We start from the raw sequence: 144,179 nt of genomic DNA, 5'->3' as shown, positions 1-144,179 counted from the left end.
TTTGATGTGTGGATGTTAGTCAAGAATGGGTATGTTGTTCCTAGTGTTCCTCCCACTGATCCAAATGCCAAAAAGGATTATGAGAACAATGCAAAGGCCAAACATGCTATCTTGAGTGGGTTGTCTGATAATGAGTTTGTCAAAGTCATGCACTGTGTTTCAGCAAAGGAGACTTGGGATAAATTGCAGAGGTTGTTTGAAGGAGATGCAAAAGTCAAAGAGGCTAAGATGCAAGCACTAAGGGTCCAAATTGAAAGCATTAGGATGAAAGATGATGAAAAGACTGCAGACTATCTTCATATATTTGATGAAATTGTGAAAACCATTAGGGGACTTGGAGAAGACATTGTAGATGAGATGCTTGTCAAGAAGGTACTCAGATCTCTCACACCCAAGTATGATACTAAGGTATCTGCCATAGAAGATGCCAAGGATTTGAAAACTTTTACAATGGATGAGTTATTTGGCTCACTGAAAACCTATGAGATAAGAACAACCAGTGATACTTCCTTAAGGAAAGAAGTAGCATTCAACATCACCAAAAAGGGCAAAGAAGCAACTACTCATAAAGAATCCAGTGAAGATTCTGATATAGAAGTAGCAAACTTTGTCAGGAATCTCAAAAGATGATCTGACTGGTATAAAGGAAAGCTACTACTTAAATGTTTCAATTGTAGGAAAGTAGGACACTTTTTTGCAAATTGTCCTCACAATGAAACTAGTGGAGATGAGTCAAGAGAGTTTAGAAAATTTGTTGGCAAAGATAGAGAAAGAAATGACTACCAACAAGGAAGGAGAGGCTACTGGAATTAGAATAGCCTATATACTATTGAGGATGATACAATAGATGAAGAAAATGCATTAGAAGATGATTACCATGAGAATGACAGAAATGTCAATCTCTTCATGTCGCTTGGTGAACCAGTTGATGAAGATGAGGAAGAGCAAGATATTGAAGCTGAATTGGACTTGGAAGGTGAACTTATTAGTGCTCTTGAGGAATTGAGAAAAACAAGAAGAGAACTCAAAAAGGTCAAGCTTGCTGTAGTATATGAACAAGATCTCTTGAAGCAATCCCTGGGTGAGTCTAGTCAAGTTATATCTGACTTGAAATTGTAGTTAGAAGAAACTAAGAGGATATGTGAAGCTACATCCTCTAATCTGACAAAGAAGGAAAAGGAGCATCAAGAGTTGAAAGCAAAAGTAATGAAGCTCATAAAGGAGCTTGAAGAAAGTAAGGAAGAAATAAAAATAAGGAGCAAATATGAAGGCATCACCGAGGCCTTAGACAAGATGTTGAGCAAACAAAAGCAATCCAAAGACACTAGTGGTTTAGGCTTTGAAGTAGGTCAAAGTTCAACCCACAAAGATAAATTCAGCAAAGAAATAAAGTTCACCTCTTCTTTTGAAGGTGAAGAAAAGAAGACATTCATTGTAGGAAAGGAAATCACCACTCAAATCGGTATACAGAAATGAACCAAAGGCCACACTTCTTGTACCAACATGAAGATCCAAGGAGAAATCCAAGAGTTGACCGTGAATGATTCACCAGATTCAACAATGTGAAGGGAAGACCCCCAATGAGGCAGTCCCATTCAAGACCAAGGCAACCTAGCTAGTATGTTTCAAACTTTCATGGTTACTATTACTAGTCTATAAAATTTGGACATAGAATAGCTGAGTGTAGATTAATCAATAATCCCTCCATGAGTTATGAAAGTAGAAATCCATTTAATGCACTCTGGGGTATGAATGTTGTCTATTATTAGTCCAATGGATATGGTCATAAGAGTTTTGAATGTAGGATGAATAAATCGGTACCCTACAATAATTTTAAGGATGTTCCTTTAAATGAAGATGTAAAATGCTATAACTGTCAAGAGTTTGGAAACATAGGAAAGTTGTGTAAAAATCAGAAGAACAAGTAGAAGAAAACAAATCCTGATCAAGAACTGGCAACTGAACCTAAGCACAATATAGCAGCTGACAAGAAGAAGGAAAGAAAACCGGTATGGGTTGAGAAAGAAAAGGAAAAGGCAGAAGCAAGTCTCATAGTGAAAACTGCCTTACATGCTAAAAGAAAAAATCTATGGGTTGTAGAGAGTGGTTTCTCCAACCACATTAGTGGTGACAAAAGGCAATTCATCAAACTTGAAGATTGGAATGGTGGTTTAGTAAGGTTTCGAGACAACTCATCCATCAAAATAAAGGGAAAAGGAACTCTATGTATTGATGGAAAATTGAAGGCACATGATGTATATTATGTGGAAGGCCTAAAGAAAAATTTGCTGAGTGTGAGTCAGATGTGTGACAAAGGTTACAAATTCACCTTTGACTCAACTAGTTTCCAGATAAAGAAAGATAGTATCGATCAAGTTGTGGCAGAAGGAAAGAGAATAGATGGCAATGTTTATAATCTAAAGGAATGCTATGAGTCCCAATGCATGTTAAGATAGGTTGATGAAAGTTGGCTATGGCACCAAATATTAGGCCACATAAACTTTGATAACCTAGTTGCAGTAAGTAGAAAGTGATGTGTGAGGAATATTCCACCCATCATCAAACTGGTAAGCACATTTTGTGATGAATGTGTCAAAAGTAAGCAAACTAAGGTGAGTGTCAAGACAAAAGAGCACAATACCTCAATACCACTTGAAATTGGGCATACAGATCTATGTGGTCTAACTAGAACAAGAGAACTTGCAGGTGAAAGATACTTTATGCTCTTTATTGATGACTACTCAAGAATGACATGGGTTACCTTCTTGCAAGATAAGTCACAAGAATTGGAAAGATTCAAGATCTTCAGGAAGATGGTGGAGAAAGAAAGTGGGTGCAGGTTAAAATGCCTAAGGTCAGACTGGGGTGGAGAGTTTACATCAAATGAATTTGAAGATTATTGTGAAAAACATGGAATTAGAAGGCAATTCTCAGCCCCTGGGACACCACAAGAAAATGGTGTTGTAGAAAGGAAGAACAGGACAGTCAAGGAGATGGCTAGAACCATGCTAAATGAGGCTAGTCTGTCAGACACATATTGGAAGGAAGTTGTTCATACTGTTGCATATACTTTGAACTGGGTTAAATTAAGAACAAACAACAAAATGACACCTTATGAGTTGTGGTATGACTGGAAGACATCAGTCAAATACTTCAAAGTATTTGGAAGAAAGTGCTTTATCAAGAAAGATATGGATGGTCTAGGAAGTTTTGACTCTAGGAGTGATGAAGAAATCTTCCTTGGTTACTCATCTAACAACAAGGCCTACAAATGTTACAACAAAAGACTAATAAGAGTCATTGAGAGTGTGCATGTAGAAGTTGATGAGGATATGCACAAAGGATGTCAACCACAGGTTAACCCATATGATGATTCTGATGATGAAGGTGATGAAGCTCAGTCAGACAATGAACCAGAAGAAGCATCCAAGAAGGCTCCCAATTGGTCTATGCAGTTGCATCACCCGGAAGAGAAAATTCTAGGAAATAAGAGTGATGGTGTGTAGACTAGAAGAAGACTTGCCCGAAATGGTGAACAACTCAGCCTCTACCTCATGACTGAAGTTGAACCCAAAACACTCAATGAGGCCAGCAAAAGACAAGAATGGATGGATGTTATGGAAGAAGAACTACAATAGATTGAGAAGAACAAGACTTGGGAATTAGTCCCTAGACCAAAAGACAAGAACATCATTGGCACAAAATGCATCTACTAGAATAAGATGAATGAATAAAGTAAGATTGTTAGGCATAAATCTAGACTAGTTTGCAAAGAATATTCTAAGGTAGAGGGGATTGACTTTGAAGAAACATTTGCATTGGTAGCTAGATTAGGAGCAATTAGAATGTTTCTAGCCTTCTCTGCCTACAAGGGTTATAAAGTATATCAAATGGATGTAAAATATGCCTTCCTAAATACAAACTTGGAAAAAGAAGTGTACATGGAAGAACCAGAAAGGTTTCTGCTACTTGATAATGAAACATTTGTGTGCCAGTTGAAGAAGGCCTTGTATGGTCTAAAGAAAGCTCCTAGAGCATGGTATTCAAGATTAGATTAGTACCTGAAGGAGAAGGGTTTTAAAAAGGGAAGGGTTGATAGCAACCTGTACATAAAGAAAGATGGGATTCACTTGATCATTGTGGTTGTGTATGTTGATGACATTATCTTTGGAGGCAACAAGGACACCCTCTCCAAAGAATTTGCTAATCAGATGCAGTCCGAATTTCAGATGTCAACGCTTGGTGAATTGACATACTTCCTTGGTTTGCAGATATTACAACAAGATAAGGGAATCTTTATCTAACAAATCAAGTAGGCAAAGGAGATGTTGAAGAAATTCCAACTAGAATATTGTAAACCGGTTAGTACTCCCATGGTGTCTAACAATGAAATGAGAAAGAATGATGAATCACCTATGGTGGATTAGACTTTGTATAGATCCATGATAGGCAGTCTATTGTATCTAACTGCTTCAAGACCGGATATAGTTCAAGCAGTGTGCATGGTGGCTAGATTCCAAGATGCACCTAAGCAGTCACATATGAATGTTGTAAGAAGAATCTTTAGGTATCTACAAGGGACACTCAGTTATGGATTGTGGTATCCTAAACAAGGAGATTTTATCTTGGAGGCATACACTGATTTGAATTGGGCAAGTTGCATTGATGATCAGAAGAGAACAAGTGGTGGTGCAATCTTTCTAGGTGACCGGTTGGTCTCATGGCATAGGAAGAAGCATGACTTAGTGTCTCTATCTATTGATGAAGCTGGGTACATTGCTGCTGCTACATACTGCTCTCAGGTGCTTTTGATGAAGTAGACCCTCAAGGACATACAGGTGAACATCACTGATGCTATTCTCATCTGGTGTGATAATTCGAGTGTAATCAACATAGAAAAGAATCCGGTGATGCATTCCAAAACAAAACACATTTCTATCAAGTATTATTTTCTCAGAGAGAAGGTTGAAGGACATGAGGTGAGGATGGATTATGTCCCTACTGGAGAACAAGTAGCAGACATTTTCACCAAACCATTACCGGTAAGCACTTTTGAGTATCTCTGACACAAGTAGGGAGTTGTGTCATCTACCTAGAAAGGATTTATGTGGCTTAGGGGAATTTGATAGCGGTCAAAAGGAGAGTTCGATATGGATCAAAGGGGAAATGTACAGTACCCTTTGTCATTGTGTCAAAGGGGGAGAAATGTACCGGTATGAAGTATCTTTGGATAAGTTGAGATCAATGCCAAAGGGGGAGATTGTTGGCATTTTGGCATTAAGTTGTCAATGATGTCAACCGGTTTGGCAAGCTCACGGGTAAGAAAGAAGGTGTGACCAGTATGATGGCAATTCACATGACAGGAAGCAGATAGTACAAAGGCTTACCAGTAAAGCATAAACTGGGATGAAGATTGTGTGTATACTAACTTGGTGAGTAACAACCAGTTAGCAGAAGAAGAAGGTCTCATCAATAAAGGGATGTACCGGTATGAGTTTTTTGAATGATCAAGTATAAACCAACTATGTATCGGTTATCTAAGTGATTGACCATTGTGATGTCATGTGGAGCTAAGGTGGCCAGCATGCAGAGGTCGGTGAAGCCTCCATCGACATGGTTGTTGAAACAGTTAGTCGATATTAATGAAACATCCACAAATCATGGGATTGAAACTGATTGATATGACTCAAGGAAGAAAGAATAATAGAGGAAGATCAGTGAGTAGTTGGTGCTTGGATCAATGCAAAAGAAATCCGATTTGAGAAGACCTCAAATAGAAAACAACTGAGCATTTTATGAGTTGACAGAGTTCAAGGTAGGAAATCTTATGTTAGGAACCAGGAAGGACAACTAAGAGGGGGGGGGTTGAATCAGTTGTGAACCAATTGTTAAAAAATTACAACCCAAAACTAATTAATCCAACTTGAAACTTAGTGCTGGTAAAACAAACATTAATGTCGGTAAAGTAGCATAAAATAGAAAGAGAAACAACACCCACAACGGATGACACAAAGATTTTAGCATGGAAACCCTGTAAGGGGAAAAACCACGATGGGAAACCTTACCCACAATCAGATGATACTACTGTAGATAGTAAGTGTATACAAAATGGGTTCTGCACATGCAGAAAGGCCAACTGCCTAGAGTTCACTACTCAGTCACAAAATAGGAGTCACACTGACTACAATTGGATGGTTAAATACAATAACAATGTACTACTTCAGAATAACATTTGCAATGCTAGATTTAGTACCAGTTTAAGCTCTGAACATGAGTGCCAAACACCTTCATAACCTTCCTTCAACCTTCAGATAATGTCTACGTGATTCGCATAAGGATCTGCTTATTTTCACTCTTCAATATTCGTACACACTCATACCATATCCGATCTTCAATAAGATCTTACAATTATATATACAAAAACTAAGACCAAGTGTTAAGGTCAGCTCACTAAAGATATTACATTTAAATCAATTACAAATAAGTCTTGATGCAATACCACATGTCGGCCCAATACATTTACACATTATCCAATCAATAAACCATTTCCAAGACATGTCATGCTGGTCTGGAATAGATATCATGTATCGGTCCATAACCTAGACCTATCTGCCAGTAAAGGCAAATCTATCAACCCGATTAGACCAATAAGCAAAACACCAAATCCAAACATCCAATCCATGTCATCAACATAACCAAATGATCTTCAGATGATAACAAGTCATCATCACTGTCGGTGAATAATATAACCTGCTGGTGATCATGTACCACCGATTGTGCATAAGCCACTAACCATACAATGTGTTGGTTCAATAATAAACCAATATAACCAGAGTGCCAAATAAAAAATGTAGACCTCCAAGAAGATAAGTCTTGACATCAATGACAAAACCAATGCAACACATGACGAAGTCATCCATAATAGCAATATCTTGTGCATGATTGCTATCTTTAGAAAGTATGGTTTGAGTAATGGAAAAAATGCACAAATACATCCTTGGAGTACAGGTGATCAACCTAAGACAGACTAGATCAGATCTCATGTAGATTGTGTCAGGAAAAGGAAATCCTAACTGCTCCAAATTTGAATTGCTTCTTGGCGGGAAACCATGGTGATAAATATATGAGCTCAAGATAGAGCAAGTTGATGTTGCAGAGAAGAAAAATAGAGATGAGAGATTAAGTCGAGAGAAGAATTTTGACCTTAAAATTTATTGTAAGAAAGTTACAGAGTAAGTGAGTAAGAAAACTGGTGAGAGGGTTTAACCTGAACTGGTTGAGTACCGGTATAACTGTAGTTCAACAGTTGAGCAAAACTGATAAGGTGTAGTAGAGAAAGGCAACATCCAAGTGTGATATAGTGTATGGTGGAACTGTGAGAGAGATGGAGTGATAATACAGGCCAATAATTAGAGAAAGTAATCTCACAACTGGTAGTGTGAGATTCACTGGAGGAGAAAATACTGTCAACTAGTAGTAAGACATTTGATCATGAGTTGAAAAATTCATATGCAACAAGAAGCCTTAACTGTATCTAAATTGTATTTCAAAATACATAGCCAAGTTGGTGCTTGGTGCCCTAAATCTTTGTAATCCAATGTTCTACCTGTGAGGCTAGATTGGAGCAGTAGTCTCCAACAAATTTTCTCAACGAGGTTTTTCCCATATTAGGTTTTCCTCGTACATCTGGTGTTGTGAGTTGCATTTGTGTGATTGATCTCTTTGGCCTTCCTTCCTGCTTTACTAGTTTGATTGTTTAGTGCTTAAGTTAATAACATACATTCTGAAGTTGCCTTGAAAGGTCTAAAAGTTTAGGAACCAGTGATTCACCCCCTCTCTTAGTGGTACTCTATGTTCAACACTCTGTTCTGCTCATTCACCTTGACATTAGCACTCTCCACAATTCTCTACAATCTTTTATTATTGTTATATGCATTTATGTTTACTAGTTGCTATGGTGTTGTGTTAATAAGGTTAAATTTCTCCATTTTGGTAGAACACTGATTCACCCACCCCCCCGCTCTCAGTGTTCTTGGATCCCAACAATTGGTATCAGAGCAACCAAAAAGATGAATACCATAACACAATAGATTTATTTGTGGAAAACCTCAATGAGGAAAAAGCATGGTGGGATTGGAGACCCAAAATATCTATCCACTGATCAAATGAAGACATATTACAATAAGGGGCCTCTGCATGTAACAACCTAGAGCACATTGCTCATCACAAAAGGAGTCTCACTGACTACAGAAAGCATCAGACTACAATCGAGAATAAATATTGAAATGATAGAATAGCATCTCCTGTGCTTGAGTACAATTTTGGTTAAGCTCAATACCAGAGGTCTCAAACCTGTTACACAAACCTAATTCGATCACCTATGATCGACCAAACCTTTTGCATATGATTAAAACTTGATTCACACATAGATAATCCTATAACCTCTTCTTGACCATCTACACAAAGATATTACATCATATTTATATCAACTCGAGACCTAAACAATTAGGTCAACCACCTAAAAGATAATACAATAAATTTGTTACATAATCCTGCAAACCAATGATAAACCAAGTTGTATTAAGCCCAAAACAAACTAAACCAGTTAATAAATCCAACCGGTGGCGCATCGGGAGCATCAACCAATACGTTACATAAATCGGTCCATAACCTAATAGAATAACATTAAGACTGGACCTAAAAAAAGTCTCCATAAACCAAATGGAACACCACCAATCAACTAGAACACGAATAAGATAATCTTCAGCATCATGATAACCTTCTAGAAGCCGCACCAACACCACTTATCAGATTCATCAAAAGATCTTCAACAAATCCCTGTCAGTAAAACCCTTACCAGTAACCAAAAGGCTTACTAAAAGAAAAGATAGCTTTTGAATCGTTAAATCTTGAACCAACTGAATGTGATACGCATCAGGAACACCTGAAATACCAATCCAAACCAATTCCAATAGTCGGAACATACCGAAGAAGATCTCTAGATCAACATCATAATCTAACCACTCTACTAGCTACTATTGACATCAATGACAAACATCAATGCAACATAATGAATTCCTCCAAATTGCAAACACAAACAACCTCACTAATCAACCACTTCACATTACCAAAGATAGATCTTCCTTTTACAATCAACTTCCTTCTATGAAACCTTCTTGATTATTTTTCCATAGCAAGTGTTCTTTGTATATATTGATCCCTAGAATAGAATTTTTCAAGTCATCTACGTTGGCAACAGTGCAACAAACTAAGAGAGGGGGGTGAATCAGTTTGCACAAAAACTTTCTACTACTTAAACCACAAATTAGATTTGATAACTAATAGTTAAAGCATGAGACAAAACCACATCAATAACAAACATAACACCAAGATTTTTTGACTTGGAAAACCCAGTTAAGGGAAAAACCATGGTGGGAACCTACCCACAATGAGATAATAACTTGTTAGGAGTAAATGAAATATTACAATGGGGAATGCACATGCAATCAAGCACACTGTCTATAGCTCACTGCTCAAACAAGAAACCCAGAATGGATACAAACTTTAGGGAAGGCTCACTGCCTTTTAGGAACTCTCACTAACTTACAAAAATATTTGGACAACAATCCAGATTACATGAATTGTGAAAATAGCATTTCCATATGGCTAGAAACAGTTCTGGTTAGGCACAAAATCTGCTCTACAACACTTCTCTTATCTCCTTCACACTTCTGAAAGATCAAATCAATCGTTCACACATACAACTTGATCATACACATCCTCAAAGATCTCATACCTTACAACTTATATGATTATTAAATCTACTTATACAAGACATCAACCTATATTTCAAGGACAACTAAACCCTCAATACAAATTACAAAACAATAGCATCACACACTACAACAATGTCCACTAAGACATATTCTAGACCCAAACAACCATCGCAAATATGCAACACCTCCAACAATCATGCCTCAATCATCCACAACACGCTACAACAACCAAGGATGGTACATAACATGAAGAACATCATCAAACAAATAAAATCTTCAATAACATGCACAATAATCAATGTGAACCACCAATATACATAGAACGCAATCTAGAGATATTCACAAGCAATGGGAATTGCACAACAAAAAACACAATAACTCGAATTACTAGAATCGTCATCATCTCACTATTGGAGCTAAAGAGAACCATCATAATCAACTGTCAACATGAAATATTTGCTTGTAGATTTCCAAATCATGAACCAATCAAATTGAGGAAACACATCAATGTCTAGAACACATCCTATACATCCACAACTAAAGATATAGCAATTCCAAAGCAATACAGAGCACAAACGAACAACTGAATATCAACCTCAATAACAGATCTCATAACTTGATCAAAACATCATACGGACCTCTACAAATGGGAATGAATCATCTACAAACAACATACAAGAAACCCTTTAATCTGCATCAGCTCATCTGCAATATACAGGCTAAAGCAACTAATTCAATCAAACTGCAACACTGGGATACACAGAAGAATATGTTGACATCAATGACAACACATCATTTCAACAAACTCTTAGCCACATCCAACAATCGAAGAAGATAATAAATCATAATTAATTCAATAATGGGTCTTCACTAAGCATTCTTGGGGTGGAGAGGAATGAAAAGTGGACCACACCATAATGCAACAACACGTTATCCAAACATCGCAATTAGTAGACCAAAAGATAGAACATCCGAGGTTAATTGGACCAAGTAAGAACACTTCTGGAGCACAACAACATGTGCCAAAATAGACTAACAAAGATGCATGCATTAGAAGAATAAATCTATAAATGTAACAAAAGAACTGAAGATGTAGAGCTCTACAAAATCTATTAGGCAAGCATCATCAACACAACATAGACTTCTGGGAAACACCTTCCACATCACCAAACCACAAAAGATGAATGCCAAAGCAATATCCAACAATGTCAACATAACATGAATATATCTGCAATAAGTCAAAACATCCAGAGTAAAGATAAACCTAAAAATAGAATTAGTATGTTGACATCAATGACAACCATATTGGAACATCAACTAGGTTCACATTTACAACAAATAGCACAATATCCTCAAACAATTTAAATTAATTTTAAGAGTAAAATCTTATAATTTTTGAATTTTAAAATTAGACCTTGACTAGATTTAAAATCTTTTCTAACTAACAAGACCATAAATGTAATGTATATCTTTGTAAAACGAATGCATGTTATCAACAAAAATAAATAACATATCATAAATATTTAAATTAAGAATTAGTAAATTCACAGAAATAACAAAAAAAACATACAAAATAATAGTTTTAAAAATATAATAAAATATAAGTTAAAACAAATAAAATATGCACATTTTGTCAAAATTATTCTACTTTATATCCATTAAAAGATACTACACTTTGAAATGCTAAAATTAGGTTATTTCAAGAGCTATATAGTGATCCATAGTCTCACATTCTCGAGTATACTAAAATAAATTTGAAGGAATTATATGCTTGCACAATTCTCTCTCTACTTTAATCTATTAATAAATAATATTATCTAGTACTCTATTATCTTAAAACACTTTCACCATCAACTTAGTGACAAATAAATAGTTAAAGTTAAAATGCATAGTCATAAGATTGGAATGTTAATATCATTAATCCTGATAATATGAATATGTTGGCATTGAGCTAATTAAACATTCCCACTCAAATCCACCTTAGAAAAAATATTATAAAATGTCTAGATCGTAAAAAAATTTCTCCTAGGGTGGAACATTGAAGTACTAATCCTACCAATCAGAATGTCTGTTTGGAAAAAAATGCGATTATAGAGAACTGATATGAAAATACTGCTGAAATGAATTATTTTAATATGAGTAAAGAAAATTAAATTAAACAAAAGCGTAAAGCATACTTTTAATGACAGGAATCAACAGATCTGGTTTGCCATCTTTCCCAATACTCGAGTTTATGTCAGAGAGCAAATACAAAGTACAGTTGTAAGTAAGTTTATAATGAAACAGAATAACTAAACCCAAATATGTGGTCGACATAAAACAGAAAGTTATCTTAGTACACACTGAAAACATAAAACCTTCCCTAGAATGCTCAGATGCTCATTACTTTATGAAAATTTGTTATTTAATCTGCTTTCAGCAAATAAAATAATCGTCATAGATGTCTTTTGCACAACTCTTTCTTAAAAGACGGAGAAAAATAGTTAAGAATTTGGCACTTCGGTTTTTTGCAGGAAGTAGGGTTATCAAAATGCGTGACTAATGGTTTGCATGATTTATCGAACGGAACCCAGTACATAAAAAGTTTCAGACCATATATTATCAATCTTCTTTCATTTTTATTTTGTGGTAGAATTAAAGTACAGTCACAATCTTATTCTGGTTTCTAAGAACAATTTTCTATGTTTGCAAGTTCAAAGCGGTTGCATTTAGTTGTTTTAGATTTTTTTTGGGTAAGCAAATGGCAGAGCCAAAGTAGTATATTACTTCTAATCACATTAGAAATCTTATATGATCTGTCAAAAAATATTATGAAAACATCTTTAAACTGTCCATACAAAAATTAACAGGAGTTTTTGTAAAAAAATAAATAAAATAAAAGTAGAGTCTAAGAGCTGGATAACATATATGCTCCAGAGTTCGAAATTTCGTTGTTTTAGATTAATACAATAAAAAAAACTACATTTTTTTAATCTAGCATTTAATGAAAAGCAGGATTATCTCTGCTGACATAAAATAAAGCAAACTTTGGTATGTTACTTTGGAATGAGAGGATGTTTGTTTCTGGTACCAAGATAGCGAGTTATAGGAACTTGCAATGTATTGTGTATCTTCTAGACTTGGAGGTCTTGGTTCTACATATTATTATTGATATTATAAGTAAATTATTTTATTGTGTTAGAGTCATGAATGATCTTCATTTAGGATATGGTTATCATGAGTTCATAAAGAGTTCAATATCACTATGTAGTGGGATCTTGGGTAGTGATTGTGGATTCGTCACTTGGTAATGGATAATCTTTTGTAGTGTTTTTATATGTGATGGAAGATCTCTTGAGTTCTATTGATGTAGTGAGTGTTCTTTGAAATATTCAACCTCATTATCAAATGATAGCAAGGTATTGGTTAGTCATAAAAAAATGTACATATATATACATACATGTATATACACATACACATACACATACACATACACATACACATATACATACACATACATATAAATATGACAGATGACTCTTTAATATGATATGTTTTTTTTTTTTTAAATGAAAAAAATTAAATATTTGAAATAAAATTTTGTTATCGACAAGAGACCTGAAGCCTTGCTTAATAATGGTAATAGATAATGGTAATAGAAGAGGGGAAGGAGTTACTTCTCTCCCCATCACCTCGAGAGTCTTTCTTGCTTGAACAACGTTTCAATGGTTGTAGCCATTCTCTTGGGTAGCGGTTTTCTTTGCACCACCGTATCCTTTTAGTGACTTTCTTTTAAAGGAGGTTTACTTTTTGCCAAACTCTCACTCGCTCAGAGAAGACAATACTCTCTGTCATAGCAGAAAAAGAAAGCATCGTCTCACTCTGCAAGTATATCTTGGCATTTGTCTTGGTTCACGGGAGAGAAAACGATGACAATCAGTCTCTGGTGCTCTAATGATATATTTGGGGGTCTCGAGTATTCTTTTCCATGGGAATCAACGGCTTCTCTACAATATATGTATTCTTGTTTTTGGCTCTTGATGATCGACATTCAATGCATATTATTGTCCTAGTCTATCTGTCCTATAGCACGAAATTATTAAGCATAACCTTGGAGATCTCTGCATTGTTGACCGTGGAACTCATAGAGTATAGAGGCGGGCGCTCCAATAAGTAGGCAATCCAGTATTAGCATCTCAGTAACTTCAGGCATGTTTCCCTTTTGGCTTTTATGGAACTTATTCTGCTATATAATTGAAATAAATTGCTCTGAATTTTCTAGCAAGCTCGTGCATTTTTAAAATTTGTTTATATCTTATAAAGATCTGGGAATCAAAACAAAGGTTGCTTGGATACGCTATTCATGGTATTTCAGTGTGGTAGATTGGGTCCGTTTTAAATCTCATACATTAATCATAATATTAAGTCTAGAAAAAGTTAGTCAACTTTGAGTGTTTAACATTTACAAGTCTAAAAGTGTATTCTTAGTATGACAACGCACATTAAACAACATATTAAGCCTAGAAAATGTAAGTCAATTATGAGTGTTCAACACTTTTAAACCTAGAAGTGTAAGCTTAGTGTGTGTGGTTTAAGCCATTCCAAGTTATTGAGTTCTCATTCTTACTTTAAAACTTAGTTGAGAGAAGGAGTGATATTTGAGCCGCTTGGTGGTTCAAATGATTTGTATTAATGAATTAACGAATAGGTACTATTATGTAATGGTAAATATTCGAACTTAGTAAAGCTCATTGGTGCATGAGCACCCAAAGACACAAATGAAGCCTAAAGAGCCTAATATCGCCCATGAGGTGAAAATGATCATATGTAGTAGGTTGATGGGTTTGCGAGTCAATAAGACCCAATTGATGTAAGGCATTGTCATGGTTGCATTTTATAAGCCACCACGGACAAATGACCATGTGGGTCAGTACGAGTCTAGGCATGAGTTAGGCAATAAATATTGATCTTACAAACATCAGACCAATCCTTGGAATAGGCTGAATACACCTTGGAGTCGCCAAATTTGAAAAGTGCAAGTTGACAACTTTTGTTGTCATTGCAAAATATTGTAAAAAGGTGTAACTAATCCTCCAACGGTTCCAAAGTTTGAAAAGTGGTGGGAAACTGTTAGGGAGGCTATGTTAGGCCCACTTGGATCAATTCCAGGTTTGCTATTGTTGAAGTTGTTGAAATTGGTGATGTTTTGTAGTTTTGGAGCAATACAATATACTTGGAGTTTACTGAAATTCTACGTGCTTGATGTTCATTTCTTACCTGTACGGATTGGTGGAATCCTGAAACCAATTGGATGAGCTAGGGAAGTCTCTTACCTTTCATTTGAATCAAGTTGAGGTCTTGAAATAATCAGGTTGTAGAGATCCATCAAAACCTATCCAGACTAGTCACAAACCCTGCGAGCACCTAGGGTTTCACTAAAAATATGTCCTTAATCTAACATTTTCACCAGAGAACCAAACAACATGTGAGAAAATATTAGAGGGACCATTGTATGATAAGATTTCTTTTTTGATTTGCAAGGAAGATCCAAGCCTGAAAAGTGTGAATTGACCCTAGGCGGGCATCTCTATATGACCGCCTGAACTATAGAAGTAAAAATCAATTGCAGAAGGAAAAAGAGATGGGATCAAGTCGTGAAACCTTGGATCTGGTGATTTGACAACTTACCCCAGCTTGAAGAAGTGTTGGTTTAGTCAAAGGACTAATAAAAGGGGTACTTTCTTTGTAAATTAGGCCCAATTGGTTTAATTAGGTCTGTAAGGACAGTAAGGGTACATACCTTCAAAACTGGGGTTAGAGTCTAAGACTTTGGTTTATTGTGTAACCTGATAAAGGGTATCTAAATGTGCCCTTAATTTGTACTGTCCTTTGAAAGTTTATTAATTTCTGTGTGGAGAACTCAACTGGTAGGACTACTAGACAAATAGGAGAGTTGTGAGACAAGTACCCCCTAACACATTTGACAATTAGATCGTATGGATCTTTTATGTTGGTTGGACCACCAATAGACAAAATCCAATAGGTTCCCATCCCACTGTTATCGAAAGATACTAATCCTTTATGGATCCGGTCACACAAATTGTTGTCTGAGTTGAGAACTTGGTGGGTGTGTTGTTTGACACCTTGAACAAACAAAAAAACATGATTTGGACACAGTAGTTGTGGATGAGAGAAGGTTATAACCTAGTATGTTTCCTTGCTGTGCATCATATTGGTATCGAAATGAGTTGGATCCCTTGGGGAAAGTGATTTCTGGTGTGTTTCCGTGGAAGGAAGTGAGGGAGAGGCTAGTAACATGCCTCCAAAGAGTATGTCTCAAGATTCCATCAAGAAGTTGTTTGAGGAGATGTTTGAAAATAGAGTTACAGAGTTAGAGAAGGCCAAGGTAAAAGGAAAGGAGGGTGAGAGTGGCTCCAATGGAGAAGAAGAATAGGGGAGAGAAGAAGAAATCCCAAGGCAAGAAGAAGAGTTGCCTGCAGATCAAAGAGAATTTGTTGAGGTCCTAAAGTCGATTGGCAGAGAATCCTCATTAAGTAAAGATGGCATCCCTATGTTTAGTGGGAAAATGAATGCAAAAGAAGTGATGGATTGGATTGAGCAATTGAACAACCATTTTGAATGCAAGGAGACACTTGATAATAAGAAGGTTATCTTTATTAAGTCCAAGATGAAAGGAGCAACACTCACTTGGTGGAATTACATCCAAGAAGAGAGGGTGAAGGAAGGTAGAGGTATGATAACCTCAAGGGATAGAATATTGGAAAAAGTGAAGGTGCAATTCATCCCAGTAGACTATGAAGTCCAAGCCTACAAGAAGTTCCAAGGTTTGAGACAAAAAGACCTTGATGTGAGTGCATACATCGAGGAGTTCCATAGGTTGAGTCTAAGGACCAAACAACATGAGGAGGAACCAAAGAAAGTGGAAAGATATCTTAGTGGATTGAAATATAGTATCCAAGATGAGATCAACATACGAGCACTGGAGACAGTAAACAAGTGCTTTCAACTAGCACCAAGGGTAGAGGAGAAGTTTTTGAGAAAGAATGATCAAAATAATAGAGGTAGAGGAGGAAGAAACATTAGAGCCAGAGGCCATATAAATGGTAGAGGATAGAGTCGTAGGCCACAAGGAGTGGCTAATCAAGAAAGTCAACATGGAGATGGTAACACAAGAGGGTGTTTCAGAGGAAGAAGACCCAATCATAGAGGTAGATTTGGTGGAAGAAGCTTGGAGCCTTTTAGATGCTACAACTGCAATCAAGTAGGTCATACTGCAGCCAAGTGCCCTTAGAAGACCGGATCAAGCTCCCAAGGAGAGAGGAGAACACATTTGGTTCAAGACACTGATTTTCACAGTGTCAATTCACCTGATTACTATGGACTTCCAGAGAAAGGAGAAGCCTTGATGATGAGGAGAACCTTGTTGAAAGTACCAAGCAATACTGAACCTCCACAAAGGAAAACACTCTTCCAAACCACATGCAAAGCAGGAGGCAAGGTATGTAAGATTATAATAGATTCAGGTTCAACTGAAAATTTAGTATCCTTAGAAATGGTAGAGAAACTAAAATTGAGAAGAATTCCTCATCCATTTCCATATAAAGTTTCTTGGCTTAGTAAAGGAACACAAACCTTGGTAGAAGAGAAATCATGGGTTGCATTTCAGAAAGTATCATACAAAGACAAGATTTTGTTTGATATTGTTGAGATTGATGCATGTCATCTTCTTTTTGGGAGGCCATGGCAATATAAAATCAAGGCCCATCATGATGGACACAAGAACACCTAATCCATCACCAAAGATGTAAAGGTTATTAAATTGATACCCCTACCTAATAATAGTGAGGATCAGAAGGAGAAGGAGGCCAAGATTATGATCATGGAAGGAAAAGAGTTCCTCAAGTTAATCAAGGAATAAGGAACACCTTGCTTTGCAATGATATCAGTACCAAGGCAAGAAGAAGAGCCCACTGCAGGTGGCAAGGTAGAAAATAAAAGGGTCACAGTCCCTGAGGAGGTGAACAAAATGTCGAGCAAATACAAGGACATAGTTGCAGAAGAGTTACCAAGGACCCTACCACCAATAAGGGAGATAAGTCATTGCATTGAATTCATTCCCGGTGCCACCTTACCAAACAAGCAAGCCTACAAAATGACTCCCCAACAAAATGAGGAAGTTGCAAGGCAGATCCAAGAGTTGCTTGATAAATGTTTGATAGGGAAGAGCTTGAGCCCTTGTGTAGTCCTGGTTGTCTTAGCACTAAAGAAGGTGGGAACATGTAGATTATAAACTGATTCCCAGGCCATTAACAAGATAACCATCATGTATATATTCGCTATGCCTAGAATAGAAGATTTTCTTGATTGTTTAGGAGGTGCAGGATATTATTCCAAGATTGATTTAAAAAGTGGTTATCACCAAATAGGGATTAGAGTAGGTGATGAATGGAAAACTTCTTTTAAAATAAATGAAGGATTTTATGAATGGAGGGTGATGCCATTTGGGTTGTCAAATGCCCCTAGAACTTTCATGAGACTCATGAATGAGGTGTTGAAGGAGTTCGTTGGTAAGTTTGTCATAGTATATCTAGATGGCATCTTAGTGTTTAGAAAGACAAAAGAGGAGTACCTAAAAAATTTGGATATGTTCTTGACAAGGTTGAATGAAGAGAGACTTATAACAAACATGGAAAAGCGTGTGTTTTTGCAGGAAGAGCTGACTTACCTTAGGTTTGTGATTTATAGAGGAAATCTGAAAAATGGATGTTGATAAAGTGAATGCTATTCTCACATTGGTAACTCGTAGAACAATTGTTGATGTAAAGATTTTTCATGTCCTTGCTACCTTTTATAGGAGGTTTATCCAGAATTTTAGCTAGATTTGTGCTCCCATGTTAGAGACCCTTAGGGGTGGACAAAAGTGCAAATTTTCATGGACCAAGGAGGCAGATGAAGCATTCGAAATGTTGAAGAAAAAGGTACCACAACAACTGGTTCTTACCTTACTTGATTTTGATAAAATCTTTCACATTCAAGTCATTTGGCAATAACTGTAGTACCCAGCCAGGAAGGTAGACCAATTGCATTTTTTAGTGAAAAGTTAAATGATGCTAAGAAGAAATATTCTTCCTATGATTTGGAGATATATGCATTAGTTCAAGAACTAAAAACGTGGAGGAACTATTTTCTTCCCAAACTCTTTGTTGTGTATATAAATAATCAGGCACTAAGCTTCCTAAATAGTCAAGAGAAACTGAGTTATAAACATATGTGGGTTGAGTCCATTCAGGTCTACACCTTTACAATCAAACATAAGAAAGGTGTCTCAAACAAAGTTGCAGATGCTCTTAGTAGGAGGGCACTAATAGTTTCATAAATCTAGTTGGAGAGTGTGGGAGTTGATTCCCTCAAGGCTATGTATGCTGCAAATAAAGATTTCAAAGACATCTACAAGGTATGCATTGAGTATGGTAGTAGGTATCATTTAGAGTATTCTAATTATTTGATTCAAGATGGTCTTCTTTTCTAACGATGCCAGTTATGCATCCCTAAATGTTCAATGAGGCATAACATAATTAAGGAGAAGCATAGTGGTTGCATGGGAGGACACTTTGGACTAAACAAAACTCTTGAGTTGGTGAGAATATTTTATCACTAGCCTAAATTTTAAACAAATGTTAGAAAATATGTGGATTCATGTGTGGTGTGTCAAAAGGACAAGGCAACAACAACAAACGCAGGACTATACCAGCCATTGCCCATTCCTTCAAGACCTTGGGAAAGTGTGAGCATGGAATTTGTGATGGGTTTGCCAAGAACTCAGAAAGGTTTTGATAGTGTTTTTGTGGTTGTTGACAGGTTTAGCAAGATGGCACATTTTTCGCCATGCAAGAGCACAAGTGATGCTACATTTATTACAAACCTTTTCTTCAATGAAGTTGTGAGAAAACATGGTCTACCCTTTGAACATTGTGTCAGACAGAGATGTGAAATTTGTAGGGAATGTTTGGAGGAGTTTATGGAGGAAGTTAGGCAAAAACTTGTCGCTTAGTTCAGCTTATTATCCCCAAACAGATGGCCAAACAAAAGTTGTCAATAGGTCACTTGGAAACATGTTAAGGTCCCTCTGCAAGCAGCATGATGAAAAGTGGGATTCCATCATCTCCCAAGTAGAATATGCCTATAATGACTTCGTTAATAGGAGTATAGGAAGAATCAATTTCAAAATTGTCTATGGGTTGAATCCAAGAGGTGTGCTAGAATTGAGAAACCTACCCTCAACTAAACATATCAATGCTTGTGGAGAAGAATTTGCTGAAGGGATAAAGGAGGTTCATGACCATGTCAAGATGCAATTATAGAAAGTATAGAGAAGTACAAGTAGCAAGCTAACAGGAGAAAGAGAGATGTGTAGTTCCAATTTGGACACATGGTATGGGAAAATCTGAAAAAGGAGAGATTGTCAAAAGGGAAACACACAAAGGTCATGACGAGGAAGGTTGGACCTTGTCAAATACTCAAGAATTTTGGGAACAATGCATATGAAATCCAATTACCTTCAGATATAGAAATATCCCCAATCTTTAATGTTGCAGATCTGACACCATTCAAAGGTACAGGGCAGGAAGATGGTACATTCCCGGTGGAAGACGCTGCAGATATCCTCAAATAATTTCTAAGTCAAGGGCCACCCGAACTTGAGAGGATTTTGGATACCAAGGTTGTGAATAAAACTAGGAACAAGGTCTACAAACAATACCTTTTCAACTGGAAAGGACTCCCAAAGGCAAATGCAGTATGGATGGATGAAGACCAGATGAAGAAACATGGAACTACATTGTATTAGCTCATCTCAAGTGGACTTGAGATTCAACCACCTGGGGAGTATGGTGCAGGAGCACCCAAAGACACAAATGAAGCCTGAAGAGTCTAATATCATCCATGAGGTGAAAATGATCATATGTAGTAGGTTGATCGGTTTGTGAGTCAATAAGACCAGATTGATGTAAGACATTGTCATGGTTGCATTTTATAAGCCACCATGGAAAAATGACCATGTGGGTTAGTAGGAGTCTATACATGAGTTAGACAATAAATATTGTTCTTAGAAACATCAAAGAAATCATTGGAATAGGCCGAATACACCTTGGAGTTGGCAAATTTAAAAAGTGCAAGTTGACAACTTTTGTTGTGATTCCAAAATGTTGTAAAAAGGGGTAACTAATCCTCCAATGGTTCCAAATTTTTAAAAGTGATTGGAAACCATCAGGGAGTCTATATTAGGCCCACTTGGATTGATTCCAGGGTTGTTGTTGAAGTTGTTGAAATTGGTGATGTTTTGGAGTTTTAGAGCAATACAATATACTTGGAGTTTCCTGAAATTATGCATGTTTGATGTTCATTTCTTACCTGTACGGATTGGAGGATGCATAAAACCAATTGGATGAGTTAGGGAAGTCTCTTACCTTTCATTTGAATCAATTTGAGGTCTTTAAATATTTAGGTTGTAGAGATCCATCAAAACCTATCCAGACTGGTCACAAACCCTACCAGGACCTAGGGTTTCACTAAAAGGATGCCCCTAATATGATATTTTCACTTGAGGACCAAATAACCTATGGGAAAATGTTAGAGGGGCCATTGTATGATATCATTTTGGTGTCTTTTTTCATGGAGGCTCCAAGAACAAAGAGATTGAATTGAACCTAGGCGGGCATCTCTATGTGACCGCCTGAACTGTAGAAGTGAAAATTAGCTACAGAAGAAAAAGGAGATTGGATCATGTCTTGAAACCTTATATTTGGTGGTTTGACACCTTACCCCACCCTACAGAATCTTTGGTTTTGTCAAGGGACTAATACAAGGGGTACTTACTTTGTAAATTAGGCCTATTAGTTTAATTAGGTCTTTAAGGACAGTAAGGGTACGTACCTTCAAAACTGGGGTTAGAGTCTAAGGCTTTTGGGAATTTTGTAACTTGATAAAGTGTATCTGAATCTACCATTAATTTGTATTGTCCTTTGAAATTTTATTAAGTTGTGTGTGGAGAACTCAATCGATAGGGCTACTAGACAAATAGGACAGTTGTGAGACAAGTACCCCCTAACACATTTGATAGTCAAATCTTATGGATGTTTTGTGCTGGTTGGACCACCAATAGATAAAATCCAATAGCTTTCCATCCCAATGGTACCAAAAGATTGTCTACCATTCACACAAGGGTTGAATGTTTCCATACCACCAGTACCGAAAGATACTAATCCTTTATGGATTTGGCCACACAAATTATTGTGTGAGTTGAGAACTTGGTAGGTGTGTTGTTTGAAACCTTGAACCAAAAAAACAACTTGATTTGGACATAGTAGTTGTGGGTGAGAGAAGGTTATCACCTAGTTTGTTGCTTGGCTCTGTATCAGTCATAAGTCCAAAAAAGAATCTCTTCCATATGTTGATTCAAACCGTGATGAATAATGATGTTTAATCTGAAAGATGCCAGTACTTTACTTCTATCAGATATATGTAGGAACCCAAATTTATTGTTCAAGAAGATGTGGTATATGTTAATGAACCTAGACGAAAGTTGGGTCAGTTAAGTTGGTATGAGAGCACTTGGCTAGACTGTATGAATCGTCTAATGTGAAGGTTGTCGAAGATCTTTAATGTTAGTTGACAAGTGACTATTATGTATTGATTTGTTTAAAGTTTTCTAGTGGGTCAATTGAACCTTGATATTTTATGTATTTATGAGTTAGCTGGGCTCAAATGTATGTTATTATTCTATGATGGTTGTTCATGACCGTTATTGTCAATAGACATTGAGCAGTTTGCTAGATAATTGGTTGGTAAACCAGTGAGTTAGCTGGGATTGAGTGTATGTTACTATCCTAAGAAGGTTGCTAATGATCATTATTTTCAATAGACATTAAGCATATAGCTTGTTTGCAAGGTTGACAACCAACGAGCTAGTTGGATTCAAGAATTGAATGTACAAGTCGAGCAAGGGTGGTGAATATTGATAACACATTGAACATGCTTGCACTTTTAAAACATTTCCCAACCTGGTGCTTTTTTATACAAGTGACTGTCATATCAATTGAATTAGATACACCTACTAGTTAGATGGTCATACTAGTTAGCGGGTACCTATAGTGTGTGATTGACTAGATGCATGCAAATTTTAATCAACATGCTCAGATGGCAAGATGGAAAATAGACCTAGTCAGTAGTCTACACCCTGATGTAGATTTGGGTCACGCTTTGTAGGAGGAGACACGAAATGCCAATTTTGTGGCTCGGTGGAAACTCCCTTGATGATGCTCTCCTCGTTGAGGCTTGATAAAAAAGATCTCCATTGGAAATCTTATTAAATGTAATATTTGAACCTTTACCTCTTTCTTGAAATGGAAGTTACATAATAAACATTCTCTTTTATGTTGAAAAGAAAATTATTCTTATAATTCATTATCATTTCTAAAAGGAGTAATTACATTTTTGATTAACTAATCAGACTTCATATCATGCGAAATTTTAGTTAGATAATTAGTTGGTTAACTTTCATTTTCGGTTGAAATATTTGTTATGTTTGTTGAAGCTCAAGATTTATGCTTATATGAAAATAAACTAAATTTTTAAATTAGAGGTTGTTACATTCTCATTAAGGGATGCCAACTTCTATTCTATAACACGTTTCTCCATGAATATGTTTTTAAAATGAAGTTTATTCCACTTTGTAATCTTCCCTTTAAGAAATTTCAGTTTACTATAAAGCTGCAACATATGTGAACCACTAACAAAAAGTGCATTTATTTTCAGTGCAATTATCTAATCCTTGTAATTATAACCGTGTACTTTTCTAAATATGTAATTCCATTCTATTAATGTCATAAGAAAAAAGTTAGTTTTTTTTTATATAAGTAAAAATTTCATGCCAAAAATACAAGAATATGAAATTTTAGTAATACCTTCAATTTTGGTCGAGGTCCATTTGCCGCCACTGAGCTACTACAGTATATAGGACCAACCCTTCTTTGGTTGGATGTAGCTTATTACAAATATTTTCTTATAAGGTATTGTAGAAATAAGTCATACTATTCCCTTCACTTTATAGGTTGTCTCCTATCAATTAGATGTCTACATCATTTTTTTTCAAGTTTTGGAAGCAATTTGGTTGAAAAAATTGATATGGAATACAAATAAAAATTCTCTTTTAATGCTTTATACTAAGAACCAAGAAAGTTTAATTATTTACAAATGGTTCATAAAAAATACTGTTGCAATTCATTTTTTCTTTTTTCTTATAACTTTTTAGTTCTTTTTCAAAAGCATGGCATTTATTTGCAAATATCAAGTACATTAGTGATATATTGTTAGTTTAATCTACCAGACAAAACATATAAAGAATACAAAATAGCTTAAAGAAAATTAAGACAACACACAAAATAACACATGACACAGCTATTTACGTGGTTCACCATTATTTGGCTACATCCACTAAAAAGTAGGGAAATCTTATCTATTAACCAATGATTAATTACATGGCTTGTACTAATCTATTTGTATAATGATAGTCAGCTATCAAGTGAAGAATCTGGGAAGATGAATGGTCATGTGACCGTTGGACTTTATATTCCTAACAATCTCCCCCTTGAAGGATAACCGGTCAAGCCATGCACAATGACATCCCTGCATTTCCATTTCAAAACTCCAATTTCAACCAGGCCCGTCAAAGATTTTAATTTCGCCACTGCGAATTGATCTTCTCCAAATTTTGTCTGACTCAATAAAATCTAATAGTTGAACATCTTCAAAATTGACTATGTTGTCTTCAAACGCACTTATCTGCACCTCTGTTCTACATTGAAGCTTCTCATATGCGGTTTGCATCTGCACCTTTGTTCCACATGGAAGCTTCTCATATGCAGTTTGCAGCCGCTGACTGACATGAGCATTAATAGGCACATCACTTTGATACTGCACATTTGTAGAAACCCCAGGCAACTTGACGCTGCTAAACGATCCACGTATGACAAAGGAAATACATCCTCCTTGAGGCTCCCCTTCTCTTGCCTTTTCATGGTAGAGAAACTTGAATTCTTCCTCACCAGAAGTGTCATTTTCTGCGTCTTCTTCTCCTTTCATAGTTTGCTCTATTTGTTTGCTGAGAAGACAGTACAAATTCTCTAGTTTCTCTATGTCAGGAGGCACGATGGTATGATCTTCATAATTTGCAGAGACTGTTAAAGGCCAGGTTGCATCACCAATCGAGCTATGCAGTAAGATCTTGATCTTCTTAAAAACCATAGTAGAAGTAATGGTGAATTGGCAATTGCGTCGACACCTTTCACCTTGTCTTGGTTTTTGGTAATTTTGATCTTCTTCCTCTATCATTCCTAACTCTGTTCTGGAGCCCCTACCACTTGATGCCATGACTTCTCTCTCACCTCCTTTGACAAGGAAGCTCTTCTGGACTCTTCCACCATAATAAGATGCTCTGAAACTTCTAGGATAACTACTTTTACGGCCTCCATGTCCCATATGAGATGTTAGAAAGAAACCGCCAAAAGTCTGTGTGCCAATTTTATACAGCATTTGTACAGTGACGGGATTAACACTCTTGCAAAGCTCCTTCCCCTTAAAGAAATCCTGCACACAAGCTGACCATTCTCTATCATCACACCACCTCCGTCTGGACATTAAAACATGAGGCTTCTCCTACCTAAACTGGCATCGAATTCTATATAGGGGATGTGAATCATCGAGCCACTTTTAATATTTTGGCATGTCTCCCATACTAAATTTGCCTCCACAAAGGGTTTTGTACGTTGCTCCTCTACTCGGATTTGAGGGAATGGAAGTTTGCTTGCCGCCCATCTCATAATTTGAGGGCATTCTTGCAAGACATTCTTTGTATGCTTCGACTCTACCACTAGCATAGACTACTCCTCCTGGTTATTGGGGACAATCATTTGAGTAATGACAACAACATTGGCATCCTTCTTATCTGCCATATCTTCCGCAAACTTGGCATGGGCCCTAACATCATCTTTGGCCACAACATCGCAAGTCTAGATATGCTTCACATGGCCCAACATGGTGCCCATGCTATAAGCAGCCTCTACAACATCGTCATTTGTAGTTCCATCTGCCTTTTCCAACTCCACACTATCATTAACACCTTCTGAAGCTTCAATAACTCTTAGGAATTGTTTCCCTATGGTGCAGGAGCACCCTTCCAAGCTCTTCCTCCTTCTTTGTTTTGTTGGTATTATGCTTCTTTTGAAGCCATTGTATATGTAATAAGAGCCATGAGCTCATTTGTTCTTGACTAGGTCCTAGTTTTAGGTCCTTAGTGTTTTTGTTGTGATTTCTTTTGTAGGAGAGGTTGAGTGTGCCTTGGATGTGTGTTAGGCCTTATTGTCATGTTGATATCCTTAGGATAGCTCAAAATAGGCCTAGGAGTCATGAAAAGCAACAATGGCAAAGTTGCTCAAAAGATGCAAAAGTTGCATGACAACTTTTAAAAGTTGTCAAGCAACTTTTTCACCCAAAAGGTCAAAGACCTTTATTGAGCATGGAGAGCCCTAATTTTTGGCACACTAACCGAGTTTTGGGCAGTATATGATATTTCAAACCCTAAAATAGCAGAGGGTTGATCATTGTTGTACGACCCAAGTAAGGAAAGCTGGATTGTGACTGTTTTGTTGGTTACCAGTCAGTTTGAATGAAGCAACCAAGCAAGTTAATGGATTGATTTGCATGCAAAACTGTATGAAGTGTCTTCCATGGTGTAAATAATTTCATTGTGAGCAATTAGATTAGGTTTTTTATTTGCATGTTGTGTGTGTTTGTAAATAGTTTGTAAATTGCCTTCTCACTGTCCAATTTTGGACTGGTTTGAGTAAATGGATGCATAACTCCATTCCCCATTGTGGAATCACCATGAAACCATGGGGAATGAGAGTGCAGACCTTGTACCATAGATCAATGCAAGAAGGGCCCTTGAAAATGCAGGGAGGCCATATAAAGACCCACTCCTAGGTGAGACTGAACAATGCCCATCTAGGAAAGGTCAAGTTGTAGAGGTCTTGGAGAGCAAGGTTGGTCAGAGGAGAGTGCACCCTTTGAAGGAGGTGTAGAGGAGTGTGTGAAGCACCATTAGTGTGAAGGACGAGCCTCCACCAATCTAGATAAGGTGGCTAAAACACAAAACATACACTATGACCCAGGCAGACCATAAAAAACCTCACAAAACCCTTAAAAACCCCAAGATTCACCCAAGGCACTGTACGGCCACTTGGAGGCCCAAAACTAGAGAAATCCTTGAACCCTTTCCAAATGAATGGTAGTCTATTTTGGGAGTTTGGGTAGTTTGTGCATCATTTGAGAGAGGGAGCCCTAAAGGACCAGGTAGGAGGCCTAATTGGTCCTAATCCTTGTAGCCCTATTTTGTAGGCAAAACACAAAATAGTGAAATCGGTAGGAGGGATGAAGGTTGCAACTTCTTGGGGGCACATGGATGGATGTAAAACATGGTTTAAGACCTGTCCTAACCTTGCTAAGACCTAGGAAGCAGTAGGACAAGCCAAGCCCTTATTAGCCATAGTTAGGGGTTTTGAGTCTCATGAGTAGGTGAGACCTAAGGAGCAGCATTGCAACTCATTGGTAGGTGGATTGGGTAAGGTTAGGGGATTTTTCAAGCAAGGGGAGTCCTAGGGACCCTAGGGTGTGAAGAGAACACTAGGTGATCCAAGGGGAGGATCCAAGAGCATAGACTAGGCTAGTCTATCCCAAACCCCATCCCATCAGATTGGTATCAGAGCAAGTTAAAGGTTTGGAGGACCGTGTATGTCTCTGTATTCTAGTGAATCAGTAGGGGAAAGAAAAATGGTCACCAATGTAGAGCTGGCTAGGGAGGTAGAAGAGTAGAAGGAGAAGAATAAACTCCTTGAAGAAGCTATGAGCGAGATAAGGGATAAGCTGCAGGAAGTGGTGGATCAGAGGGCACATGGACCTTGGGGTGGAGACACCAAAGATTAAGGCAAGAAAACTATAGACATAGATGACATTATACTTGAACCAGATCCCTTGTTTATTGAAGAACCTTTTGTAAAGGCTATTAAGGCTTTGAACACCAAAGCTTTTGAAGGATTGCCACATTTCAGTGGAAGGATGGACATTGACACTATCATGGAATGGATTGAGGGCATGAAAAACCACTTTGAGTGTGAGGGAGTGACAGAGGCTCAAAAGGTTAAAGTTGCCAAATCAAGATTAAGGGGAGCAACTTTGACATGGTGGAAGTACTTGCAAGAAGAGAGAGTTAGCATGGGGAGGCGACCTATTGCAAATTGGAAGGCCATGGTGAGTAAGATCAAGGAGAACTACTTACTAGAGGATTATGAAGTTCAACTTCATAAGAAGAGATAGGGATTGAAGCAAAAAGACCTTGATGTGACCTCCTACACCGAAGAATTTCAAAAACTTTGTCTTAGATCCAAAGTCCAAGAAGATGAATCTATTAAGGTGTCTAGGTATCTAAGAGGCCTAAAGTGGAACATTCAAGAGGAGATAAGCCTATGGACTCCTACTACTGTTCAAAAATGTCATCAGCTTGCTGTCAAGGTAGAATAGAGGAACAAAACGAAAGGAGACTCCAATAACAGGGGTAGAGGCAGAGGTAGAGAACAAGTGAACCACTGGGGTGGTTACCAAAGCAAGGTAAATGAGCAAAGGAACCAAGGAGAAGCCAAGTTGACTGAACATGATAGTGAAACCAATCTTAGAGGGGGCCATTCTAGAGGAAGAGGTGCACAAGGTGGTCCAAGTAGGGGTAGAGGTACCGGCAAGGGTAACTCCTACTTTGCAACTATGAAATGTTACAATTGTGGAAAATTGGGACACCCGACATATAGATCCCCTGACAAGCCTACCTCATCAAACAGTGGAAAGAGGGTTGCCTATGCACATGAAGACTCTTCAAGCAGCAAGACACCTGAGGTGGACCATATTGAATCAAAGATTGGAGAAAATCTGATGTTCAATAGGGTCTTGATAAGATAGCCAGTCAAGATAGAACCTAAGCATAGGAGAGCATTGTTTAGGGTGAGATGCAAGATTCTTGGTAAATTTTGCAAGGTGATAGTTGATTCAGGGTCAACTGATAACATAATATCAAAGGAAGCAACCAAGAAGTTGAAACTCACAAGAATACCCCACACTAACCCATACAAGGTGACATGGTTGAACCATGAGCAAAGTGTGCTAGTCAATGAACAGACCTGGGTAGAGTTTTCTATTGGAGGATATAAGGATAAGATCCTTTGTGATGTCTTACCCATGGATGCTTGTCATCTATTGCTAGGTAGACCCTAACAATTTGATAGGAAGGTGATCTATGATGGAGAGGAGAACTCCATTTCCTTTAAGAAGGATAGAAAGACCTTCAAGATTCAGTCTTTGATAGAGAATGAAGAAGGAACTTCAAAGACACCTAGTGTCTTATTGGCTACTGGTAAAGACTTTCTAAACTTGCTACATGAGGAGGATATAGTGAAGTGTGCCATCTTTGTGAAGCCAAAGGATGAAGAAGACAAGTTGCAGACATAAGTACCCAAGGAGGTGAAGCAAATGTTGCAAGAGTATAAGGATATAGTGACTGATGGAGCACCTGCAACACTCCCACCAAGAAGGTCTATAAGCCATCAAATAGACTTTGTTCCCGGTGCATCCCTACCTAACAAAGCTGCATACAAGTTCACACATGATAAAAACAAGGAGGTAGCAAGGCAAGTGCAAGAGTTATTGGAACAAGGACTGATTAAAAAGAGCATCAGCCCATGTGCAGTCCCAGTAGTGCTAGCATCAAAGAAGGGAGGAAAGTGGAGACTTTGCACTGACACAAGGGCAATTGATAGGATCACCATAAGGTATAGGTTTCCTATTCCTAGAATACAGGATTTGATGGACTATTTAGGAGGTGCTATGTATTCTACCAAGCTAGACCTTAAAAGTTGTTATCACCAGATTAGAATCAAGGAGGGTGATGAGTGGAAGACTGCTTTCAAGACCACAAAGGGATTGTATGAATGCCTTGTGATGCCATTTGGACTCACAAATGCTCCAAGCACATTCATGAGGTTGATGAATGAGGTGTTGAAAGACTTCACAGGCAGATTTGTGGTGGTGTACCTAGATTGCATTCTCATCTATAGCAGAACCAAAGAGGAGCACCTTGAGCATTCGAGGTTAGTCTTAGAGAGGTTGCATGAGGAGAAGTTATCCATCAACCTAGAGAAGTGTGACTTCTTGAAGCAAGAGCTAGTCTAATTAGGATTTGTGGTGTCTAAGGGAACATTGAAGATGGATCCAAGCAAAGTGGAGGCAATCTTGAATTGGCCTGCACCTAGAATAGGGACTGAAGTTAGGAGTTTCCATGGATTAGCCCAATTCTATAGAAAGTTTGTGAGGAACTTTAGTGGCATATGTGCACTAGTCCTTGACACCATTAAAGGAGGCCTTAAAACTAAGTTTAAATGGACTGAGCAAGCTGACAAAGCCTTTCAATTTTTTAAGCAAGAAGTAGCCACAAAACCTATCCTTCTCCTATCTACTTTTGATAAGCTATTCACGTTGGAGTGTGATGCAAGTGGAATTGTAGTAGGGGGTGTATTGAGTCAAGAGGGAAGACCTGTGGCATTTTTCAGTGAGAAGCTTAATGAAGCAAAGAAGAAGTACTCAGCCTATGACCTAGAGTTGTATGCATTAGTATAGTCTCTAAAAAAATGGAGGCATTACCTACTTCCAAAGGAATTTGTGGTGTTCACAGACAACCAGGCATTGAGTAATATTAACACTCAAGAGAAGCTCAGCAATAGGCATTTGAAATGGATGGAATACCTCCAATCCTTCACCTTCACCATCAAGCATAAGAAGGGGCAACTCAACAAGGTGGCAGATGCATTAAGCAGGAAGTTGTTGATAGTTCAAGAACTACACTTGCAGAGCATAGGAATAGAAGGTTTCAAGGACCTCTATGAAGGAGATGAAGACATCTCATTAGCTTACAAAGTTTGCAAGGAGTTTGAGAACCATTTCCATGGTGAGTATGCAGACTACACTCTCCAAAATGGTCTCTTGTTCAAAGGTAATCAGTTGTGTGTACCAAGAGGATCCATGAGGGAAAACCTCATCCAAGAGAAACACAATGGCAGTTTAAGTGGACACTTTGGAGTCAATAAAACCTTGGATTTAGTATAGAGGTACTACTATTGGCCCAAGTCGCCAAGAGATGTGAAGAGGTATGTAGAGCAATGTGGTGTGTGTCAAAGAGCAAAAGGACGATCAAGCAATGCTGGTCTCTATCAACCATTGTCGGTCCCTAATAGGCCTTGGGAATGTGTAAGCATGGACTTTGTACTGGGACTTCCCAAGACAAAGATAGGTATGGACAACATCTATGTGGTAGTAGATAGATTTTCCAAGATGAGCCATTTTATTCCATGTAAAACCACACATGATGCTAGCTATGTTGCACATCTTTTCTTTAAGGAGATTGTTAGGATTCATGGACTCCCTTTAAGCATTGTTTTAGACAGGGACAACAAGTTCATGGGTCATTTTTGACAAACATTATGGAGGAGACTAGGAACTAATCTCTCATTTAGCTTAGCTTACCATCCACAAATAGATGGTCAAACTGAAGTCATCAATAGGGTGTTAGGCAATTTGTTGAGGTGTTTAAGTAAGGAATATGGATAGACATGGGACCTAATCATTCCTCAAGCAGAGTATGCATATAATGACAGTGTGAATAGGACCACTGGTAGAAGTCCTTTTGAGGTTGTGTATGGAAGACATCTAAGGGGAGTATGTGAATTGAGAGACCTTGGTACTTTGGAAATGAAGAGTGGGCAAGAAGAGGACTTCACTCAAACCATCAAAGAAGTCCAAGAGTAGGTTAAGAAAGCCATCCTTGAATCCACTCAAAAACTGAAATCCAAAATGGATGAGAAAAGGAGAGAAGTTTAGTTCAAGGTGGCTGACTATGTGATGGTCCATTTGAGCAAAGATAGGATGCAAAGTGGTAAGCCTACCAAACTGTAGATGAAGAGGGTAGGACCTTGTAAAATTCTGCCAAAGTATGGGGAGAATGCTTACAAGGTTGACTTGCCTTCAGATTTGGCTATATCACTAGCCTTTAATGTAGCTGACCTGATCATGTACAAGGGTGAAATAGCAGGGCAAAAGGACAACCAAACCAAGGTGCTGCAGGACCTAGATGTTAATGTCTTACCACAAGTGAAGAAGACTATAGCAGAGGAGATATTAGAATCCAAAGTGAAGAAGTCCACTAGACACTAGGTCTACATGGAGCACTTGGTGAAGTGGGCAGGTCAGCCTGAGTCTGAAGCTACCTGGGTTGAAGAGAGCAGGTTCAAGACACTTGGCATAGACCCGACTCTCATCTCTTCTTCTATTTCTTAGTTGTGTGCAAAGGGGAAGTATGGTGTAGGAGAACCCTTCCAAGCTCTTCCTCCTTCTTTGTTTTGTTGGTTTATGCTTCTTTTGAAGCCATTGTATATGTAATAAGAGCCATGAGCTCATTTGTTCTTGACTAGGTCCTAGTTTTAGGTCCTTAGTGTTTTTGTTGTGATTTCTTCTGTAGGAGAGGTTGAGCGTGCCTTGGATGTGTGTTTGGCCTTATTGGCATGTTGATGTCCTTAGGATAGCCCAAAATAGGCCTAGGAGTCCTGAAAAGCAACAATGGCAAAGTTTCTCAAAAGATGCAAAAGTTGCATGACAACTTTTAAAAGTTGTCAAGCAACTTTTCCACCCAAAAGGTCAAAGACCCTTATTGAGCATGGAGAGCCCTAATTTTTGGCACACCGACTGAGGTCTGGGTAGTATATGATGTTTCAAACCCTAAAATAGCAGGGGGTTAATCATTGTTGTATGGCCCAAGTAAGGAAAGTTGGACTGTGACTATTTTGTTGGTTACCAGTCAGTTTGAATGAAGCAACCGAGCAAGTTAATGGATTGATTTGCATGCAAAACTGAGTGGAGTGTCTTCCATGGTGTAAATACTTTCATTGTGAGCAATTAGATTAGGTTTTTATTTGTAGGTTGTGTGTGTTTGTAAATAGTTTGTAAATTGCCTTCTCCTTGTCCAGTTTTGGACTGGTTTGAGTAAATGGATGCATAACTCCATTCCCCATTGTGGAATCACCATGAAACCATGGGGAATGAGAGTGTAGACCTTGTACCATAGTTCAATGCAAGTAGGGCCCTTGAAAATGCAAGGAGGCCATATAAAGACCCACTCCTAGGCGAGACTGAACAGTGCCCGGCTAGGAAAGGTCAAGTTGCAGAGGTCTTGGAGAGAAAGGTTGGTCAGAGGAGAGTGCACCTTTTGGAGGAGGTGTAGAGGAGTGTGTGAAGCACCATTGGTGTGAAGGAGGAGCCTCCACCAATCCAGATAAGGTGGCTAAAACACAAAACATACACTGTGACCCAGGCAGACCATAAAAAACCTCACAAAACCCTTAAAAACCCCAAAATTTGCCCAAGGCACTGTACGGTCACTTGGAGGCCCAAAACCAGAGAGATCCTTGAGCCCTTGCCAAATGAATGGTAGTCCATTTTGGGAGTTTGGGTAGTTTGTGCATCGTTTTTGAGAGGGAGCCCTAAAGGACTGGGTAGGAGGCCTAATTGGTCCTAATCCTTGTAGCCCTATTTTGTAGGCAAAACACAAAATAGTGAAATCGGTAGGAGGCATGAAGGTTGCAACTTCCTGCGGGCACATGGATGGATGTTAAACATGGTTAAAGATCTATCCTAACCTTGCTAAGACCTAGGAAGCAGTAGGACAAGCCAAGCCCTTATTAGCCATAGTAAGGGGTTTTGAGTCTCATGAGTAGGTGAGACCTTAGGAGCAGCATTGCAACTCATTGGTGGGTGGATTGGGCAAGGTCAGGGGATTCCTCAAGCAAGGGGAGTCCTAGGGACCCTAGGGTGTGAAGAGAACACCAGGTGATCCAAGGGAAGGATCCAAGAGCATAGACTAGGCGAGTCTTTCCCAAACCCCATCCCATCATCCTACTACCTGACCCCAATTTGTATCCCCCTCATCTTGGGAGACAAATTCCTCAGTAAATTCAATCTGGGTCTCGATAGGCCATCTATCTTGAATAGTTTGTGGACAATCACCATTCTCTTGAAATTCTTTGATTTCACTATTTATCTTACCATCTTTCAAGTCCAAATTCTCCTCATCTTTCCAGCCATCCCACAAATGTACACAACGCTTCATTTTAGCCTTCACTTGCACAATTTTATTCTACACTGAGTCTAAATTTGCAAGAAATTCCTCAACGACTGAATCGGTGTCTTCATCATTTGGTTGTCTTGCAGCCTTCTTGAAAGGCCAACAATTTCTTTTGATGTGGCCTCGCTTGTCACAATACCAGCAACCAGTTTCTCTAACTTCTAACTTCTGCATCTTCTCAAGAATTTTCAATCCTCTATCTATCTACCTTTCCATCTTTGCTCAACTTGACTTCACCTAAGCTATGATACCAATTGTTAGTTTAATCCAGTAGAGAAAACATATAAAGAATACAAAACAACTGAACACAAATTAGGACAACACACAAAATAACACATGACACAACAATTTATGTGGTTCACCATTATTTGGCTACATCCACTAGAAAGTAGGGAAATCTTAACTATTAGCCAATGATCAATTACATGACCTGTACTCATCTATTTATATAATGATAGCCAGCTATCAAGTGAAGAATCTGGGAAGATGAATGGTCATGTGACCGTTGGACTTCATATTCCTAACATATATTGCTATGCTAGATGGGAGATAGAGCTATTTTCTATCATGTAAGCATTTTTTTTTATTACTTTTGGTTTACATTTCATTATATATTTTAAACGTATTTCATTCATATATAAATAAACAAAAAATTATGAAATCGTATTTTTTAAAGATAATATTTGTTGTATCACTTTGATTTTTCTAAAAATGACTGTCAATGATAACTTTTTTTCGTTGAACGGAGAGAAAAATATCTTAAATTAATTTTGTTTAGCACTAATTAAACTTGCTATTACATATGCCATGACCACAAATATTTATAATCCTATCTTCTTCTCAAATAATTAAGAAATTAACAAATTCCTTACAGTGGCTGGCATAGTAAGAATTCTAGTACAATTTAAGCACTTAGATAAATGATCCAATTATTTCTGCAACTGTTGTGCAGAAAATGGTTTTATTAAAAATTTATTTCTGCAATTGATATGTACAAAACGACTTTATGAAATAGTTCCATGTTTGAAGAATCTGACTCGCCAGCAAAATCTTCATCTGCAGGTTGTACAAATGAACTTCAACACCGGCCTTAAAATACTATGCATATGTATATCATGGAGATAGATACAAATGATCTATGAATCCTTACCCAAGTTGAAGAGCAGTTTCAATAACTACATTATTGCCATTGGAGTATTGCTGAGATTCTCCTGAATTAATAGCGAGCAGATTCTGTGCAATCCCTTGAGCTAAACTATCCAGCTCTACTCTACATTTGGTGCCTTTGCTTCGTTCTATCTGACAAATAATATCAATGACTACTCTTTTCAGTAAAGTGGAAAGAATAGTGTCCATACCGAATATAAATTGGAATATCTAAAGAGAGGCAGCTGTATGGTACCGTGTTCAATAGAAACTGATTATGTGATTGTAAATGCCGTTCCTGCAGCCATGATATAGATTACAAATATTGATAAACTATTTAAAGATAAGTGAAAGGAATGCCATTACAATAATTCCTAAAGCTAAATCTCAATGAATGAATGCAAGATAGTGTGATTTCAGAGGTTTCATACCCTTTTTTGCAGCTCGACAATCTCCTCACTTAACCTTTCATCCTGTTGAAGGAAAATAAACAAGGTATGTCTGTTACTGGTGAAGTAGGGAAAGTAAAAGGAGAAATTGAAGCTGAGAGTCATACAACTTGAACAAGTCATTACTACTCAGAAAACTATAAACATCTAAATAACTTTTAAGTGCCCGTAGTAGGCATATGTATTATTTTGATTTATTAATTTTTATTTATTTAAAAAAAAAAATTAAATTTTAAAAATTAATTTCTATAGAACTTAAAAAAATAAATAAAAAATTAATTTTAAAAATTAATTTCTATAAAACTTAAAAATAATATAACAATGTACTTTTAGTGAATAAAATTTATTTAATCAATAATATTTATGAATTTAGAAACTAATTTTTTTAGTTTGAAATGTTTTCGAATAATTTCTTTCTATTTATTTTTACAACTTCATTTCTAGTCGAGATTTTGTTCATTAAGCCTATGCAGGTCTAATTTCCGTTTGTTCCATCCCTTTGTGGTTGGAGTAAAGTGCCATAGTCCTAGTGGACTACGGTGCTAAGTGCCATAGCCCCCCAAATTGGACCAAAATGTGAACTTGTTGATGCGCTAATTCCCACTAGTTGATTTATGATTTCAAGAATTAAATATGACTATGGTTTGCCTGATTTATGAAATACCGTGGAACCCTATATGAGAGCATCTTTTTTAATTCACTTATAGATCCTATCATATCCATACATTCTAATCACCTCCTACAACAAACATTATGAGCAAATTTCTTCAGATCTGAGCTTTATGCAGCAATAAGTTATAACATTTTCATGCAAGTGGGCTTTTATGATTGATCATCTTGTTGTGTTATTTTATTACATCAACCTTTGAGGGTCCTATCCAAAGAGAATTACATCATCATCAACATCATCAAGCTTGAAGTATAATCTTGTTAATTCAACATTTCAGTTTAAATTAGGCCTCTTCCCTACAAGGCTAAACTCTCTTTTCCTAATCAACATTGTTGTAGGGTTAATTCTAATCTAGAATTTGATTGGGGAAAACCCCTATATCGCCTAACAACTTCTTCACTCTTTTATGTGTGTAGGATTCAGTTTTGTCAAAAATGGATTGCAAATCTAGGAATCACAAACTAAGACAAAGAGATCAAAACTTTAAAGAAGTAGAAAGCCCTATAAGTGGCAACTATTGTTAGTGTTAGACACATTTATGAAAAAATGTTAGGGAGATAATTTTTGTGACATCTTGATCTAGAACTTATTAACTATATTTGCATTTGACACCTTCAGATCAATTACACCTATTGGCATTGATCGACACGTTCGAGCTCAAATTGCAAAGATGAGTTCCTTTTTTATTCCTACTTCTAGATCTTTTTTCTTAATTTACATATTTAACTCGAAGATGTTGATTACTGTCAAATTTATATCATTTCACCTAGTTCTTGCATTTTATTATTCTATTTTATCCAACCATATATAAACTAAAAGCATAAATTGGAATAATTTATCATTATGCCTAGCACTCCCATGGGTTTGTAAATGGGCCTATTGATTATTCTTGAGTGTATTGTTGATGTGAATGTGTTTGATTCCTACTTTACATGTTTGGACTAGTGAACCTTGTTCCACAATCTTACATTTCCAATTGTGAACCCAATGCTTCTTGCATTTTGCATAATTTTGATTGGGTGTTTTTAGGTCCGATTCTTCACTATGGATTTCACAAAATATGATTTCTTTAAGATTTCACATTTGATTACAAGGTTTACTAGCTACATTTATCAAAACAATGTGTTGAACAATAAATTATTTTAGTTTCATTAATCCATTACATTTTAGTGTATTATATAATAAGGGTTTCAAAGATGTTGCCTACATTGACTTCATTTCTCAAATCCTTCATACATATTTCATGTTTCTATAAAATGCTATTTTTAAAGATGTTTATTGAATGCTTGGATTTCATTAAAGATTTGGTAGATGTTTCAAGTGGTATCTTTGATAATCCTCTTATGGGTTATGTTGAGATGAATAATGCTTGTATTTCTCCTATCGTATCCCTTCATCATGAGAAATGAATTAATGCTCCTATCAATTATCTCTCTAACCAAGTTGTAACATTGAAGAGTAATGACGAATCATCTTCTCATAAGGTTACTTTGGTGTAATAGGGGCATTCTTAACGCATTGACCATCAAACTCTCAATACTTCTATCACCTTAGATTCTCCTTGATCCCCTACAATTTATCTTAGCAATCAACATATTTTGAGACAACTTGATGTTTTGCATTTCCTTAATGGTATGTCACCTAATGTAACATTGAGTAGAGATGAAGCTTTAGATGATGAGAACACTTCTTCCCAACTAGAAAAACTAATGAAAAAAGAATCTCTTACCTCTCAAGTGTACATGAATAATAATGATAAAGTTGTGCATCCTCGTACAAGGATTCATCACCTTTCATCTATTCATCTCTTTGGTCCTTCAAAGTATACTTACACAACAAAGTTCAATGCGAAGTCTATGATGAGAGTCCATCTCCTTTAGATTTGTAACCAAATTATATTCTTGGATTTTGACATGATTTTTAAACAAGGATATAGTGGAAAAGGTCTTGTATATATGGAACAAGGAATCAAAGTGCGTATAGAACCTCCAACCCAATTGATGCAAGAACATCACTGATCTATGAGCAATCTTGCATCAACCAATAATATTCATCTTTGTTTAGTTCTTATTTAGTTCATTATGGAGTTTTTTGTGTTCTTGTCGGTATGTTCTGGTAGTTGCTTGCTTTTCATTGTAGATCATATTTTTGATTTATAGGCTTGATCATGTGCTTAATTCTATAATTTCATTCCATTTATATTCTTTTCCAGCAAGATATTTGATAGGGAGGTTGCTAGGTAAGCGCTCAAAAGGCCAATTTGAGTCAAAATGCCATAAAAGGAAACAAGAGGTATTATTTGTGTCTGCTCCTGATGTTTGCAATAACAGGTTTAGTTACACTTGATAGGTCTCTCTACAAGTCCTCACCATCAACCTCCCTTCTTGGTGAAAACTCACACCCTTACTCAAACTTTCTTCAATTGCTCACTCCACCCATCTACACATTCTCAATCCCTATTATTTTGGCATTCAACTCACTATTTTAGAGTGCATTAGGAGACTCCAAAAAGTACATATAGAGCAACAAGATTTACTCAAGGTTTGACAATCAAACTTGGTTTTAGGCCCATAGCCTTTGGCTTACTCAACTCACCAACCAAGGGTCAAAACCTCAAAAAGGGATTGTACACTGTCCAAGGTCCTATACATCATTTGTTTCAATGTTCTAGGATGATCTCACAAAATTCCATGAGTCCCAAAGTCCTCCTTGCAATCGGGTTCTTGTAAAGTGTGTTTTATGCAGTCAAAAGGCTACTAGCCCGTGGAGGGGTAATTGACACTTTTTTGCTTGTCCTGCTCTATGATGGGTCTCTCCTCCAACAAACTTGATTTGGATGGTAGTTTTAAGGTATATGCTAGTTTATTTTCATGGTTTAGGCCACTGTTAGTGTAAAATGAGGACTGTCCACTATTTGTGGCATAATTGTAGGGTTTGGTAGGGTTTAGACCAAAGAACATAGAGAAACCTTCCCAACTCCACTAATCAAGCCTCAAAATTGGCTTAGGACTTATGCCACACAAAATAAAGCCTTCCCCTATTACTCCCCTACAAACATAATACCAAACACTTGGCACACATCTGAGAAAGGAAGTGGAATACCACTGTCACTGTCAAAATGCTGCCTTTTACCAGTCAGCTGCTGCCACCTCTTTAGACCTGCATAACAAGGGAATTGAACTATAAGTACACCTCAATGAGGTCTAAAAAACACTAATGAACTTACCTATTACATATCCTTCATGGTTATAAGGCTTGGATTATGCTTTGAAGCATTCCTTGAGCATTTTGACAAACACAATTTACAAAAATAGTGAACTCACTATTTTGTTTACAAAGTGAGAACATTTAATAGGAACAAGATACTCTAAAAAAACAAGGTGATCTTCAATAACCTTGGCCATATATCCAGACCTCTGCCTCATATATTTGTTCACTCCAAATTTCTTTTGGGTGCAAATCTTGAGTTTTTGATCATGCTACTAGCCGAGTATTCAATACTTGCCTAGTATTCACTCAAGTCCTCCTTCCAAACACAATTTTGGCATAAAGGAAAATATATGTACACTATATAAATGAGTACCAACTTGACTAAATCCATTTTGTGGGATCCTAGACTAGGATTAGTCAAGTGGTGGCATTTTGGAACCTCAAACCCTTGATAGGGCAGTGAGCACACATAAGTAAAATAATTTTGTACAAACAAATTGCCAAAAGAAAATAGTACAACAATCACTTAGATAGAATTGTACAAATATTGTGCACAATTCCCAAAGGTACAATACGGACTATGAAAGCTACAGTACGGACTGTTACTCCAAGGAAGGAAAAACCAGTCATAAAAGCCAGAATTTCATAATTTTTATTAGGAAACTCTTGCTCATACAATCACCAACATTTCTCTAGGAAAATGGAGGCCTTTTTATAGCATTTATAATTAGTTACCAAGCCCTATATGGACATGAGGCTTCCATAACTACATTTTGCTAGAAAAACCCAAAAAATGACAACTTTTACAAGCCCAAATGACAACATTTCTTGCTCCAGGAGACATTGTTGACAATATAACCTTATCAACTTGTCTAGACACCTTAGACATGCTTAAAAACACTTATCAAACATGTTTCAATGCTTTGGAAAGCATTAGAAGACGTTTTTGGCAATTTTGCACATTTTTGCAAAAAAATTGTCAACTCAAAGCTTGAAAGGCAAAACTTGACCTCTTGAGCCCAAAATGAGATTAAAACCATGAAAAAAGACACACAACAACCTAAAACAAAATTATAAACTTGACACAAGATATTACAAATATGAAAGCATTAAATACTCAAAAAGGGGAGTTTTTCTCAATTAGGTGCTCCTGCACCAATATTGCTACCGGTTTGGCTGTTTCTAGATTCCGGGATAGTTTTACTAGTTGGTCTTCCTTCTTTTTGGGAGAATTCTCTTGGTTTATGCATCTGTTTTGGGTCTTTCTCGATGTCCTTTCGTGTGTGTTCGACCTCCCTATTGATCCACACTTCTTGGTTTTTCTTTTCTAGAGAGATTTCCTTTCATCTTAGGGTCGACCTATTTACACATTTAATTTTCCTACTTTGGTAAATGTAATATTTTGTGGCCAACCCAGATAAGTTCCCAAGGGTATTTATATGATTTTATGTGATCATTTGTAGGGGGAAAGGAAGACAGTTGATGAGGATGTAATTTTGGATTCATGATTAGCGATTTGGATGACTCTGAGAGTCCCGGTAGGGTTTTAATCTGGCATGTTAGTCGACATATAACCAATTGTTTACTAGATGTTTAGTTATAAATGTATGACGATAACCGGTTGGTTACCAGATGTTCTAGGATGATAATATGATCTGAATTTATGTTCTTTCTATGTTTTCCTATTGCTTCCATTGTGTTATTCTTGCTACATGAGCAATTAAATTCTCATTGAGGATCCACTGGTCATGGCTGCACCACCAATACACTACAAAAGGTGGAAGATTTCCTCCTCCTTCCTTACCCATTCTTTTACCAAAGCCTAACCTTCCCATCCCACAAAAAATAAGACCTATCTATTTGTCACTTGTTTAAATCTAGAAAAGATAATGTTTTGGAGACTTAAATATGATATAAATATTACATTTCCTTTCATGATAAATTTATGTATCCCTAAAGAAAAAAATTATACTACTTCTTATCTCTTTCAACATATATATACTACTCACTCTTCCTATGTTTGACACCCTTCCTGCTTGAGAGATTATTGACCTTATGGATTTTGGGCCTATGACTCATATCATCGATGCAGGGAAATGCCAAAATAAAGTACATGGATAATGGGTGCTACAACAATATAAGTTGAAACAAAATTTTATTTGTATTCACTTAGAAGAAAGTCACAATTTTGATATAATAAGGAATAATGAAATGGCTTCATTAGTAGGAAAATAGTTTGTTGTTATCTACACCAAGTAGGTGATAGAAAGGAGATAGATAATATTTATTACTCTTTATAGATAAAGAATAATCTCTTGAGTATTGGATAGTAGGTCCTAAAGGCAAAAAATTACTAATAGAAAAATGAGATTATATCATATTTGTAAAGAATAAGATAAAGAACATGGTAACAATAGTCCAAGTAGTAAAGTATTAGATCTTTCCTCTATATATACAAATTAAATTATCAACTTAGTTTCTAGATACTCCTCCCATGAATGAGAAGTATGTAATATCCACCCCTTGGACACTACAATTTTTTAATTTTTTTCAATATTCACGAGTGCCAAGTCAATCGACTGATCTTATTGTTCCAACTTAGATATGTTGAATTTGTAATTTTTTCAATCACCATGATGGTGACAACTCAACACCACCACTTATTCTTGCACTCAATGGTGGTAAGCTCTTGAGGTTAGGATCCCCATTAGACCTATACTTAAGCCTCGAGGGTCCATTCCAAATGACCCTGCCTACTTATCCCTTTGAGGGAAGTCAAAGGGTTCATAGTTTGACCAAAGTGTTAATGGTAGTTCATTCTCTCCTCTTTTATAATATTTTTGATCTCTTTAAACCAAGAATATTTATCAAATATTCCAATCATAATATAGAAATAACCAATTGCCATCAAGTAACATACAAAGATACTCAATTAGTTATGGGTCATATCCTTTAACAATATCCAATTCCATTAAGAGTGATTTGAGCACACTTCACATTAACACATGGGACTATCTCATACACATCACACACATGATGACTATCTCTGGCCTATGTCACATATACAAAGTGACTAGCTCTAGCATATGTCTTGCATCCATAGGGACTAGCTTCCATATACATCACTCATAGGTAGTGACTAGTTTCAATAGGTATCACATACCTAGTGACTAGAATTTACACAATGATGAACTGACATATCTATATTGGCTAGCTACCACTTTCCCATAGTGCATCCTAGATTAAAGAAATGTCGTTGCACTGCACACTACATTGTGGACAAATTATTTTGTCTAGTCTTTCTCACAAACAAGAAAGTGGGAACAAGGTTCGATGTATCCCATACTACACCAGCTGTATATCCTTATCCTAAGAAAGCCAATTATACCTTTTCCACCTCAAGATATGCCCAAAGTTAGACAATTAGATCGGTCCAATTATTACCTACCTATTCTTCATTAGAAGTTCTCTTCCTTAAAGTCCATTGGACAACTAAGCAACAAGGACGTCCATTGCCAGCATGCAACTGGACCCTAGGCCCACATGCTCATGGCACAATCCATCCAAAAATCCTAGGTCAATGTAAGTACCCATTGCTTGCATGAAATTAGTAGCATCCATCTGCTAACTAGGTGGTACGATTGGTAGTCTACTGACATAGTACGCTCCTTGACTACTATCCAACTCGAATGGATAAGATTATCTTAAGGGGCCATAGGATTTATCCGTCAGTGAATACTTTGAATAGAGTGGACTAATCTATGTGTAAAAGGAATACTATCCTCTACCTATTCCCTCATTGGATCCCACCTCCATCCATTGTCATAAAAGTCAGTACCTATACTTATCTTAGCACCATAACTAGAAGAGAGGTTCCTAATTCAAAATAAATAGATCGTAGTTGACTGATCTAGGAGTATAAACAAAGTCTTATAGTTCTAAGATTAAATCATACAACTGCATGAGATCACTTGGATCCAACATAGGACAACCTCTACTCAATAGACAAACAAATAGACCATAAGGCAATGTACCATTTCACTTTATCAACTAATCATTCAAAAACATGATATATATTAATAACAAGATTAAAACGCTATCTTAACTCTTTCATAATCTTCTAATGCCTATTCGACCTCCTTTGAAGCCTATGAAAAAGGTCAGGTTGACAGGTTAGGAACAATCCCATACCTTGGAGTTATTCTCCCCATGATCCTACCCCTAAAGACTTAAATTCACATGGGAATCCTTCACCTATGGACTGCCTACATTCCCACTTCCAAATGGGTCAAAGTCACACGCAGTTCTCCTTACCAAGTCTTTCAAGGGACACCTAACACATAGATTCTTGTAACCTATGATTTGTTGATAATTCTCTTTAATTAATAATACTACCCTTTAATGATATTTGGGTCTCAATTAATCTCTATATATTAATATTCATGATTCAATATAAATATACCAAAACCATTTTAGGTTCACCTTATTAATATAGAGACTAGGTTGAGTCTCCTATCCACAATAAATTCCCCTTGTTTGCACACAAATTGCGACCATTATCATATGACCCATGATGCACTAATTAAAATAACCAACACCACATGACTTCCAAGCAACCATTCAAACAACATTGATGTAAGGTTTTTAAACTCGACGGAATAGTACGATAGGATAATGTGGTACCTTATTTTGAACCCATTTCCTACACTACCTTTGCATACAATGGTGCAACCCAATATTCTTACGTTTATTAATTTTACAACTTGAAAATTTTACTGATCAAACATCATACAATCATAGGAGTATGCTACAATTTGGAGTTTCCTCACAAAGCATTAAATGCTACATTATTAATGGAAGCTCATATACATGATCATTATTGTATCACCTTATGAAAAGGCCAATAAAGCAGAGTCTTACATATATATTAATTCCACTTCCTATATAATCTTATCAAATAAGAGTCAAGTGTCATTGTTACACCATTGGATTTTTAATTTTTGATTCTCAAGCATTATTAGCACTTGACTATATGCACAGAGAGTATCGTAGGTGTATTATGGTGGTGGCAATCCCCATGGGTAGCCAGACTAACCACCTTGTCGAAGCCATGGGTGCCTTTCAAACTTTGCAAATTGTTGGAAGGTTTGGATTGAGGGTGATTTGAATAATATAATCCAGTGCCTAAAAGGGAGAAATAGAGCCTTGTGGACTATTGAGAATTTAATTAAAGATTCTATTAGTATTATTAGAACCTTTGATAAATTATTTATTTTCCTTCCTTATATAGAAGTGAATTTTTTGGTATATTATTTTGCTAATGTGGGGTTTAAGGTTGAGGTGAAAAAGATATGGTATAATGAGGACACGTTGGATGCTGAGGTCAAATCCCTTCTGATGTATGATTAGACACATGGTAGATTCGAAGGGATTTCCACTAATTTTGATGATGAGGGTAATTAAAGTTTCTATTATTACTTGGATGGCTCTCTATTAGAGTACCTTCTATTATCATTATTGTTAGGTTCCCTCACACGTTTTATGGGTGTTTCTTTCTTGGGAAGCTAGCAATAGGTTTTTAGTTAGCTACTATGTTTCTATTGGGCTCTCTATGATTTTGTTTAAGCTTGATACTATGGGGTGTCATAGACACAGAGTGGAGATACCTAGCTATGATAATTAGAGGAAGAATGTTACTATCTGGCCTCGTTTGCAACAAGAGGGAGTTATGCCCTTCCTAGAGAAATTGCATGGGCACGATCAGAATATCACCAAGTAGTTTGTTAAGGGATAGAAGAATGGAAAAGTGAACTTGTTTGGTAGGGTTATAGTTATTAATCAAGGGCTTATTGCAGAAGTGTCGAGCATGTACTTGAAGGGGATTCAATTCTATAGAGATAGAAAGGTGTCAATCGCTATCATCAAGAAATTAATTATGAAGGACAAGGAGAAAGCTAGGTTGGTCAAGTTAAATAAAACCCACATCGAGCCTCATTAGATTAAGTTGATATGGAGGGAGCTTTTGAGGGAGATTGTGGAGTTCTTTCACCTATATGAGAGGTTCACTAAAATTTACGGGTATCATTTTGTGTTGTTGAATCATTTTCACCACAATGATAAAATTTCTTTCTCGTTCTATCTGTTTAGCCAAAAATATGAAAGCTACCCAAAAAATTAAGGAAATGTATGACAAGAAGCTCTCTAACACTAAGGAGAGGCTTAGTACATGTGGGAGCACTCTCTGTAACATTATGAAGAGTGGCCATAGAATTTTAAAGTGATTGCAAAGAATATGTCTAGTATGGTAGCTAAATTAGAAAAGATTCATATGGAGAAGAATGTTGTAGATTTGGATAAGGATAACATTGCTGGGATTGATGATTTGGGCCCCCCTGGAAAACGCACAAAAGTAAGTATGAAGAAAAAAGTTTCAAGTGTGCCTTAGGACATCATGGACCTAAAGGATGCTACTAGAAAGATGCATCAACTCAAGGTTAAAATTGTTGAAACACTGAAGAATTTGGGTTAAGGATTTTTGTTTGTATCTCTATTTCTTTGCTGGTGTCTACTGGATTTTTGTTGTCTAGTTAGGTTGTTTCTACTGTCTCTCAGTCCTATGGCATTTTTTGATTGGCCAGTCTTATGATGGGTGTTCTATGATACATCTTTTGTAATATTTTTGTAAAGGGTTTTGGGTCCTTTCAAAACCTTCTTTTACCATAATAAAAAACTATATGCACAAAAATTCAATCCCCAATCCCAAGTTAAGATAACAGATTTGAGGTCAAAATGGTAAAACACATTATAATTAACTAAGTAGTCAACCATCAAGAATATTCAATGACACACCCTAGGCAACATGCACTTATAAGGACAACTTATCCAAATAAAATCCCTACACATAAACTAGACATAATAGTATAGTTAATATAAAAAAATTGTAATTTAATTATATTACCCATCCTTACTTCACATGATAATTCTTATATCTAGGATATCTTCTTTAAGAGTTTGATAGACCTTCCAATTATAAAAAGAATTTACCATGGTATTAAAAGATTATCAAAGTACAAGGTTTTATCACTAGAGTTATATTTGGTGAGGTGTGGTTATAGTACCACTATACAAGTTACCTTCATAATATTATATAACCAAGAGCCAAGGCTCATATTATTTATATCATATGCTTGATTCATACTTTAAGGTTATCTTATACCTAAAGAATTCATCTATAACTTTTGGCCATCTTATTTCTTTTAGAATTCAAACATAAAGTTATTCAAATTATTATCCTTTTATTTTTAATTATGGTAAAAGAAGGTTTTGAAGGTACCCTGAAACCCTTTACAAAAGATCCTTAAGAAATTAGAGAATTAAAAACAAGAAGGAACAAACAACTAAAATACCAGCATAGATACTAGCAAAATCCAACAAAAAAGCCCCATAGAACCAGCAACGTCCAGCCAAAATAGACAAAAAATAGAAAAGGAACTACTTAATGTTTTTAAGCGCATTAGCCAGATTTCTGCTAATCCCATGCAATTCTTTAATATTATCCCTAAGTTTAGGGATTTCCTTAGAAGAGGCCACAACAACTTTCTTCATTCTCACCCTTGTTCTCTTTGCCGCTCCACTAGGAGCACTTTCCGCAGTCCCAGTCTCGATGGAATCTTCATCAATATCAAGGTCCATGTCGGGTTTGGGAGTGTTGGAGCTCTCAAGGACCTAAGAGATTTCATCTAGGATCTTAGTAACAGGTGTCAGGATATCCAGAATCATAACCAACACATTTTTCATAGAAGGTTTTCCTTCCTCCAGATTATCAATCTGAGCTTCCATCTTCTTAGCTTTTTCCTCCATATCCTTCTTCCATTGCTTCTAGTCCCTTTCATCTTTCTTCCTTTTCTCTTCCCACTGCTTCCCATTTTTTTCTAGAATCTTGATTCCTTCATAAGTCCACCTGTCAAAACCCATTCTAGCCTCAGATAGGTTTTTTGAGAGTATCCAGAAATAACACTTCTCCAGCATACTCCTTATCCTTGCTCGGATTCTCCTTGTCCATCGCCTGCTCAAATTCCTTATTCTTCTCCTGCTCAATATCCATTTCTTTTTCCTCATTAATCTTATCATCCTCCTCCTCCATTGGTTGGCTATTGACATTGCCTAACCTAACACTATGGGTAGGACTATCTTGGTCAGAAACATCCTCAACTTCTCCTTCCTCTTCCCCCACATCCTCTTCTTTCCAGCTTTCCTCCCCTCCAAACTCATCCATTTCCATCTCACTACCATCTTTTCTAGTATCCTCTAAATCATTCTTGTCCTCTTGAATTTTCATCCTAGTAGCACTTTTTCTCTTTTTGCTCTAAGTCAACTCCTCCTTGTTGGGCTTACCTTCCTTCACCTTTCTCTTACCTTTCCCTAGAGACGCAGACAATCTCTTATTTCCCTGGATATCAAGGATTTTTCAGTGCTCATAGATGAGCAAAATGAGGCCACAATGAAGCATTGGAGTTGAAGGATTCATACTATGCTTATTAAGAGACCTTGACAGAGACCTGAAGAAGTAGTAGGGCAGGGAAATCCTTTTCTCATGCCTGAAATGGTTTAACAACACAAAAGGGTATGTGTGGACCCTAGTAAAATGACCCTCCATTGTAATGTATTCCATGATAGCATTCAACACACAACCCCAAATTTTCTTAATGTTGGAAGCATCATAATATTCCTTTGTAGCTTTACCAATTTTTGCCCTCTCCTTCTCTTTGCATGGAAAAAGCTTAACCACATTATTAGACACTTTCAAATCTCTAAAAACATTAAGACCTGAGTGGGGCATACCTATTACTGTCGCTATGAGGTCCACATCCAACTTAAACCTCACACCATGAATTTTGAATGACCCATTAATCTAATTTTCAGTGACTTTGTTGATTGCAAGATTAACCACTAGTAATTTTTTCTCATTATATCCTAAAGATTCATCTCATGAAACTGAGGTTAGGTTGATTACTTAACAATAATTTTCATAGTTTGCATGAACCATACATAATCTTTAGTTCATGACTCCATATCATATAATGTATACATTAACACATAATTTTCTTATTGTATTCATAATTACCAAATCCAAAAGTTATAATTCTAGGCAAAGCCATGTAAGGTTTTATTGGATAGTACACAAGAATAAACAACATCTCATAGGCATAATATTATATGATTGAGCTCCTTCACTAATCTAATTAAGCATGACACCAATATGCTGGAAGGTATCATTTACAACATGATGCACTTACATAACAATTCATTCCTAAGGATTTATGATGAGGTTGAGGTCGTCGAGTTTGTACCAATGTTATGATCATGATATGGTGTACAGTTCTATAATTTCCACATGATAGATTATCAATGTCCATGATCATTAAATTCAAACTTGATTAAAGTTATATAATGGTGCATAACCATTTATCACTTCCATATTTATACATTAGTAATAGGGGACCCATATTAGACATGAGGGATTTTCTTGAATTACAACAATATTGTGGTACATTATAATATTATATTCATCTCTCCAATAAATCTTAAAATTCACCTTGACATTAAAGTTTCACCATTTTATAATGTCTATAACCTTACTTAGGATTCATCATAACTAATGTCCATTGTTTATCCAAATAAAAGTACAAGTATTGTTCACCTATTCATTTCAATATTTACTAGCTTAATAATGTCATTCATTCATTATTGTAAGCATATGCCTTCAATAAATTTGTCACAATATAATCTTAAGAAAAATGATAAATATCTATTAAAAAATCTTCCATAATGTAATTGACTAATTAGTTTTAAAATGTACATATGTGAATGAAAAATCCATTATTGTTTATAACAATATTGTAGTTTATCAGCTAACTTAGTGGTACCTAGCTCTCATTTGGGAGTATGATGGCTGCTACAACAATGTTTAGATTTTCACCTGCGAACTACGTTTTCTTGAAAGTTTCGAAAGCCTTTTTAGAAATTCAAATTGTGCATATCCTACAATCATTGAGTTTCATGAAACACCCCTTCTTTTAGGCATTTTGTCAAATAATTTGCATGCTTTGTCTATACTTCTAAACTTTACATATAGGTCTACCAGAGCAATTACCACTGGAAGAATTGGCAAGATTTTACTCGTGTTGTCTTCTTCCATCTTTGACTTCTATATTTGTGATTTCATCCTCTATGGTTTGACATGGTTGTATTCCTCAAGACCAGAATGTCCATAAGATCTTTAGTCTCTTCTAAATAATCACAAGCAATAAGTCGTGACTGAACTTGTTGCCATTGCAAATTTTCAACAACCTGAGTTGCATCATTGTGTGCCTCCAATTCAGTTTTAGTAGGTAGATAATAAATTATTTAAGTATTACCTTTGAAAAACTCTTCAGTCAGTTGATCATAGTCTTCTAGCATGGCTCTGCATCACCATTCCCATACAAAACTGATTTCATTTCTCAAATATTTTTAGCCAATTCTGCCATCTTTTCTTCTTGCTTGGCATCTCAAATAGGTGAGTTTGAGGCCTGACTTAAGTAATTCCTTCATCTTTTATGCTTTAATGACAATCATAATCTCCTTGAAATCTCTCTTTACGACATAAGATAATGGAATTCTAACAAAAGTTGTGGGGTGTCATACCTCATGTAGTTCCCATACTGGTGACATTCCTTTTTCCTAAGAATTGAAAGAAATAGAATTATTTGAAATTTAATATTGGCCACTTGTATTGTGCTGCAACAACCAATATAATCTTTACTTTATCAAGTCAAGCCATAGGAGAACAATTTTTAGCATAATCCACTATAGGAGTTTGTGCAAACCCCTTGGCAACTAGTCTTTCCTTATGTCTTTCTACTGAACCATTTGCATGATATTTCAATTTGTATATCCATTTCACACCAATCACCTGCTTACCTTTGGGAAGTGGAACTAATTCCCAAGTATTATTTTTTATGAATGGAATTCATCTCATCATTCATAGCATTAACCCATACAAGTTCTTTCACTTTTTCTTCATACATAGAGAGTTTTTCTTTAATTGTACTAAATAAAGAAAAATTAACAATTGGACTAATATTAGCACTCCTATGATAAATATCAACCAAAATTTGTACCTTTCTTGGAATAGATACTAGATGTGACCATGGACACAAATCTTCACCTGAGTTTGTGCTACTTGAAGAAATAGGTGAGCTTGGAGGACTAGATCTTGAGCTTGAACTATCACTTGAGCTTGTGAGGAGAGGAGGAGGAACACTTTTTTCTTTCATGTTTATGATTATTGATGGATTTTTCTGCACATCATCTTTCTACTACCATATTCCCCCTTCATAAAATATTACATCGTGGCTAACTATCCATTGCTTTTTCTAGAATTTGTTGCATTTAGTTGTAGTAGAGTAACCCACAAAGATACAAAGTTGATATTTTCTATCCAACTTATTCCGCTTTTGATCTGGAACATGCACATATGCCAAGCATCCAGAGATCCAAAGATGAGCCAATAAAGTCTTGTGACCACTCCAGGCTTCCTTTGGAGTGAGATTTTGAACTGCTTTCATAGGACTATGATTGAGAATATATAATGTAGTGGCAACTACTTCTCCCAAAAAAATATTTGTAAGATTCTTTGTCTACAACATGCTTCATGCCATTTTCTTAATGGTATGATTATTTATTTCAGCAATAACATTCTATTGAGATATATATGTGGTAGTAATTTGTCTCTATATGCCATTCTTAAGACAAAAATCAGCAAACTCATTAGAAGTAAAATCTCCCCCCTCTATCTATTCTAAGTATCTTGACAGGATACCCACTTTGTTTTTCGAGAATTTCTTTAAAATTCTTGAAGCATGCAAAGGCTTCATATTTTTTCTTCAAAAAATAAACCCATGTGTGGCGAGAGTAATCATCAATAAAGGTCAAAAAATAAAGGTTCTTACCCAATGATTTCTCTTGCACATCCCCATAGATGTCAGCACACATAAGCTCTAGAGGAGATTTGGCTCTTGAAGCTTTTGAAAACCAAAAAACTATCTTGATGATGCTTTCCAAGTGCACACCCTGAGAAAACTTCTTCTTTTTCCTTCAGTAGAGGAAGCCCTCTCATCATATTCTTCTTATCCAACAAAGTTAACCCTTGAAAATTCAAATGACCATATCGTTTATGCCATAACCATGAATCAATTATGGTTGATTTTGGTGCATGCAACTTACTAGAAACATATTTGAGAGGAAACAATCTATTCTCTATCATATAAGTCTTTTCTACAAGATGATGATTGTTAGATTTATCAAAGATTTTGCATCAACTATCCTCAAATACAACTTTATAGTTATTTTCTAGAAGTTGTCCTATACTCAAAAGACTATATTGTAATTCTGGCAAAAAGAAACTATTATGTATATGTGTAGTGTCTCCTTTCTTAGTCTTGACAGCAAGGGTACCTTTTCCACTATATCAACCTCCTTATCATCTCCAAATTTAACTTTACTTCTCATGGAATAATCTAATTTGGAAAGAAATCAGATTTACCTATCATGTGATTTGAGAAGCTCCTATCCAAGAACCACACATCCTCATGGTATTCTTTGGCCAAATTGCATGTAAAGAATGTAGAATTATTTGTGTCAGAAGACTCTTCTTCATAAATTTCTCTTGTCTTATTCAAGTCATATTTATTCTTCCTACACTTAGATTCATAGTGCCCATATCTTTCACAATATCTACACTTAATACTCCCTCAATCAACACAACTTCATCCTCTTCCTCTATTATTTCCTCTTCGTCTTTCTCTACCTATTCCTTTGTTATTATAGACGATTCACCTTGAAATTTAGCAGTGTGAGAGGGAGGAGATTCGGAATTTTCCTCAAAATTCATAGAAGACTTGAAAACTTGAACAAAAAATTTCATAGAACATTGCATATGCTTCTCATGAGATTGCAAAGAACCAATTAACTCTGCAACTTGGAGTGTAGTTAGATCTTTACTTTCTTCAATAGCAATTACTACTAGATCAAATTTATGAAGAAGAAACCTCACAAAAATTTCTACAATTTTCTAGTCTGATACAATTTCTCGTTGAGTACTAAGTTGATTCACAATACCTTGAGTCCTAGAAATAAATTCATGAATGGACTCAAATTCCTTCATCCTCAAATTTTCAAATTCTCTTTGAACAGTTTGAAGTCTTACCAATTTGATTTTATATGTACCTTGGTATGCAGTTTGTAGAGCCACCCATGCATCCTTTGATTTTATCATACTAGCAGTTCGAGGAAATATTGACACATACAAGGTATATTGAATGGTGAAAAGATATTTGTTATCCTTATTTCTACCTTCTTTAAGCTGATTTTTCTATTGGGGTGTCCATGCATTTAATGTATTCTAATGAGTAGGTTCTTGATATCCATCTTCCACTAGTTCCTAAAGACTAAGAGATATTGGGAAAATAGTAGGGTCTTCATCTTGATACTCCAATAATCAGAGTTTTTTCTAGTAAATAATGGAAGATGAAATGCTAAACCTTTTACATTAGCCATATGGAGATACTGCTGCTCTAACCTACAACCTGCACAATCAAAGCTCTTGCAACCTGCTTTGATACCAAATGAAAGAAATATAAAATTAGAACACAAATAAAATATTCCATTGATTCAAAAGATTACAAGACCTTCTTGATAAACTTATCAAGGATTAGACTAACTGATTGAGAATGAATAACAACTACTTCATTTTATATAGGTCTTAGATACATCTAGATATTGGAAAACTTGTATTATTGGAAATAAAGGAAAAAATTAAAACTAAAAAAATAATAGAGTTTTTATTGTAGTCATCCCAAATAAAGGTAAAAAAATAAAAGCATAAAACTATGCAAGTTGGAGGAATTACTAAATAATATTCCGACAACAATTTTATCATTCTATATGCTTTGATGGATGACCATGCCTATCATCAATTGAAACCCATCTCTATATAAATGGAGGTTATCCCCCATAGGTCAAATTGTTGCAAGGGGTGTGGCCTTGGTCTCCTTGTTCTATTTAGTGTAGCGCTTGGGTTTGTGACATGGCTTAACCACCTCTTGTGGATTCTATAAGTCTAGTGGTTGTATCAGACATTAATAGGTTGATATTTTGGTGTAATGGAAACCACGCTTATAACAAGTGGTATTAGAGCTTGGTCACAGGTTAAAACCCCTCGGTTGTGCTCTGGGGGATGGTTGCAAGTTGTGTACCCTTGGTCTCCTTATGTTATGAAATGTAGTGCTTGGGTTTTTGACATGGCTTAACCACCTCCTATGGACTCTATAAATCTAATGGTTGTATTGGGCATTAATAGGTTGATCTTTTGGTGCATCAAAAACCGCACTTGTAACACAAATTGTATCTTTTCCATTCTTTCGATACTTTAATCTATTCTTTCAATAGGAATGCCTTATTTTATTTTGTCTATTCAAGGACCCATCATGTTTGGCTGATGTGTGGATATGAAAAAGTTTACTATAGTATGATAGCAAGTAGGTTTCAAGATGTTTATTAGAGACCCCTTTAAGGTATAACATCTAAGATATGCACTTCCAAATTCTACATCGTACTTTATATAAGAAGTATATTATTGGGTGACTGGAAACCATAGTTGAGCCAAATAAAAAATATGAATCTTAAATTTTCAAAAAAAGCATAGATAAATATTTTAATTAGAGAACTCTATAGGAGAAAGAAAATCATTTAAGGAATTGCATATAGATTTTAGTGCCCATATGCAAGATTTCACAATAGGGAAAAGTATATTGTTGTTGAACACAAGATGTCACTAAGAGCAGGGGGGTGAATCGGTGATTTTTAAACTTAACCCTTTTCTAACCTATGTGTGTATACCAGTTAGTAGATCTAACATAAAGCAGACATATCGGTTAGATGGGAGAATGACACAAATGCAACCACACATAAAAGGGACACCACATAACACTATATATATGAGGAAAACCCAAGATGGGAATAACCTCAGTGAGAAATGCTGGTGGAGACTACTGCTCCAACCCAGCCTCACAATAAAATATTCGGTTACAACATTTAGGGCACCAACCCAAGGAGAACCACTCCTGCTTTAGGGAACCAACCCAAGGAGCACCAACCCTTGATTTAGGGCATCAACCCAAGGAGCACCAACCCCTGATATTAGGGCACCAACCAAGGGAGCACCAACCCCTGCACCAAGCTCCAACTCAGTAATTATAAAATCATATCTTGAATACAAAAGTTATCTTCTTGTTACAAAAGAAATTTGTAACTCTCATGTATGTCTCTTCACCAGTTCACCTCTACATAGATCTTTGTCAGTTCTCTCTTCACCTTTTATTTGCAACAACCTTATCTTCTATTGCAACCCACTCTATGTTGCACCTTACTCTTTGCTACACCTTTTCTAGTTTAGCCTCTCCTTCTCTGTCGGTTCTACTCTCTGTCGGTTCTCCAGCCTCTCTATCACAGTAATGCTAGTCACCACTGGTCTTCTTCACATAGTTAGATATCTATTATCTGATACCTGCCAGTTCTCAGCTTGCCTTGTCTAGAATATTCTATAACTCTTAGTTCCCGATTCAGTCACCACCGGTATAAACCTTTCTCAGACTCATTTTCATACTATCGGTTGCCTCACTATTGCTGGCTAAACTCTTCAACCTTATTCACTCTCACACTCAATCTCTCCTCTAATTATCATTGAGCACTTGACTGATTTCCTCTTTCCTACAACAGCAACACTCTATCATTCAACACTATCCAACAATATATTTGGCTCCCATACTTATAGCCAGATTTTCCCGACAAGATGTGAGTTTGAACATTGGCATGCTAGGGTTTCTCCCATGCACTCAATCTGCATCCGATCTGATCTCTAATCATCATGACATATCAAATCCAATTTTATATGATGCTCTTGATCGATGTTCAACACTGAATCAATGAGAATTGCCCATTTGTTTACCTTGTGAAACACGTCTTCTCTCTTTAGCCATCTGTAGCATGCTTTTTGGCCTTTTGTCTAATCAAACACATGAGTGATGGGTTTTCCTTTATCCTCTTAGATATGCAAGATCATTCTTTACTAGATCTCTATTGTTTCCTTCATCTCAAGCCACAATCCTCTGCTTTTCTTTCTTGAGCTTCGCAATCACCATTAAATGTTGGAGTAGTCGCCAACAATCTCACCGCCACATCACATTGACCTATGCATGCATGTAACTTCACCTCCATGTGGCCCCTTTTTTCAGCATCCACCTTTGCAAGGTCGATTGTGTCAATCGAGACAAGATCACTGACCAACCACTCAATAGAGTTCATCTACAGGTTCATTAACCCTACTGCCTTCAACCTTGTACTTTGCTTCTCTTTCGATGGATCACCTAAACCAGTTAGCACACATGCCAACCTATGTCATGATCACCTTCATTATATGGGAGCCTTCTACATCTACACTTTGTCAATATTACCATTGGACATACTTTCTAGTAAACATATTTATGACACCATGTCATCAACCTTCAACATCCTCCATCTCTCTACATCTATGGTAGCACCTTTCTTCACCATTGGACCGGTTCTCCTACTAACATGTTTGTCAAAATGACAATAATATCCTTAAATATCTATACCAGTAACTCAACATGTCTATATGGCTGATCCAGTGCATATCTCTGATCTCATGCACCTAAGGCAGCTTAGAGTTTCACCACTTGATCTGGTGTGAGCCTTCAAATACTTGCCTTTAACACTTTTAGCCTATCTTCGAGAACTATGATGCATTCCATGCATAATAGGAGATAAGCTCCACTTAACAATGGGAGTGGATCCTTGTCATCTTTATCCTACATTGCACCAATGTGGCTTCCCTGTTTGTGCAACATATCTTCAATCAGGCACATATGAATTGGTTGGGCATATTTACTCTTAGTCATCTCTGCAGGTAGTGACTGCATCTTTATCCAGTGGGAGTCATGTTGTTTCACATCCACACAGCATACCAGTGTCCTGCACATACTTCACCTCTGGTGTTGATGTGATTTAGGTAAAATTCTACCTCTTCGTCACAATCAACATCCCAAGATCTTGCTTTCTTAATGGGCACATGCTTACCAGTTGGCACCCAGTGAATGCCACCACATTAATTACCGGTCATCATACCATACTGGTTTCTAATGCATGTCTTCAACACAAGTCAACACTAACTTGTGTATTGGTGACTCCAATGACTATTAATTTAGATGACATCAAAGACATCATATCTGGTATTCATCAATGCATTGCTCATCAATCTCCCATATCAGTTGCCATCCTATACCGATTGACATCAATGACAACACAATGTCAACAATATCCCCCTTTGGCATTGTTGTCAACACATGTAGTATTCGTCATACTTTAGAATCTTTATCCCCCTTTGACAACAATAGAAAAGGGAACTGATAGAGTTTTTCTCCTCCTTGTGTCCTCTCGGATGCATCTTTTCTTCTTACCTTCAAACTTTGCATCCTCTCAAATCATAGCACTTGAGATGAAGGGCTCAACCACCAACTGACACCAATTTCTCAACAACCCAATGTCTTAGCAGACCAGAAACACATGCAAATAAAAGACTGAAACTAATTGAAGGCACACGTGTCATTGAATACAACATACCTATTGGTTAGACTGCATTATCTCCCTTTGATATGCAGAAGCTATTTTGGCCCCAAAAAGCTGATATCAACTGTTGAGGCTAACACTGATACCAATTGTATCTTCTTCGATACCAAATGCATGTTCTCATTGTGTAGGTAACTCTCCCTCTTTTCAAGCAAGTCTCTCAGTGGTCCAATTGTGATTTCAATTGAATAGGCCTTGAAATATCTCACAATCTCAAATACCTTCAAAGACACAAACATACCGGTGCAGCCGTAGAAACTTGCACACCCTTTGTGTCCAGCAAGTCTGATACTAGTCAGAAAACATGGTTGTCAACTCCCCCTGAGTCGTGCATCTCAGGTCCTTATTGTCAGTTAGGTCCAAAACTAGAGCCAAACTACCCCTTATACCGGTTGAGCTATGCATATGTGATCAATGTAATGATCTATCAGCTTCATTATATCTACCACAACATATGACATGATCCTGGATGTACACAATGCCATACAATATCATCATCATACCATAAATCAAATCGGTTAGCTCACAAAGCATACATGCATACATAATCAATAACTAGGCCAACATATGTCATTGAAGTCATCATCAACACCACTTGACACATAAAATCATGATTCTGTGCTACCAAGGTTAACTTAATGATCCTGAACCTCATTGTCTTACATAACCTGCAAGTGCCTACCAGCATACATACCAGTAACATACTACACATACAGGTTTCCTGCACCGGTCCATCATCACTACTGGAGCACCTTCCTATAAGTAATGTCTTCTTATGTCAATTTGCATATGATTCCAATGGCAAATTTTCCAAACAGTGACACATGCAGTAGTGATCTATCTTTCATCTATAGGTGTGTATACAAGGCAGCCACTACATACACTTATCTTCTCATTTCCTTCCTTTATACCGACAACAACTTGTTCCTCCATATGTCATCTTCTACTAAGGGGGAGAATGATAAGGTCAGTGTACTACTCCCCCTATGGTCCTACACATGCTTTAAGTCTAAGTAGGAGATATCACCTATGCATTGAATGCACAGTGTCGGTCCATAGTTGCATCTTCCTGCTTCTTCCTACATACCTGCTTAGTATCATTCTTTTTCCCATTTTCAGTCTTGGGATTAGGTGTTACCTTCTTTTTCTGATTGGACCTTGCTCTACCAAATTATGCATCATGACCAGAAATATTATTGTAGAAGCAAACAACATTCATGCTACATGCATGATTGTGGGACCCTTTGTCAAACCGATTAGACCATCCTCTTCTGGTCATGCCATTGTAACCTTCTATCAAAATTGATGGGCCACTTGATCTTGTAGGAACAAAACCTCTTTTACTGTTGTTCCATGCAACATTTTGTCTCTCATATTCTTTATATCCATTTCCATGTTGAGCATAGCTGCTACATCAGTTGTCTTGTGACTGCAAGTTCATCCTTCTGTAGTTATAACTTTTATGGCCAAAGCCATTACACCTCCAATAGATGACATTATTCTTTCTAGGAAGAACATATTGTCTATTCCTAGACTTCATTCCGCATTCATCCGCCCTATGGCGATATTATTTGCATGCACAATAGTAACTGAAGAAAGGGGGCACATAACTTAAAAATTTGTTTTGCCATGCATGTGGAGATCTTACCGGTTTGGCATCTCCATTTCTGCTTCTCCAGGAATGGATCTTGGATTGTCCACACTCTACAACTCTTCCATCTAATCTCTTCTTTTCCTACACTTGTTTTGTCTTATGGGTGGTAGAATTTCCTTGTCTTCTCATGTTCTTGCTTCTGGTGAAGCTACCTTTTCCTTTGGGATCTTCATTATTCTTCCTTGCAGCACCGGTTTTATCCTTGAATCCATGTCTTCATTAGTTGTGGTTAGATCTACCTTCTTCCGGGGAGTATTCTGGATAGTGAAGGTCTGCCCCTTTTTATCTCCATTTGAGGAGATAAACAAAATGTCATTGTGAGGGACATCTTGTTCAAGGAGTATTCACTGGCACCATTTCCTAATCCTTCAGTATCATTGGCATGCTTTTGCTTTTTCAATATTTTTTCCAAGGCATCACTATTGCCATCAAACTAGATTCTCACCTCAAGCTCATCTTGACATTTCTCAAGGGAATTTTTGAGATTCTCCATTTCTCCTTCTAGCTGCTAATACTTTTTATCTTTGGCCTCCACCTCAAACTCTAAATCTTTACATCGACACTCCTTGGTGTCTTCTTGTTGAGTCTTCAACTCTGAGATACGTTTCTCAGATTCTTCAAGACATCTGATCCACCAGTTCTATTCCACAACTACAACATTCTTGAATAACTTGTATTCATTCCTCACTCTACTAAGTTCTTCAAGTGCACTTACAAGTTCCCCTTCAAGATCAACTTCTGCTTCATCTTCTTCTTCACCTTCACTATCACTGCCAAACACATCTTGCTAATAGGAGTGATCTGCATGATCATTCTTAGATGTGTGCCTCTCATCTTCTAATTCTTGAGCCATGAAGAGGTGGGTTCCTTCTTCATCATCATTGTGGCTACTAACAGATCTTGATTCATCACCTACAGACACATGAGTTGTATTTCTCACATTGTCTTCACAAACTAGTTCTATAGTGGTTGACTCATTTCCATAGAGCTTCTTCAATCTATCCCATAGCATTTTTGCTGATCTGCATCTGTCCACCTCTGAAAAACATCATTTGATAACCCACAGAGTATAGCCTTCATTGCTACATCATTACATTGGTTTCTACTTTCTATATCTGAATCGGTGGGAGGACTGACTTTAATAGGGCAGTCATTTACAACCAAAATCTATAAATCAAACCCTAAAGAGGATAGGTAGACTTCCATCCTACAACTCTAAACAAGAAAATTGGAACCATCAAATACAGGAGTAGGGATTGACACAAAACAAACCATTGTGTTCAAATACCAGAATCTAGCCAAGCGAGAGAAAGCTTATCAATAGGGAACCCAAGCTCTGATACCAATTATCGAACACATGATGTCACTTAGAGGGGGGGGTGAGTCAGTGATTTCCAAACTGAACCCTTTTCTAATCTATGTGTATATATTGGTTAGCAGATCTAACATAAAGAGGGCATATTGGTTAGATGGGAGGATGACATAAATGCAACCACACATAAAAGGGCTGCCACATAGCACCATATGTACAAGGAAAACCTAAGATGGGAAAAACCTTGGTGAGAAATGTTGTTAGAGATTATTGCTCCAATCCATCCTCACAATAAAGCATTGGATTACAAAATTTAGGGCACTAGCCCAAGAAATACCACTCCTGCTTTAAGGCACCAACCCAAGGAGCACCAATCCCTGATTTCGGGAACCAACCCAAGGAGCACCAATATGTGATTTTAGGGCACCAACCCAAGGAGCACTAGCCCCTGCACTGAGATCCAACTCAATAATTACAAAATCATATTTTGAATACAAAAGTTATCTTCTTGTTACTATTGTCACTAAGGATTGCACCCGTGATGCTAAGTTCGAAAACAAGCAACCCTGTGAAACATAGAAACACCTTCGAGCCTGTGGGTTGCTCAAAGTGAAGGTGAATCTCTAGAGATCAGGTCAGCTTCCTGTTTGGTGAATCTCTTGTAAATACTATTGATAAGAAATGGGATATAAAGGGATAGAAAGCTTGTATGTAATAAAAATAAATCTATTCTAATGAAGGTGATGCACCAAAATATCATCTCTTAGATCTGCAACCTGCTTAACTCACAAAAACCTTCAACAAATAACCCTGATTGCTTCACAACTCAATTGAACATGTAGATGCATAAACATTTCCTATAAAGGGATGAATTTAATGCATGCATGAAGGAAAACAACAATTTTTCACAACTTCAAGCAATTAAAATCAACTAACACAAACTAGAACCTGCAACTAACACGTATCTCCTTCCACCATAGATTGACTGAATGAGATAAATTATAGGATAAAAATCACAGGAAATCATCAAATCATTCATTCACTAGATAATACAAGAAGTACGAAGAAGGAAATCTACTGCTATATTATTGAAGAATAAAGGAGTGTTGCTATTATAAAACTCAAATACTACTGAGCTACAATGATTTTTTGCAAAAATGTGTATGCAAAAGAGAAAGAACTAGAGGGAAAAAAGGAGAGAAGGAATATATAGAAATCACAATGAATCCCCTTCAAAACCCTAAACTGATTGCATGAGAAAAGCCTTGGGCGAATATGCCTCAAAATGGCATAAAAACTCATGCATAATACTCTAAAATAATAATCTTTGCTGCTCAAAAGGACTGCCCCTGATCCTACATGAAGAGAAATCCTCATTACTAAATATGGAATTGCCAGTCTCACCCATAATAGCTCCATTAAAAAAATGAACCTCCTGTTTAAAAATCTGCATGTCTAAATGTGAATAATAGCTATCCCCATGTGAAAGTTGCATGATGAACTGAAGTGTGACTATATTTAAAATAAATCCCACTGAGAAACTCTTATGCATTCTCTAGCAACTACTCTCCATGTTGAAACTTCTATAAAAAATGGCTATGGAAATGATCTCCATATTTCACGAGCTTTCCAACGGTATGTAATACTTGCATATTCAGACAATCAATAAGCATTTGCATTAATCTTTCATGTAGAAATTCATCTCCTTGCTTGGCGGGCTTTTCGTCGTTCAAACAACTAGTTCTGAGTCCATCGTGCAATTTTTATTATTGCCAGCCACTAGATCGCCTGCATTGACCATGATCTCTTCAATTAACTATTTTGTTTACTTCCTAGTGGGCCCCCCGTTTGCTTTTATCTCTGCTTGTTTTCTTTCTTCATCATTTGCCCATGGGAACGAGCGACGATAATGTACTTTGAACCATTGAACCACTTTGAACCAATGAACTTTGAACCATTGAACCACTTTGAACCGGTTCAAAGTTCAAGTTCAAAGTTGACTTAAAAAATATGTACATCTGCTCGTCTATAGCCTTTTGCCACGTGTCAACCTCTGAGTTGCTCACGGATCCACTTTGTCTGCCATCTAGATCACCATCTGGACTATTGTCTTAACCTAGGCTCACCTTGTCGCTAAGTTACAATGATAATTGGGCAAGAAACTTTTCCTTGTGGATTAGCAACCACCATTGGATCTTTCCACCAGCACGATCCTTATCTCTCTGAGCGGGTCTCTCTTATGCCATGGTGTCTCCATGTGTCAGCCACTAGTTCGCTCGTGAGATCCATGTCTCGCCACTTGGACCACCATCTAGATTGGGTATGCCTTGGTTCTTCATTCCCTCTCTACTACGTGGCACATTCCCATTTGCTCTTAGCCCACCAAGACGGCCACCTCTACTACCATGTCATCAGTCGCTATGTCACAGGGAATAACTATTGAGTGTCTTCATCATGCGGTATAGTGATGATCGTTGATCTGCCCTCAAACTGCTCAATCCTTAACACCTTAGTCGCTCACCTCCCCTTTGCCTTTTCCACACATGCTTTATCGCCAATTCGCTGAGGTAACTAGCGAGCTTCTTCTATAGTAGTATAGGGACTGCCATTAGATCTATCACATCACTGTTGATCTTTCTTTAACTTGCTCGACCTTTAACCTTGACTAATTTTCTCTCTTGTGCTACGTGTCAACATGTGTCACTCTCTGATTGGCTCATGAGATCAGCCTAGGCACCACCTGTCTGTCGGGCCTACCATGTGTCCTACTTGGTCTTATATCATTTTTTTGACCAAACTACTCCCTTGAAAAACCATTTACTAATCTCATCGAACCTGCAGTTTCATCGATATTATTCTTTTGGTGAAACTGCTTCTGATTTCTTCGATATACCCTATGTTGATGGAACTGAGCCTTCGGTGAAACTTTTTCGGGACTCATCATGGCCAAGATCTGCTCGATATCAATCATCCATGCTTTCGGTGAAACCTTTCGAGACTCATTGTGGCCAAGGTCTGCTCGATGCTGATCATCTGTGCCATGTCACCAGCCACTAGACCGCCACCTATCTTTGGTCTTATACTCTATGTTCTTCCACGTCATTAGTTGCCAAGTTGCGATGATATCTCGGTGTGCAACTTTCCATTGCACCTTAGCAACCACCGTCTGATCTTTTTGCCTGACCGTTGGATGTGATCAATCTACTTAGTCTTTACTCTTGGTCTTTTCAGTTTGATGCAAAATTTGGGTCACCTTAAGATGCACGCGCATGAGGTCCACTGGGCAACAAGCCTCTTTGTGCCAAAAACCCATAAGCTTTGACACTATAGTTATATGTGACCTTATATTTAAATATGATAAACTCCCTCCTTGCGGCCAATGTGGGATAAAAGGTCTTCTTGCCTGGCAACTGAAACCTCTTGGAAACTCTAAGTCCTTTTAAAACCTTCTTTCATGCCTAAGTAAAAAACTTTACATAGGCTGATTGCATTTTCTCTAAGTTTCTTTTGGCCTTACATCACCCATGTCATTTCATCTGTAATGGAGCATAGATGTCTCTGTGATCTACAACATGCGAGCTCAACCCTCGTGGGAGCCACATTTTAACCCACATGTTGTCTTACTTTCCTATATCTGCACATGAAGCTAACAAGTTAGAGAAAAAAGGTGTATTTTTTATTTCTTGCTCATGATTTGGACCTTTCCAAAATGAATGCAAGGCTTCATTACGGTACCAAATTTGGCATGTGCAAAATTTTGGTAACATTTTTGGCGACCTCTCAGGGGTGTTTGCCTACTAAATAGTAGAATCTAGTAGCCTAGCATATCCATTGGGAATTGAGTCAATTTTGCTTTCCTCAAAATATGGAACTGCATCTCAGCATTCTAAACAAAACTGAAAAGGAAACTACAAAGGCTCTGCATACAGCTGAGCCTGCAAACTGTGCACACTACACTTCTTGAAAAACCAAAACTAAAATATGAACTCAAACTGAAAAACTACTCTATCCTACCCTGACCAAGTGTGAAACCTGGTTATACAAAACCATTTACTGGCTTTGAGAAATAACATCCTTTTCTTCCCAACTTAGGATGTTTCAAAATCTTATGAACAACTGAGAATAAATATAGTACGAAGAAGTGCCTCACATAATGTTGTAAGACTATTGTGAGTATGAAAATAACGTGGCCTACCTCTTTTGTTTGCTCATATATACTACTATCTGTGAAGTTATAGGTAAGATGATAACCTTTTACTGAAGCTTCATTTTTAGGCATAAGCTCATCTTGTATTTTCTTTTTGGCCTCCAATCTGGAAAGATATCTTATAGGACAACCCCTTATGTGAACGAAGCTTGGGCTCCCCTTGTTGGTTTCTTCTTGGTTAACTATGTCTTGAATCACCACCATTTCTTGCATGCTATTCTGCTCCATTTCAAAAATGTTTGTATCAAAATCAACCTTTTGAACCTGCTCAACAATGTTGTTTTCTATTTCCTGCTCATGGATCAACACTTTGTCAATATTATCTCCATTATCCTGTTGCTGAACCATTATTTTGTCAACAATAACCTGTTGTTCAGATTTTGTGCCTTCAAATAATGATTGATTAGTGTTTAGATTTGCAACAAATAACTCCAAGTCATTCCAAAATGAGTCCTCTTCTTCATTGTTTTCATTCTTCTCTAGGAGAGGATTATTTTGTACCTTGTTGCAACTTTCTTGAATGATCATAACAGCTATTTTCTGATTTTCCTGCTGCTATTCTGAAGTTGTTATTGCTGCAATATGAGGTTCTTTAAATTCATCTTCCAAAAAACATGGTATCTCTTCGAATAAATCCGTTACAACTAGATAGCTATCAACCTTTTTGGATTTTGAACATGCTGATCATTTGTAACATCTTCCACATCTAACTTATCATCCAAAACATTATTGGATTCATAGGTGGATGGGCTGATAATATTAGGACAAGAAGGTTGTTCTGAGATGTGTTGTTGAGGTTCTTGAGCTAGAAGAGATTTATTAAAACTTGGGAAAGGAAGCATCCTAGGTTCTGTTGGTTCATTTTTACATTGAACAACAAAATCAACAACCAATATAATCAACAACTAGATTTTGAAAGGTAGCCAACCTCAACTATGATATCTAAGGATTAACTGGACCAACTAACAAGAATCAGAATCCTTCTACTCTTCAGGCTCTGCAAAACCTAGGCGAGTGTACCTTTGATGCATTGAATCAGACTCATTTACCCACATATGACGACATTAATAAAAGCAGACAAACCATTCCACAAGCTCACCTAATTAGGTAACATGTACAGATGGGTTGGATCTTATACAAATAATAGGTGAAATAGAGCTTTGGAAAGATAGAACATTAACCCCTAAACATAAAGGGAAATAGATTTATCTTTTAATATGTTTGATCTGAAAACATCCCCAAAATTGCAAGACCAGTGCCTTATCCAAGGGCAACACAGTCATATATCAAATTGTAAATGAAAGCATGTACTGCAAATCCACCTTCATCATCAAATATCCCTGCATTAATGCCTTACAAAAATGCATTACTCAGCTCACTCAAAAAATCATCAGATCTGAAAATATATATCCCATTTTCTTTTATCTATTATAGAATATAAATTCTTCCTTGAAGAATGCTTGTAAACAACAACAACAATCTCCTTGAAATTGACAAACTTCAGGTTCCTTGAGGCTTCAATTTATAACAAAGAGATATACATTCAGAGACAAATTCTATATGAATTGTGCATGCCTTACATACACAAGAACCTACAGCAAGAAAGTACTTTATTACTCAAAAGAAAAACCTTGCCCTATACAATATTGAAGAGATCTCATAAATGGAAACCATGAAAAAATGGAGCCACTCCCCCAAATTTCTTGAACCCTTACAATGAGAAGAAAATTGGAATAAGAAGGAAGAGGGAAAAGATTAGGTCTGCAACTAAAATTGCCAAGTGTCTCCTTTGTCCCTAACTGCAAAAATATCTTCTTCATTCCCATATAAATTTCTCTTGAAATATCCCATATCTATTGAAACTAACTCCATAACTATATTCCTCATCTCCAGAGCTTTCCAGCAATATATTATACTTGGTATTCTAGCCAAAAATGGACCTCTGGGCGAATTAATTCTTCATGTGGCTCTGTCATTTAAATTTTTGAATTTTTAATATAGTTGAAACTATTTATTAAACTTGATTTTAATTTTGATATTTCACCCCTTCTTTGGCCTGACGCCCTACCACGTGGTGCTCTGATTGGTTGATAGGATCCACTGGGTGCCATCTGGGATGACACCTCATCACTCCACCACGTGTCCACCACCAAGCTGCTTGCTCGTCACCACATCATCGCCATGTGTCTGCCACCTGTGTGCCACTGGGACAGGACCCGCCTACTGGACCACCAACTGGACCTGCCACCTAGCTTTTGCCATTTCACAATGCCTAATCGGCAAGCATCTTTGGTCTCAAAATCGCGTGAGCTGTTGGATCTTTCCAGACTTGCTCGATCTTTAACTCCTTTTACTGAGCCTAGTTGGCCTAACGTGCGAGCATCTCCCCTTCGTGAAGTCACACTGACTATCGATCTGCTACAACCTGCTCACCAGTTAAGTCTCTCCTTCTCTGCAAAATTTTGCCTGCCTTGAGAATCGTGCCTGTGTGGGGTCCACCTGGTCGCCTCTCAGTCAGCCTCCTTAGTCACCTTGGGATCCACACCCATGCACGTGGGGTCTACCTTGGGCACCCATAGCACCTTGCATCAAAAGCCTTGAGGCTTTGACATTATGTAATGGTGGAGCCTTGATTATAAATAGTCAAAAATGTTCCCGCCCTGTCAATATGGGATATTGCATTTTGCTTAAAACTGCAAGTTTTGAAGCAATTTCTGGGACCTTTCATGGTGCCTACCACATTTCACCTACTAAATGCATTGGTTGGGAGTTTCACATGCTCACTTCATTAACCACACAGGAGATTGCATTGGATTGGAGACTTTCATAGCCCACGTAATCTGCTATATTCTACTTGTTGTTGGTTTTTTGCTTCCCAAACTCCACGTTCAGCTTGAAGTCTTCTGCAGTCCCTTTACCAAACATCACATCCAGCATGGAAGGATGAGGAAAAATGTGGGGGAGTGGACTAGCATTGTGTTTGCTGAAGCTATTGCTGCTTCATCCACATGAAAAAGGGAGATCATTCTACAACTTGCATTGGCTGAAAACCTTTCTAAACTTCTCCAAACACCCATCATTCCACGCAGGGGAAAAGCATGGCTAATTTCACTTGCTATTTGTTTTTGCTAACAAGTTCATACTGCTTCTCCTCCACCATAATAACCAATGGTCATGCTTTCTCTCATCACCAATCAATTGAAATCGTTGCCCTTTTAAAACTCCAATTTTAGTCTTTCACCATCAATGTGCATCCTGCGCAGAGGGATTTTAACTGGTAGTTACTCGCTGGCAGTTTGAAACCTCTACCAAAGTCACTTTATACAAGAAGGAAGAGACACATCTATTAATTGCATTTAACTTGGGGTTTTCTGCATGCTGCTCTTACCACCATGCTATGTGAACTCACAATTTGCACTTTGTATTTGGAGCTGCTCACACATGGAGGGAGGATTCTGACTGTTGCAATTTTCTTTAAAGATTTAAATCCCCCTTTAACACCACACATAGGGAGGACTGCTGGAGATTGACATTCGCTGCTAATTATTTCTTCATTTGCTGAAAGTTAATATTGCCCTCTCATTTGCCACAGCCACCAGGATGAATTCGGCATCATGCCAATTACATTTGCTTTGGAAAATTTATTATTGCCTCTTTATTGCGACTGCACGGGAGATGAATTTTATCATCATCACTCTTATAACATGTCTCATAATAAAAATCCACATTTAGATATTCTGAAAATCTTTTATTGAACAAAGTCGCCAATAAAATCAATGTACGGGCATGAGCCAGGTCGGGCCCCAAAGTGGGTCCAACTAATTTTTTTTTTGTTTTCATACAATTGACCTTAGAAATACCTGACGAACCTTAAAAATACCTCTAGAATTGATCGGCACCATTTTCGGATCATCGGACTAAGTTTTGTGACTTTCAGGCACTTAGGCCACATTTTCGCATTTAATCATGAAGACGTAATTTTGAAAGCGGTCAAAACACCTTTCTGGACCTTGCCATCTAACAGGCGTGTACTCTGATATATAAGCATGAATTCTACCAAACGGTTTCTCAAGACGGGTCCCGAGTGAAGAAATATTAATTACCAAAAATGCCCAATTGGCTTTGGCGACATTGCAGACTTGATGAAGTTAATGTTCTGGCAACACATGATGCCTTTCTTAAAAATATCAAACAACCTCCATAGGCCCTCAAATTTGAAACACAGGTACCTTGAAGTATATATTAAAACTTAGAATTCTTAGTTTGAACAAAAGCCTGACTGGGTGCAAATGGCGCGCTCATGAAAATGGCTATTTTAACTGATGCGGCAACAAAAGTATGGATCCCTGAAATAGATGGCTCAATAGACCCTTTTGAAAACCAATCAAACGGATTGGTAGAGGCTTGAAATTTGAAACATGACTCATCATTTATACTAACAATAGCCTGGAATAAACATTCTGGCATAACACTAAGGCAACTTTTACACTTATGCGAAACAAGGCTACGACTAGGTCCTGAAACAGGGACTTGTCAAAACATTCAAATTGCAAACAATTCGAGCTTTGAAAACTGAGCAAATGGATTCATAAGAACTTTAAATTTTGCAAGCTAACTCATATTTATGCATACAATTCAATCCATTTTGAAATTCTTCATGATGATCAACAGGGCAAAATATGTAAACACCCAAAGTAGGCTACTAAATAAAATCTGTATTTGTACCTAAAATGCACTTTCAACTCACCCCTCGAAATAGGTACCTGGTAAACTTATCCAAACTGAATTATAATAGTTTCACATAACTGAGTAGGCCAAATTAAAGGTGTAGGACATGTTTCCCGAACCTTACCCTTCGAAAATCAACTGGCTCCATTTTGCCCTCTCTCTAACTAGGCCATTCAAACTGACTCATTTGGAAATGCAAAGCAAAAATTTGAATTGGGCCTCAAAACTTGACTCAATTTTAATGAGTCCCAATAGGTTCTTCTTTTATGGGTTGATTCACCATGGGATCTTGTTGGATGATCTCTTTATAAGGATGTATTTTCTCAAGGACAGGTTCTTGAAATAATTGACGATTCCTAAAACTATGAATTTGAAAATTAGGAGATTTAGAAGACTCGCTATGTTTGAAACTTGGTATTTTGATCTTGGAAGTCTCTTGATTGGAAGATAATAACCTTATCTACATCTCCTTTGTAGTGATATATTGTTGAAGCTCTTCTTCAAACTGTCATTTTTGCATTTCATATTGAACATTATCTACATGTGTTACCTTTTCTTTGGTAGGAGAAGCTACTGTTACTGGAGGTGCTTGGCCGAAACCAGGTATTGGAAGAATCTAATCTTTCTGAAATTGAACTGATAAAGCCTTCATTTGCTCATTTTTTGCTGCCATCACCTTTGCAAGCTACTCTTCATGCTGCCTTTTTTGGTCCTCCATCTCTTGCTCACAAAGATAAATTTGATAAACCAGTTCATCCTCTTCGATATTATCATCTTGTTGCTTTAATGTGTCTTTCCTATCATAACAACACTCTTGAGATTCAACATGATCAATCAAATAAACTTGTGAAGTTTCTTCACAAGGCTTCTCTTGAGCAATTGCAGGCTGAATTTTCTCATATGTGTGCTCATTAAGCATAAAACACATGGTGTTAAATGAAGGGATTTCCTTACCAAAGAAAGGGTTTGGAAAAATACCAACTGGGCCTTCTTCTTGTTTAAGCACAAAATCTTGCAATGAAAGAGGAGGTATTGATTGTACCTCTAACTTGGTGAGCTTGTCATCATATTGCCTCTTTTGGACTACCAACTGATTTGGAAACTTCTTACCTTGTTCCTTCAATTTCTACTCATAAAATTGAGCTTGCAAATCTAACTCTTCTTGCTCATGAAGATAGCCTTGATGAGCCCACTCATCTTCCTGCTGATCTAAATTCTTGTTAGTCTCATCGATATGCACAACATAGCCTTGAAATATACTATTGATGGATTGTAGGTCTTTGAAATGTTTTTCCATCATATTCTTCATCTATCTAAGCTTTGAAGCATACTGATTTGCATCAATAAAACCTCCCTGAGGCTGATTATAGGGTAGGTTAGGTTGCCATGCAAACTGAGTTGTGTTGGGTGGGTGGTAAGAACGATAAACTTGCTAGTTATTAGCTACAATATGGCTATTTGGGTATTGTTGGTAAGAAGCATTTTGGACAGAATTCTCATAATACGGAGGTGGGTAATTATACTGTCCCTAAAAATTAGACATCTTTATTCTTATAAAGAGCTAGAAACTAAAAATTTAGAATTGTTTTGAATCATACCAGCACTTAGACTACTAAAACTAGTAGATTTATAACTTGGAGTCGCCAAGTGTGTGTAGATTTTGCCTCCAAAGGCTAAATTTTCTAATTTTCACACCAAAAATTAGAATTGTGTGGAAATGCTTTGGATTAAAACAATCCAAAGAGGTCCCACCGGGTGTGCCAAAAACTATTGTCACTGAGGATTGCACCCATGATGCTAAGTTCAAAAACAAGCAATCTTGTGAACCATGGAAACACCTTCGAGCTTGTGGGTTGCTCAAAGTGAAGGTGAATCTCCGGAGATCAGGTTAGATTCCTGTTTGGTGAATCTCTTGTAAATACTATTGATAAGAAAAGGGATAAAAAGGGATGGAAAGCTTGCATGTAATAAAAAAAAAATATTCTAATGAAGGTGATGCACCAAAATATCTTATCTGATATCTACAACCTGCTTAACTCACAAAAAACTTCAACAAATAACCTTGATTGCTTCACAACTCAACTGAACATGTAGATGCATAAACATTTCTGAGAAAGGGATGAATTTAATGCATGCATGAAGGAAAATAACAAGTTTTCACAACTTCAAGCAATTAAAATCAACTAACACAAACTAGAACCTGCAGCTAACACGTATCTCCTTGCACCACAAATTGACTGAATGAGATAAATTAGAGGATAAAAATCACAAGAAATCATCAAAATATTCATTCATTAGATAATACAAGAAATACCAAGAAGGAAATCTGCTGCTATAATACTGAAAAATAAAGGAGTGTTGTTGTTACAAAACTCAAATACTGCTGAGCTACAATGTTTTTTTGCAAAAATGTGTATGCAAAAAAGAAAGAACCAAATGGAAAAAATGAGAGAAGGAATATATAGAAATCATGATGAATCCCCTTCAAAACCCTAAACTGACTGCATGAGCAAAGCCTTGGGCAAATATGCCCAAAAATGGCATAAAAACTCATGCATAATACTGTAAAATAATCATCTTTGCTGCTCAAAAGGACTGTCACTGATCTTGCATGAAGAGAAACCCTCATTATCGAATATGGAATTGCCAGTCTCACCCTGAATAGCTCCATTGAAAAAATGAATCTCCTGTTTAAAAGTTTGCATGTCTAAATGTGAAAAATAGCTATCCTCATGTGAAAGTTGCATGATGAACTAAACTGTGACTATATTTAAAAGAAATTCCACTGAGAAAATCTTATTCATTCTTTGGCAACTGCTCTCCATGTTGAAACTTTTGTTAAAAATGGTTGTGGAAATGATCTCCTTGTTTCGCGAGCTTTCCAATGGTATGTAACACTTGCATATTCAGACAACCAATAAACATCTGCATTAATCTTTCATTGAGATATTGATCTCCTTGCTTGGCTGGCTTTTCACCATTCAAACAACCTGTTCAAAGTCCATCATGCAATTTTTATTATTGACAGCCACTAGATCACCTGCATTGACCATGGCTGCTTGCATTAACTGTTTCGTTTACTTCCTAGCGGGTCCCACCATTTTCTTTTATCTCTTCTTGTTTGCTTTCTTCATCCTTGGCCCATGGGAATGAGCAACAATAATGTACCTTGAACCATTGAACCACTTTGAACCAATGAACTTTGAACCATTGAACCACTTTGAACCGTTGAACCACTTTGAACCGGTTCAAAGTTCAAGTGCAAAGTTGACTTAAAAAATATATACATCCACTCGTCTGTAGCCTTTTGCCACGTGTCCACGTCTGATTTTCTCATGGATCCACTTTGTATGCCATCTGGTCCACCATCTAGACTGCCATCTTAACTTGGGCTCACCTTGTCGCTAAGTCATAGGGATAACTAGGCAAGCAAATTTTCCGTGCGGCTTAGTGACCACCATCGGATCTTTCCCGCCCGCACAATCCTTATCTCTCTAAGCGGGTCTCTCTTATGCCATAGTGTCTCCACGTGTTAGCCGCTAGTTCACTCATGAGATCTGTGTCTCACCACTTGGACCACCATCTGGATTTGGTCTGCCTTGGTTCTTCATTCACTCTCTACTATGTGGCGCATTCTCATTCATTATTAGCCCACCGGGATGGCAACCTCTACTGCTACGTCATCAGTCGCTATGTCGCAAGGAATAACTATCGAGCGTCTTCATCATGCGGTATAGCGATGGTCGTTGATCTACCCTCAAACTGCTCAATTTTTAACACCTTAGTCGCTCACCTCCCCTTTGCCTTTTCCGCACGTGCTTTGTCACCAAGTCGCTGAGATAACTGGCGAGCTTCTTTCTATAGCGGTATAGCGACTGTTGTCAGATCTCTCGCATCACCGTTGATCTTTCTTCAACTTGCTCAACCTTTAACCTTGGCTGATTTTCTCTCGTGTCATGTGTCAACATGTGTCACCCTCTGATTAGCTCATGAGATCCGCCTAGGCATCACTTGTCTGTCAGCCCTGCCATGCATCCTGCTTGACCGTATATCATTCTTTCGGCCAAACTAATCCCTCGGTGAGCCATTTACCAGTCTCATCGAACCTATAGTTTCATTGATATTATTCTTTCGGCAAAACTGCTTCTGATTTCTTTGATATACCCTATGTCGATGGAACTGAGCCTTCAGTGAAACTTTTTTGGGACTCATCGCGGCCAAGATTTGCTCGATGTCGATCATCTGTGCTTTTGGTGAAACCTTTTTGGGACTCATCGCAGCCAAGGTCTGCTCGATGTCGATCATCCATGCCATGTCACTAGCCACTAGTCCGCCACCTATCTTTGGTCTTATAATCTTTGTTTCGCCACGTCATCAGTCGCCAAGTCGCGATGATATCTCATTGTCCAGCTTTCCATTGTGCCTTAGCGACCATCATCTGATCTTTTTTCCTAACCATTGGATGTGATTAATCTGCTCAATCTTTACTCTTTGTCTTTTCAGTCTGACGCAAAATTTGGGTCAGCCTAAGATGCGCATGCGCACGGGGTCCACTGGGCGATGAGACTCGTCTTGCCAAAAGCACATAAGCTTTGACACTATAGCTATATGTAACCTTATATTTAAATGTGATAAACTCCCTATGCGTGGCCAATGTGGGATAAAAGATCTTCCTACCTAGCGACTAAAACTGCTTGGAAACTCCAAGGCCTTTTAAAACCTTCTTTTGTGCCTAAGTAAAAAGCTTTACACAGGCCGATTGCATTTGCTCTGAGTTTCTTTTGGCCTTACATCAGCCACGCCATTTCATCTACAATGGAGCATAGATGTCTCTATTATCTACAACATGCTAAGCTCAACCCTCATGGGAGCCACATTTTAACCCACATGTTGTCTTACTTTCCTATATCTACACATGAAGCAAACAAGTTAGAGAAAAAAAGTGTATTTCTGATTTCTTGCTCATGATTTGGACCTTTTCAAAATGAATGCAAGGATTCATTAGGGCACCAAACTTGGCATGTGCAAAACTTTGGTAACAGTTACAAAAGATCTTTGTAACTCTCATGTATGTCTCTTGACTGGTTCACCTCTACATAGATCTCTGTCGGTTCTTTCTTCACCTTTTCTCTCTAGCAACCTTATCTCTTAGTGCAACCCACTCTCTGCTACACCTTACTCTCTTTTGTAGCTTTTCTAGTTCAGCCTCTCCTTCTTCTTCATCGGTTCTACTATCTTCTGATTCTCTAAGCTCTCTGTCATGCTGCTGCTGGTCTCCGATGGTCTTCTTCACATAGTTAGATATCTATTATCTGATACCTATCGGTTCTCAACTTACCTTCTCTGCAATCTTCTATGACTCTTCTATGCCAGTTCAGTAACCACTGGTATACTCCTTTCTCAGACTCATTGGCAAACTACCGGTTGCGTCACTATTCCCTGTTAACCTCTTAAACCCTATTCACTCTCACACGCAGTCTCTCCTTTGATTTTCATTGAGCACTTGACTTATTTCCTCTCTCCTATAGCAGCAACACTCTATCTTTCAGCAACATCCAACAATATCTTTGCCTCACATGCCTATAGCTAGATTTTCCCGCCAAGACGTGAGTTTGAACATTTGCATGCTAGGGTTTTCGCCATACACTGAATTTGCATTCGATATGATCCCTAATCATCGTGACATATTAGATCCAATTTGATATCATGTCCTTGATCGATGTTCAACACTTGATCATTGAGCATCATCCATCTGTTTACCTTGTGAAACACGTCTTCTTTCTTTAGCCATCTATAGCATGTTTTTTTGCCTTTTGTTTGATTGATTACCTGAGTTATGTGGTTTCCTTTATCCTCTTTGATTTGCAAGATCAATCTTTACTGGATCTCTAGTGTTTCCTTTATCTCAAGCAGCAATCCTCTTCATTTCTTCATCGAGCTTCATAGCTGCTATTAAATGCTGGACCAGACACCAAGGACCTCACCAACACCTCACACTGACATGTCCATGCATGCCACTTCACCTCCATGTGGCCTCTTTTGTTGGCATCCACCTTTTTTAGGTTGGTTGTATCGGTTCAGACAAGATCACCGACCAACCACTCAACTAGGTTCATGTAACAGTTCATAGACCCTCCTACCTTCAACCTTGTACTTTTCTTCTCTTCTGGTAGAGCACCTAAACCAGTTAGCACACATGTTAGCCTACCTCATGATCACCATCATTAGATGGCAGCATTCTACATCTAGACTTTATCAACATTACCATTGGGCATACTTTCTGGTAAACATCCTGATGACACAATGTCATCAACTTTCAATTGCCTCCATCTATCTGCATCTTTGGTAGCACCTTTCTTCACCAGTGGACCAGTTGTTCTATTAACATGCTTGTCACAGTGACAAACATATCCTTCAATCTCTATATCGACAACTCAACATGTCTATCTGGTTGATCCAGTGCATATCTCTGATCTCATGCACCTAAGGCAACTTAGAGTTTCACCAATTGATCTAGTGTGAGCCTTCAAACACTCGCCTTTAACTATTTTAACTTATCTCTGAGAAATATGATGCATTCCATTCATATTAGGAGATAAGCTCCACTTACAGGTGGGAGTGGATCCTTGTCATTTACATCCTGCATTGTACCAATACGGCTTCCATGTTTGAGCAACATATCTTCAATCAGGCACCTATGAATTACTTGGGCACATTTACTATCAATCATCTCTGCAAGTGGTGACTACATCTTTATCGAATGGGAGTCCTATTGTTTTACATCCACACAGCATACCGGTGGCTAGATAGTATGCTCTTCCTAGAAACAATAATGTCATATGTTGGAGGTGTAATGGATTTGGCCATAAAATTCATAATTGCAGAAGGATGAACTTGCAGTCACAAGACAACCGGTGTAGCAGCAATGATTAACATGGAAATTAATATAGAGCATATGAGAGACAAAATGCTGCACGAAACAAAACTAGAATAGATTTTGTTCCTACAAGATCAAGTGGTCCACCAGTTCCGGTAGCAAGTTACAATGGCATGACCAAAAGAAGATGGTCTAATCGGTTTCACAAAAGGTCCCCCAATCATGTGTGTGGCATGAATGTTGTTTGCTTCTCTAACAATGTTTATGTTCATAATGCAGAATCTGGTAGAGCAAGGAACAATAAGAAAAATAAGGTAACATCTGCTCCCAAGACTAAAAATGGGAAAAAGAATGAAACCAAGTAGGTATGGAGGAAGAAGAAAGAAGATGCAACCATGGACCGACATTGTGCATTCAAAGCACAGGTGATATATCCTAAACATAAGGGAGATGCATGACATTAGGGAGAGTAGTACACTAACCTTATAATTCTCCCCCTTAGTAGAAGAGGACATATGGAGGAACAAGCTGTTGTTGGTATGAAGGAAGGAAATGAGAAGATAAGTGTGTGTAGTGGTTTCCTTGTCTACACACCTACAAATTAAAGATCGATCACTACTACATATGTCAATGTTTGGCTAATTTTCCATTGGAATCAGATGCAAATTGACACAAGAAGATAGGAGCTACAGGTAGCTGCTCTAGTAGTGATGGTGGACTAGTGCAGGAAACCGATATGTATACTGACAGGTACTTATAGGTAATGTAAGACAATGAGGTTCGGGATCATTGCACTAGCCCTAGTAGCATGGAATGAGGAGTTTATGTCTCACGGGATGTTGATGATGAGCTGAATAACATATGTTGGCCTGATTGTTGATTATGTATACGTGCATCCTTTGTGGACTAACCAGTTTGTTTTATGGCATGAAGATGATATTTAATGTCATTATGTACATCCAAAATCATGTCATATATTGTGGTAGATATAATGGAGCTGATAGATCATTAGATTGATCACATATGCATATCTCAACCGGTATAAGGGGCAGTTTGGATCTGGTTTTGGATTTGACTAGAAATATTGACCTGAGATGCATGACTCATGGGGAGTTGACAACCATGTTTTCTGACTAGTATAAGACTTGCTTGACACATAGGGTGTGCAAGTGTCTATGGCTGCACCGGTATGTGTGTGTCTTTGGAGGTATCCAGGATTGTGAGATATTTCAATGCCTATTCAATTGAAATCACAACTGGACCATCGAGAGAGTTGCTTGAAAAGAGGGAGAGTTACCCACACAAAGAGAACATGCATTTGGTATTGGTGAAGATACAATTGGTATCAGTGTTAGCCTCAACACTTGATATTTGGTTTTTGGGTTTAGAATACCTTCTGCATATAAAAGGGAGATGATGCAGTCTGACCAGCAAGTATGTTGTATTCACTGATACATGTGCCTTCAATTGGTTTTAGTTTTGTATATGCATGTGTTTCAGGTCTGCATATACACTAGATTGTTGAGAAATTGGTGTCAGTTGGTATTTGATCCCTTCATCACAAGTGTTGTGATTTGAGAGGATGCAAAGTATGAAGGTAAGAAGAGAAGATGCATCTGGTAGGACACAAGGAGGAGAAAAACTCTTTCTGTGCCCTTTGCCATTGTTGTCAAAGAGGGAGAGAGATTTTGTAGTATAACAGATACTACATGTGTTGGCATCAATGCCAAAGGGGGAGATTGTTGACATTGTGTTGTCATTGATGTCAATCGGTATAGGATGGAAACCGGTATGGGAGGTTGATGAGTAGTGCATTGATGAATACTGAATGTGATGTCTTTGATGTCACCTAGGTTAATAGCCATTAGAGTCACTGATACACAAGTTAGTGTTGTTTTGTGTTGAAGACATGCAATGGAGACCGATATGGTATGATGACCAGTACGTAATGTGTTGCCATGAGTGGGTGTAAATCGGTAAGCATGTGCCCGTTAATAGAGAAACATGTTGGGATGTTGATTGTGATGAAGATGCGGAATGTTACCTAAATCACATCAACACTCGGTGTGAAGTATGTGTTCTATTCCTAGACTTCATTCTGCATTCATCTACCCCATGGCCATATTTTTTGCATGAAAAACAATAACCAGAGAAAGGGGGGAAATAACTTACAAGTTTGTTTTGCCATGCATGTGGAGATCTTACCGGTTTGGCATCTCCATTTTTGCTTCTCTAGGAATGGATCCTGGATTGTCCACGCTCTGTAGCTCTTCCATCTGATCTCTTCTCTTCCCACACTTGCTTTATCTTGTGGGTGGTAACATTTCCTTGTCTTCTCATGTTCTTTCTTCTGGTGAAGTTGTCTTCTCCCATCTTTCCTTTTCCTTTGGGATCTTCATTGTTCCTTCTTCTTGCAGCACCGGTCTACATCCTTGACTCCATGTCTTCAACAGTTGTGGTTAGATCTACCTTCTTCCTGGGATTAGTCTAGACAATGAAGGTCTGTCCCTTGTTATCTCCATTTTAGGAGACAAAAAGAATGTCATTGTGACAAACATTCTTATTGGTGGAGCATTCAGCGGCACCACTTCCTAATCCTCTAGTATCCTTGGCATGTTTTTTCTTTTTCCACATTTTGTCCAAGGCATAACTGCTACCATCAAACCGGATTCTCACCTTGAGCTCATCCTAACATTTCTCAAGGGCATTTCGAAGATTCTCCATTTCACCTTCTAGCTGTCGATACTTTTTATCCTTGGCCTCCAACTCAGACTCTAAATCTTTACACTGGTACTCCTTGGTGTCTTCTTATTGAGTCTTGAACTCTCAGATACATTTCTCAGATTCTTCAAGGCATCCGCTCAACGTGTTTTGTTCCACAACTACAACATTCTTGAATAACTTGTATTCATTCCTTACTCTACTAAGTTATTCAAGTGCACTTACAAGTTCCCCTTCAAGATCAACTTCTGCTTCATCTTCTTCTTCACCTTCACAATCACTGCCAAACACATCTCGCTAGTAGGAGTGATCTACATGATCATTCTCAGATGTGGGCCTCTCATCGTCTGATTCTTGAGCCATGAAGAGGTGGGTTCCTTCTTCAGCATTGTTGCGGCTACTAAGAGATCTACATTCATCACCTATAGACACATGAGTTGTATTTCTCATCTTGTCTTCACAAACCGATTCTGCAATGGTAGGCTCATTTCCATAGAGCTTCTTCAATCTATCCCATAATATTTTTGCTGATCTGTATTTGTTCACCTATGAGGAAACATCGTCTGATAACCCACAAAGTATAGGCTTCATTGCTACATCATTACACTGGTTTCTTCTTTCTGCATCTGAATCGGTGGGAGGAATGACGTTACTAGGACAACCATTTACAACCGACATCCATAAATCAAACCCTAAAGAGGATAGGTAGACTTCCATCCTACAAATCCAAATAGGAAACTTTGAACCATTAAATACAAGAGTAGGGATTGACACAAAAAAAACCATTGTGGTCATATACCAGAATCTACGGAAGCAGGAGAAAGCTTATCGATAGGGAAACTAGGCTCTGATACCAATTGTTGAACACAAGATGTTACTAAGAGGGAGCGGGGGGTGACTTAATGATTTCCAAAATGAACCCTTGTTTAACCTATGTGTGTATATTGGTTAGTAGATTTAACATAAAGTAGACATACCAGTTAGATAGGAGGATGACAGAAATCTAACCAAACATAAAAGGGACAACACATAACACCATATGTACTAGTAAAACCCAAGATGGGAAAAACCTTGGTGAGAAATGTTGTTGGAGACTACTGCTCCAATCAAGCCTCACAATAAAACATTCGGTTACAACATTTAGGGAACCAACCCAAGAAGTACAAGTTCTTCTTTAGGTCACCAACCCAAGGAGCACCAACCCCTGATTTAGGGCACCAACCTAAGGAGCACCAACCCCTGAGTTTAGGGAACCAACCCAAGGAGCACCAACCACTTGCATTGAGCTCCAACTCAGTAATTACAAAATCATATCTTGAATACAAAAGTTATCTTCTTATTACAAAATAACTTTGTAACTCTCATGTATGCATCTTCACTGGTTCACCTCTACACAGATCTTTGTTTGTTCTCTATTCACCTTTTCTTTGTAGTAGTGTTATCTCCTATTGCAACCCATTCTCTGATGTACCTTACTCTTTGTTGCACCTTTGTTGGTTCAACCTCTCCTTCTTCTCTGTCAATTCTACTCTCTGATGGTTCTCCAACTTCTCTGTCACATTGCAGCTGGTCACCACTGGTCTTCTTCACATAGTCATATATCTATTATCTAGTACTTGCCAGTTCTCAACTTTCCTTCTTTGGAATCTTCTATGACTCTTGTCTACCAGTTCAGTCACCACTGGTATACTCATTTCTCAGACTCATTGGCAGACTATCAGTTGCCTCACTATTGCTGGTTGAACTCTTCAACCCTATTCTCTCTCACACTCAGTCTCTCCTTTGATTGTTGTTGAGCAATCGACTAATTTCCTCTTTCCTACAACAAAAACACTGTATCATTCAGTAGCATCCAACAATATCTTTAGTTCTCATACTTATAGCCAGATTTTCCCACCAAGACGTGAGATTGAACATTGGCAAGCTAGGGTTTCTGCCATGCACTAAATCTGCATCCGATCTGATCTCTAATCATCGTGACATATCAAATCCAATCTGATATCATGTCCTTGATCAATGTTCAACACTCAATCAATGAGTCTCGCCCATCTGTTTACCTTGTGAAACACGTCTTCTCTCTTTAGCCGTCTGTAGCATATTTTTTGACCTTTTGTCTAATCGATCACGTCAATGATGTGGTTTCATTTATCCTCTTCGATCTACAAGATCAACCTTTACTGGATCTTTGTTGTTTCCTTCATCTCAAGCTGCAATCATCTTCTTTTCTTCCTTAAGCTTTGCACTTGTCATTAAATGTTGGATCAGTCGCTAATGACCTCAACGATACATTATACTGACCTATGCATGCATGCCACTTCACCTCCACGTGGCCCTTTTTGTCACATCCACCTTTGCTAGGTCGATTGTGTCAGTCCAGACAAGATCACTGACCAACCACTCAACCGGGTTCATCTACTGGTTCACAGACCCTGCTGTCTTCAACCTTGCACTTTGCTTCTCTTCCGGTGGAGCACCTACACCTAAACTAGTTAGCACTTATGTCAACCTACCTCATGATCACCTTCATCAGATGGGGGCCTTCTACATCTGCACTTTGTCAGCATTACCATTTGACATACTTTCTGGTAAACATCTTGATGACACCATGTCATCAACCTTCAACTGCCTCTATCTATCTGCACATATGTGGTAGCACCTTTCTTCACCACTGGATTGGTTCTGCTATTAACATGTTTGTCATATCCTTCAATCTCTGTACTGGCAACTGAACATGTCTATCCAGCTGATCCGGTGCATATCTCTGATCTCATGCACCTAAGGTAACTTAGAAATTCACCAGTTGATCTAGTGTGAGCCTTCAAACACTTGCCTATAACTCTTTTAACTTATCTCCGCGAACTATGATGTATTCCATTCATAGTAGGAGATAAGCTCCACTTACTGGTGGGAGTGGATCCTTATTATTTACATCCTGCATTGCACCAATTTGGCTTCCCTGTTTGAGCAACATATCTTCAATCAGGCACATGTGAATTTTTTGGGCACATTTTTCTGTCAGTCATCTCTGCAAGTGGTGACTGCATCTTTATCTGATGGGAGTTCTTTTGTTTCACATCCACATAGCATACTGGTAGCCTGCACATACTTCACCCCCCATGTTGATGCAATTTAGGTAACATTCCGCCTCTTCATCACAATCAACATCCCAACATGTTGCTCTCTTAATGGGCACATGCTTACTGGTTGGCACCCACTCAATGGCAACACATTACTTACTGGTCATCATACCATACCAGTCTCTAGTGCATATCTTCAACACAAGTCAACACTAACTTGTGTACCGGTGACTCCAATGGCTATTAAGCTAGATGATATCAAAGACATCACATCAGGTATTCATCAATGCACTTCTCATCAATCTCCCATACCGGTTGTCATCCTATGCCAATTGACATCAATGACAACACAATGCCAACAATTGTATCAACTTAATGGTTGACTATAGTGGAAAGATACATGTGTACTTCTTGAAGCATAAATTCGATTCCTTAAATAAGTTTAAAGTTTTTAAGGTCTAGACTAAGAAATATTGTGGACCTTTTACTAATGTCCTTAAATAAGGTAGAGGCAAAAGAGTATATATCTAAATAATTTATGTATTTTTTAAGTATGAAGGAACTAAATAACAGGAGAAGAGGAAGACAAAATAGAGATGTGGAAATAGTAGTCTAGTAGCAGTTAGAGGCACACAACAGCTCAGGAAATGTAGCTCCACAACTTTCTTTTTGTGATTAAAATGTAACTTTTTATTGTAAAGGCATTTTTTGATATGAATATTTATGAATCTTGTTCTCCCTCCCTTTGTCTCCATTCTTGTTTGGTTGGTTCTGCTCTATTCCAAAACCAATTTCATGCGAGTAAGCAAGGAGAGAGGGAGAGTTTAGGTTATTCTTCAAGTTGTATGTGTCTTTCTAATACTGTGAGCAAAGGAAGCACCAATAAATATAAAGAGAGAAATGGATTATATAATAAATTGAGTCTCTGTGTTTGTTCTTCAATGGTGTCATATGGGTATGTTTGGCTGCATGTAAGATAGGTCTCCATTTCAATATGTAGTTGAACGATAGTATTTGGGTGTAAGCTGTCATAGAGTGAGAGCTGTTTGCAAGCTGACCTGCAGCCATTTGGTAACCATAGCTGTGCATAACAGTACCGTGCAGCTTGCATGAACACAGTGGCAAAACACTACGTGGTCCTTATTATTGAATTTATTGCTTCTTGAACTTCAATCAATTATTTATATAAACAGTTGACTTAAAATACGAATAACTAAGAAGAGAATTCGAAACCAAAAATTCCGTTTCATTCTTCTTACCTTCATTGATCTTACACAACCAAGGCTGTTCTCCAGTAAATTTTGAAGCTGCTGGAGATCCCAAATGCTTAATGGTGTAAGGGCTTCTCCCATTAGTTCCCTGAGAGAAAATTCCATATTCAAGCAATAGTTTCCATCTTAATTCCAAGAAGTGTACATATTAAATTGTACAGTTTTAACCATAACATATAATCGATAAATCCATTAAAAGTGAATTTCAAGTCAAAACAAGTACCTGATCCTGTTTCTAAGTCTCTCGGATTGCTGCCTAAGCTTCCTTGCCTCTTGTTGCCAATACTTCAAGTTGATATAGACTGAACATAGTTATAACCATGCAATTCCTGACAAATATTGAAAATGAAGAAAAAGTATGTGCTTCATTCATATGTTTCAAGAGTTAACCTGAATGTCACTATTTTTAACAGTCTCATCACGCTCCATTCTATGAACAGTGGTTTCTTTGTACTTCTGAAAAGTTTTCTCAATACTTACACCATAAAGAAAAAGAATTTTATAGTCAGATATCTGAAAAAATTGATGCCACGAAGCACTTTAAACACAGCCACAGATATCCAAGGTAAGGTTAACTTCGAATGGAAAACATTGAATTTAATATTTACTCATAAAAACTAAAATCCCTAAAATAGACAGACAATGCTCCTAAATAAATCCGAGACTACAACTCAGTTCCCAATTAGACAGGGAATATAAATGCAGAATGAAACTCAAACAACAAACAAAATGGAGACATGCAACTTTGATTCTTGTTTTCTTTTGAAAATTGGAAATAAACTTTTACAAATAAAAATAAACAAACTTACAAACTAAAACTATTGATTACAAACTTGTTTACAGCATTCTCAAGCTGCTTCTAATCATTAAACAACCTGGAGCTTCTTACAGCTCTCTTACAAACTGCTGCTTGCCTTTAGTGCCTGAAGCAATCATTGTGCATTACACTAATAGAACATTCCGCCTTTTTGTCTATTACTTTCCAACAGCCAAATTTTGTTGACACAAATTAAAAATTCGAAATCACCTACCAAATGCAACTTGGGGCATTGAGATCGCAATGAACATCTGCTAAAGGTTGGTTAGCTGCAATCTTCTAAGCAACATTAACTCTTGACAGGTGAGTAGATTTACGAAAGGCTCACGGCAAGATTTGAATTTCAAAAGTTAAAGTTTCTAACACTCTCCCTTTCTCTTCAGTTACAAACAAACTCATTCATCATTCAATTTAACAATCCTCAAGTTTTTTCTTAGGTTTTTTACTAAATAAGAGGTAAACATTTTTTCAAGAACAAGAAAGATACATAGAAGGAGGACAGGTCACTCCCCAAGGAGCATAGATAGCTTAAAGAATGCGATAACTGTTCCATTTTAGAAGGAAATTACCCCTTATCCACAATATTCCAAGCATACATATGATCAGAAGCCCATTTAGCCAAACAATCAGCAACCCCATTCCACTCCCTAGAAACATGCTTGAAAATAATAGAATCAAAAGATCCACACAATTGAAGAATCTATCTAATAACCAGCTATAAGTGCCAATCAACACCATCAAATTGTTGTCTAGTAAGCAAAGTCACTATGACCTAAGAATCAAACTCACAAAGGATCCTTCTTCAGCCAAGAACACATGTACGCTCAACAACACTTGAGATGGCTAGAGCCTCCATAAGATTAATTTTTTGAAGGCCTTTATAAATAGAAAAAATAAACAAAATGTCTCTAGAACTATCACAACCAACCCCATCAATACAAACATGACCTGGATTCCCCTGAGATGAGCCATTAGTGTTAATTTTTGAAAACTCGTTGTGGAGGAGGGGTCCAATGACCCTCCCTACTGATTCTCTGCTGAGAGTGTCTGCATCTATTCCTCATGACCTAACTAGCAACTGGTAGAGCACCTCCATGAAGAGGAAACGTGAGGCGAGTACAAATAGTAACATCCCTAGGATCCACACCTCTAGAAAAGTCACACCTCACTAAGACTGTCTCCCAAAGAAAATGAACAATTTTCCACCACAAATGCTGAAAGACCATCCGACTATCCTAAAAAATCCTATCATTTCTCTCCAACCAAATATGCCAAATGATAAAGGACCGACCCACAACCCAAGCCACCTAAAGGAAAGAGGTTATCATAGGGGCTCTCCCTCTGCGAGCCCAAAACTCAACCAAAGAAGAAACATGCCAATAAGATTGACCCCAAGCTGTCCACCATAAGTGTCAAATCTCCCTAGCAAAGGAGAATTGAAAGAAAAGATGAGAGACAAATTCCACCTCAGAGTGGCACAAAACACACATCGAGGGACCCTGGAAGCCCCACTTACATAAATTGTCCCATGTAAGACACCGATTATGAGTAACCAACTACATAAAAAAGTTGCATTTTGGCCAAAAAAATTTACTCTAGACTTACTTCCACTAAGGAACCTCAAAATTTCCAAACATCTGCCTAAGAAGTTCAAGGTAACGTAAAGAGATCTATAAAATTTCATTTTAAGTTCAGATCAATTTCAACTAATTCTTTGGTAAAGTGATATATGATTTTAATGTGCTTTCTCTTTCCATGAATCAAATGATTTATTGACAAAGCTATTGATGAAAAATTGTCACAATAAATTGTTCTTCCATCCTGTTGGTTAATAGATTGGGATTTTTCAGCAACTTCTAAATAAAAACTCCATAACCCCACAATAAGACTCACTCAGTCAATCAACAATTCGGAATACCGTTAATGGGTTTCCCTCTAAATTTTGAAAGGTTCAACTCCCTCGTTAAGATCATTTTTTATTTAATTTTAATTATATAAATTGGGTGTATTTTTTACTAGTGAAAGTAGGAAAGGTCATGATGTTTTCCCATCACTATGAGACAAATGTGAATAACTGAAACTTGGATAAAAACTTTCAACATGACAGTTCTTTGAAACCACATAAATAACACAAATATTTTTAATATTCTCATAAATTAAGCCTGCATATCAATATAAATATTAACTTTTTTTAATCAAGAGATAGATTGAAATGCTAATTGGATTATGAAGAACTACTGATTCCAATATGAACGTCACACTTCACAAAATATCATGTTCTTTGCAATAGAAACTCAAAGATGTGCAGTTGATAAAGCAACAACACTTAACCCATTATATCTAGAAAAGAAAAAATAGATCTAGAGATTAACATGAAAATTAACAGGGCCTTCAAAGTCTACTTGATACTCACTCATACGTACTAGAATAAGGGGGACAATTTTTTTATTATCCCTTCAAATGTATATTACATGCATGTTGAATTTTTTTAAAACTTGTCTATCATTAAAATCTCTATAAACAATTTTGTTTTATTTACAAAAATTAATTAAACCTTAAACAAAGTCCCTTTGTAGAAATAATAGAAAAAAACCAAAAATACAAGAGGATAGGGAACTGATAAGAAGTTGAAGCATCTCTTGTTGGCACCACTTGTTGTTGAGCCTTCCTATCTGTATAACTTTGCAACACTTTTAGAACACCTAGGATTTCAATAATATTGTGTAACATAAAAATTGAATTGGAAAAACTAAGACCTAATCCCACTCTCATTCACAATATGAAAGAGGCTAAGGAGATGATTAACTTTGACTACTCGCAAGTGAGAGAGAGAGTCAAGGAATATCTTTAGGGTTTCTATGCCTTTTCTACTTATGAAGAGGATATTTGCAATATGTAGTGATATGATTAACTAAGCTAGAGAGATTACCTAAAATTATAAGATAAATTGAAATATAGGGAAATTCACAACTAATACCGAGACAGAAATTACATGAACTAGAAATGAAATTTAGATGTGCTCCCATCACCAAAATCTAAGACAAAATGAGCCAAACCGGGGTGCTGGGTACCTTGGTCCTTGATGCATGACTGAGATGAAAATCTTAAAATTTGGAAATAGATACTCTACATTGTTGAACTACCACTAAAATCCAAAAAAATTAGAGGACCGAGGTGTTGGGTGCCTTGGTCCTAGACCATGGAGCTGGCCGCCTCAGTCTGGGAAGACCGAGCACTGCTTTTAGATCCGGATCTACATCTATGTGTTTTGTCTAATCTGAAGATCATGCATCTGTTGAATCTTTGTACTTGCACTTGCAACTTGAAAAATGTTGTTTAGTCAAACCCCTTGTTTTATTGATTTCCAACTTCACAAATAGCCGATAATTTATTGAAAATGTATGTGCAAGAAGCTTATGTGCATGTAAGATCCTAAATGTGCTAAAATGCAAGATTTAGAGTTCTATCCTATGATATGAGCATACAACCCTTAATGAATGTAAATTGTATGTAAATTCTTCTTATCACAAATTCAATGATAGATCTAAACCATGAATGTAAATCTAAAAATAAGTGTTGTGAATCTCACATAAAGACATGAAAATAATATGAAACCATATCAAATGCTAACGAGAGGTACAACTGAATCAACAGTTGGTGATCTCCTATTATTCTTCAATATCTTGAAATCTTCAAATGATAATGAAAATGGTTGATGAAGACTTGATAGATGCTTGATTTCCTAATTGAAGACTCCACATAACCTACACATTCACTTCATAAAATTCTTCTTCAATTACTAGAGTTGTTGGATGCTTAAAATGAGGAAAGGAAAGGCTATATGTATGAAACCCTAACTTTGTTTTTATCATAGGCCGACCTAGAAATGATATTTTGTTACGCAAATTTGGATTTGAATATCATAATACCACCAAAACATGATCCCAAAATTTGGGGAGAAAAGTTGGGACCGTGATGAATTGCCTTTGTCCAATCAATTGTTTTTCAAATTTTTAGGAATGTGAAGTATCATGATTATAAGGTGATCCCCAAGAGGATGCAACAATTCAAGATATTTTGATATGTGAAATCAAGCCTTGAAGGTCAAAATAGGACATAATTAGGACTTTGATGAATTAATTAATTGAAAGAATACAATAAAAAGGGGCACACTTAGGATTAAGGGTCCAATTTTATGATGTGTAGAGGGATGAAAGAGGAATTTAGATTTAATTTAATTAATTAATTAAATACTCAAGGGAAACTAAAATGCAAGACACAACACACTAAGGTGGGTGCTAACCTAATCGTGGAATTATACCACCCAATTAAGGGTGGACAATTTACAACACTAAATTTATCCCCCACTTTAGTGGTCATATGACACTATGGGCATATAAAAGCTAAAGTACATAAAAGTAAACATTCATAAATTAATATATATCCACAAGTTGTCATATGAAGCCTCCAACGGTATTTACATACACTTGTTAGGAACTGCATCCTAGAAAACCGCATTTTTAGATGAAAATCAAAAAATTGCCCAAATTCTGAGCAAGGGAATGATGAAATTTGCGGGTAGCTATATGCCCCCCTAGTTCGGCTTGCTAATTACTGAGTTGAAATATGGTATCATGTTTACCACATTGAATTGTGAAGGACAATTCAAGACAAATTCTCAAAAAACGGTTTGATACAAGATCAAAACTAATGGAGAATAATTTGGTAAGAAAGAGAACTAATACATGATTCCAACACAACCAAGAGTATGAGAATTGGAGCTCTCTAACACAAGATGAAGTATTAATTGAAAATGCATAATTATAGTTTGAAAAAGAATTACCTTTTAAATTGTGAATAGGAGGAAGAGATCATTATCCAAAGATAGAGGGGATCTTTGATAAAGATAATATCTTGAAAAAGAGGAGAAGAAAAATAAGAATACATACCTTCTCCATTATTTTGGAAAAAAGTGGATTCTTAGTGAAGGAATATGCATATTAGCTAAGGAGAGATTATTCATGAAATATGTATTATTTCAAACAAATAATAGTTCCTAACAAGGAACACACATATTTTATGCTAGAAATGACATCAAATGAAAATGCAACTCAACAAAGCGAGGTGCATCATTGGAGAAAGGAGTATAAGATTGAAATACTATTCTTGGCCCCCAAATATAGAGACAAGAACACCAAACAAAGATCATTTATAATAGAAATACTCTTCTAAAAGAACGAAAGAGGTCCTCATCAAGGATAAGAATTCTTACCATATACAAGGGTTCATTATAAAAGATACCACTTAATAGAGAAAATGATTTGATGAATGATTATAGACTTCCACACCAAAGAAGAGGTCCCGATTAAGGATATGTACTTAAGATCCTTATTAGGGATACTTGCTCCAATATGAGAGAGGGAATTCTCAATAGATATTTCCACCTCTATAATTGATAAGAGATCCTTATAGAAGACAATTCTTCACAAAGGTGAAAGTTTTAATCTGAAGAAGCAGAGATGTTTGAAATAATTCTTACCCCCATAGAGATAAGATATGTGACAAACTTAGCATATTATATTTCTTCCAAAGTATAATTGAACGTGAAATTATACAATTATGAATGACAATGAGCCACCAATAGGTAAGCTACCAATGCCACATGGTAATGAGAAACATAATAGCCCCTAACGCTATTTAAATATATGATATATTGGATGAGGAATTTGAATACATCATGTTAAATTCTCTACCATCAATGAGAGCAAAAAGATGATAACTATTGAAATGTTTTGATGAAGAAAGTAGTTTGTAGGAGAAAAATAGGCCTCTGAGTCATTTTTCTCTTGCACACAAGAAACGTTAGGAGAGGGACAAGTACAATTCATTAGAGCCTAATTTGTTTAAGAGAGGGTATGAATAGAAGGTAGAGTCTCATAAGTGGGATTTTCAATCTCTTAGGGGATTCATAAAGAGACTTGTTAACCACCATAATTTCATTATGAGTGTGATGAGTGTTGAGATATGTAAAGGATGATCTAATTGAGGTGAAGTCAGTGACTAAATAAAACATTCACATTGTGAGATGGTATTTTAGAATCTTTTATGCATTTTAAAAGATTATATCCAAGTCCAAATGAAGCTTCACATAAGAAACCTTAATCCCTTGTTCATTTACACTAGAACAATTGCCATATATCCATTCTTAGCCAAAATGTAAAAACCTGGACCACAAAGGGATGCCATATTGAAAAGAGGTCATGGGTTCTCATATATCTCAATGCCATTATTAGATGAATAAGAAGAAGATTATGAAGAATCATTTGATTTAGAAGCAACCAAAAAATTGTTACTAAGTTCTTTAGACAAAGTGGGTTTCTTTTTATTTTCCACCACATCATCTTCCTTTTTAATCTTAGGTTCCCTTGGAGGGACTTTGTACTCTCCTACAAAGGTAGGTGTAAAATCTAAGGACACCCAATAATTTTCCAAGAGAACTTGTATTGGTGAAAAAGTATCGTTAGGAGGAGATGGTGACTCAGTGTGAGTGGGAGAAGAATCAGGAGTAATCAAGGAAATAGTCATAAGTGAAGAGGTAGGAGTATTTTTAGAAGAATTATAAGTAGTTGAACAAGAAGATGAGGTTCGCAACATGGCTTGTAAATTGGATTCAAAAAACAAAGTATACATCTTATTTTTGTAGATGAACTTAAGTTGCCAATGCACTTTAGAAGGGAAAAATTAAATACAATGAGGCCAAAGTCATCCTAATAGAATATTATAATTAAGATCATTACGCATGACATGAATAGGTGTAGGTAAAATAATAGGTCTCACCTTAATAGGCAAGGTTATAGTACCTAAATATGATATAGCAACATTATCAAAGTCATAAATAGTAAGAGAATTTGGTTCAATAAGAGATGTATCCACATTGATCTTATGCAATAGTTCAATGCTACAAACATTAAAGCTAAAACCATTGTCAACAAGGGCTCTTCCTATAACATTGTCATTTATAAGGATAAAAATCACAAGAGGATCATGTTGATGTTGGATCTTATGTAAGGGCAACACATCTTGTGTGAAAACAATTTGAGCTTTAGATTCTTTCAGAGGATCAATCAAAGAAGCCATATTATTAGGTATCACTGCAAATGGGACATCTAAGTTCTTTAAAACATATTGTAACATTCCATGATATGTGGATGAAAATGTATCAAATCCAAAGCAGATATTTTGGCAGGAGTAGCTTTAAGTTGTTCAATAACATCATACTCTTTACCAAGAGTTTGTGATATACTTAGTGCTAGTGGTAGAATAGGTTGGGAGGTAGGAAGTGAAGAAGGAATAACCAGAGGAGGATTAGGTTGCCTATTGTTCTGCATATTATATATGTCAGCAACTGAATTGTAAATCTCTCAAGCATTTTGTTTAGCATACTCAAAAGGACTCTTAGTGGGATATCCTCCTTGCATGGTAATAATTGGTTTGCTAGGAATGCAAAAGGCATCATTACTATAACCACCTTGAACTACAAAGAGAGGCTTGTTAAGAAGATGAGGATTTGAAAAAGTGCTAAAACCACTAACCGTGAAGAGGGGTTTATTAGGTGTTTCATAACTATTGACATGTATCATATTAGAGTTGAAATCATCAAGTGGTTTGTAAAGAGGATTATTAACCTTAAAAATTTCTTCATGAATATGATTTTCTTTAAATTGAATGAAAGGGATATCCTCATAGAGGGGATTGTTTTTGATAATGAACCCTTCTAACCTAAGAGAATTCTCTTTTTCCAAAGAATCCTTATAGCGGGTATGATTTTTAGGAGAAGGATCAACATCATCCATATGATAAAGATTATTAAAAGAATTGTTGATATTCTTTTCTTACACAAAAATGTTTTCATGAATAGAATCAATGTTAGGAGAGGGATGACCACTAGTCATTAATGTTTCATCCCTAGAATTCACATGGGAGAGGCACTCTCTAGGAGAAGGATCAACATCACTATTCAAATATTCACCCTTCGAAGTCAGATATTTGAAAGGAATATTAATAGTCTCTTATTGAACTAGGGTATTTGTGTAGTCACAATAGGGAGGGTCCTCAAAGAGAATAGTTTGGACCATGTAGCAAGAGTTAACACAACAAAAGAAACATAATGTGATGGAGGATATATAGAAAAGACTGAATCATGCCTTGAAAATTAATTACCATCATGCATGATTACATACATGCTCAATACAATATCTAGGCTTAAGAAAGAATGTGAACCAACTCTCGACCTCGTAACCTTATGATTCTTCTTCTATATCCTCACAACTAATTTCTAATTGCTTAATTACATTGACTTATATGATCAAGAATTATTCCTGTTAGACCAAGATGAAACAAATACCGATGAACAAGTTGAAAGGTGTAAAACAACGAGGTTGGACTCTGCTAGGGAGATCCTTCCAAAAAATCCATACAATGAAGTGTGGACCTAGGGGAAGGTCGTCCACATGCAAAGGAACATTAGAAACCCCAAACTAAAGCTCCACAAGCTATGGAAACAAGATGGAAGATTCACCAATATAAATAGGTCCAATAAGTTCTAATCTTCTAAGCCAGAACACTATCTCAGATTCCGGAAGCAAACAAAATCCAGCTCAACAAGATCTAGTAAGAAAATTCTAAGAAGTGCAGAAAGAAGGCTGAAACTGGAAAACAAAAAGTAAACTAAAAGAAAATATTTTTGGTTGATGCAAGATTTCCATGAACCATGGATGCTCCTGCATCAGACATCCAAGGTTGTTGAAAAAGTGAGTCTCTCAGTTTTCTAGGGTTAGATGAAAACCACGATGGTATACCTCTTCTTGAGAAAACCATGATGAATCTTCAACTGGTTTGTCTTTCCACTTCACAAGATACTCTTTGTATTGGTTTCTCTAGGTACTAGGCCCAATCCTACTCTCTAAAATATCTTCAATCTGATCTAGTTCCCTCCAGGGTATCTGTTTCTCCAATTTTGCTACATTGTCTTCATTGAATTTTGCCTCATCATACTAATGTCAATTGACAATGTTGAATATAGGTGAAATAGAAAAACTATCTGGTAACTCCAATTCATATGCATTTTCCAAAATTGAATTTCCTTAAGATCTTACAAGGTTCAAACTGCCTCATTTGCAACTTACTATAGGTTCCAACTGGGAATCTCTCTTTCTTCAGATATACCATCAGTTCATCACCAACTTCAAATTTCTTTTGTCTCATTTTTTCATTTGCTTTCTCCTTATACTTGTTGTTCATGTCCTTCAAATGTTGTTTAACCTGAGTATGTACTATATTCATATGTTGTGCAAACTCCTCTGCTTCTACACTCCTTTTATCTTTATTACTGATATCCCTCAACTCTAATATACCTCTAGGGTGTCCTCCGGTAATAATCTCAAAAGGTTTTATTTGGGTACTCCTATTCATTGAATTATTGTAGGCAAACTCTTCTTGTACAAGGATCAAGTCCGAACTTATGTTTTTCTCTTTTACTAGGCATCTCAACAAATTTACCAAACTTTTATTTACCACTTATGTATGTCCATCAGTCTGTGGGTGAAAAGTAGAACAAAATTTCAAGTCTTTCTTCATCTTCTTCCAACGTGTTCTCAAAAAATATCCAACAAATTTAGTATCTCTGTAAGAAACTATGCTGTTAGGTAATCCATGTAATCTCACCACTTCCTTGAAAAATAGGTCAGCAACACACACTGCATCTATTGTCTTCCTACAAGGTATCAAATTTGCCATCTTTGAGAATGTATCCACCACCACAAATATATAATCATTTCCCCTCCCCGTCTTAGGCAATCCAAGTATGAAATCCATTTTTATGTCCTCCCAAGATCTCTCTGGAACTGTCAAAGGCTTATACAATCCAACATTCTGACTACTACCTTTTGCATGTTGATAAACTCTACAACTCTTAACAAATTTCCTAACATCCTTATGAATCTGAGGCCAAAAGTCATTCTCATTAATCAATGCTATTATCTTATCAACACCAAAGTGTTTGGATAATCCTCCACTATGCTTCTTCTTTATCAAATTTTCTCTCATAGAACTCTCAGTTATACATAGTTGAACTCCTCTAAAAAAAATCTCATCTTGAATAAAATATTCCAACCACTTACTTCTATCCACCATCACCAGTTCTTTAAAAGCTTTCCAAGGTTCTACAAAGTTTGGGTCATCCTCATATAGGTTCTTCAACTCTACAAAACCTAATACCTTCAATCTTAGATTTGTCAGCAAATTCCTCCTTCTGCTCAATGAATTAGTAACTCTATTTGACTATCAACATCTATGCTTCAACACAAAGGTATAAATCTGCAAGAACTCCACCCATCTTATATGTCTTTGATTCAACTTACTTTGACTATTCAAATACTGCAAAGCTTGGTGATCACTATAACACAAACTCCTTAGGTAACAAATAATGTCTCCACTTATTCAAGGATTGAACTATGGCATATAATTCTTGATCATACACTAAATATATTCTCCTTGCATCATTCAACTTCTCACTTAAATAATTTTCTCATCTTCCTTCCTGATGTAACACTACTCCAACAAAATTTCCACTTGCATCACAATCCACTTGAAATAATTTGCTAAAATACAGTAAAGCCAATGTGGGTTGTATAGGCACCTTCTGCTTCAACAATTCAAAACTCCTATTTTCTCCAATTGTCAACTTGAAATATTTCCTATCTCCTCTAATTGCTTCTATCATAGGGATACAAATTGAACTAAATTTTTTGATAAACTTCCGATAGAAACTAGCCAATCCATGAAATTGTATTACCTCTCCAGTGCTTTCCAATGCAGGCCATTCAACAATTGCTCTTACCTTCTCAAGATCCATCTTCAATCCATCCGCAGATATCACAAATCACAAATAGACTAACTCTTCTTTCATGAAACCACACTTCCTAATGTTTATCAACAACTTTTCATCTCTCAGCGTCTACAAAACGTATCTCAAATATAACATATATTCTTCTTTGGTCTTACTCAATATCAAGATATCATCCAAATATACAATAACAAACTTACCCAGCAATTTCTTCAATACCTCATTCATAAGCCTCATGAAAGTAATTGGTACATTAGTCAATCCAAAAGGCATCACAAACCATTCATACAGTGCTTTATTGGTCTTGAATGATTTCTTCCACTCATCTCCTTCTCCGATTCTAATCTAATGGTATCCTCTCTCCAAGTCTATATTTGTGTAGTATCTGGCTCCACTCAAATAATCCATTATGTCATCCATCCTCGGCAACTAAAATCTATACTTAACTGTAATCTTATGTATTTCTCTAGATTCAATACACATCCTTCATTCTCCACCCTTCTTAGGTGCTAACATTGCTGGTATTGCACATGGGCTCAAACTTTCTCTATTCAAACCTTTCCTGAACAATTCCTGCACTTATCTATTCAATTCCTCATTCCCTGTTGATGTCATCCACTCTGTTGCTTTATTAGGTAAACTAGCTCTAGGAATTAGGTCCATGCACTGACTGATACTTCTCATAGGGGTAATCCATTAGGCACATTATCTGAAATGATATCTCCATATTCTGTCATCAACACCTTTATTTCCTTTAGTTTTTCTTCTTCATGCTTTGGATCGTCAATATTGTTAGGAACTATAGAAAAACATACATTCTCATACCTCATGCCATCTAAAAATTTCCTTCAACCCACCAAACAGATTCTAGAACTAGTACAAATTTTAATCTTCAAAGGATCCTCAAAGGGCAACAAGGTCTTCTTCATGTCATTTGCAACAATAGTGTATACGTTCTTCCTTCCATTATTTATTGTTTGTCTATCAAACTACCAAGGTCTACCCAACAAGATATGATAAATATTCATAGGTAGAATTTCACACAAAACTTCACCATGATAAGATCGAATTTTGAATTTCACCAAACATTGTTGACTTACTAATATCTTATGATCATCTTGAATCCATGCTATCTAATAAGGTTTGGATTATTTCAATCTTTCCAACTTCAACTTATTCAACATATCTTTCAAAAAAAGATTATGTGAAGTACCACTATCTATAGTCACTTTACAACACTTACGGGATACCTTGCATCTGGTCTTGAATAAATTCCTCCTCTGCAAGGGTTCCTCACCATCTCCAATATGACACAAAGCTCTCCTCATCACCAACAATTATCCATCTTCCAGTTTATTAGCAAATCCGATGTGGTCTTATTCTACCAAAGCTATTCTCCCACTGCTCTCTTCCTTCCTATATTTAAAAGAAGGATGTCCTCCTCCGCACTGAAAGAAGGTTTTTCTAAATACCCTTTTATTTTGTCTTCTATCATCTTTTTGATAACTCTCATTCCGATAACCATTAGTTTCTCTTCTTTGGTAAAAATGTTTGTCATCCTTCTGGTATGAACTACTGTCTCTGCTAGATTCTTTACCTTTAATGTGATCTGTATAGGGTCCTCTTCCTCTGAAATAGCTTCTTCCTCCTTGAAATATTCCTTTGGAAAACCTTCCACCTCTACCTCTTTGCTTCTACTCATGTATTTTTTTCAACTTCTCCTATGCCTTCAGGGCATATTGTTAAGCTTCTCCAACAATCTGCAACTTGATTAGAATGAGTTCATCTTATATTGACATTTGCAACCCATTTAGGTACCTAGGAAGTTGTTCAATCTTATCATCAAGATTTCAAGATATGATATTAAACTTGTGGAATGCTTTAGTATACTCCTTCACACTTGATTCTTTCTGCTTCAAATTCTGCAACTTCTAGAATATGTTCACTTGATAATCGACAGGCATAAACTTTGATTTCAACTTGCTAGCCATATCCTCCCAAGATTTAATCTTCTCTTTACCTTTGCTTTGCCAATAAACCTACAAATATTCACACCAAAGAGATGAATGTCATTTCAAATTAGTGCAAGCATATCTTACCTTCTTATCTTCTGTCGCACCTTCAAAATTAAAATACTTTTCCATCTTCGTGATCCAAACTAGCAATTCATCCAAATACAAATTGGCATCATAATCAAGTGGGATAGAATGTGGTCTAGTATTCCCTCTCGATAGTGCTCTTGTAAACTTCTCTTCATTTAGATCATTCGTCGGTAGATTTCCTACTCCTTCTCCAGCTACTTCTTATTCATCATCATTCACATCTTCAACATGTCTACCTCTTCTCTGGGCTATTTCAATAGCTTCTAACGGGTTTGCAATTACTCTCAACATTTCCATCACAACAATGTCTGCATTTCCACATGTGCCACCACCTCTAAAATTTCCTCTTTGTGCCATCTACATGCCAGTTCTTTTTAGCTACAAGATGGATCCCCAATCCACCACCCTATAATAAAATCTTGCATGACTTTGCAATCTTCGGAATGAAAAATCACTATGATACCACTTGTTGCAGTCATGACATGGAGGGTCCTCAAAGAGAGGAGTCTGGATTGTGCAGGAAGATTTAACAAAATAGAAGAAACACAATGTGATAGAGGAAACACAAAAAAGAATGAATTATGTCATTAAAATCAATTACAATCTATTGGCAACATGTGGACTCACTAGATTCAACACATAGGCCTAATTACATTCATGCTGAATACAATATCTGGGTTCAAGAAAGAATGTGATCCAACTCCTGACCCACTAACCTTATTATTCTTCTTTTATATCCTCATAACTAATTTGTAATTTCTTAATTACATTGATTTATATGATCAATAATAATCCACATTGGCCCAAGATGAAACAAATACCGATGAACAAGGTGAAATGTATAAAACAACTAGGTCAGCCTCTGCCAACGAGATCCTTCCGGAAAATGCATAGATTGAAGTATGGACCTAGGGGAAGGTCAACCACACACTAAAGAATGATGGAAACAATGAACTGAAGCTCCACAAACTATGGAAATGATCCTCAAGATTTTCCAATAGCAAATAGGTCGAAGTGGTTCCAGTGTTCTAAGCCAAAAAAATGTCTTATATTCGGAAAGCAATGATGAAAAAGGTCCAAACATCCCATAGACTTGGGATAAGTTAGATGAATATTTCCATGAAAAAAATAAAGCTCCACAAGATCTGGTGAGCAAAATTCCAAGAAATGTAGAAATAAATGTTGAAACTGCAAAATAGGAAATAAACTAAAAGAAAATATTTTTGATTGATGCAAGATTGTCATGAACTAGGGATGCTCTTGCATCAAGTATCCTCATGAGTAGAGCCAAGTTGGAGAAAGGGAAATGATTCACCTTTAAAGTGAACATTATTGAAATTAATAGAAGGTGAGATGTTATTAAGGGAATTGTCAATCATATCATCCTCTTTTATCATAATATCATCTTCTTTGACCAAGGTACTATCATGGGGGAGGGAAAAATAAAGAGAATAATCAACACCATCATCTAATGTTTCATCCCAAATAGGAAAATAATTGAGAGAAGTGTTAGAAAAATCTCCTTGCACTATGGTGTCCTATTGGGTAGAGATAATTTTGGGAGAGGGAATAGGATTATTTATTAATGCTTCGCCTTTAGAAGGGAGAGCATTAATACATATGTTATTGAGATCATCCTCTTGCCTAAAAATGTGCTTAGTAGGATCTTTAAGAGAGGGGTGGAGAGTCATAAGAAGGTCTAAGAAATTATCATGATGCAAAGACAAGTCGATCAAAGGCTGACGTAGGTAAAATGGGGTTTGGGGTAGTGCCTCAAAAAAATTTTTTGGCATGTAAATATTTTTTTATAACAAAATGTAATGAAATAAATGATACAAGAAAAGAAAGTAAACTAAATGTCTAAGGAATGAAGTAGTTATGTGATTAATTAAGTGCAAACTTAAAAGTGCATGAGCTATATGTTTGAGAAATGAACAGACAATTCTTATAACAATATTTTTTAGATTTGTATGATTTTGATAGAAGAGAAATATGCAATAACAAGATCTAATCTTAAAATCTAGATCTAAGAAGGTTGGATTCACATTGGGTTCACCAAAATGTGTAGCATAAAAATGGAATTGTGTAAACTAAGACCTAATCCCACTCTCATTCACACGTTGGAATACAAAAGAGCCTTAGTAGATGATTCACTTTGACAACTTCTCTCAAGTGAGAGATAGAGTCAAGGAATATTTGTGCAGGAGCAACCCTCCCTATAGACCTGAAGGTTGATCTAGGGATCCCTTGGTAGGTGTCAAGGTTACTTGATGTTCATTTATGTCATTTTGTTCTTTTCACCATTTGTAATAAGGCCATGGGGTCAAATGGCCACCTTTGAGGTCATGTACTCATGGAACGACTTGTGGTCATGAGAGTCAAACACTTACATATATGCCTAATAGAGGATAGAGGAGTCTTAGGCATATTTTGAGTCCAATGGGTTGTTTTGAGTGTCTTTGTAGTGACAATTGTTAAGCCACCTCATAATTATGTAATGTTGTAAGCATGTGTTCTTTACACATTGATGACAACTTGGATTAGTTTCCTTCTAACATCCAACCGACTCAAATTTTAGTTGGGACAGTTAGGGGATGGATTTTTAAATCCTTTGTTGTCAATTTGTTTTGTAATGATGAAGTTTCGCATGAATGAGAAGGAGTTATTTTGCAGAAATTTTGAGTTTTCCTTAAAAGTTCTTTGTTCACTATGAATGAAAGGCCATAACTAAATTGGAACAAGAAATATAATGCCATAGAAACATTTTCATATGAGTTAAATACAAACTACCTTTGGTCTTATTTCGGTTGGAATTCATTTGTTCAAGGTACTGCAAGTTTTGTGAAGACTCATCCAGGAGACTGCACAAACCCAGAGTTTTGGAATTTAATGGCATTAACTTGACATTCTCTCATCAGATTTGGCCAATCTCTTGGGAAATGTTAGGTTACTGTGTTTATTTTTAAATGGACTTAGTTTTGGATCCAACAACGCAACCCTTGAATTTATCCACCAAACCCTAGGCTTGGCATTCAGATGTGACAAGCTTGATTTGTGAAGAAATTAAGTTAAAGTGGAGTGTATGGAGTGTGTGGGTGCAAATCAAAAGTTATTTTAGGGTTGCCAAGAATAGACTAGTTTAGTAATACAATCCTTTTTCTTTGATTAATCATTGTTTGTAAATGAGAGAAAACCCTCATGGAATATGCCTAATTAACCTAGTTTGCCATAGTTCTGGTTGACCTAGTCAAACTGATAACTCATATGCAATTTTATGATATTTCATGGAGGTCCCAAATGGGTGTTAGAATCTATGATTTATTTGTGCATTGATAAGGAAAATCAGAAAATACAAGTCAAAAAGTCAATTAGGAGGGCCAATTGAACTAGGTCTCTTACTAGGCCTAATTGAAGAAAAGAGTATTGGGAACTTGTTTCATACCCTCAAAGGGGATTATTGCATGGTCTAAGATTGTAGGACATGGTAACACATCCACACATTTTATTTTTGGGCATATGTTGAAGATCCTAGCTGAAAGGTGAAGGTAGATGCTAGAGAAGGTCTTAGGGGGTTGGGCTTGTAGTAAGGAGTTGTATGTCCTTGTTGAACAATCAAATTTCTCTTGTGTAGAGGCCTCAAGAGAGGTCTAGAGAAAGGATAGATTGAGGTAATGACCTTGGAATGTTAGGACGAGGGACCATTGGATGGTGCCTAATTTAAGCCCTTGTGGTTGAGACCCTAAGGATTCTTGTAGTGTTGCTTGTCACTTCTGCATCAAATATCTTTATGGTTTCTATTTCTTTATTTCTTATGAGGATGAGATGCAAAATGAAATGATATAATTAACTAAGCGAGAGAGATGACCTAAAATGTTGAGATAAACTGAAATATAGGGAAATGCATAGCTAATACTAAGACATGGAGTACAAAACTAGAAATGGAACTCAGATGCACACTTGTCACCAAAATTTGAGCTAGAATGAGCTAAACTCGGGTGTTGGACACCTTGGTGCCTAATGTATGACTTAGCTGAAACTCTCACAACCAAAAACTGAGACTCTGCACTGCTGAACTACCACAAAATACCAAAAAACTAAGAGGACTAAGGTACTGGACCAGGGAGCTGGGTACCTTGGTCCTGGATTGAGGAGTTAGGTGCCTTGGTCCTGCAACACCAAGAGATACTTTTAGATCTAGATTTGGACCAACATGTTCTATCTTTTCTGAAGAGTATGCATTCATCAGATCTCTGTACTTGAACCTACAACTTGAAAAATGGTGTTTGGGGGGCTATATAAGGTTTTTCCTTAGTCAAACCCCTTGTTTTGGTGATTTCCACCTCCAAAAATAGCCAATAATATATTGATATTTTTTGTGCAAGAACCTTATGTGTATATAAGATCCTAAATGTTCTAAAATGCAAATTTAGAGTTCTACCATACAATATAAGCATAAAACCCTAAATGAATTTAAATTGGATATAAATTCTTCAAATCACAAATACAATGATGGATCTAAATCGTAAATATAAATATGAAAAGAAGTGTTGTGAATATCACATAAAGACATAAAAATAGCATGAAACCATACCAAACCCTAAAGAGAGGTACAACTGAATCAATAGGCAGTGATATCCTATTCTTCTTCAATATCTTCAAAGCTTTAATTGATGATGAAAATGGTTGATTAAGACTTGATAGATGCCTGATTTCCTAATTGAATACTCCATATAACCTTCAATTTAACTTCATAAGAGGTTTCTTCAATTGCTAGAGTTGTTGGACGCTTCAAATGGGAAAAAGAAGGGCTATATCTATGAAACCCTAACTTTGTTTTTTATTATAGAACAACCTAGAAATGATATTTTTTCTCACCAAGTTAGATTTAAACTTTATAATAATACCAAAACATGATCGCAAAATTAAGCGATAAAAAGTTGGGATCATGATGAATCACCTCAGTCCAATCAATTTTTAAAAAAATTTATAGGGATGCAAAGTATCGTGATTATAAGGTGATCGCCAAGAGGATGCGATGATCCAAGATGTTTTGATATGTGAAATAGAACCTTGAAGGTTAAAATAAGACATAATTAGGGCTTTGATGAATTATTTAATTGAAATAATAAAATAAAGAGGGGCACACTTAGGATCAAGGGCCCAATTTTATGATGTGTAGAGGGATGAAAGAGGACTCTATATTTAATTAAATTAATTAATTAAATACTTAAAGGGAAATTAAAATGCAAGATGCAACACACTAGGGCGGGTGCTAACCTAAGCGTGGAATTGTATCACCCAATTAAGGGTGTACAATTTACAATGCTACAAGTACAAGGAATCATTGGATTGTTGGTTCTTTACGCGCATTGAACCCTTTTCTTCTTAATGATTTCACTATCACTCAAGGATGCTTTATAATGAATACCATGACAAACTAGTGAAGCATATATATTTTCTATCTCTTCTTGATCCTCTTCATTTAATAAATAGGATCAAATAGCATATCAAAATTATGGAAAACTTAGCCTTAAGTTAATCGATTGTAGCTATTCCTAAGTTATCTATCTTTTTAAGGTAGCATCTAATGTCTTTAAACACTTGTGTACTCTAGGTTATCATGTCACTAGCTTCAGTCAACAACTTATTTTGTTATTTTATATTCTAGTGTAGAAAGTTGCATTTCCATTTCAAACCATCTATCCAATTGTCACATGGAATAGATGTGGCATATGAAATTATACCTTCTTTAATAATTGTGTCTAGTCCCATATCTATATAATTTATTGTAGTCCCTTAATATATTTCTTGTTTGTGGTTTCTTCTAGCTTTGAGTTACTTATTTTATTATTCACACTATTCCTAGATAGCACCACCTCGTCATATGATTTACTTAAACTTTCAATAAAAGAAGGTTCTTTGTCCTTCATCTTATTGATGAACCTTTGGGAAATCTAGCCTAGGTAACTATCAATTTGCAATTTATATATCATTTATTCATTGAGATCAGATTTGAGATCAAGTATACCTATTCCGGCATTAGGTTCTTGTATTGATTTATTTAACTGAGACCTTAAGAATTCAGACAATGATTCTACAAGAGCCTTTAATCCCTCTTTATTTAGCTTTTATTTTTTTACTCTTTCCATTAGAGTAGTAACATGAAAATTATATAAATCAACATCCAAAATCAAAGGTCGCATGTCAATATAGGCAATGTTTACTTCAACTATGGTAGCATGGATTGGATATTTTTTGGATATTAGGATGGGCAACCTCGAGGAAAAAGTGATCAAAATTTTCATCATCAACTAGACATGCAGTGGTTTTAAGCGTTTTACTTTTTGGAGCAAGAGGAGATTGTATTTAATCTAAGAAATAAAGTCTCTATCTTGTTCTCTAATGGATTCTATTTTCCTTTTTCTTGAGAAAGAAATATCAAGCCATGAGGGAGATGCTAATATCTTGAGCATACTCTGCATAGCTTCTAGGCTAAGGAGAAAGGTCTTCTTGATCAAGGGAGTTTTATCTATTTTTAAAAAATTGAAGGGGAAAGGGGTCTTAGGTCTACCTATGTTAGGACCCATTGCATTTTGGGAAAATGAATAAATAGAATCAAATCTTGCATCATCTACTATGGATCCACCTTCTTCCCTAGGATCATTCTGTTTTGATGTCCTTTCTTTTTCTTTCTCTGTCTCCACCATAATGTTATGTCTTTGACCTTCCCTACAAGTCTTTTCTAGAGACATTTTTCTTAAAGGGTTCTTCCCCACCTCTTGTACTTTCCAGTGTAGTTGAGGGTACAATTTAAGTAATTTTTGCAAAGGTAGTGACACAAACTAAGCTAGAGCTACCCGAAGTGGTTGATTTTTGGCCTTTGGGTTAGGTGGCTTTAGTACCTTCTCCTTCCTTCTTGTCCACCCACATCATTATTATTCTTAATATAGTTATAGTCCTTCTAGCAATATCATCATCGTTTGCTTGATCCCTGACAATAGGATCCAAAGATTTCCCTTGTACATCTAAAATATATGTGTGATCAATTAGATCTGACCCACTTTCAATTACATAAGTCATATCCAAACCTAGTTATAAGACAATTATTTCTTTCAAGGTCATCCTTGACCATTACTTCTCACCTCCAAATCATCAACACAATCCTCCCATTAATCTTCCAATTGGGAAGCATGATTGTATGAAGGACCAAGGTACATTTAAAATTTTAAAAAATTGCTATCAAAATACAATCCAATTACCTCATATATTTCTCCATACAATGTTTATCTAATCCTGCCATACTATTTAGTGCATTTGACTCAAATGTACATGTATATTGTCGTAGAGATATAGGAAAATGAACTCCTATTTTCCTAATTTCAGCACACAATTTATTATTCTTAGAAATCTATTTGCTTAGCTCAATCAGAACCCATTTTCTTTCTACATACATGGGAAGTTTTAGAAGATGATGATCAAATCCTCCTACCTAGATATAGGTAAAGTTAGAAAATTGAATAGAAAAGCTTTCATACTTATTGATCAATTGGGTAGATTTAGGTGATATTCTCACATTGGGATGCCCTTGAAGTTATCTTACCAAGACCATGGTGAATGCATCATTCACTCTTCTAAAATTAGAATAACTCAACTCTAGTTGTAAACTTAGGTAGAAATCATAAATTTGAATGTCTTATTTAAAATCTTCTACATAATTAAATCTAGGGGAATGCCTAGTACATGCTAGGGCATAAAACAAGTAGACAACGTGTAGTATTTTTTTTTTAAATGAAATGAATTGAACATGCTATGTAACTTGTCACTGATTAGTGTCGAATTGAATGAAAAAGTAAATTCACTAATCCATATTCTAAGCATCCTCATCACCATGTAGCGGATGTAATAAGACAATGATGTCCACAATTTGTCCTTTAAGGTGGTAGCTATGTATGGTTTTAGAGAATTGTCATTACTCTCTTTGTGGTGGTGAAAACCACTCTTGGAAACCTCTATGCACCCTTTTTATAATTAAACTTACATTGTGATGAAACAAAGTCCTAATAAAAACAGACTTCTTTGTTTGGAAGTCGAAAGCAATTCCATATATTGTCATGGCCTAGGTTTATGAGAATTCGACTAGCCTTGGTGTTCAATTCATTGGTAGTTGGGTAATATTGACTTATACTAGCTAATGGAATTATACAGACACCAAAGAAAGCAGTAGCTTATAGCAAACCACTTTCTAATAATCTCCAAGTTATTTGGTGCCTACTAGCGTTTCACACCCTCTACCAAAATTCATCTAAATTCATAAAATTGAGCTTCGTATCCCCTAATTCCAACTATGAGCTAGATAGCCCATCTTAATGTTCATGAACAAAATATTTATTTTTCATCCTCCATAATTTACAAGATTTCCATGGTAATTGGCTGAAAAATCCCAAGAATAATTACTACTATATTCTATATAATATCCTCTGAGAAAAGTTTAGAAGGAATATGGATATGTTATGATTCTAAGCTACTTTCCTCTTTACTAGCTTGTGTAGTTTTTCAGTGTGAGTAGGGCACCTGATCTCTTATTCTAAATCTTGCTTTTCAATTACAATTCAGATTGAAAACGATGTTTGCCAGGGTTAAAATAAGGACGAATAACTCAACCTAAAAGTAAAATTAATTCTCAGCTCCCATTTTTACTTTTAAAGATTTAAAACACATTATCGGGTTCCATCCTTTGTATTATAACTTCACTTAGATTAAGACTTATAAAGGGGACCTTTTCTTTCAATTTTGTGTATTAACAGTCATCAATCTTTTAAGTTGTTTCCGGTTCTTTGTCAAAGTCCGCTTCAAAAGAAACGTCCATAACTTGCATCACATTCTGATAGTACTTCTTGAATTTAATTCGTAAAACCTTGTAGTTGATCATTGTCATTGCAGTACCATTTTCAATGTCAAATCTCGACAAAGGTTCAAGCACTAATCTTAGTTTTCAACGCTTTATTTTGAACTTGGACTTAAACACTTGAATGACTTTCAGACCAAGAACTAAGGTTCAACGTTACACTTTGAAATGTAACGAGGAAAATATATTGAAAACATAACACAAAGGCAAAAGACACAAAGAAATGAAATATTTACTAGTTCCGAGTGGGTTGTGAAATATCTACAAGCATTTTGGAACTCAACTTAAATACCAAAACTTATGAGAGGATGACTCTCATAAGTTTCAAATGAAAAGGAAAGTTATGTTTTGAATGGGAACCAAAACTTGAAAAATAACTAGCTTTAACTCGGGACAAAGACTTAAAAAAGGATGACACCATGAACCTAGAAATCTCTAGTTTACACAACTTAAGACAAAGCGGGACATTGAAAAGGAATTATAAACTAACACTAACTCACACCAAAATAGGGACAAAAATAATAATTAAGAGCACACCAACTATTATAATGCAGGGCATGGGTTGAATGCTCTAAAATTGATTAAATTTAATATTTTTCCCATTCAAAGGGAGGGGCAAGATGGTTTCATCTGGATTAGCCCGAATTCATTACTCAGGTAGACCTGGGAAATATTAAATGGACCTTTCTATAAAGAATCAAAGTTTCTATGGGCACCTTTGGGTTCTCTTCTTTTATCCTATAAGAGGACCATATTATCTTCAATGAAGCTTCAAGGCCTAGTCTTCTTATCGAAGATATGCTTCGACCTTGCTTGATGTAGAGAGATCCAGTCCACTTTATCATTTCTTTGCTCTTCAATCTTTGTCAAATGCATAATAGTTTTCTCCAAGGAATTTCAAAATCACTAATCCTCCACTGCAGTATGTAAATTTGAAGCAACTACTTCTAATGGTAATGACAAGGTGGTCCCAATTCCATACTCATTGAAAGGGTGACATATTCATGGCTCTTTGTAGAGCATTCATGTCCACTCATAAAGCTCCATTAAGTTTCTCGTGCCAGTTCCTCTGATTTTCAGACACTAGTTTCTTCTTTATTATCACTAGATTCTCATTGATAGATTTTGTCCGCTCATTCCCTTGAGGGTAGTAACCTAATGAGTGAGCTAGAATAATTCCATTTTCATTACACAAATGTGTCACTTCTAATAAAGAGAAGTTTGTGGCATTATCAGTAGCTAATTTCAGAGCAACCCCAAAACATACCAAGATGTTCTCCTTTATGAAATCACAAAAAAAAATCAAAGTGGTCCTCTTTACTAGAATAGCCTCAACCCACTTTGTAAAATAGTCTATTTCTATTAAAATGTGTGTGTCCTACACTAGAGGAAGGATTGATTGTCCCTATGAAGTCGAGGCCCCATTGCTGGAATGGCTCATCAATTACCATTGGCCTTAATGGAGTGCAACTAATTATGGTCTTCCTACAAATTGCTTACATTTCTCACAAAAAAATACCTAGAATGATGTGCATCTTTTAACATGTCTCCCCAATAATAATATTGGCATAATATTTTAAAGGTTGTAACAGTGGATGAGTAATGGACCCTACAAGATTTGTTATGGGAAGCCTTTAAAATATTTTGATATTAGACACTACTTAGGAAGGTTTCTTGAAGACCTACCCTATACAAAGTGTCATTCCAAATTACATACTTACTAGATTTTTATTTTAAATTCCCTTTTTCTCTAGGTGACAAGCCAGAAAGACATTCCCCATAGGTAAGATAAAAGGCAATATTGGAGAACCATGGACCTTTTAAACTCACTAGAAGTATTGGGCGACACCTTTTTTCTACTATAGGTTCATTACCTGCTTTCAACTTGTATAATCCCTATCATATAGCCAACTTGGTTGGCTTGATCTCAATCTCATACTACTATAATTTTCCTACCCATGTGCCTCTCGTATTGTATCCAACTTCATGCTAGATTAAAACACTGTTGACAACTAGATCTATCACAAACACAATGGCATGTGAATGTAGGATATAATCAAAATTTCTTTAATGCTTTGACCACTGACGAAGTGTGCTTTTTTATTTGAGAATAATTGAGTTCATGATTTTCCAGTGGAGTATTCATGAAGTCAATTAGGGATTCCATCTTCTCTTCATTTGATTGTAAGAGGATAGAAGACATGGTATGTTCTGATGCATAAAAATAAATAATAAACTTTATCAAAATATGGGTAAACTGGCATAGGAGCATCTACAATGGCCTTCTTGATGTCATCAAAAGCTTTCTTTCTAGGATCGTTCCACTAGAGACCATATCCTTCATCATGTCCACTATATGTTTAGTAATTTCAAAGAAATTAGAAATGAATCTTCTCAAGAAGTTTACCTGGACAAAGAATGGTTTTATGCCTATCTAGTTAGATGTTAAACTAAAGTACTAAATGACCCTCACCCATTTAGGATGAATCTTAATATAGTCTTTTAAAATTATATGGCACAAAATTTTACCCTCCATCAAATTGAAAATAGATTTCTTTGGATTTAAATACATGACATGCTCTCTATATCTTTGCAGAATTACTTCTGGATCAAAGAAATGATCTTCTCTTTTCTTCGAGAATATAACTAAATTGACTTGGTACATAATGAAAATCTTATTTTTTAAGTCCCCAAAATATAGGTCTATGACCTGCTAGAAGTTAGAAATAGCATGTATAAGGCCATTTGGCATACAATTGTATGTGAATGTCATCTAGGGGGTTAGAGAAACTATTTTATGTTGGTCACTTTTATTTACCCTAAACTGGGTATACCATGAAAATCTATCCAACATTGACATTGTTTCTTAACTCGTAACTCTTTGCAATACATTATCCATTTTCAAAAGGGGGTAATTATACTTCAAAGATGCTTGATTAAGATTTGTAAAATCTATACAAATGCTTATTTCTCTACTTTTATTTCGTATAGGAATGAAGTTAGCTAGCCACGTATAATCGTGAATGGGATAAATGATTCTGGCCTTAAACATTTTGTCAATCTCCTTGAATAAAGAATATGTGATCATTGGCTTATAGTTCCTCTACTTTTGCCAAAAAGGGGAGGGATTTTTCTTGAGTGGAATATAGTGCTTAAAGAGTCCATTCTAAAATTAATTCAGGTTATCGTAGGACCAATAAAATACATCTTTATACCTAGTCAAAATCTCAATTAACTGATCTTTCTCCTCAGGCATACAACATCTACCAATGCATACCATTTTGAGATCATCCAGACTTCCAATATTTATGTTCTTGTGTCTATTGGAAGTCCTAATCATTTTAGCCATCTTCCTTTTTATGTTGCCATCTTGTCTATCTAAGAGTTCAAATAAAACTAGACTCTTAGGAATTTTGTTTCCTTTGACCTATATTATATCTTCCTTGAGTTCCCTCCTTTCAGTAGGGAAAAATTCATTACGATTAGACATACTACCCTCAAAGAATAGCTCCATAAATGCTTCAACATTATTTGGGAAGGTCTTGATTTTCATTTCATGTTCAAAAACTTATCGTCATTCTATATTATTAGGAACACTGAGGTGATATTGTTAGACACAATGCACCACTGAGAGGGGAAGGGGGTGAATCAGTAGTTCTCAAATCTTTTTCCCTTTGTAATCCTATGTGAGCGTACCGGTTGATAGTTTTAACTCAATGCAGACTTATCGGTTAGAGAGGAGACTAACTCAAATACAAACACACTCACAAGGGGACATCACATAACACCAATATATATGAGGAAAACCCAAGATAAAAAAAACCTCGGTGAGAAATGTTGCTGGAGTCTACTACTCCAATTCAACCTCACAATAAAACATAGTTACAAAGTTTAGGGCACCAACCCATAACTTTAGGGTACCAACCAAAGGAGCTACAACCCCTACCTGATTTATGGGCTACAACCAAAGCAGCATCAACCCCTAACTTTACGGTGTCAACCCAAGGAGCTACAACCCCTACACCGAGCTATATATTAGTGTTTAGAATGTAAATATCAAATACATAAGTAGTTATCATGTTACAAGTGAATCTTGCAACCATTACATATATCTTACTCTGTTGGTTAGATACCTTCTCTACTTCACCAACTCACTTCTCTGCTACTCTTAACCTGCTGCTTCTTTATTGTTAAGATCTACCAGTTTATCTCTCTTATGTACTTCTCTCACTGAATCTCCTCCTCACTGCTCTGCTCTTCACTGTTTCTACTCTCTACTAGTTCTTTGTTTATCTTCTCTGTAGCCTCCTTCACTTTTCCTCTGCCGGTATGACCACTACAGGTTCTTCTCTCCAACCAGTTGAATGTTTCAACCAGGTTCTCTCTCACTCCCACTCTCTTCACAGATGCTCATTGAGCACTTGGCTGATTTTTTCTTGTTTGCAGAAGTCTTCCACTTCACAATTGCACAATATTCTTCTATCTGGCAGCAACAAATAATCTCTTTGGCCTTCATACTTATAGCCCAGACTTCTTGCCAAAAACCAATTCAAAATCTGCGCGGTTAGGGTTTCCTCACGATCCTCGAGGCAAACCAAAACCAATCGGATCTTATCAGATCTTGTCTGATCCAATCTTTCAGACTGTCAATCTGCACGACTCTGGCATTTACGTGTTTTATCTCTAGTGACTTTCTTTTTACTATAATAGCTGGTCCCTTGATTAAACATGAAAGATCTTGCATGTTGTTTCCTCAATCGCCTTGATCTTCTCAATCACTCTTAGCTAGCTCGTAGTTGTCTTTCAGACCTCAAGCCTCAAGCCCCTGCAATAGCTCTACAACATGTCCCTTGATTTGTGTGACCTTTCATTAAAGTCGACCAATCCTACAACAACCCTGTCGACGTACATTCCAACTTTATTCAAATGCCGGTTCGCCACTTTGACTCCATGTGGTATCCATATTGACCTACTCCCATCTTGGCACTTCATGTTGGTCCAGATAGGATCACCGGCCAGCCACTCTACCAGTTCCTCTTTCCTGCCGGTTTGCTAACCCTACTGGTATCACACATTGTACTGGTAAGCTCATCATGTCTGCATTCTGCTGAACTGTGGGTAGAACACCTTGACCGGTCGTCAGACATGTCTTTCTTAAGAAAGCTCATTTTCTCATTTCCCAAAGGTGGATATTTGTCTGCATTTGCACCTTGCTCATATTATCAGTGGGCTTACATACCAATTATCACTCTTGATGACACCAATCATCAGCCTTCACTAGACTCCTTCATCGGTCAGAACATTCTCCTCTGACTATATCTGCTCAGCCAGTGTGTCTGAATGACAAACACATCACTCTTCCTTAGCATGCCTTCTCTATCGATCCAATGCATAACCCCGATCTCATACACTTAAGGCATTCCCTCAATTCACCGATGGATCCAGTGTGATCCTTCAAGTACTTGCCTTTATCTCTATATTCTCATCGCACCAAACTATAATGCACTCAATGCATATAGGAGATAACCTCCACTTACTTAGTGGAGTAACACCTTGTCATCTGCTCATGCGAGTTCCTTGTTTGTGCACCATATCTTGAAACAGGCACATGTGACTCAGTGTGGACACATTCATTGTTGGTCATTGGTTCTCATGATGACTGCATCTTCAACTGGTGAGGGTCTTGCAGTTTTGCAACCTCGAAGCACACCAGTTCATTCTTCTCTTCTAGTGTTGATGTGATTCAGATAACATTTTGCCTCTTCATCATGAAAAACTACTCAAACACCTCTCTATCTCATCACACAAGTCAAGCACTAACTTGTGTACTGGTGACTCTTGAGGTCATCTTCTTTACCTTTACCGGTGTTCTGTAACACAAGGTGATATCCAAGATATCACATCCTGTACTTCTTCATAACAGTGTTGCACATACATCTCTTCTATCGGTGCTCATCCCATACTAGTTGACATCAATGACAACATAATGCCAACAATCTCCCCCTTTGGCATTGATGTCAACACATGTAGTATCTGGCATGCTACATAGTCTTTTCTTCCCCTTACTGTGATCCATGGATTCACACACATGTAGTATGCGGTATACTACATAATCCTTCTCCCCCTTTGACAACAATGGCAAAGGGCACTATCAGGATGTCATTCCTCCTTGTCTTTACCAACACTGACCGAATATTTTCTCCCCCTTTTTCTTCATTAGATGTAACACTTCCTTTGATACCACTTGTTATCTTGTCACCGGTTGGTACATCTTCTTAAGTCACAACACTTGAGATGGGGAACTTAAACATCAATTGACACCAATTGAGCATGCACGTATGATGCAATTTGAACTCAATTTACAGAAAGACTGATACCAATTGTCAATATGTTAGTGAATACTAAACACCTACCAGACAATCCGCAACACCTCTACAATTTCCTTCTCCTGCAGATTGGGCAGTCAGTATCCTTGCAAGTTCAAGCAAGCCTCCTCTTCATCATGAGCACATGAACTCCCCCTTAGTCATACATCTCAGCTTCTTATCTCCAGTCAAGTACAGTACTGAGACTCCAATCTTCTCCATATACTAGTTTAGTTGTGCATATGTGATCATCTGATGATCCTTCAACTACATTGTATCCATCATAGCCTAGGACATGATCCTAAATTTTCCCAATACCATACAATGACATCATCATGCCAAGAGACAAACCGGTTAGCCCAAAAAAAAAAAAAACATGCAAGCCTGCATGATCAACAACGGGGGCCAAATTATGTCTTTCAAGTCTTCATCAACACCTCCTGAGACATAATTTCACTCCATGCTACCGGGGCTAATGCAATTCTTTCCATCCTCATTGTCTTACATAACCTCCAAGTACCTATTAGCATACATGCTGGTAACATCCTCCACATACCGGTTAACATTTGATGCCAATTGTTAACCTTCACTCTTTGAAACATGCAGTGGTGATCCATAACTGATCTGTAGGTGTGTAGTCAAGGTGGCATTTACACACACTTATCTTTAGATTTTCATCCTTCATACCAGCAACATCATGTTCTTTCATGTTGCCTCCTTCACTGAGGGGGTGGAAGATAAATTCAATGTGCTACTACCCCTAAGATCCTACATCTCATTTAGGCCTTAGAATATATCACTTGTGCGTTGAGTGCACGATGCCAATCCATGGTCTTCTTCCTCCATACCTTCTTGGTCTCATCCTTCTTTCCATTTCCAGACTTGGGAGCAGGTCTTTCCTTTTCCTGTAGATGTGTCCTTCCATTTCCTAATTCTTAATTACTGCCGGAAGTAGTGCTATAGTAGCACACAACACCCATCCCAACTTCATGATTGGGAAATCCCTTGACATACTGGTTTGACCATCTTCTCTTGGTCATGTTGCTTTGACTAGCAACCAAAACTGGTGGACCTCTAATTCCTATAGGGACATTTCTCCTTTGGTTCCATGCAGATCTCTGCCTTCCATAAGCTCTATTTTCACTTTTTTGTAGAGCATGGCCATTTTGTCGACCTCCATGTGACTGCATGTTTCTCTTCCTACATTCAAACTCTCTATGGCCAGATCCATTGCAGTCATGACAAATAACATTTACATAACTAAGAGAGGGAACATGCATGTATCTATTCCAGGATACAATTTTGTCATATGCATGATTTCTATGAGATCCTACATTATCCTTTCTAGATCTCTTTCTACATTCCCCTACCTTATGGCCATAATCATTAAATGTAAAATAGTAACCGGTAAATGATGGCATATGACTTACATATTTACTTTGCCATGCATGAGGAGATCTTGTTGGTTTTGCATCCCCATCTTTTCCTTTTTGAGAATGGATCCTTTGTTGTCCATTCTGAGAACCTCTTTCATCTGATCTCTTCTTCTTCTCTCACACTTTCTTTCCCCTATGGGTGGTAGCATTTCTTTGTCCTTTGCCAGTGGAGGGTCTCCTTTGCTTCTTCCTCATCTTCCTACTTCCAGTGGAGTTTTCTTCTCCCATCTTCGCCTTACCTTTGGGATCTGCATGATTCTTCCTTTTTGCAGCATTGATCTTTACTCTTGTCTGCAGGTCCACACCAGTTGTGGTTAGGTCAACCCTCTTTCGAGGAGCATATCTAACTAGAAAGATCTGGCCATTGTTCTCTCCAAGCAGCCACTGAAGTTCTCTATCTTTTATCTCTAGCTGAGAGGCTAGATCTTTACATAGACATTTCTTGGTGTTTTCTGCCTGATTCTTCAACTCTGAGATGCATTTCTCAGATCCTTCAAGGCATTTGACTAACCGGTTTTGCTCCACAATAGCAGCATTCTTGAATAGCTTGTATTCCCTTCTAACTCTATTGAGTTCTTCAAGTGTATTTACAAGCTCTCCTTCAAGGTCAACTTCTGCTTCTTCTTCATCATCAAAAGGGTCTTGATGGCTCGATCTATCTTGAATGTCTTCCTCTTCATCATCATCACTGCCCAACACATCTTGTTGAGGATAACTATTTGCCAGGCCACTTTTAGATTCTTGAGCAACTAAGAGTTGAGCTCCTTCTTCATCACTGCTATGGCTGCTAGTAGGTCTATCTTCATCATCCAGATAAATATGAGAGGTATTTCTCATATTTGCTTCAATTTATGGTTCTACGGTTGAGGGTTCATTTCCATAGAGCTTCTTCAATCTTTCCCATAAGCTCTTTGTTGTTTTACACCTATCCACTTGTGAAGAGACATCACTGGTGAGTCCACTCAATATAAATTTCATGGCTTCTACATTGCACTGGTTTCTTCTTTCTTCTACAAATCTAGCAAGAAGATTGACCTTTCTAGGGATACCATCAACTACTGACATCCATATATCAAACCCTAAAGAGGATAGAAAAACTTCCAATTTGTAACTCCAAATAGAAAAATTTGAACAATCAAATACAAGAGCAGAGATTTACACTAAACAAACCATTGTCTCCTTAAGCCAAAAACTACCCAAGTTGGAGAACACTCTTCTAACCAGGAGCCTAGGGTTTGATACCAGTTGTTAGACACAATGCACCACTGAGAGGGGGAGAGGGTGAATCAATGGTTCTCAAATCCTTTTCCCTTTTGCAATCCTATGTGACCGTACCAGTTGATAGTTTTAACTCAATGTAGACTTACCAGTTAGAGAGGAGACTAACTCAAATGCAAACACACTCACAAGGGGACATCACATAACACCAGCATATATGAGGAAAACCCTAGATGGGAAAAATCTCGGTGACCAATGTTGCTAGATTCTACTGCTCCAATCCAACCTCACAATAAAACACAGTTACAAAGTTTAGGGAACCAACCCAAGGAGCACCAACCCTTGACTTTAGGGCACCAACCCAAGGAGCTACAATCCCTACCTGATTTATGGGCTACAACACAAAGGAGAATCAACCCCTGACTTTAGAGTGCAAACCCAAGGAGCTACAACCCCTGCACCGAGCTACAACTCAGTGTTCACAATGTAAACATCAAATACATAAGTAGTTATCATGTTACAAGTGAATCTTGCAACCATTACATATATCTTACTCTTTCGGTGAGATACCTTCTCTACTTCACCAACTCACTTCTTTGCTACTCTTCATCTGCTACTTATCTGCTGGTAAGATCTACTAGTTTATCTCTATTCTATACTGCTCTCACTGAATCTCCTCCTCACTGCTCTGCTCTTCACCGATTCTACTCTCTGTAAGTTCTCTATTTATCTTCTCTGCAGCCTCCTTCACTTTTTCTTTGTCGGTATGACCACTACAGGTTCCTCTCTCCAACTAGTTGAATTCTTCAACTAGGTTCTCTCTCACTTCCACTCTCTTCATAGATGCTCGTTGAGCACTTGGCTGATTTTCTGTTGTTTGCAAAAGTCATCCACTTCGCAATCTCACAATATTCTTCTATCTAGCAACAACAAATAATCTATTTGGCCTTCAAACTTATAGCCTAGACTTCCCACCAAAAACCAATTCAAAATCTGGGTGGTTAGGGTTTCCTCACCATCCTCGAGGCAAACCAAATCCAATTGGATCTTATCCGATCCTGTCTGATCCGATCTTTCAGACTGTCAATCTACATGAATCTACCATTTATGCCTTTTATCTCTGGCAACTTTCTTTTTACCCTAATAGCTAGTCCCTTGATTAAACACGCAAGATCCATCATGTTGTTTCCTCAATCACCTCAATCTTCTCCATCACTCTTAGCTGGCTCATAGTTGTCTTTCAGACCTCGAGCCTCAAACCCCTACAATAGCTCTGCAACATGTCCCTTGATTTGTTTGACCTTTCATTAAAGTCGACCAACCCTGCAACAACCCTGTCGACATACATTCCATCTTTATCCAAACGCTAGTTTGCCACATTGACTCCATGTGGCATCCATATCGACCAACTGTTATCTTGGAACTTCATGTTGGTCCAGATAGGATCACTGACCAGCCAATCTACCGGTTCCTCTTTCTTGCCGATTTGCTAACCTTGTCGGTATCACACATTACACCAGTAACCTCATCATGTCTGCATTCTGCTGAACTGTGGGTGGAACACCTTGACCGGTCGTCAGACATGTCTTTCTTGAGAAATCTCATTTGGTCATTTTCCAAAGGTGGAGAGTCATTTGCATCTGCACCTTTCTCATATTACCGGTGGGCTTACATATCTGTTATCACTCTTGATGACACCAATCATCAACCTTCACTAGACTCCTTCATCGGTTAGACCATTCTTCTCTGACTGTATATGCTCAGCTAGTTTGTCTGAATGACAAACACATCACTCTTCTTCAGCATGCCTTCTCTATCGGTCAAGTGCATAACCCTAATCTCATACACTTAAGGCATTCCCTGAATTCATCGGTGGATCTAGTGTGATCTTTCAGGTACTTGCCTTTATCTCTTTACTCTCATCTCACCAAACTATAATGCACTCAATGCATATAGGAGATAAGCTCCACTTACTTGGTGGAGTAACACCTTGTCATATCATCATGTGACTTCCCTGTTTGTGCAGCATATCTTCAAACAGGCACATGTGATTAGGTGTGGACACACTCACTGTTGGTCTTTGCTTCTCATGATGACTACATCTTCAACCGGTGAGGGTCTTGCAGTTCTGCAACCTCACAGCACACCGATTCATTCTTCTCTTCCAGTGTTGATGTGATTCAGATAACATTCTCCCTCTTCATCAAAAAAAATTCCTCAAACACCTCTCTATCTCATCACACAATTCAGGCACTAAGTTGTGTACTGGTGACTCCTAAGGTCATCTTCCTTATCTTTATCAGTGTTCTATAAGACAAGGTGATATCCAAGATATCATATCCTACACTCCTTCATAATAGTGTTGCACACACATCTCTTCTACCAGTAGTCATCCCATACTAGTTGACATCAATGACAACACAATGCCAACAGATATATCATCGCAATTATCTATAAATATTTCTTAAAATCTGAATGAAGAAATAGCAATGATGCTAAAATGACTAATGTATCTTCTTTTGAATTTTGTTCTCTTGGAATGGCTGCTATAGAGAAAGCATCAAAATTCTCTATCTCATCCCAGAACCTATTTCATTAGTGCTTTAGCCTTTCATTTTTAATTGAAAATAAACCCCTGACCTGTTTGATGACCAGCTTTGCATCACCTTTTTTGGCTAGCATTCTAAGATCTTTTCCTTTGGATACAATGATTATCAAAAGAAAATTTTCATACTCAGTTGTATTATTAGTGTTTTTAAATTCAATTTTATAGGAAAAAGGGAAGCATTTTCTATTAGGCGAAAAGACAACAATTCCTGCAATAGAACAAAAATTTGAGCAATGACCATAAAATTCTAATGTCCATATTTTTTAGGTAATATCTGGTCCCAAATATTCTTCTATCCGCACATCTCCAAAAAACATTATATCATTACAAAACTCAATCTCCTCATAGATAATTTGGGACCTCAAATCATATTATTTTAAAATAGTAAACTTAGCCTTAGCCTCTAGCTCCGAATGCACATTCTTATTTCATAACAAAATAAGAGTGTTTGATTAATCCATCTAAATTTCTCCTCCTAAATATTTACAAAAACTCCTACTCAACAACATGCCATAACTTGTAAGTATATTTGTAAATAAGATAGTCAACTTGAGCTTGCCTTTTACGAGGATGCGTGGCCGAGCATACCTTGGCATCTTTGATTTGGCCTAATAGGGGGATTTGATTAGAATCCATGAAATAACATGTCCCAAAGGTTTTGGTCAGGGAAAGACCTAAAAATTTAGATAAATGTAGGCATGACATTTTTAGAGGCTCAAGAATTAATTATGCAATTATTGAGTCTATGACCATTAACAAAAAGAGGGATATGGATGAGTTTTAGTTTTGAATCAAATATAGTTGGTTTATGATCTTTAGGGCTTGAAGACAAACAAAGAGTGGATGCTTTAGAATTAATCAATTGGTCTTCACATAGGCTATTATTAACTTTTGACTAACCTATCTAGCTCATTTTGGTTCATCTTCAAATATTCAGCAAGGGAGAGTGAGATCTTGGAATTTTCACAAAACTCACTAATATCAAATAAGATAGAATCTCTTTTTGAGGATGGTGCATGCAAAATCCTAGGGGTTTTATTAACATTCTTGTTTGAAGACTGTTATTTTGATAAGGACTTTTACTATCTAGAGTTGTAGGCATACCTTTATGTCGAGTGTTTTGTTGAACTCTAGTAAGAACAACACATTATCATTCAAAGTTGTAAAAGTATCTCCTCCTCCATGTAAATCAGATTCATACTCTAAATAATGAATTATAGAGTTGTCATGATTATTTAGAGTATTACCTTCATTTGTAATTTCTCCTATCATTTCATCAGTAGTTGTCATTTTCATATATCTCATCATTTGAGGATACACTCTATTATCATGATCACTCATCAAGTGGAGTGTACACATTGTTGAACCCATGCTAGGACTATGAGGGAGAGTGAAAACCCAAATCTTAAAAACAATGATCTATCAAAACTTTAAAAAATATTTAACTATTCTACAATAATAGTAAAAATATCAGCCATCAACACATGAACACCATATATACATGGAAAACTCAACAAGTAAAAACCACTATGAGAATCACATGTACACAATATGAATAAAATTGATTATAATATTTTAGGCTCACTGCCAAGGAGAAACATGCACCTAATGAAATTGCAAGTCTAATGTGTACTACCTTAGGACAAGATACAATGACTTGCACAAATGAAACTCAGTTTTTTATGGAAACATATAGAGAGCTGCTAGGGGAATCACTATCTTTGGGAAACTTAAATAGTAGTGGAACTAAAATAAAGAGAATCTCATGATCATGAAATTATCCTTCAACCACTGTATCAAGACATCAATATCATGGAAAACACATTTGACATCAACCACTATCTTTCACACTAAATATATCACCATCAAATCTCTTAACAAATTAACTTTTGCATGTCAATAATACCAAATATTCTTTCACATCATTCACATTTACTTCACATTTATTCACACACCTTCTGTTAGCAGTAACCAAGAAAGAAGACTGAGAGGGGGGATGAACTACTCTTCACTGGAATATAAAACTTTAAGCACAACAACAGATCTAACAAACTGCAATAATAAACATATAAGAAAATTAACAACACAACATGCAAAGCCAAGTTTTGATGTGGAAAACCCAGGTAAGGGGAAAAACATGGTGGGAACCTACCCACAGTAATATGATACTCTATCGTAGCATGTGAAAATATTACAATGGGGAATTCACATGCATTCAAGCACACTGCCTAGAGCTCACTGCTCAAAAAATATTTTCCTGGAAGGCAACCACCCTCAAGAAAGCCTCACTGACTTACAATAAGATTTGAACTAGAATCCAGACGAAGTGAACTGAAAGAGTGGCATCTCCAAATGTCTGATTATAGTTCTAGTTAAGCACATATGTCTGTCTTGCAACACCATTATCACCTCAAACTCAACATCAAATGATAAATCACTTGTTCACACACAAATCTATCTTTGATACTGTAGACTCAACATTGACACACAAACTACATGAATAAATCACTTATATATACAAATCATCAACCTTGATTACAAGGTCGCCTAAACCCTCAATTACAAAATTACATCACATGATACAAAGATTGACCATCAGAGCAATATGATGATTTACATGACATAATATGGACCTAATTCAAATTCCCAAATGATCAACTCCTTCGGAAATCATGTCAAGCTCAACCACAACATGCTACACCACCAGAAATACCGCATAACATGCAAATCAATACCGGTTGATGAAAGCCACCAAACAATCACACAACGATCAGTGTGGATTGCTAAAAAAATAGGACATGACTAGGAAACACCAGCAAGAACATTAGAATCATTGGGAATAGTTGCACCAACACCATTTTTTAAATCTTCATCTGTCAACATCTAGAAGCTCAAGAACTTAACCAATCAACAACTGTCATGAAGAAAGATAACTTACAGAGCACTAAATCACAAACCTTTTGACATAAAGATACATAAGACCAACCAAAACAATATCCCAAAGTTTCAACACCAAATCAGACCACACCAGAATAAACCGGAGGAAATATCAACCTCTGCAAAACAGTGACCAACAAAACAAAACTACAAAACTGGATCCGAAAATCTTCCCAATCACACCAGAATAATTCATAGGAATATGTTGACATAAAAGTTAACAAAATATCCTAGCATCAACAATGAACAACTATATCCAACAATCTCCCCATTTGGCATTGATGGCAACATATGAATGTGAAAAATAGTCAATGCAAAGAAATAAGATATTACCAATAAAGTCCCCCTAAGATAAAGATAGATAAAGCAGTTTTTAACATGATCTCTTTCCCCCTTTGACAATAGTTGCAAGGATCTCCAAAAAAGATAATCAAATAGAAACATAAAGCTCTCTTCCCAAAACACAAACTACTCCAACAGAGGAGAAACACCAACTCATCAATCTAGATAAAAGATAAAGCTCTAAAATCCATTGGATCAATGCAACTCAATGCATCTAGTTCTCATCAGCAGGGGTGGATTCCCCTAACTTGTCTCTCAAATAGACAAATGCATCTACAAGCAAAGGCTTAGTGAAAATATTAGCTATTTGTTCTTTTGTAGATACATACTCCAACTTCATCTTTTCTTCACTGACTTTCTCTCTCAAGTAATGATATTTGATTGATATATGCTTAATTTTTTAATGTTGCACCAAATTCTTTGACATGTTGATAGCAATGGAATTATCATAGTATATAACTTTGATATCTTTCAACATTTCGTTCATTGAAACTACTTGAGTGAAATTACTTGTAGAAGTAATGTACTCAGCTTCAATAGTAGATAAGGACACCGAATCTTGTTTCTTGCTAGCCCATGACACCAACTTCTTTCCCAAAAAGAATGCTCCATCGATAGTGCTCGTCCGATCATCAAAATCACCAACCCAATCAACATCAGTGTGGGCACACAACATGAAATCATCATTCCTCGGGTACCATAATCCATAATCCATAGTTCCCTTTAAATATTTGAATATCCTATTAACTACAGTGACATTACTCTCCTTTGGATCAGCTTGATATCTAGCAGCCATACACATAGCATGCATAATGTGGGGTCTAGTTTGAGTAAGACATCTCAGTCCACCAAAGATAGATCTGTACAAACTTTGATTATCTTTCTGAGATTCATCATTTTTAAACAATTTACAACTATTCACCATAGGATTTCCAACCGGTTTGGAGTCATCTAACCCAAACTTCTTCAGTTCCTTCACATACTTAGTTTGAAATATGAATATTCTTTTTCCTCTCTATGCAATCTATATTCCTAAGAAGAATTTCATCTCACCAATCATAGACATCTCAAATTCTTTTTGCATATCACCAAAAAACTTCATGCTCAAGTTATCATCATCACCAAAGATAATGTCATCAACAAAGACTTCAACGATCAGGATGTTATAATTTTTAATCTTGAAATACGGATTATTGTTACCAATACATTTAGTAAATCCCAATTTCAACAATTATTTATCTAATTTAGCATACCAAGCTCTCTAGGAGCTTTTTTCAATCCATAAAGGGCTTTCTTCAACTTACATACCATGTCTCCATTATCTGATAGTGAAAATCCGTCAGGTTGTTCAATGTAAACTTCTTCCTCTAGATCACCATTCAAAAAGGCTGATTTGACATCTATCTAATAAACCTTGAAATCTTTATAAGAAGCATAAGAAAGAAACAATCTAACAAATTTAAGTCTATCAAATGGAGAAAAATTCTCCTCACAATAAATTCCTTCTTGTTATGAGTAACCTTTGCAGACCAGTCTACCTCTATTTGTGGCAGCTTCACTGACTTCATTCAACTTATTTCTGAATACCCATTTAGTACCAATAACATTCTAATCCTTAGGTCTAGCACAAGTTCACAAGTATTATTCTTTTCAATCTAGTCTATTTCTTCTTCCATAGCTCTCATCCAATTTTTATCTTTACAAGATTCAACAACATCTTTAGGTTCACTTTAGAAATCAAACATACTTCTTCAACAACTAATCTTCTTCTAGTCATCATACCCTTATTCTTATCACCAATAATCTAATTTTTAGAATTATTCAATGTCACATACCTCAGATTCCTCTGTTTATTATAATTCTCAAGTTCCTCTACATCTTCACCAAAAACAACGTCATTCTGATTAAAACTCTCTACTAGATCATTCTTCCTAGGTTCTTTATGATCAACAAGAGCCAAAACAACATGTTGACCATCATCATAACCACATAATGTGATCTCCTTCCCAAGGTTCTCATCCACCTTGACATTTTCACTTCAACTATCTTCCTTAGTATCTTATTATAGCACTAGTAGGTTTTTCTCTTAGTTGAATATCCCAAGAAGATTCCTTCATCACTTTTATCATCATTCCTACATCCTCATCTCTCTTGATATAACATTTGCTACCAAATGCTCTGAAATATCTTATAGTAGGAACATGACCAAAACAAAGATCAGAAGGGGTCTTATGGGTATCACCTTTGATATGAACTCTATTGAATGTATAAATAGCAGTGCTAATGGCTTCAGTCTAGTAGATCTTTGGAACATATCTTTCATTCAGCATAGTCCTTGCAACATCCAAAATCATTTCGTTCTTCCTCTCAACTACTCCATTTTTCGAAGGGGTTCTAGGAGCAGATAATTGTCTTCTAATTCCATGCATCTCATAGAATGAGTTTAACTCACCGGAATAGAATTCTCCACCTCTATCAGATCTAAGACATTTCACCTTCAATATAGACTTAGTTTCCACCTTTGCTTTGAATATCTTGAATTCGTCCAATGCTTTTGATTTCTCCCTCAAAAAGACAACCCACGTCATCTTGGAATAATCATCAATTAGCAACATAAAATATCTATCACCCTACACACTTCTAACATTTATAGGTCCACATAGGTCAGTATGCACAAAATCTAGCAGTCCATTAGATATATATTGTTTTCTCTTAAAATAAATTCTTGTTTTCTTACCCAAATAATATTCCTTACATATTAGATTAGCAAGCTTAACAATCTTAGGTAGATCTCTAACAACTTGTGTAGAACAAATCTTATTCATTGCATCAAAGTTTACATGACACGTTCTCCTATGTCACAACCAACTCTCATCTATCTTAGCAATCAAACAACTTTTTCACCAACATTAAAATGAAAAATGTTACCTTCATTCTTAGTCCCAAATGCAATCTCTACATCGGAGGCATTCAAGATCTTGCATTTACCATCCTTAAATTCTAGATCATATACCTTATCAACCATTTATCCAACACTCAAAATATTATGCTTTAATACTTCACCATATAAGACATCATTAGTTTTATGCTTACCTTCAAAATAAACAAAACCTCTCCCACCTATTACATAGGTTTTGTCATCTCCAAATATTATTGGAATCCAAGAACACTGAAAGGGGGGTGTGAATCAGTGTTCTACTAGTATGATCAATTTTAACCATGCATACACCAACCGGTATACCGTTACATATAAAATTGAAATAAGTAAAGCAACGAACAAGCCAATCACATAAATGAGAATCATAACACACATATTTATACATGGAAAACCTCAAAGAGGGAAAACCATGGTGGGATTTGTGACCCACAATATTAATCCACTGGGCATATGAAGAGATATTACAAAATATAGGGGCTTGCACTTGCAGAAAGGCTTACAGCCTAGAGCACACTGCTCAATCACAAAAGGATCCTCACTGCCTACATATAAATCCAGACTATAATCTAGAGAAATGATTGAACTGCTAAGATAGCATCTTCTATGCCATAATACAGTTTCAGTTAAGCTCTATCTGTTTTGATCTGAAACCCTAAAATTTTTTACCAAAATATCCCTTACATAAATATCCTCACATTCATAATCTCTCTAATATATTTCGCATCTCCTTCCTAATACATATTCACATTATATCACATCCCCATATATATCCATATCAAAATGATTTAATCCAAATGACCTATATACCCTATACAACTTATCATGCCTTATGTTGACTTACAAAGATAATTACAATATCAATATACATGTCGGCTAGATAACATAAATACATGAATATCAAAAACAATTGCTGATGCTGGATCCAAGAGATGTCAGCCTCCAACACTGATAACCTAATTCTAAACCATGTCGGCTTGCATTTCTGATAACCAAATAAGCCCTTTCAACCTACCGGTGCCGATGTAGTTTTTGTGTAGTGTCTGTCGGTACACAACTGAACCTAAACATGAAGCCAAAACAAAATACCATGTTTCCATCAATGACAACATAGTGAAACCAACCAATTGAACGCCAATTGCCAACAATCTCCCCCTTTGTCATTGATGGCAACACTCATATGAAAAATGACCATGGTTTCATCTATCAGTTTCATCCTGAACCTACTCCCCCTGAGCTAAATATTCATCTCTGATCATAATAAAAACTACACCATATCTCCATATCTCCATATCTCCCCTTAATGTATACAACTTCTTTTTCCTTTTTCACATCTATATCACTTCCCCTTTGACATTAATGCCATAAAAAATTCCAAAAAGAATACCAAAAATTCAAAACTGGGATGAAGAATGAAAAGACTGTACAATGAATATCCCAAAAATATCTTACCAGAGCTTAACATATGTGAAAATTTCTGGATATGCCTTCTCCAATAGCTCAAGATAAGTATCCCAACTAGATTTGAAAGTGCCAAAAATAGATACAAGTCAATTTAGTGTATGAGCAAATGACTCTTTCTCACTTAACTCTACCGGTGTAGGATAACCAACAATATCCATACACTCCTTCTTATGTACACTGAGTGAATCTAACTAGAGACTCACCAAACCTCTAAGACTTCTATCTGTGATTTTGTATTTTTCTTTCTCAAGAACAAAAATTTGGGCTTCCAAAACCAAAATTTGACCATCAATGGATTTAGTAAATGAATTCAATCCATCAAAAGAATTGGCTATACCTACAATTTTCTCCTAAAATTCCTTTATCTTCTTATCCAAATTGACTGTAAGTACTTCTATGTTACAGCATACCATGTAAATATTTGTACATTGCTTTAAAGAATTGTCTATGAGTTTCAACTTTTCATCAATCTTCTTCCTCTCAAACTCAATTACTTGATCAAATGTAGCTTTTTTTGCCTATGTGAACCTCTCCAGTTCTTTCCGGTTTCAAATCTGTTGCAAGGATTGAAAATCCTCTGAAATGTGCTATGTGATTGTCATAAGCTTGTTGGATGGGCTCGCTTCTTTGTCAAGCTTGCACTCCCGAACTAGTCTATTCAAAACCGTGATAGACTAATAAATAATCCCTTTATCCATAGATCCTTCCTTCATCAATTTTTGTGCATCCATCGTCATAAGTTCAATGGGACTCATCTCGATTAAATGTTTTTCTATTCAACTGGCAAGGTGTCAATTAACAATAATGATGGACCTACTACTGGTTCCCTATTGTATTCCCCTTTCTTCTCCTTTGATGTTTTATCCTTTATATATTCCTCACTTGCACTAGTAGCTTCGCCACTTGGTGCAGTCTCAGTAGCTATTGGTTCCTCTATAGGAACTGTAACCTCATCCTGTACATTTGTATCTGGAGGACTGTTGTATCCTGTACAATGTCAAGCTTTTTTCCTCCAAGAAAAACCCTAATCTATCATTGACATTAATGAATTCCAGTGGAAGATACGGGATCTTGAACAAAACATATCCATGTTGGATAAGCATCTCCAATGTCCAAAACATCTTCTAGAACCTATTCCTGGGGCATATGCAGCATCTTCATGAATTTTGCCTAACCCTAAAGCATCTGCCTTAGTTACCGGATGAGCTACCTATCAGTGCAGGAGCAACCTCCTCTATTGGATAAGTAATTAATGCATTCCCATCTGTTGATTGTTCCTCAGTCTTCCTGACCCATCTCTGGGTATGATCTTGCCAGATTTCATTAACCTTTTCTTTTCCTTTCCCATTTGATCCTCCATTACCAACCAATGGATTTATGCTTCTACAGAATTTTGCAATATGTCGAACATCATTACATGCATAACATGTAACATTGTTCTTTTAAATTGCTTTGCTAAAACTGGTATAATTTTTTGACTTGCATTGATTAGCCATATGTCCAAATTTTCCACATGCATAACAATTTACATTCATTCTACCATGTTTTGTCTTATGACCATACTTAATGCATTTAGAACACTAACCGGAGCAAAATCAAGGTTTTAATTTTCTATGTTTCTACATTTCCTAGCCATGTGACCAAATTTATTGCAAACAAAACATCTACCATTAAATTTATAAGCATTAAACTACCTTACCGATGCCTTATAGTTTTGATCTTTATTTGCAGTACCAAAACTTTGTCCTTGCTCAAATCTAAGTCCACTGTAATCTCCATTCTGCCTTTGTTTCTTCAATAACTCACCTAGTTATGCTGAACTAATCTTGATTTTTTGTTTATAATCACTTGCAGTAGTTAGATCATCTCTTAGAATTAACATTTTTATGTCAAGCTTTTATTCATTACTCTGGGATTGTGCTAAATCAGTTCTCAACATATCATTCTCATGAACCAACCTACCACATTCTTCAAATTTTTTCTTCAGAGATACAACAAGATTTTTTTCCTTTCTCTTCTGGTCTTCAATCTCTTTAGACATTCTCATAATTATAGCTTACATTTCATTTCTCATGCCCATGTTCTCTCGACTCAGCTTCTAATATTGTTCCTTAAGTGCATCTTTCTCTTCATCATCCTGATTTTTCAAAAGTTCCTTCCTCCTAGGTTGAATAGATGAAAGCCTTTCCTGTAGGACAATAATGAATTCCTTAATAGAATTTAGTTCATCTTGTAGCTTTAAGTTCTTCAACCTTTCAGCATCATAATCTTCAAGTGCCATCTCAAGTTGCTTTTCCAAACCCATATCTAGGAATTTCAGATTCAAGATCCTCCTCAAGCTATTAAACTTCCTTCAAGACACAAGGCTCTAATACCAATTGTTGGAATCCAAGAACACTGAGAGGGAGGGGTGAATCAATGTTCTAGCGGTATGATCTATTTTAACCTTAATAAAACATACATACACTAGCCAGTATACCAGTACATATAGAATTGAAACAAGTAAAGAAACCAATAAGCCAATCACATAAATCAGAATCATAACACACATAATTATGCATGGAAAACCTCAAAGAGGAAAAACCAAGGTGGGATTTGTGACCCACAATATCAATCCACTGGCCATATGAAGAGATATTACAAAATATAGGGGCTTGCACTTGCAGGAAGGCTCACACCCTAGAGCACACTGCTCAATCAAAAAGGGAGCCTCACTGACTACATATAAATCCAGACTACAATCCAGAGAAATGATTGAACTGCTAAGATAGCATCTTCTATGATAGAATATAGTTCCAATTAAGCAATTAAGCTCTATTTGTTCTGGTCTTAAACCCTAAACCCTTTACCGTAATATCCCTTACATAAATATCCTCACATACATAATCTCTCGAATATATGTCACATCTCGTTCCTAATACATATTCACTTTATATCACATCCACATATATATCCATATCAAAATTATTTAATCGAACAAACCTATATACCCAATACAGCTTACAAAAATAATTACAATATCAATATACATGTCATCTAGATAACTTAAATACATGAATATAAAAAACAATTGCCGATACCGGATCCAAGAGATGTTAGCCTCCAATACTGATAACCTGATTCTAAACCATGTCAACCTGCATTGCCAATATCCAAAGAAATCCTTTCAACCTACTGGTACCGGTATCGATGCCAATGTAGTGTCTACGAAGTGTCTGCCGGTACACAACTGAACCAAAACATGAAGGCCAAACAAGTTACCATGTTGCCATCAATGAAAACATAGTGAAACCAACCAATTGAGTGTTAATTGGCAACAAATATAACTATTTCACAACCATAACTTTCCATGCTCACAAATTTTCTTTTCTCACCGGTCATATGATGTGAATAACTATTGTCAACCACTCATTCACCCTTTTCTACTACCTTAGCAGCCAAAGTTTTTCCTCAACAAATCAACTAGTGGAATCAATAGGTACAGGTCTATCCTCTTTAATAGAAATAATGACAACTTCATCTCCTTTTGATTCATCATCTATAATACCTTCATCTGCAGCATAATAACAGTTCTTCTGGTTCCTAAACTTTCGGCTAGACTTATAAGGCTTATCATACTTCCCATGCTTCTCATATCTATCATTCCTATCATGCTTATCAGACTTATCATGCCTGTCATACCTAGCCATTCTCTTTGCACATCTAGAAGAAAAATATCCTATCTTATTACAAGAGAAACATTTCAAAGGCAAATTTTCATCATACTTATCGGCACCTTTAGGCAATCTCTGGGCAATCAGTGCCTCAAACTCATCAAGATCTCTTTCTTTCTCTTCAATCTCTTTTCTCTCTCATATATGTATGCTCTACACTCATTAGGATCATACTTCTACTTATCGGAAATACATGCATATGCTTTGAATGTTGACTCAGAATTTCTATGTGATTCTCCAAACTCACTCATCTCAAATGCAGCAAGCTTTCCAGCCAACACTTCTCTTGTCACTATAGTCACACTCTGAATCTCATCAATAGAAGCAACCTTGTGTTTATATGGAGGAAAAGATCTCAACACCTTAGCAACAATTTCATCTTCCTCAATGCTTCCACCAGTACATATGATACCTCAAACAAGGTCATTCACCTTAGCCATAAAAGAGTGTATGTTCTCATCATCTCCCATCTTTAATGTCTCATATTTTCCTTTCAATCTCTGCAACTTAGCAACTTTCACCTATTTATCACCTTCCTATACAATCTCAAGCTTCTCCTAGATCTCATGTGTTGTTTGAAGTCCCATAAAATTTATCATTTCTGAATCACTCAGGGCACTAAGCAATGCTTCCTTCACTCTAATATTATATTCTACTTCCTTTACCTCATCAAGAGTAGATGGTCCATTATGAGGAATAACATAGGGATTCCTTGTAATCTTCCAGTAATCTTCACCAAGGAATTTAAAATGCACCTCTATCTAGTTCTTCGATATAGTATAATTGATTCCATCAAACCTCATATTGTCCTTCTTTAAGAGAATACCTTGAGCTGTCATCCCGGATCACCTCAAGCAATTAAGCTTCTACTAGAGAATCTAGCTCTAATACCAATTATTAGAAGCAACCAAGAAGGAAGACTAAGAGGGGGGTGGTGAATCAAGCTTCATCAGAATATAAAAGTTTAAGCACAACAACAGATCCAACAAATTGCAGCAATAAACAAATAAGCAAATTAACAACACAACACACAATACTAATATTTTTGATGTGGAAAACCCAGTTAAGGGAAAAACCACGGTGGGAACCTACTGATAGTAAGATGATACTCTGAAGTAGTATGTGAAAATATTGCAATGGGAATGCACATGCATTTGGGAACACTGCCTAGAGCTCATTTCTAAAACTATATTTGCCTCGAAGACTACAACCCTCAAGGAATCCTCACTAATTTACAATAAGATTCAGACTATAATCCCGAAGAAGTGAATTGAAAGAGTAGCATCTCCATATGCCTGATTACAGTTTTGGTTAAGCATAGATGTCTTCAATAGAACACCAATCTCACCTCAAACTCAACACCAAATGATAAATCAGTTGTTTGCAAACAAATCTCTCTCTGATAATGCAGAATCAACATCGACACAAACTACATGAATAACTCACCTATATATACAAATCATCAACCTTGATAATAAGGTCGGCTAAACCCTCAACCCTCAATTAAAAAATTATATCACATGATATAAAGATCAACCATTGGACCAATATGATGATTTACATGACATAACATATACCTAATTCAAATTCCCAAATGATCAACTCCACCAGAAATAATGCCAAGATCAAACACAACATGCTACACCACTAGAAATACCGCATAACATGCAAATCAACACCACTTGATGAAAGCCACCAAAAACTTGCACAATGATCAATGTGGATCGCTAAAATAAATAGGACACAACTAGGAAACACCAACAAGCATGTTAGAATCATTCAGAATTGGCGTAGTCACCGGTTAGGAGGGACCTCAAAGAGATCAATTTAGACCGGTTAGCAAGAGTAAACACAATTGAAACACAAGGATATGATGGAGGCATTATAGAATAGATTAAATTATATCATGAAAACTGATTACAACCAAACGGTAAGAACCGGATTACAAAAACCGGCTCACAAGCCTCGTAAAACATGGTCAAAGATACATAATAGGTCCTGATTTATTTGAAGAATGCATATATTTTAATGTTTGTTTCTTCCAATAAATTTGAAGGATTTTATTTTAAACTCAATATGGATTGTTGTCTAGTAATTTAATGAGATTGTGATAAAGAATTATACCATTATTAGGGTCAAGATGAAAAATGATGAATCTGTATGAGGTTAGCTCAACATAGAATTTATCAAATAGACTGAGAATTTGTGATTTGAAAGTTTGAAGAAAAGAGAACTCAATAATTCATATATGAGGTGTACTATTCTAAGGGTCACAAGACAACTTGATGATGTTTCACCTAATTCATGAATTATTTTTTCAAAGAAATATATTGGCGAGAATGTTTAGGTTTTTGTTTTATTTGCAAGTGTTTTAATGTAATATTTAAGAGGAGTCACTTAGAAATTTGCATTTTGTGATTCTAGGTTACTTTTATAGGAATTATGCAATAAGGGAGGAAGATGTAGAATGTTAGAGTAGATTATGCCATATTATATTGTTATTAGCAGTTAGGTGATGTTTCTAGTTATGTGGTTATTGTAACTATTACTACTTGCTAAGATTGTCATTAGTCTTATGTTCAAAGTTATTCTATATATTCTAGTCGGTTACTTCTACCGAATCTTTCAGTCAGTAAGCACAGTGCAGTCGGTTATAGAAGAAAATAGTCTCAGAGCATTGCATACACCGAACACTCTACTGAGTAACACTCTATGTCTACCGAGAAGCAAGAATGATATACTGAGTGAACACACACTGAGTGAAATGTGTTACCAGATTGACTAAACCTGGACATATATGGGAAACGTGTTACAAAGATTGAGGAACAAGCAACCGTTATCACATTGGAAATTGCACTTAAAGATTGTGTATGGATTTGAGGTCATCTAACCAATGAAATATTTTGCATGGTTATTCATTTGAGAAATCATGTTTGTAAGATCGAAGCATGGACAAGATCACCAACATAAGAGATCTATTTATACAACATGAATTCAGGATTAGATATATGTGCAAGTATATATGTGCATGTGTGTGTGAAGCAAGACATATACAAAAAGGAAAATCATGAGATATCAGAGTGTGTTATGACTATTACAGTTGACAGAGAAACATAGAGGTCACCAAGAAGGATTCCAGAGAACAGTCAAAGAACAAACTAAACATAAGGGTTTACCGAGTTACTTTATGGGTTACTGAGGTATGCTATAAGCAAGGTAATCTTATTTTGAGCACATAGAATCTGCTATAACATTCCAGATGTAAAGTTGCAGATATTTGTAATGATTTATTGTAATATTTTGAAGTTTTAAGAGAAACCTTTAACAGGGTAAAAGACTCTAACAAAGTCTATAAATTGTAAAGCCTCTAACTAGGTGAAGCATTTAGAATAAGTGTTGAAAAATCCTTTAGCAAGGTAGATCTAATAGATCTTGATACTCCTAATAGGGTAAGCTATCAGAAATAGCTAAACATGTAGATCTAACCAAGCAACCTTTATTACTACAGTAGTGAAGTTGTGGGTGTCATCCCCACCGCAGTTTTTCTCTCTAACCAAGAGTTTCTGCATAACCAAAATATATGAGTTATGGAGTGAATCATGTATGATTGTTATCTATTTGTTTTAGCATTATATTATGTTACTACGCTATTCAGTTTATGCTTAACAGTAAAGTTATTGTTGAAGAAAAGTTTTGAAGTAGTGATTCACCCCTCCCCTCTCAGTACATTAGCTTTCCATATTGGGCCTAACAATTGGTATCAGAGCTTGAATCTTGGAAAAGGGTTTTGTTGGATTTTGCCAAGATCAAGGGGTCAATGAAATGTACAAAATAGAGACACAATATAGGACAAGAATAACCTGTATTCTCATCAATAGAAAATGATTCAATAAATAATCAACTGGATTAACCAATACAATGAAAAGAGGCTTGCTTATATAGGAAAGGCTAGGGATATGTATGAGCACAAAAACATGACATGTGGCTCAATAAGAAACAAGGGTAGGTAGGAAATAGGTGTGGGTAGGTAGGAGAAATAATATAATATTCCACATGAGGTGGATCACCCACCGAAGGTGGAATTATCACTCCACTATAAGTGGATATGATAGTGTAATAACAAGATCAACACCATAAAAGGTGGAATTTCTCCTACACACACTATCCCAATGTGGCACAAACACCCAAGTGTCTCATATCCAAACTACTATGAAATGCATTATCCTAAGTAAACTTAAGTAAGTGTAATAATATCCAAGATGAATAATTATTTACACCAACACCCCCCCTTAAGTGCAACTTAGGGGAATGCACTTAAGTCTACAATGCAACTAAGCAATGCAAGATGGGTCCCGGCTATGAGGCCATGTTAGGTACCCATGTACAAATGCAAATGCATGCAAACCAATGCAATGAAATCTCTCACAAAGTGGGGAAAGAGAGAAAAACCCAATGGGAAGAAACCATCCCCCAAAAGAGAGATGAAAAACATACTAGAGAACTCTCATAGAAGTATGTGAGGAACAAAACCCCATGTGAGGAAAAAGTCCCCCCCATATGAGAGAAGAAGAGAAGTCAAACTGTGACCCCCCCTCAAAGGAGAATCTGCACCAATGGAAGAAGCTCAATGTATGAAGAAACTGCTCCACGAACGTTGAACAACATTCCTTCCCTTAGGAAGAAACAAAACCAAAGGTGTATCCATGAAGTCTCCCCAATCATGAAGGGAAGATGTATGAAGAAAACTCATGATGAAAGGAATCTTTGAAAATTGCTCAAGTGTCCCCATGTCGATGCTGAAAGATACCCCTTCCAAATGTGGTAAACTGTGCCACACTACTGAAAAGGGCACTCCAAGATCCAATGGAGATGGATGTAGAACATGTCCCAAAGATTCATACGTCTCCTCAAAACATAAAGAGACCTCCTCCAACTGCTATACATAAGTATCCACAATCATGTCAACCTCGAAAGAATGATCATGTAGAGAATGAACAAGAGGGTCAGAGTGTGCCCTCGCAACAATCGAAGAAGGATCATCTTCATCAAAGAGAAGATGAATGTCATCAATGATGTTTCCCAAATCTGCAATGTAGGATTCCACAAACAAACCTGGAATATCTATCAAGTAATCATCCCATGAATCTGACGCTGGAAGACAATGAATATCCTGCTGCACTGAATCACATGAAGGCAAAACTGTTGCACTATCTGCATAATCAGGTACAATAGGTGATGTGATATCAATAGGAGGAGATGAAATACAAGACTCAAGAATGGGGTCACATGTGAGAATCCCCATGTTCAAGTGTCCAAAGTTCTCCTCAAAATCTGAACCATCACAATAAGTGTGATCATCATGTGTAGAATCATCAAATGTGAAATCATCATCATCAACAAAATCTGAAAAGGAGTATAACTGAGATGCATGATCAACCACCCCAGTTGCAATGATAGCTCTATTCTCCATGTCTCTAATGAAAACTGAGTCAGGTGTGAACTCCACAACTCTCTTAGTTGCGCCATGTGTGACTTGATAGATAGAAAGGAGATTGTTTGTCAAGTGGGGTACACACAACACATCATTGAAGGAGTTATCCCCAATGTCAATAGATCCTTTCCCAATCACATCCATCTATGTATGATTGCCCATCAAAATCTGTGGCATGGTGCAAGGCTCAAATGTAGAGAACATACACTGTGAAGATGCCATATGATGAGAAGCCCCTGAATCTAGAAGTCATCTCTCTGAATCATGATTGATAGTAACACATAGAGCTTTTCCTTTTCTTGTTCCAAAAGAGTGAGTCTTTCCACTTGTAGAAGCCATGAATGCTTGCCCTTTTCCTTTTGAATTTGAGGAAGTTGAAGTTGATGAGTCATCCTTCTTGTAGACTTTAGGCAAATCAATGTTATGCTTTTTGATGATATGTGTAAGTTCATCAATCTTCTTAGAATAGCAACGATGCTCCTCATGACCAATCTTTTTACAATAAGCACAAGTAGGTCTCTCTCTCTTTGGTGAATTATCTCTCTTGGAAGAGGATGAATCTCCTTGTTGTGGAGAAGATGATGCTTTTTCCTTAGGCTTTGATTGCCATTTCTTCTTGTTTGAGTTGTCCTTTCCTTGATTTCCTTTGTTCCCTTGATTTGCCACTAAGGCTTGAGACTTAGAAGCCTTAAGAATGCCCATGCTTATCAACTTAGTTTGTTCCATCATCAACATTTCATTGAAAGCATCAAATGTAGGCATTGTGTAGCTTGAACCCATTGTCATCCTATGAGTTTGGAAACTAGAAACAAATGCTGCATATTCTTGTGGAAGCTTGCCTATCAAGTTGAATATCAATTGAGTATCCTTCTTATCAATGCCACAATCTTTGAGTTGTGCCCTAAACTCATTTGCCTTAGTGACATAATCTTGTATAGTATCAAAGTTCTTGGGATCCAACATGGTGAGATCACTATCAATTTGATATCCCCTAATCTCATCAACTTGACCATACAAGTCTTGAAACTTTTGCCAAGCATCCTTGATTAGAGTACACTTCTCAATATGAAAAATGAGATCCTTTGATACATACTTTCTTAAGGTACCAATTGCCATGATATTTTTAGTGAGCCAATCTAAGTGACCAACTGGATCAGCCTTAGGATCAACTGGAGCAACAATAGTTCCATCAATGTAATGAGTGAGTCCTTTTTCCATAAGTTTACTCCATGCATCAGTTTTCCAAGTGGCATAGTTATGTGGAGTTAAGAGAGGAAACTTAGAAGAACCTATAGCAGCAAAAAGGAAGGAACACAAGAGCACAAAAGCACAAGAGACACCCCCCCAAAGTCACTCAATCAAAGTACCCCCCGAAAAGTGATGATTTTGGCACTTTATACTTAGTGCGATTACAATGAGCCACTTGAAAAACAAGGAAAAGTGGACTTATGATGCAAATTTTACAACTTCTCAAATGAGATACAAGAGACTTCAATCAATAGTGCAATGAATCTAACTGAGATTCAAGCAAATATACAAGTACCAAGAGAGCCAAAAATGGTCAAGATCTGAAAGTATAATTTCTAATTACAATGGCATCAATCTGATAGCATCATGTGAAAGTAGATAAAAAGGAGGTCGAATGACCCCAAACGAAGCCTCTGAAGTTGCAAAAACTGGGATTACTCAGGTACAGTCACCAAAAACTGCATTTTTTGAAAAATCCGTGCATCAAAATCAAAAAACAAATTCACCGCTGTGGAGAGCACAAAATTCTAGCCCATTTCAAAAAAAATTGCACCCAAAAAGGAGCAAAAATGAGCAAGTTATGGCCATTCGAAGTTGAACTGCAAAATCAAAAATGCAAATGGGAGGGGGTCCAAAAATTTTCAAACCCTGCTGATGTGGCACTGACGTCAGCAAGTCACGTGATTAAATTTGATGGCCGTATGACTGTCGCAAAACGTCTTGCCCTGCTGACTGGGCATCCGTACTGTACGGACGGATGACGTGGCCAGATGACTGCGCAGTCCGTACTGTATGGATTTGGTGATATGGCAGGTCTGACTGTGCAGTACGGTTTGTACCGTGGGCCAGTGGCCACCTGCCACGTGGCAGGCATGGTTTCCTCCGATCTGGGTTACGTGGTACGGAGGCTGGTGGGATGAGCCGAGCTACGCTCGGGTGGCACCGAAGGCCGCGGTGCTAGTAGGGCGGAGGCTGTGGTTGCCGATGTGGGACGAGGAAGCGGAGCGAGGCGGCAGCGACGGATGGAGATCTCTTCGGCGGTGGCGCAGAAAACGGAGTCTATGACCGGCGGGGACCTGCAGCGGGGACCGACGGCATACAGGTGTGCAGGTACGGTGTGACAGAGAATCCGCGGACCTGCAGAGTCACGGGGGGGGGGGGGACGTCTGCGGACCCCCCAAAAAACTTTTTTGTTTTTTTTTATTTTTCTCTTTTTTTTTTTTTATTGAAATTTTTTCAATTTTTTGATGATTTTTTTTTCGTTTTTTTTTTTTTTTTTTTTTTTGATTTTTAATTTTTGAAAAAAAAATTTCAGAAATGAAAAAAAAATTTCCGAAAAAAATAATTATATTTCGAAAATCCGTACGAATATGGCAAAAATGGAGAAAATTTTTTCCTCACCAAAATAGGCCAACTTTATAACCAAAATTCATGGAAACGGCCTTTTGGATGCAATGGCGGGGTCGGATATGGCCTAGGACGCCTCCAAATGATGATGCTCCTTAGATCTGCCTCTTGACGTCGCAATAATGCCTCTTCAAGATGAATCAATGAAGCCCCAATGGCTCTGATACCATGTTGGATTTTGCTAAGATCAAGGGGTCAATGAAATGTATAAAATAGAGACACAATATAGGACAAGAATAAACTGTATTCTCATCAATAGAAAATGATTCAATAAATAATCAACTGGATTAACCAATATAATGAAAAGAGGCTTGCTTATATAGGCAAGGCTAGGGATATGTATGAGCACACAAACATGACATGTGGCTCAATAAGAAACAAGGGTAGGTAGGAAATAGGTGTGGGTAGGTAAGAGAAATAATATAATATTCCACATGAGGTGGATCACCCACCGAAGGTGGAATTATCACTCCACTATAAGTGGATATGATAGTGTAATAACACCATAAAAGGTGGAATTTCTCCTACACACACTATCCCAATGTGGCACAAACACCCAAGTGTCTCATATCCAAACTACTATGAAATGCATTATCCTAAGTAAACTTAAGTAAGTGTAATAATATCCAAGATGAATAATTATTTACACCAACAGGTTTAACAACCTAAAGAGAAAGATCTTATCAATGGAAGGCTATAAACAATCTCGAAGAATTGTGTATCTGCAAGAAGAATTGGATCATGCTAATCAAGTGATTGCAGACATGCAAAAACAAATGCAAAAATCATTGAAAGTGAGAAGAAGATTATCTGATGATTTGCAGGACTCTCAAGAGTTAGTGGAACAAATTGAGACATCATCTGAGAATAGTATGTTTGAAGAGACTGAAGAAATGATTGAAGTGTTGAAAGAAAAGAACAAAGCACTGACTGATCAGCTAAAAGAAATGAAAAGAGAACATGAGAATTTCAACACACAGATAAACAAAAATCTTGATGCATTGAGGACAGCCGAGGATAAAGTAAGAGATCTAGAAAGAGAGAAGCAAGAAGCATTAGTATCTTAAAAGAATGATGAAATCATAAGATTGACTAGGATTCAAAAAAATTTGTCAGATCAACTAGGTTATGCACATCATGAAGCAAATCTGACAGATGATGAGAATCAAGCATTGAAACTTGAAGTATCAAGGTTGACCGATGAACTTGAAATAGAGAAGAAATCCAAAGAAACACTGAAGAAGAATTATGAAGCATCAAAGATGTTGGATGAGCAACTAAATACAAGAAGACCCAACAAAGATGTAGGACTCGGTTACAAAGGAAAAGACTCTATTGAAAAGGGAATTCATACTACCGAGAGAGGAGAATCATCAAAGCAAGCTGGAAATAAGAAGAATATCAAAGAAAAGAAGCCCATTTGCAACTACTATGGAAATCAAGGTCATACTGCCAACATGTACCAAATCAGAAAAGGTAAGAAACTGAATGTCACTAAGTCTAATGGTTATTGTTACAATTGCAATAAATATGGTCATACATTTAACCAATATAGGACAAAGTCTGCTAGCAATTATAAGAAGGCAAAATTCAAAGGGTTTTGTAAAAACTGCAATAGATATGGACACAGTACCGAGAAGTGTTGGCTTAAGGAAAAGAACTATATGTGGTCTGCACACCAAGCAAATACTTGAAGTAACCGACCATATGCTACAGTACCATGGGATTACAATACAAAGATATGGTGTGAATGTTGTGGAAGATATGGACATATAAGTGCCAATTGCTTTATAAGGTTTGGAATGAACAACCAAAGATCATGGAGAAATCCTGGTATGGCATGTCTTCATTGTCACAAAGTTGGACTCTTCGCTGGAGATTGCAGAGATTGACCTAGAGGAGACACTGAAGAAATAAAAGGCAAATTACAGATGATTTGGAAAAAGAAGGAAATTGTTTCAAATGAAGAAAGTGTTAGGGGTTCCACAGATACTAAGAGCGGGGGGGGTGAATCAGTATCTAGCCGGTGATTAGAATTTCCTAACTTAAAACATCCAGAACATAATATAACAATGTACCGGTATACAAGAAATAATGCAATAAACAGAATCAAGAACATCCACATGAAAAGTACACCATAACACAAGATGTTAATGAGGAAACCTAGTGTGGGAAAAACCTCGGTGGGATTTGCTACCCACAATATTCACTCACTGGCCAATAAGAGAATATTACTTACAATAGGGGCCTGCACATGCAAGAAGGCCAACTACCTAGAGCTCACTGCTCAATGGGAAGTCTCACTGACTTACAATAAGGATTATACAAATCCAATATCTTGTACTGCTTTACAATAGCATCTTCAATGCTAGATTCAGTACCGGTTCCTGCTCTGTTCTTTACATATACCCCTTGATGTATATTTCGCACATTAGGTCTGCCTAATATTTTCCTTAATGCTTCCCCATCACCTTACAAAATATCTACAATGATCTCTTTTATATATGAGTCATATTACAATTTGCCAAGTCGACTTACAATAATAAACAAAATATTATATAACAAAAATCATGTCGGCCTCTATGCCGGTATACTTCCTTTCTTCTGTGCCGGTGCTGGTGTCCTGAGTGCCGGTGTGGAGTGTGATCTGTTGATGCCAATATAATGTCTTTGTCGGTGCCATAGGATTGCAAGGTTGCCATCAATGAAAAAACCTTCAATCACATACAATGTCTCATTGGAGTGTGCATATGCCAACAGAAAGCACCTTACCTACCGAGTTAGGTGCACCTATTCCAAATTAATCGGTAAAGGTATGAAGGGACTGCATTCTCTCAAGGTCAAATCTTAACAGTTCCTACTTTATTATGTACTTAATTCAAAATCTTCCTAACTAAGATGTATTACTAAGTTTGAAATTCTATCAAAGTCGTTTGAAGCACTATACAGGAAACTTGTCAAGTCGGTAACTACAGGAAGCCTGTCTAGTTGGTAAATGAAGGAAATCCGGCTACTCGGTTAAAGGGCAAAAAGGAAAGAAGGTTTAGTGGAATCGAGTGCATTTAATATTTTTGACCTAACCTGCACGAAGCCCGATAAGGTATATTGTGTACTTAAAGCATTTATGCAATCATTTTTACTCACCAAGCTTTCGAGAGAACAGAGCAAAGCGAATCTAAGGGGATCAAACCTCCTCTGAAGTGAAATTCAAGGTATTTGCATCAATCTCAACGCATTGTTAAGATGGTTTACTGATCATATCTGTTGAAGATTTCTTTTTCATATTTGTTAAGAGGAAAAGCATTTGTCATTTCAAAGTTTTCAAACCCTAAGGATCTTTTGATAATTTCTATCTGAAATCTACAATGGCACCGAAGATCCAAGAACCCGTTGTTGTTAAGAATGTTGAAAAGCCCTCACTAAAATACTCTCGAATCCCAAAGTAGCATCAGAACCAGATGACAAAACTACATTTTCACTCATCCCGGATAGAGTTTTACTAGTTGAGGATGTCAGATTCTTCACCAAATGTCGAGTTGAAGAACTAGGTCATGTTGAAATCAAAGACACCTATGATGAATTATGCACCAATGGGAAATTGGATAGCAAGTATGAGCACATTAAGATCAAGGGATTGACTGAAGCCCTAACCTATCCCCGTGTCTTCAAACCTCAGTGGGTCAGGTTTGTTCTAAGCAGAGTTCATGATGATTTCATGTGGTTAGAGGAGCAACCATTCAAAATCACCAAGGAAATCATTTATCTGATCACTGATTACCCTATTTATGATCATGCCCGAGCTCAGAAGATGATATCACAGAAAGAATTGATCACCTTAACCAGAGTGGAATCCGATTGTAGAGGATTGAAACTAAATAATATCACTAATGCAGAACTAAAGTTTTCTATTAGAGTAATAGGTTATTGTTTCTTCCAATCAGCAAGGGAAAACAATGTACCCTGTGCACTAGTTGACTTAGCATACAAAATTGTGAAAAAGGGAATGAAAATTGATCTTTGTGAAGTATTGCGGAAAAACCTGTTTGAGAATATGAACACCATTAGGAAGCCGAAGAAGAACAACTCAGCTAATACACTAAAATTTGGATCACTGTTATTATGCATGTTTTTCTATTTTGAAAAATTATTTCCAACAATCGATAAAGTAGTTTGGGAGCATCTAGGTGACAACTTCAATGATATTATGGATGATTATTTCAGCAAGTTTCAAGAGAAGATGCATAACAGGTATAGAATTCCACCCCAGCTAGTGGAAAAATACAAAGATGACATATGTTTTGAAGTAGACACCGACTACTGCTATGTGAATGTTGTGGAACCAAGAACTCAATCTTTACCACCTATGGGTTATGAGGTTGACTTTGACATCACACAACAGCAGATAGATGCCTTTCTTACACTACCAAGGTATGCTACCGAGCTGAGGTATGGAATGTATGAAGAAGTGAAAGAGAAAGTAAAGATGAGCGTTGTAGTACCAAAAGCTACAAGAAAAGCAAAAAAGATGATCAAGGCACTATCAAAGAAATTTGGAGAAGGTTCTTCCTCCACACCTATCAAGGGAACACTAGTAATCACCGAGGAAGAATCAGAAGCTGAAGAGGCTACTATTACACTAAGCTCCTAGTTGCCTAAAGGGAAAGTTTTGAAGAGGAAGAAACATGACACATCAAAGGCATCATCGACTCCCTCAGTAAAGCACACAAACACAAGAGCATCTGCAGTGTCACCGATTAAGAAACCAAAGACTGTTGATATTCCTAAGATAACAAAGACTTGCAAGAAATCTACTCAGAGACTCATTTTGGCAAAAGAGTCTAGTGACACTGAGTCTTAAGATGCTAACAAATTTCAGATTGTTAAGAGCAAGAGGGTAAATGTACATAGTGTTGAAAATTTATGTGCTAATCTGAAAGAAAATGGTGGATTTGGATCATTCAGATATGTAAAATATGAATCAAGATCTGATGATGAAAAGAGACAAATAGAAGAAGCTGTCATCTGCACACTATTGAAATTCTGATTGGCTCCATTGGAATTATCTAAGTCACTTCCAAATGAATTCTATTTGCATATTGATAACAGGTGGAAATATGTAATGGACTCGGAGAAACAGATTAGAGAAAGAAGTCTGGTACATCTCTTTCTAGACATGTCGGTAGTTGAAATAAAAGAACATCTGACAACCTACAACACAAAGTTCCTCGTCAAACAAAGAGCCTTAAAACTGATGAATGGTTGTATATTGAAGTAGAAAATGAGACAAAAGAAAAGTGGCAGGAAATATTTAGAATCAAGGATGCTGGTGAGTAAGCTACAGTTGAAATTGTTGATGTCACCGAGAAAGACCCTGCTGACACTATACAAATTGATGAAGATATCATGGACACCGAGGCACTTGAATAGGAAATGATAGAAGGCAATGCCTATGCAAAACTGGTATCCAGTGAGTTAGTTTTGGAACATGTTCAGCCTTATCCTCCGGTCACTCATTCTGCTGCAACCGAGGCCCCTCAAGATACTGAACAAGGTGCAGAGGTTCACAAGTATATAGAAGGAGAAGCTACTCCTCAGGCTATCAAGGAACAGACCTCTTGCAGGATCCTCCTAACACTGAAAATGTTGCAACTGAGACCCCGAGCACCGAACCACCGAAGGACTCAGCAAAGGCTAAATAAATTGACAAAAGTGTTTCCTCCACTGAGCAACCTACCGAGGATCTACAAGCCTCCCAAGCTATTGTATTGGTTCAACTGGCCAAATCTAAAGAAAAGAAGATGAAAAAGCATAGTTTCAAGGTTGATATATCGAAAGCAATAGTGTTGCCCAATGTAGACATATCAAAATTAAAAGGGCAGGCACTCATTCAATTTGGTGAACTATGCAAAGCAAAGGCCGAACAGGAAAAACAAATGGCTATTCAAAAGAAAAATAAAGTACTTCAGAAGGTAAAGACACTATTATCAGATATGCTACTTGCAGCTACAATGTCAACAGTTGCAGCCATCCATATTCAACTGGATGAACTCCTCAATCAGATAGAGACCTATGGAGTAGATGCATTTGAATATTTGAGCAAGTTAAAGGACAAAGAGCTAACTGCAAAAATGATTGAAGAGGTACAGAAAGCTATTGCTATTGGCAAACTTAACCTTGTCAAATTTATTGCTGAGTTGTCCCCTCAACTCAAGCACATTCTTTATTTATTTCTGAAACTCTATACATTCTCTTTTTCCATTGAAGATATCAAAAATAAAATAGAAGCAATTGAGAAAGAGATCATTGATCTCTCAAATTAGTTGACCATAGAGCCCAATTATGTTCAGAATTTTTATACAAAGTTACAACAGCTCATGGCTCAACAATTGGAACTTAGGAATGAAGAGCACAAAATAAGGATGGACATTATGACTCTTAAAACCTTATTCATTCCACACTTGTCCTCCATTCAAGAATAGATCAACCGAGCCACTTACCTATCTACTACATGAGAGGGAAGCACATTAGATGGCTTAATTTCTCTATTGGCGGACATTCATGCACATAATTCTTTAATGGACAGTGTCAAGGATGCACTCTCTATCGTCCTCACTAAAGCAAGGACAAAGTATAAATCCATTTTTGACCAGTTGCCTCCACCACATGGTAACTAATTCTTGATGTTTGTCAAAAAGGGGGAGTGAGTATCATATCAAAGTATACAGGGGAATGTAGTATATAGGGGGAGTATACCAAGCCGAGAAGTGAACAGAGTAGTAAGCAATGAACAAGAGTAGCAAATAGAACATTGATCACCGAGCATGCAAAATCAAAGTTATGAACAATATATTGATAAGGGGAGTATATCTAAATATACTATTTCATTGACAAATGTATATATTGTCAGTTTAGTCAAATTTTGCAAGTATATAGATTTTTGAGTTATAACTTTGAAAGTAGTTTTTGTCAAACATCTCAAATAATGTCAAAAGGGGAGATTGTTACTACTTACTAAGATTTCCATTAGTCTTATGTTCAAAGTTATTCTATATATTCTAGTCGGTTACTTCTACTGAATCTTTCAGTCGGTAAGCACAGTACAGTTGGTTATAGAAGAAAGTAG

At 36.8% G+C, this 144,179-nt stretch overlaps 1 protein-coding gene across 1 annotated transcript; it reads right to left on the bottom strand.

The window, feature by feature from the left end:
* Positions 1-35,244: 35,244 nt before the first annotated feature.
* LOC131040021 (agamous-like MADS-box protein MADS1) lies at positions 35,245-97,029 on the bottom strand. The gene is made up of 7 exons (XM_057972897.2): positions 96,985-97,029; positions 83,556-83,678; positions 83,389-83,450; positions 83,154-83,253; positions 35,676-35,717; positions 35,501-35,542; positions 35,245-35,397 (listed from the first exon to the last, which is right to left on the bottom strand). The coding sequence occupies exons 1-7, from the start codon at positions 97,027-97,029 to the stop codon at positions 35,245-35,247; spliced, it is 567 nt and encodes a 188-aa protein (XP_057828880.2).
* Between the last annotated feature and the right edge of the window lie 47,150 nt (positions 97,030-144,179).

The sequence above is a fragment of the Cryptomeria japonica genome, chromosome 5 (assembly GCF_030272615.1).
Source record: "Cryptomeria japonica chromosome 5, Sugi_1.0, whole genome shotgun sequence".
Taxonomy (NCBI): domain Eukaryota; kingdom Viridiplantae; phylum Streptophyta; class Pinopsida; order Cupressales; family Cupressaceae; genus Cryptomeria; species Cryptomeria japonica.
Note: the sequence above shows the minus strand (reverse complement) of the source record. Positions and strands in the feature narration are given on the sequence as shown.

Bases quoted from the DNA above. Each gene is read 5' to 3' on its own strand.
- LOC131040021 (XM_057972897.2), bottom strand. From the start codon at position 97,029: ATGGAAAAGTATTTTAATTTTGAAGGTGCGACAGAAGATAAGAAG. The intron at 35,718-83,153 runs GTAAGAAGAATG...TTCCTTCAACAG, and splicing joins GTTGTGTAAGATCAATGAAG to GATGAAAGGTTAAGTGAGGA. The intron at 35,398-35,500 runs GTACCATACAGC...ATTATTTGTCAG, and splicing joins ATCAGTTTCTATTGAACACG to ATAGAACGAAGCAAAGGCAC.